The following is a 144,179-nucleotide window of genomic DNA, read 5'->3' as shown; positions in this document are numbered from 1 at the left end:
TTGTGGTCCTGACCGATCATAAGAATCTGATTTACCTCGAGTCGGCCAAGCGGCTGAATCCTAGACAGGCTCGATGGTCCCTGTTTTTCTCCCGTTTTGATTTTGTGGTCTCGTATTTTCCGGGATCTAAGAATGTTAAGGCTGATGCCCTCTCTAGGAGTTTTTCGCCTGATTCTCCTGGAGTCCTGGAGCCGGTTGGCATTCTTAAGGAGGGGTGATTCTTTCTGCTATCTCCCCTGATTTTGCTTCAGGAATTTCAGGCTGATAGGCCTGACCGCTGTCCAGTGGGGAAGCTGTTTGTTCCTGATAGATGGACAAGTAAGGTAATTTCTGAGGTTCATTGTTCAGTGTTGGCTGGTCATCCTTGGATTTTTGGTACCAGAGATTTGGTTGCTAGGTCCTGTTGGTGGCCTTCCTTGTCTCGCGATGTGCGTGCTTTTGTGCAGTCCTGTGGGACTTGTGCCCGGGCCAAGCCTTGCTGTTCCTGCGCTAGTGGGTTGCTTTTGCCTTTGCCGGTCCCTGAGAGGCCCTGGACGCATATTTCCATGGATTTTATTTCGGATCTTCCTGTTTCCCAGAAGATGTCTGTTATCTGGGTTGTTTGTGACTGGTTCTCTAAAATGGTCCATCTGGTACCTTTGCCTAAGTTGCCTTCCTCCTCAGATCTGGTTCCATTGTTTTTTTCAGCATGTGGTTCGTTTGCATGGCATTCCGGAGAATATTGTGTCTGACAGAGGTTCTCAGTTTGTCTCTAGATTTTGGCGGGCCTTTTGTGCTAGGATGGGCATTGATTTATCTTTTTCTTCGGCGTTTCATCCTCAGACTAATGGCCAAACTGAGCGAACTAATCAGACCTTGGAGACCTATTTGAGATGCTTTGTGTCTACTGATCAGGATGATTGGGTGTCTTTCTTGCCGTTGGCCGAGTTTGCCCTTAATAATCGGGCTAATTCGGCTACTTTGGTTTCACCTTTCTTTTGTAATTTTGGTTTTCATCCTCGTTTTTCTTCTGGGCAGGTTGAGCCTTCTGATTGTCCTGGTGTTAATTCTGTGGTGGACAGGCTGCAGCAGATTTGGACTCATGTGGTGGACAATTTGACGTTGTTTCAGGAAAGGGCTCAACGTTTTGCTAACCGCCGTCGGCGTGTTGGTCCCCGGCTTCGTGTGGGGGATTTGGTTTGGTTGTCTTCTCGTCATGTTCCTATGAAGGTTTCTTCTCCTAAGTTTAACCCCTTAGTGACAGAGCCAATTTGGTACTTAATGACCGAGCCAATTTTTGCAATTCTGACCACTGTCACTTTATGAGGTTATAACTCTGGAACGCTTCAACGGATCCCGCTGATTCTGAGATTGTTTTTTCGTGACATACTGTACTTCATGTTAGTGGTAACATTTCTTCGATATTACTTGCGATTATTTATGAAAAAAACTGAAATATGGTGAAAATTTTTAAAATTTTGCAATTTTCAAACTTTGTATTTTTATGCCCTTAAATCAGAGAGATATGTCACAAAAAAATAGTTAATAAATAACATTTCCCACATGTCTACTTTACATCAGCACAATTTTGGAAACAAAATTTTTTTTTGTTAGGGAGTTATAAGGGTTAAAAGTTGATCAGCAATTTCTCATTTTTACAACACCTTTTTTTTTAGGGACCACATCACATGTGAAGTCATTTTGAGGGGTCTATATGATAGAAAATAACGAAGTGTGACATCATTCTAAAAACTACACCCCTCTAGGTTCTCAAAACCACATTCAAGAAGTTTATTAACCCTTTACGTGCTTCACAGGAACTGAAACAATGTGGAAGGAAAAAATGAACATTTAACTTTTTTTTTGCAAACATTTTAATTCAGAACCATTTTTTTTATTTTCACAAGTGTAAAAACAGAAATGTAACCATAAATTTTGTTATGCAATTTCTCCTGAATACGCCAATACCTCATATGTGGGGGTAAACCACTGTTTGGGTGCACCGCAGAACTTGGAAGTGAAGGAGCGCCGTTTGACTTTTTCAATGCAGAATTGGCTGGAATTGAGATCGGACGCCATGTCATGTTTAGAGAGCCCCTGATGTGCCCAAACCCATTTTGTAAACTAGACCCCTTAAGGAACTTATCTAGATGTGTGGTGAGCACTTTGAACCCCCAAGAGCTTCACAGAAGTTTATAAGGTAGAGCCGTGAAAATAAAAAATCGCATTTGTTTACATAAAAATGATCTTTTCGCCCACAAATTCTTATTTTCACAAGGGTAACAGGAGAAATTAGACCACAAAAGTTGTTGTGCGATTTCTCCTGAATACGTTGATACCCCATATGTGGGGGTAAACCACTGTTCAGGCGCACCGCAGAGCTTGGAAGTGAAGGAGCGCCGTTTGACTTTTTCAATGCAGAATTGGCTGGAATTGAGATCGGACGCCATGTCGCGTTTGGAGAGCCCCTGATGTGCCTAAACAGTGGAAACCCCCCACAAGTGACACCATTTTGGAAACTAGACCCCTTAAGGAACTTATCTAGATGTGTGGTGAGAACTTTGAATGCCCAAGTGCTTCACAGAAGTTTAGAATGCAGAGTCATGAAAATAAAAAAATATTTTTTTTTCCACAAAAAAGATTTTGTAGCCCCCAAGTTTTTATTTTCGTAAGGTTAACAGGAGAAATTGGACCCCAAAAGTTGTTGTCCAATTTATCCCGAGTATGCTGATGCCCCATATGTGGGGGTAAACCACTGTTTGGGCGCACGGCAGAGCTCGGAAGGGAAGGAGCGCCGTTTTTGAATGCAGACTTAGATAGAATGGTCTGTGGGCGTTATGTTGCGTTTGCAGAGCCCCTGATGTACCTAAACAGTAGTAACCCCCCACAAGTGACCCCATTTTGGAAACTAGACCCCCCAAGGAACTTATCTAGATGTGTGGTGAGAACTTTGAATGCCCAAGTGCTTCACAGAAGTTTAGAATGCAGAGTCGTGAAAATAAAAAAATATTTTTTTTTCCACAAAAAAGATTTTGTAGCCCCCAAGTTTTTATTTTCACAAGGGTAACAGGAGAAATTGGACCCCAAAAGTTGTTGTCCAATTTATCCCGAGTACGCTGATGCCCCATATGTGGGGGTAACCCACTGTTTGGGCGCACGGCAGAGCTCAGAAGGGAGGGAGCACCATTTGACTTTTTGAGCGCAAAATTGGCTGTCGTGTTTGGAGACCCCCTGATGTAACTAAACAGTGGAAACCCCCTAATTCTAGCTCCAACCCTAACCCCAACACACCCCTAACCCTAATCCCAACCCAATCCATAATCCTAATCACTAACCCTAACGATAATCACAACCCTTACCCCAAAACAACCCTAATGTCAACCCTAACCATAACCCTAATCAAAACCCTAAATCCAACACAACCCTAATCCTAATCTCAACCTAACCCTAATCCCAATACACTCCTAATCACAACCCTAATCCCAAACCTAACCCTAATCCCAAGCGTAACCCTAATGCCAACCCTAACCCTAATACCAACTCTGATCCAAACCCTAACCCCAAATCTAACCCTAACTTTAGCCCCAACCCTAGCCCTAACTTTAGCCCCAACCCTAACCCTAGCCCTAAGGCTACTTTCACACTTGCGTCGTTTGGCATCCATCGCAATCCGTCGTTTTGGGAGGTGGAGCCGCATATTCATTATTGTAATGAGCGGTACCATGTGACCGCTCAGTACAGGAAGAAACTTTAGCGCTGGAAGAAGCAGGGACCGCGCCGGGAGCAGGTGAGTATAATTACACAGCCCCCGCTCCTCCTCCCCTGCCGACCCCTGGGTATGACTCGAGTATAAGCTGAGAGGGGGACTTTCAGCCCAAAAAACTGGGCTGAAAATCTCGGCTTATACTCGAGTATACAGTAATTCATCTCAAAACCCCTAACACCAGTATATGTGCATCCAGATCTGCTCTTCTGTGCAGGGCTGCACACAAAATTCACCATTTTCAAATGTGCTCTTCATACCTGTTTGCTAGAACTGGAGCTAATGCACCAAGCTGACAGACAGCCGCGAGCCACAATTCATAGGACCACGAGCTACAGGTTGGGGACTCCTGGTCTAGGGCATAGAGGGATAATGAAAAAAGTGCTGTGTGCAAAACAATGTCAATATATAATATGATCAGGTTGAAAAAAAACTATAAACAAATATAATAGGCAAGGAATTTTACATCAAATAAGATTAATTTATATTAACCCCTTAGTGACGGAGCCAAATTTTTGAAATCTGACCAGTGTTACTTTATGTAGTAATAACTCTGGAACACTTCAACATATCCCAGTGATTTCAAGAATGTTTTTTCGTGACACGTTATACTTTATGATAATTGTAAATTTAGGTCAATATGTTTTGTGTTTATTTATTAAAAAAAATCAGAAATTTGAGAAAAATGTTAAAAATTTGCAATTTTCAAGCTTTGAATTATTATCCCTTTAACCCCTTTCTGACATCGGACGTACTATCCCGTCGAGGTGGGGTGGGCCCCTATGACCACGGATGGGATAGTACGTCCAGCGCGATCGGCGGCGCTCACGGGGGAGCGCGGCCGGGTGTCAGCTGCCTATCGCAGCTGACATCCGGCACTATGTGCCAGGAGCGGTCACGGACCTCCCCCGGCACATTAACCCCTGGCACACCGCGATCAAAGATGATCGCGATGCGCCGGCGGTGCAGGGAAGCATCGCGCAGGGAGGGGGCTCCCTGCGGGCTTCCCTGAGCCCCCCGCAGCAACGCGATGTGATCGCGTTGCTGCGAGGGTCTAACCTCCCTCCCTGCCTGCTCCAGACCCGGATCCAAGATGGCCGCGGATCCGGGTCCTGCAGGGAGGGAGGTGGCTTCACAGAGCCTACTCAGAGCAGGCACTGTGAAGCAGCCTGCACTGCTATCAGATCGGTGATCTGACAGAGTGCTGTGCAAACTGTCAGATCACTGATCTGTGATGTCCCCCCCTGGGACAAAGTAAAAAAGTTAAAAAAAAAAATTCCAAATGTGTAAAAAAAAATTAAAAAAAATATTCCTAAATAATGAAAAAAAAAAATATATTATTCCCATAAATACATTTCTTTATCTAAATAAATAAAAAAAGAACTATTTCTCTGCTATACAAATCTCTCAATGCGGCACATGGAGTCGAAAAATTACATTATATGAAACAGTGAGAGGAACACCTGGGTATTCAATTAACTTTGGAAAATTGGAGGCGATGCTGTGACACAGTTTCCAGGGGTATTAAAACTTAAACAAAAGGAGTTGAGGTGGATCTCGGTTTTAGAGACTTTACAACCCAAAGGGTTGAATGTAGATTACAATCTTCATATTTGCATGTCTTAATGTAGACGTAATATATAGGCGATGGCCCTTTTTTTGTTATGTCCATTCCAAATGCATATAAAGTTGGTATGTTCGGATCGCCTGCCTCTTCTGATGTATACTTCTAGCTCTGTGTACGATTTTAAGAATTATTTGTGTTGTTACATGTTTTTAATTGTTATTTTATTTATTTGTGTTTACAGTGGATTCAGGATTGGCTATCCAAGGAGCACATGGAGGATATTGAAAAATATATTTTTTTTGAAATTCTTTGTTTGTTTTCTGTAAAAAATAATTTTCTTGTTTTCTATTACAAAAAAATTTTTCTGTTCGTTTTGGTTTTTATTTTTAGATGTTTTTTTCCTCCCTTTGATCCTTGCCTGCCAAATCTTCTTGATTATTTGGGGATAATGATTCGCTTAGTTTACTGATGTAAAGTGGAGTGCGGGTGCCATGGATTTGGCTATGTTTCCATTTTTCTCCTGTGCGCAGGCGTGTTGCGTCATATGGGCCTGCTGGAGGTACGGGCGCTGTTGCGTCATGGCTCCTCCTTGCCGGTCATGTGATCGCATCCGGCTGCTTGTGGAGACTAGCGATGATGTTCGACCTGTGACGCCGGTCGCGGGCGCCGTGCGTCGCACCAGGTGGCGGTCATGTGACCGCTTCTGTGGTGTGCGCAGGCGCTGGCGTTCGTAGGTGGACTGATACACACATGTGGGTAAGGAACTAACTATGGGGATCAGCTGGCAGGCCTTTTGTACCGCAGAAGGTGATTGGATACATGGGTGTGTGGACATAAACTGCATCAGCGATTGGAAGACGCACTACCATGACAACCAAGTAGCTTGAGCAGTGATTGGGCCATAGTCCGGATATTTCTATCCTCTGTGTTTTTCTTAGTTTATTGTGTTAGTATTTGGATTATATGTTTGTTATCAGTTAATGATGGCTGATGTTTTATATGTGGCACACAATGTAATTATATATTTTGTGATTTTAGTGTGATTTAATAAAGGCCGCCCCTTGGTAGTGATTGGTCCCTGTATAGGCTCCACACTATTTAAGATGGCCACTATTGATGTTTTGTATGCTTGACAAAGGCCATTGTGGCCGAAACGTTGCATCTTTTTTATGGCTGAATAAAGATCGTTTTTTGGACACGATTCACCTGGTATGGATGCTGCTTTCTTTCTTTCATTTACAGTTTCCAGGGGTAGTCATCAAGCCTCCCTGGCAGAGACATCCATTAAAGTCCTACACAGAACATACCAAGTCCCAAGTAAACTCCACACTATATACCCCAACATTTCAGATAAATGCTTTAGAGGATGTGGCGCAGTGGGAGATATGAAGCATATTTGGTGGGAATGTCCGATAGCCTCGACTATGGGGCGGGAAGTAGGATTAATAATTGAAAAAATGTATGGCGGGGCAATACAACTTGATCCGGCCACATTCCTTTTGGGAGCCATGTACCCAGGCTTTTCTAACAAATTCCACAGGTTGATAGGCCAGCTGCTTATGGCCGCTAAGCTACATATAGCTACCAACTGGAGGTCGCCATTTCTCTCTGTCCAATCAGTTAGAGATAAAATGAATACAATCCTCTTATATGAACGTATACATGCGACTAGGGAAGATTTGTGGGAGGCCTTCTACCAAATTTGGAAACCGTGGATGGATCTTAACACGAACTTGAATCTTGAACAAACCTTGACTTTATCTATTTGAGACTTCATTATCCTGTGAGAGATTCTGATGACACTGGGGTTGAGCCTACGTTGGGTGGGGTGCGGGGAAGCGGGAGGCGGAACTCATAAAACGGAGCAAAGTATAATCCTGACTTGTAAATGTACTGCAGCTTACCATAAAGTAAAGTGCAGAATCTCATTTCCTTCCCCATTTTCCCTCTTTTATGTCCCCCCATGTTCTTGTCTCGTCATATCTGTATTTTCGAATTTGAGTTAATATATGTATGGTTTTTCCTCTTTGTTTAGATTTAAGCTTATTGAACTCCCTTGTAAGGGAATCTGTTGTTCAATTGCTATGTTTTTGAAAATAAAAAGTTATTGAAACTAAATAAACAAAAAAAACAATAAAAGTACACATATTTAGTATCGCCGCGTCCATAACGGCCCGACCTATAAAACTGGCCCACTAGTTAACCCCCTCAGTAAACACCGTAAGAAAAAAAAAAAAAACGAGGCAAAAAACAAAGCTTTATTATCATACCGCCGAACAAAAAGTGGACTAACACGCGATCAAAAGGACAGATATAAATAACCATGGTACCGCTGAAAGCATCTTGTCCCACAAAAAACGAGCCGCCAGACAGCATCATCAGCAAAAAAATAAAAAAGTTATAGTCCTGAGAATAAAGCAATGCAAAAATAATTATTTTTTCTATAAAATAGTTTTTATCGTATAAAAGCGCCAAAACATAAAAAAATGATATAAATGAGGTGTCGCTGTATTCGTACTGACCCGAAGAATAAAACTGCTTTATCAATTTTACCAAACGCGGAACGGTATAAACGCCTCCCCCAAAAGAAATTCATGAATAGCTGGTTTTTGGTCATTCTGCCTCACAAAAATCGGAATAAAAAGCGATCAAAAAAAGTCACGTGCCCGAAAATGTTACCAATAAAAACGTCAACTCGTCCCGCAAAAAACAAGACCTCACATGACTCTGTGGACCAAAATATGGAAAAATTATAGCTCTCAAAATGTGGTAACGCAAAAAATATTTTTTGCAATAAAAAGAGTCTTTCAGTGTGTGCGGCTGCCAATCATAAAAATCTGCTAAAAAACCCGCTATAAAAGTAAATCAAACCCCCCTTCATCACCCCCTTAGTTAGGGAAAAATTAAAAAAATGTATTTATTTCCATTTTCCCATTAGGGCTAGGGTTAGAGCTAGGGTTAGGGCTAGGGTTAGGGCTAGGGTTAGGGCTAGGGTTAGGGTTAGGGCTAGGATTAGGGCTAGGGTTAGGGCTAGGGTTAGGGCTAAGGCCAGGGTTAGGGCTAGGGCTACAGTTTGGGTTGGGGCTAAAGTTACAGTTAGGGTTTAGATTACATTTACAGTTGGGAATAGGGTTGGGATTAGGGTTAGGGGTGTGTCAGGGTTAGAGGTGTGGTTAGGGTTACCGTTGGAATTAGGGTTAGCGGAGTGTTTGGATTAGGGTTTCAGTTATAATTGGGGGGTTTCCACTGTTTAGACACATCAGGGGCTCTCCAAAAGCGACATGGCGTCCGATCTCAATTCCAGCCAATTCTGCTTTGAAAAGTAAAACAGTGCTTCTTCCCTTCCGAGCTCTCCCGTGTGCCCAAACAGGGGTTTACCCCAACATATGGGGTATCAGCGTACTCAGGACAAATAGGACAACAACTGTTGGGGTCCAATTTCTCCTGTTACCCTTGGGAAAATACAATACTGGGGGCTAAAAAATAATTTTTGTGGGAAAAAAAAAGATTTTTTATTTTTACGGCTCTGCGTTATAAACTGTAGTGAAACACTTGGGGGTTCAAAGTTCTCACAACACATCTAGATAAGTTCCCTGGGGGGTCTAGTTTCCAATATGGGGTCACTTGTGGGGGGTTTCTACTGTTTAGGTACATTAGGAGTTCTGCAAACGCAATGTGATGCCTGCTGACCATTCCATCTAAGTCTGCATTCCAAATGGCACTCCTTCCCTTCCGAGCCCTCCCATGCGCCCAAACGGTGGTTCCCCCCAACATATGGGGTATCAGCGTACTCAGGACAAATTGGACAACAACTTTTGGGGTAGAATTTCTCCTCTTACCCTCGGGAAAATACAAAACTGGGGGCTAAAAAATAATTTTTGGGGGAAAGATTTTTTTTTTAATTTTCACGGCTCTGCGTTACAAACTGTAGTGAAACACTTGGGGGTTCAAAGCTCTCACAACACATCTAGATGAGTTCCTTACGGGGTCTAGTTTCCAAAATGGTGTCCCTTGTGGGGGTTTCTACTGTTTAGGTACATTAGGGGCTCTGTAAATGCAATGTGACACCTGCAGACCATTCCATCTAAGTCTGCATTCCAAATAGAGCTCCTTCCCTTTGGAGCCCTCCCATGCGCTCAAACAGTGGTTCCCCCCCACATATGGGGTATCAGCGCACTCAGGACAAATTGGACAACAAATTTTGGGGTCCAATTTCTCCTGTTACCCTCGGGAAAATACAAAACTGGGGGCTAAAAAATAATTTTTGTGGGAAAAAATTTTTGTTTTATTTTTACGGCTCTCCATTATAAACTTCTGTCAAGCCCTTGGTGGGTCAAAGCGCTCACCACACATCTAGATAAGTTCCTTAGGGGGTCTACTTTCCAAAATGGTGTCACTTGTGGGGGGTTTCAATGTTTAGGTACATTAGGGGCTCTGCAAACGCAACATGGCGTCTCATCTCAATTCCTGTCAATTTTGCATTGAAAAGTCAAACGGCGCTCCTTCCTTTCCGAGCTCTCCCATCCGCCCAAACAGTGGTTTACCGCCACATATGGGGTATCAGCGTACTCAGGACAAATTGTACAACAACTTTTGTGGTCCATTTTCTTCTCTTACCCTTGGGAAAATAAAAAATTGGGGGCGAAAAGATAATTTTTGTGAAAAAATATGATTTTTTATTTTTACGGTTCTGCATTATAAACTTCTGTGAAGCACTGGGTGGGTCAAAGTGCTCACCACACCTCTAGATAAGTTCCTTAGGGGGTCTACTTTCCAAAATGGTGTCACTTGTGGGGGGTTTCAATGTTTAGGCACATCAGTGGCTCTCCAAACGCAACATGGCGTCCCATCTCAATTTCTGTCAATTTTGCATTGAAAAGTCAAACGGCGCTCCTTCCCTTCGGAGCTCTCCCATCCGCCCAAACAGTGGTTTACCCCCACATATGGGATATCAGCGTACTCAGGACAAATTGTACAACAACTTTTGGGGTCCAATTTCTTCTCTTACCCTTGGAAAAATAAAAAATTGGGGGCGAAAAGATAATTTTTGTGAAAAAATATGATTTTTTATTTTTACGGTTCTACATTATAAACTTCTGTGAAGCACTTGGTGGGTCAAAGTGCTCACCACACCTCTAGATAAGTTCCTTAGGGGGTCTACTTTCCAAAATGGTGTCACTTGTGGGGGGTTTCAATGTTTAGGCACATCAGGGGCTCTCCAAACGAAACATGGCGTCCCATCTCAATTCCAGTCAATTTTGCATTGAAAAGTCAAATGGCACTCCTTCGCTTCTGAGCTGTGCCATGCGCCCAAACAGTGGTTTACCCCCACATGTGGGGTATTGGCGTACTCAGGACAAATTGTACAACAATGTTTTGGGTCCATTTTCTCCTGTTACCCTTGGTAAAATAAAACAAATTGGAGCTGAATTAAATTTTTTGTGAAAAAAGTTAAATGTTCATTTTTATTTAAACATTCAAAAAATTCCTGTGAAGCACCAGAAGGGTTAATAAACTTCTTGAATGTGGTTTTGAGCACCTTGAGGGGTGTAGTTTTTAGAATGGTGTCACACTTGGGTATTTTCTATCATATAGACCCCTCAAAATGACTTCAAATGAGATGTGGTCCCTAAAAAAAAATGGTGTTGTAGAAATGAGAAATTGCTGGTCAACTTTTTACCCTTATAACTCCCTAACAAAAAAAAATTTTTGGTTCCAAAATTGTGCTGATGTAAAGTAGACATGTGGGAAATGTTACTTATTAAGTATTTTGTGTGACATATCTCTGTGATTTAATTGCATAAAAATTCAAAGTTGGAAAATTGCAAAATTTTCATAATTTTCGCCAAATTTCCATTTTTTTCACAAATAAACGCAGGTACTATCAAAGAATTTTTACCATTGTCATTAAGTACAATATGTCACGACAAAACAATGTCAGATTCACTGGGATCCGTTGTAGCGTTCCAGAGTTATAACCTCATAAAGGGACAGTGGTCAGAATTGTAAAAATTGGCCCGGTCATTAACGTGCAAACCACACTTGGGGGTAAAGGGGTTAATCCAGATAGTCATAACTCACAAAAACATTAATAAATAACATTTCCCACATGTCTGCTTTACTTCAGCATCATTTATAAAATGTTCTTTTATTTTGCTAGCATTTTAGGCGATTTAAAAATGTAGCAGTAATTTTTCATTTTTTTTAAGGAAATTTACGAAATTTATTTTTTTTAGGGACCAATCCATGTTTGAAGTGCCTTTAGGGGTCCCATATATTGCAAGACCTCCAAGAGTTATAATATTTTAAAAACAGCACCCCCTGGCATATTGAAAACTGCTGTTAAGTAGTTTATTAACCCTTCAGGTGATTTTCAGGAATTAAAGCAAAGTGGCATGACAGAAATGAAAATGTGTATTTTTACCACCTAAATGCTTCTAGCTTTGAACAGATTACTACAGCCGTCAGACTCTAAGGCTACTTTCACACTGGCATTTTTTGCAATACGTTGCAATGCGTCGTTTAGGGGAAAAAACGCATCCTGCAAAGTTGTTTCCAGGATGCGTTTTTGCCCCATAGATTAACATTAGCGACGCATTGCGACGCATTGACACACGTTGCAACCGTCGTGCGATGGTTGCGCCGTGTTGTGGCGGACCGCCGGGAGCCAAAAACGTTACATGTAACGTTTTTTGCTGCTGACGGACCGCTTTTTCCGACCGCGCATGTGCGGCCGGAACTCCGCCCCCACCTCCCCGCACCTTACAATGGAGCAGCGGATGCGCAGGAAAAATGCATCCGCAGCCTCCGTTGTGCCTCCGTTTCACTGCTAGCGCCGGAACCTCAGCCCTACGCACTGCGACGGGCCGAGTCCGACGCTAGTGTGAATGTAGCCTAAGGCCGCTATTTGGTCATGAACTGCCATGGCAAACATCATCAGGACCACACAATTATGATCTGAGGGCACCAATTGGGATAAATAGGAAGCCCCCACACTCCGTGAACCATTTATATGATGTAGTCACTATTGACAGCAGCATCTAAGGGGTTAAACAGAGTTGGATGGTGCAAACACTGATCATGGCTGATGCAGCAAGTTGTCAGCTATAGTGTACAGCCGACAGCTACTGGATTGTCACCTGTATGGGGATGCTATTCTCTTATATCTCAGGTCAGTTAAAAGACGTATCGGTGGTCATTAAGGGGACAACCGACCAAATATATTGCACATAGCTACATTGCATGATGCTCAAATACAAAAGATAGCAAACTTGACAATAAATGCAATAACCAAGAGAAAAGAGAGCAGCACAGCCTAAATGTCCAGAGATAAATAGCAGTGTGTAATTCACAAAACAATAGGTCGTCCGATGAAAAAAGGAGGTGCTCGCGTGATATAAAGTATAAATCATCCGAACAAGATAGAACAAATGCGGCAGCACTCACCAATCCTGTAGTTCAATTGTCCTTTATTGAAACACACGAAAAAACATCTTCACGGCTCGGGGGAGTGAAACGAACAAGGAGTGCGTCGGAGGAGACGACGGCCGTTTCACGCTGTAAGAAAGGGCTTCTACAGGTCCATGCCAGAGAGGAAGTGACGCCTGGATAAGTAGGTGAGTAACCACGGACTCCTCCTGCATCAACCTTCAATCGGACAATAGAAAGGTGCACTGTGCTATTTTGACAATAACTGCAATGATGGTGCAAAACGCGCGTTACAGTTTGTGGAGAGGGATGTGGTGTGCTCCAATGGTGCTGGTATGTATCAATCTATCATCAGGTTCAATGTAGAGGCCTAAATAATATCCACTGCACTTTCCTATTTGATGTGGCTTTATACCCTAACAGCTTTTTTTTGCATTTCATTTGGAAATCAAGGTCCCAGAGTAGAGAGGCCACAATCCAAGCTGCTTGAGGTCTAGTGTGAAGTTTCCACAATCAGTGATGGTTTGGGGAGCCATATCATCTGCTGGTGTAGGTCCACTGTGTTTTATCAAGAGCAAAGTCAGTGCAGCCGTCTACCAGGAAATTTTAGAGCAGTTCATGCTTCCCTCTGCCGACATGCTTTTAGGAGATGTAAATTTCATTCTCCAGCAGGACTTGGCACCTGTCCACACTGCCAAAAGTACCAATACCTGGTTTAGAAATGACAGTATCACTGTGCTGGATTGGCCAGCAAACTCGTCTGACCTTAACCCCATAGAGAATCTATGGGTTATTGTCAAGAGGAAGATCAGACACCAGACCCAACAATGCAAACGAGCTGAAGGCTGCTATCAAAGCAACCTGGGCTTCCATAACACCTCAGCAGTGCCATATGCTGATCGCCTCCATGCCATGCCACGTTGATGCAGTAATTGATGCAAAAGGAGCCCCGACCAACTACTGAGTGTAGTCACTGAACATACATTTCAGCATACCACCCAACTTTTTAAGATGGGAAAGAGGGACAAAGTTTGCGGCGCGTGTTGCGTGCCGCGGCAAATTTTAGGCCACGCCTCTGACCACAACCATTCGTAACTAGTCACACCCATATCCACGTCCCAACCACACCCATTTAGCACTGCTGATCACACTGTTTCATAAAGAATAATTATAAACAAAAATATATATGGCCACACAGTGCTCTATACTGTATAATGGCCACACATGATGCTCAATACTGTATAATGGCCCCACATGATGCTCCATACTGTATAATGGCCACACATGATGCTCCATACTGTATAATGGCCACACATGATGCTCCATACTGTATAATGACCACACATGATGCTCCATACTGTATAATGACCGCACATGATGCTCCATATTGTATAATGACTGCACATGATGCTCCATGCTGTATAATGACCGCACATGATGCTCCATACTGTATACACTGTGTTATTATGCAGATGACATTTTTCTCGGATTTTCCTAAATGGTCGGTGCAAATGACAGTCAGTCTAATAAAAGTCATCACCCGTTAGAGTATACATCAAATTTTATTGAAGAAACCTCCCAATGATAACAGTATAATCTCCAAAATGAATAAAAACTCAAAATGCACTATTCCAAATTATTAGGCACAGTAGAATTTCTAAACATTTTGATATGTTTTAAAGAACTGAAAATGCTCATTTGTGGAATTTGCAGCATTAGGAGGTCACATTCACTGAACAAAAAAGCTATTTAACGCCAAAACATCCTAACAGGCCAAGTTACATGTTAACATAGGACCCCTTTTTTGATATCACCTTCACAATTCTTGCATTCTTGAGTTTTTGGAGAGTTTCTGCTTGTACGTCTTTGCATGAAGTCAGAATAGCTTCCCAGAGCTGCTGGTTTTTTTTTTTGTGCAAATCAAGTTTATTAAGTTGCATATGAACATACATAAGATTCAAAATAATAATTTGCAATTATACTCACATACAAAGGTATAAGGTGAATGTACCGTATTTTTCAGACTAAAAGACGCACTTTTTCCCCCCCAAAAAAGGGGGGAAAATGGGGGGAGCGTCTAATAGTCGCAATGCAGGCTTACCTAGGTGGCAGAGGTGCGGTGGCAGAGGTCCGGTGGCAGAGGTGCGGTTGCGGGGGTGTGGCGGCAGAGGAGGCGCAGTAAGCGGGGTCCCTTTCCCCGGTATGGTGATGCAGCAGGCCCGGTATGCAGCAGAGCCGGGTGAATCCTCTTGTTATCGGTGGTGGCGGCCATTTTCCGGAGGCCGCGCGTGCGCAGATGGAGCGCTCTGCTTCCCGGGGCTTCAGGAAAATGGCCGCCGCGATCTCCATCTGCGCACGCGCGGCCTCCCGCGGCCATTTTCCTGAAGCCCCGGGAGCAGAGCGCTTCATCTGCACACGCGCGGCCTCAGGAAGATGGCCGCGCCCACCGATAACAAGAGGATTCACCCGGCTCTGCTGCATACCGGGCCTGCTGCATCACCATACCGGGGAAAGGGACCCCGCTTCCTGCGCCTCCTCTGCTGCCACACCCCCGCCACCGCACCTCTGCCACCGGACCTCTGCCACCGCACCTCTGCCACCTAGGTAAGCCTGCATGGTACGCCAGGGACCCCTCTCACGCCATACCTCTCACTGCACCTCCTGATCCCAGCACCTCCTGATCCCAGCACCTCCTGATCCCAGCACCTTCTCATCCCAGCACCTCCTGATCCCAGCACCTCCTGATCCCAGCACCTCCTGATCCCAGCACCTCCTGATCCCAGCACCTTCTCATCCCAGCACCTCCTGATCCCAGCACCTCCTGATCCCAGCACCTCCTGATCCCAGCACCTCCTCATCCCAGCACCTTCTCATCCCAGCACCTTCTCATCCCAGCACCTTCTCATCCCAGCACCTCCTCATCCCAGCATCACCCCACCTTGCCTCCTGTGACCCTGCTCTGCCACCGCCATAAGATACTGTAAATTCGGACAATAAGACGGACCCCCATGTTATAAAAAATCTTTTTTTCTGCAATTTTCACCCCAAATTTGGGGTGCGTCTTATGGTCCGGTGCGTCTTATAGTCCGAAAAATACGGTAATAAATGAACAACTTTGCTTGTAATCAATATTTGTCTCTCTTGAGTTATTAAAATACAAATATAACTGACTCCTAAAGAGAGTTGGAGTGTTGAAAACTGATGATTGTATTTTCAGTCCTGTGAATATGTTACTTTTAACTACTTTAACCCCTTTACCCCCAAGGGTGGTTTGCACGTCAATGACCAGGCCAATTTTTACAATTCTGACCACTGTCCCTTTATGAGGTTATAACTCCGAAACGCTTCAACGGATCCTGGTGATTCTGACATTGTTTTCTCGTGACATATTGTACTTCATGATAGTGGTAAAATTTCTTTGATAGTACCTGCGTTTATTTGTGAAAAAAACGGAAATTTGGCGAAAATTTTGAAAATTTCGCAATTTTCAAACTTTGAATTTGTATGCAATTAAATCACAGAGATATGTCACACAAAATACTTAATAAGTAACATTTCCCACATGTCTCCTTTACATCAGCATAATTTTGGAACCAATTTTTTTTTTTGTTAGGGAGTTATAAGGGTTAAAAGTTGACCAGCAATTTCTCATTTTTACAACACCATTTTTTTTAGGGACCACGTCTCATTTGAAGTCATTTTGAGGGGTCTATATGATAGAAAATGCCCAAGTGTGACACCATTCTAAAAACTGCACCCCTCAAGGTACTCAAAACCACATTCAAGAAGTTTATTAACCCTTCAGGTGTTTAATAGGAATTTTTGGAATGTTTAAATAAAAATGAACATTTAACTTTTTTACACAAAAAATTTACTTCAGCTCCAATTTGTTTTATTTTACTAAGGGTAACAGGAGAAAATGGACCCCAAAAGTTGTTGTCCAATTTGTCCTGAGTACGCTGATACCCCATATGTGGCAGTAAACCACTGTTTGGGTGCATGGGAGAGCTCGGAAGGGAAGGAGCGCCGTTTGACTTTTCAATGCAAAATTGACAGGAATTGAGATGGGACGCCATGTTGCGTTTGGAGAGCCCCTGATGTGCCTAAACATTGAAACCCCCCACAAGTGACACCATTTTGGAAAGTAGACCCCCTAAGGAACTTATCTGGATGTGTGGTGAGCATTTTGACCCACCAAGTGCTTCACAGAAGTTTATAATGCAGAACCGTAAAAATAAAAAATCATATTTTTTCACAAAAATTATATTTTTGCCCCCAATTTTTTATTTTTCCAAGGGTAAGAGAAGAAATTGGACCTCGAAAGTTGTTGTCCCATTTGTCCTGAGTATGCTGATACCCCATATGTGGCAGTAAACCACTGTTTGGGCGCATGGGAGAGCTCGGAAGGGAAGGAGCGCCGTTTGACTTTTCAATGCAAAATTGACCGGAATTGAGATGGAACGCCATGTTGCGTTTGGAGAGCCCCTGATGTGCCTAAACATTGAAACCCCCCACAAGTGACACCATTTTGGAAAGTAGACCCTCTAAGGAACTTATCTGGATGTGTGGTGAGCACTTTGACCCACCAAGGGCTTCACAGAAGTTTATAATGCAGAGCCATAAAAATAAAACAAATTTTTTTTCCCACAAAAATTATTTTTTAGCCCCCAGTTTTGTATTTTCCCTAGGGTAACAGGAGAAATTGGACCCCAAAAGTTGTTGTCCAATTTGTCCTGAGTACGCTGATACCCCATATGTGGGGGGGAACCACCGTTTGGGCGCATGGGAGGGCTCGGAAGGGAAGGAGCGCCATTTGGAATGCAGACTTAGATGGAATGGTCTGCAGGCGTCACATTGCGTTTGCAGAGCCCCTAATGTACCTAAACAGTAGAAACCCCCCACAAGTGACACCATTTTGGAAAGTAGACCCCCTAAGGAACTCATCTTGATGTGTTGTGAGAGCTTTGAACCCCCAAGTATTTCACTACAGTTTATAACGCAGAGCCGTGCAAATAAAAAAATATTTTTTTTTCCACAAAAATTATATTTTAGCCCCCAGTTTTGTATTTTTCCAAGGTTAGCTGGAGAAATTGGACCCTAAATGTTGTTGTCCAATTTGTCCTGAGTACGCTGATACCCGATATGTGGGGGGGAGCCACCGTTTGGGCGCATGGGAGGGCTCGGAAGGGAAGGAGCATCATTTGGAATGCAGACTTAGATGGATTGGTCTGCAGGCGTCACATTGCGTTTGCAGAGCCCCTAATGTACCTAAACAGTAGAAACCCCCCACAAGTGACCCCATATTGGAAACTAGACCCCTCAATGAACTTATCTAGATGTGTTGTGAGAACTTTGAACCCCCAAGTGTTTCACTACAGTTTATAACGCAGAGCCGTGAAAATAAAAAATCTTTTTGTTTTCCCACAAAAATTATTTTTTAGCCCCCAGTTTTGTATTTTCCCAAGGGTAACAGGAGAAATTGGTCCACAAAAGTTGTTGTCCAATTTGTCCTGAGTACGCTGATACCCCATATGTTGGGGTAAACCCCTGTTTGGGCACACAGGAGAGCTCGGAAGGGAAGGAGCACTGTTTTACTTTTTCAACGCAGAATTGGCTGGAATTGAGATCGGACGCCATGTCGTGTTTGGAGAGCCCCTGATGTGCCGAAACAGTGGAAACCCCCCAATTATAACTGAAACCCTAATCTAAACACACCCCTAACCCTAATTCCAACGGTAACCCTAACCACACCTCTAACCCTGACACACCCCTAACCCTAATCCCAACCCTATTCCCAACTGTAAATGTAATCTAAACCCTAACCCTAACTTTAGCCCCAACCCTAACTGTAGCCCCAACCCTAACCCTAGCCCTAACCCTAACCCTAGCCCTAACCCTAACCCTAGCCCTAGCCCTAGCCCTAGCCCTAACCCTAACCCTAGCCCTAACCCTAACCCTAGCCCTAACCCTAGCCCTAACCCTAACCCTAGCCCTAGCCCTAACCCTAGCCCTAGCCCTAACCCTAGCCCTAATGGGAAAATGGAAATAAATACATTTTTCTTATTTTTCCCTAACTAAGGGGGTGATGAAGGGGGGTTTGATTTACTTTTATAGCGAGTTTTTTAGCGGATTTTTATGATTGGCAGCCGTCACACACTGAAAGACGCTTTTTATTGCAAAAAATATTTTTTGCAATACCACATTTTGAGAGCTATAATTTTTCCATATTTTGGTCCACAGAGTCATCTGAGGTCTTGTTTTTTGCGGGACGAGTTGATGTTTTTATTGAAAACATTTTCGGGCACGAGACATTTTTTGATCGCTTTTTATTCCGATTTTTGTGAGGAAGAATGACCAAAAACCAGCTATTCATGAATTTCTATTGGGGGAGGCGTTTATACCGTTCCGCGTTTGGTAAAATTGATAAATCAGTTTTATTCTTCGGGTCAGTACGATTACAGCGACACCTCATTTATATCATTTTTTTATGGTTTGGTGCTTTTATACGATAAAAACTATTTTACTAAAAAAATAATTATTTTTGCATCGCTTTATTCTCAGGACTATAATTTTTTTATTTTTTTGCTGATGATGCTGTATGGTGGCTCGTTTTTTGCGGGACAATACGACGCTTTCAGCGGTACCATGGTTATTTATATCTGTCCTTTTGATCGCGTGTTATTCCACTTTTTGTTCGGCGGTATGATAATAAAGCGTTGTTTTTTGCCTCGTTTTTTTTTTTTTTTCCTTACGGTGTTTACTGAAGGGGTTAACTAGTGGGACAGTTTTATAGGTCGGGTCGTTACGGACGCGGCGATACTAAATATGTGTACTTTTATTGGTGTTTTTTTTTTATTTAGGTGAAGAAATGTATTTATGGGAATAATATTTTTTTTTTTTTTTCATTATTTTGGAATATTTTTTTTTATTTTTTTTACACATTTGGAAACATTTTTTTTTACTTTTTTACTTTGTCCCAGGGGGGGACATCACAGATCAGTGATCTGACAGTTTGCACAGCACTCTGTCAGATCACTGATCTGACATGCAGCGCTGCAGGCTTCACAGTGCCTGCTCTGAGCAGGCTCTGTGAAGCCACCTCCCTCCCTGCAGGACCCGGATCCGCGGCCATCTTGGATCCGGGGCTGGACTGAGCAGGGAGGGAGGTGAGACCCTCGCAGCAACGCGATCACATCGCGTTGCTCCGGGGGTCTCAGGGAAGCCCGCAGGGAGCCCCCTCCCTGCGCGGTGCTTCCCTGCACCGCCGGCACATCGCGATCATCTTTGATCGCGGTGTGCCAGGGGTTAATGTGCCGGGGGCGGTCCGTGACCGCTCCTGGCACATAGTGCCGGATGTCAGCTGCGATAAGCAGCTGACACCCGGCCGCGATCAGCCGCGCTCCCCCCGTGAGCGCGGCCGATCGGCTATGACGTACTATCCCGTCCAGGGTCAGATAAGCCCAGGACACCTCGACGGGATAGTACGTCTAAGGTCACAGAGGGGTTAAAGATTAATTAATTTTGAAATAAAATTTTTACTGATATTACGTCTCCTGACCTCCCATTATTCTGTTTCCATATAATTCGGAAAAGTTATTTAGTTATCAATTGGGAGTGATGATGTCTAGGCACTCTATAACAGGGGTGTCAAACTGCATTCCTCGAGGGCTGCAAACAGGTCATGTTTTCAGGATTTCCTTGTACTGCACAGGTGATAATTTAATCACCAACTCTTTATTTGTGTAGGTGATTAAATTATCACCTGTGCAGTACAAGGAAATCCTGAAAACATGACCTGTTTGCAGCCCTCAAGGAATGCAGTTTGACACCCCTGCTCTATAACACTTGACACCTAAGGAAATCTGATTATAACCTAGGTCATGAGGAGAAAAGAAGAGAAGTAAGAGAGAGAAGAAAAGAAAAAGAGGAAGAGAGGAAGGGAGAAATAAGAGAGAAGAAAGAAGAAGAAAAAAAAAGGGGGGGGGGAGGGGAAAGGAGGATAGGGAGGTGGGGTTAGGGAACAAGGGATAGGAGTCTAGAATCCGGTCCGGATGAACTTGGGTCTGTAGTTTCGTGGTATTATATTATTTGTCCCATTTTCGAGGAAAGTGATAGGTACAGGTTTTAATCGTTCCAATTGAGCTAACTAGCGTAACCAATTGTTCAGCTCTTCAGTCTCTCTAAAGGTAATCCAGGGAGACCAAGCATTTAATACTTTATCCGAGGTTCTAGTGTCCTGACCAATCAGTTGCTCCATTCTAAAAATGTGGTTGAGCTCTGTGACAAAATCAGCGCGTGAAGGAGATTTTGATTGCTTCCAATAATGGGGAATCAGGTTACGCGCTGCCGTTAGGAAGTGCCATAGCAGACTTTTCTTGAATTTGGCGATGGAAAGGTCACATATAGATAGTAAGGCCAATTCCATTGTAGGTTGTATTTTGTGGAAAGACATTTTATTGTGAAGCTCAAAGACCCTTTCCCAGAAGCTGTGAATAGGCGGGCAGGACCACCAGATGTGTGAGTATGTCCCCTTGTCCCCCCAGCACCTCCAGCAAATGTCAGGGGTGGTGGGAAATATAATATGAATATTTAATGGGAATCTGTACCACCTAGACAAAAGCCTATAGCTTCTTTCCTGATAATCTGAGCACAATGAAGATCTAAAAGTGAAGAGGAGACTTTTGCAACGGTCCTCCAGTGTCAGTGGTTTGCCTATTTCACTTTCCCATTTAGAGAAAAATATAGTGGAATCAGTTGAGGTTATTTGGTGACTCTGGAACATCTACTATATAAAGCTGAATGTGTGTATGTGTGTGTGTGTGTGTGTATGTCCGGGATTGGCATCTGCACCGTCGCAGCTACAGCCACAAAATTTTGCACAGTCACACGTCTGGACCCCGAGAGCGTCATAGGCTACGTTGTGAGGCGAAATTTTAACCCCGCGCGTTCCAATTCACCAAACAATTTTGCCCCTATCTACATAATGGGGAAAAAAGTGAAAGGAAAAGTGTTGGAAGCGTCGCAGCTACAGCAACAAAATTTTGCACAGTCACACGTCTGGACCCTGAGAGCGTCATAGGCTACGTTGTGAGGTGAAATTTTAACCCCGCGCGTTCCAATTCACCAAACAATTTTGCCCTTATCTACATAATGGGGAAAAAAGTGAAAGGAAAAGTGTTGGAAGCGTCGCAGCTACAGCCACAAAATTTTGCACAGTCACACGTCTGGACCCTGAGAGCATCATAGGCTACGTTTTGAGGTGAAATTTTAACCCCGCGCTGTCCAATTCACCAAACAATTTTGCCCCTATCTACATAATGGGGAAAAAAGTGAAAGGAAAAGTGTTGGAGGCGTCGCAGCTACAGAAACAAAATTTTGCACAGTCACACGTCTGGACCCTGAGAGCGTCATAGGCTACGTTGTGAGGTGAAATTTTAACCCCGCGCTTTCCAATTCACCAAACAATTTTGCCCCTATCTACATAATGGGGAAAAAGTGAAATGAAAAGTGTTGGAGGCGTCGCAGCTACAGCCACAAAATTTTGCACAGTCACACGTCTGGACTCTGAGAGCGTCATAGGCTATGTTGTGAGGTGAAATTTTAACTCCGCGCTTTCCAATTCACCAAACTATTTTTCCCCTATCTACATAATGGGGAAAAGTGAAAGGAAAAGTGTTGGAGGCAAATTGACAGCTGCCAGATGTGAACAAGGGGGACTTAAAGAGTGAGAGCGATGGCGCCAAAGAGTATATACCGTACAGTTGCTAAGGTGGGACCCCGACATGGGATACTCACCACACACGGGGATATGAACACACACACAAAATGCGCCACACACTACCACGTGCTTGAACACATATACCACCCTCAGCACACATTTCACCACACACACCAACCTCGTCACATAAAAGTCGAAACACAAAAGTCGCCGCTCAAAACTCACCACGCGCAAAACTCGCCACATGCAAAAAATAGGCTCACGCAAAACTCGCCACAAGTGCAAAACTCACCTCATGGAAAACTCGCCACACGCAAAACTTGCACATGCGGAAAAAATTGCCACATGCACAAAATTTGCAACACATGCAAAAGTTGCATCACACAAAACTTGCACATACTCAAAAGGCACCAGACATAAAACTCACCACGCGCAAAACTCGCCATGCGCAAAACTTGCTGCACACAACTTGCTACACTAACCTGTCACATGCAACTCGACACACAAAAAGTTGCTACACACATGTTGCCACACAAAACTCATCTCACAAAAGTCGCTACATGCATGTCGCCACACACAACTCAATACACACAACTTGACAAACGAAACTCGCCCTAAAACACACACAAGTCTGGTATTAGCCTTCAAAAATAAAAATCTGATTAATAAGCAGACAAACTACAAGAGCAACAAATGTACCATATAGGAAATACGGCAGCTGTCAGTCACATGACCTGTCTATTATGTGTATGTGTGAGCTAATATATACTGCCAGGGGGAGGGCTTCCTGTTGGCTGGGGATTTATCAGGCTGCCAATTTATCTTACAAATACTGAGGTAAAAATACTGAGCAAATAACGTGTTAACGAGGTCTAATACAGGAGATCACACAGGTATATACTATATACAGGGGAGATGACACACAGATATATACTATATACAGGAGAGATGACACACAGGTATATACTATATAAAGGAGGAGATGACATACAGGTACATACTATATACAGGAGGAGATGACATACAGGTATATACTATATACAGGAGGAGATGACACACAGGTATATACTATATATAGGAGCAGATTACCTACAGCTATATACTATATACAGGAGGAGATGACATACAGGTATATGCTATATATAGAAGATGACATACAGGTATATACTATATACAGGAGGAGATGACACACAGATATATACTATATACAGGGGAGATGACACACAGGTATATACTATATACAGGAGGAGATGACATACAGGTATATACTATATATAGAAGGAGATGACATACAGGTATATACTATATACAGGAGGAGATGACATACAGGTATATACTATATATAGGAGGAGATGACATACAGGTATATACTATATATAGGAGGAGATGACATACAGGTATATACTATATACAGGGGAGATGACACACAGCAGGTATATACTATATACAGGGGAGATGACATACAGGTATATACTATATACAGGAGATGACATACAGGTGTATACTATATATAAGGGAGATGACAAACATGTATATACTGAGGTGAAAATGAGAGGTGTGAGGTGAAAATGAAAAGGTGTGAGTGCAAAATGAGAGGAGTGAGGGAAAATAGTGTAGTGATCGGAAAATGACAGATGTGAGGTCGAACTGACAAGTGTTAGGCGGGAATGAGAGGAGTGAAGGAGAAAATGAGAGGTGTGAGGGAGAAAATGAGAGATGTGAGGGGGAAAATTAAAGATGTGATTGGGAAAATGAGAGGCGTGATGGGAAAATAAGAGAAGTGACGTGCTATAACTAACCACAGATATTTACTATGCCCAGGCAACGCCGGGCTCTTCAGCTAGTTCTATATAATAATGATACTGTATGAGGCAGAGGGTCCCCACCCAGGCACGCAGACTCAAAGGGGGTAAGCTGTCTGTAAATGTCAGTTTGTCTAGACAGCTTGGTGAGATAGCTTTTAATTTGTTTATGGAAGAACCAGGAGCCCGGTGGGGGTTCAGTTCCGGCGAAAATCGTCTGTAGGGATCTTATCGAGGCCTGATCCGTGTAGTCGTAGACTATTGGATAGTTGTCTTTATGTTTGTGTAGAAAATTGGCCTTGTCAAGACCTGCTGGAAAGTCTAGATTGTCAGAGAGTGGAGTTAGGGGTCCTGGTATAGAAGAAGTGTTAAGCTTATGATTACCGTATTTAATGAATAATATTAGATTTCTTGTGATAAAGGGTAGATCGTTTCGCTGGGCGTTCGTGGTTCCCTCCCTCCAGATTTGAGCTATAGGGTTATGGTCCAAGAGCTTCATCTCTAAGTCAACCCATTTTTTACTGAGTTTGTGGTGAAATAAATCTAGAATACAGGTTCCAAGGGATGCGCTTTTGTAGAGTGAAAAGTCTGAGAGACCCAACCCCCCGGTTTGTTTAATTCTGCTCAGGAGATGATATGCTAAGCGTGGACGCATTCCCGACCAAATAAATCTCGTTATTGCTGCCTTAAGTCTGGAGAAAAAAGATGCTGGTAGGAACAAAGGGATGGTCTGGAAGAAGTAAAGAAGGCGTGGCAGTAAGTCCATTTTAATAGCGTTAATTCTTCCCAGCCATGATAGATTTAATTTGTTCCATTTCTCCAGATCAAGTTCCGCCTTGTTCAGGGCTATTTTGTAATTGGCGTCGTATAATTGTAGTGACTTAGCAGTCAATCTTATACCCAGGTAGGCGAGGGAGTCAGACCGCCATCTAAATGGAAAGGAAGAGCTTAACTGGGAGACTAAAGAGGATGGCAATGAAACATTTAGTATTTCGGACTTATGCGAGTTTATTTTAAAATTACTTAGTGCGCCAAAGCTGTGTAATTCTAATAAGATATTAGGCAAACTAGTAATGGGAGAGGTAACATACATAAGTACGTCGTCAGCAAATAATGCCAATTTATGCTCTTCTGATTGGATCCTCATTCCTGCTATAGATGGATTGTTACGAATGGCGATTGCCAGGTGTTCCATGGTTAGTACATATAGCAGGGGGGACAGAGGACATCCCTGCCTTGTGCCATTTCGTATATGGAAAGGGTCTGACAACGAGCCATTCACCTTTACCTGAGCAGAAGGAAATTCATAGAGGGCCTTGACACTCCACAACGCCCTCCTCTGTAAGCCAATTCCCTCCAATGTTTGATACATGAAATCCCATCCCACTCTCAGAGATGCTGTTTTGATGTCAACTGCCTCCCACCCTCATAGATCTTGTGCTGGATGATACTCCAAAGTTTCTCTATAGGGTTGAGGTCAGGGGAAGATGGTGGCCACACCATGAGTTTATCTCCTTTTATGCACATAGCTGCCAATGACTCAGAGGTATTATTTGCAGCATGAGATGGGGCATTGTCATGCATGAAGATGATTTTGCACCTGAAGGCACGTTTCTGCTTTTAGACCATGGAAGAAAGTTGTCAGTCAGAAATGCTATTTACTTTACAGAGGTCATTTTCACATCTTCAGGAACCTTAAAGGGTCCCACCAGCTGTTTCCTCATGATTCCGGCACAAAACATGATTTCTCCACCTCCTTGCTAATGTCGCAGCCTTGTTGCGACATGGTGGCCATCCACCAACCATCCACTACTCCATCCATCTGGACCATCCAGGGTTGCTCGACACTCTTCAGTAAACATGACTGTTTGAAAATTAGTCTTCATGTGTGTCTGGGCCCACTGCAACCGTTTCTGCTCATTAACACTGTTTAGGGATGGCCGAATAGTAGGTTTATGTACCACAGCAAGCCTTTGAAGGATCATACGCCTTGAGGTTTGAGGGACTCCAGAGGCACCAGCAGCTTCAAATAACTGTTTGCTGCTTTGTAATGGTTTTTGACAGCTGCTCCCTTAATCCAATGAATTTGTCTGGCAGAAACCTTCCTCATTATGTCTTTATCTGCATGAACTCTGTCTGTGCTCTGTTTCAGTCACAAATCTCTTCACAGTATGATGATCACAAAGTTTTTGTGAAATATCTAATTTTTTCATACCTTGTCCAAGGCATTGCACTATTTAATGCTTTTCAGCAGCAGAGAGATCCTTTCTATTTTTCATATTGCTTGAAACCTTTGGCCTGCTTAATAATGTGGAACATCATTTTTAAGTAGTTTTCCTTTAATTAGAATCACCTGGAAAACTAATTATCACATGTGTTTAAGATTGATTTCAGTTATCTATTGAGACCTGAGACACAATACCATCCACAAGTTTATTTGAAAAACAAAACAATTAAATCTTTACGTTTATTGCGAAACGTATGTCGGGGCTACAAACCCGGCGGGCACCATTCCCACATGGGTAAGCACCTTATGCAATACAGATGCTGAGCACTTGGCACTTTACTTCATGGTGGCAGTTCATGGGTCTCCCGGCAGGATGTCATTTTTTACTCACTTGGGGTAATGCCGGAGTTTCCTGTGGGTGCTTGGAAGATCTCTATTTACCTATCTACTTATTCATATGAAGTGCAGCTAGATTTTCATATTGAGGTCTGAAATCCAAGATCTATGTTACTATTGGGTGCTAAAATGTATTGTTATGGTACCGCTGTGTTTTGTCTTTCGTGTCATCACCAACTATCCATCATTTTACTGTCCTTTTATGATGTTGTGTATTTTTCAATAAAGTTATACATTTTTCACTACATTACGTACAGTGTTAAATATTCCTTTTGGGGCGTTACACTCCGTTGTTTCTTTATAGGTGTTATTGTTTATGAGAGTTGTCCTGCGGTCCAGAAATTATTTGGACATCTTTCCTGTATTGGTCATTAGTCGATGTCCTTGATATGTCGGTTTATGTTAAATTAAATCCAATTTGCATAATAATTTGGAGCACAGTGTATTGGCCACACATGATACTTCGTACCGTATAATGGCCACACATAGCTACTCCTACACACGTGGCTGCGCTCTGCACACTTTGCACACAAGGCTCCGCTCCATACACATGCGCTCGGCTCCATACACCTCGTACACACGCGGCTCCGCTCCGTACACCTCGTACACATTTAGCTCCGCTCCATACACGTCATACACACACGGCTCCACTCCGTACACCTCGTACACATTCAGCTCCGCTCCATACACCTCATACACACACGGCTCTGCTCCATACACCTCTGAGCAGAGCCGTGCGTTTGTGTGTGCGAGGTGTACCAAGCGGAGCCGCGTGTGTGTGTACGAGGTGTACCGAGCGGAGCCGCATGTGTGTGTACGAAGTGTACCGAGCGGAGCTGCTTGTAATTTTTGTGTAGAGCAATTGAATTGTGCCATGATTTGCTGTCTCATTATAAGCACATGATGATACAGTATCACAGGCTTAGCTTAGCCCTTTATGCGTGGGGAAAAATAGCAGCCACAATTGATTAGCCTAGCGTCGTCGCCCTCTCCCAGGGAGCTGCAGCTGCTCCTCCTCCGCAATGCACTGAAGTCGTCTGTGACATCGACTACTGGTGATCATCTTTCGCTCTGCAATCACACAGCACTGAGCAGCCGAGGCAAACAGAGGAGGCTGTGAGTGTCCATCCCACCCTGCTCAGCCCCACTTATTCCACGCACGATTACTAACCAAGCATTAGCTCCAGTCTACTGGTCTGCTGCTTACATTGCGGCACCCAGGCTGTGTTCGGCCGATAAGCCCTGGTAAGGTGGTGACTGTGTTATGTACCTCAAAAAAGTGTCCCCTTTCTCCCTCTCTGAACTGTACCGCATACGCACACTGGAGGACTCAGGAACATGGGGAAGGAGCGTGGCCTAACACAAGGGGCCGTGTGACGGCTGCTTCTCCTGTTGTCTGTGGGAAGCAGAGTTTCCCGTGCGGGACAGCGGGGCAGAGCATCAAAACCGGGACAGTCCGGCACAATGAGGGATGGTTGGGAGCTATGCTTTCAGTAGGCCAACATTTCAGATTTTAAAATCATTTTTCAAGCAGGTGTTATGAAGTATTCTAATTTACTGAGATAATGACTTTTGGGTTTTCATTGGCTGTAAGCCATAATCATCAACATTAACAGAAATAAACACTTGAAATAGATCACTCTGTTTTAATAACTCTATATAATATATGAGTTTCACTTTTTTATTAACTGAAATAAATTAACTTTTTTATGATATTCTAATTTTGTGAGAAGTACCTGTAGATATACACCCCCTCCCCCCTGCACAGCACCACTGCTCCTACCCAGTAGCTCACCCGGAGCTACGCTACTGTAACTGCATCAATTTGCACATTGAGCCGATACAGTTACATTCTGCGGCAGAGCAGGGAGAATCGATCTCCCTGAACTGCCACTCGGCCGCTGTGGGGCCCCTGAGCAGGCGGTGGGGGTCCCGGTGCAAGCAGTGGGCCCCCCGCCCATCATCGCAGGTTCAACTGTATCGGCATCTATCTAGCGTTACACTCCCTGTCCCATCATCCCCCTGTCAGCGTCTGACATCACCGACAGCGGGCGTGATGACGTCACTGCTCGGCGCCCGTTGTCCGGAGGTGTGCGGGCGCTCAGAGCAGTGGAGGAACCAGGAGAAAGAGAGGTGAGTATTGGATTTCTTGTTTTTTTTGGGTGCTTCATATTATATAGAGGATAGAAATCCAAACTCATGGTACATATTCACAAGGTGTTCACCACCAATAGGATACTAAAGAGAGGGAATGGGAAAGTGAATATAAAATGTAATCTTTATTAATCATGTATAAAATTATTATTTAAATTAAATATACATACATCTATAATTGTATATTGGATCATAGTGTGTGATGAGTTATATTATAAACACCACCATGGTCCACTGATTCCCCAATGACAGGTCACAGAAAAATATTATGACTGATATCACAGCTTTGACCATAAATGATATGCTGGATTTCAATTTATTATATGCACTAAAAATGGATAGCTATCATATTATTTGTCCCCTTATTTTATATGGGCAATTGGGATGCAACACATGCACTCCTATTATCACATATGGGAATTTGTATTATTATATTATAGTCTGTCTGCCTATGGGGAGGGTGTGTGTGCAGTATACTATAGGGTCTGCCTATGGGGAGGGGGTGTGTGCAGTATACTATAGGGTCTGCCTATGGGGAGGGGGTGTGTGCAGTATACTATAGTCTGCCTATGGGGAGGGTGTGTGTGCAGTATACTATAGGGTCTGCCTATGGGAAGGGGGTGTGTCTGCCTATGGGGAGGGGTGTGTGCAGTATCCTATAGGGTCTGCCTTTGGGGAGGGAATGTGTGCAGTATACTATAGGGTCTGCCTATGGGGTGTGTGTGTGTGCAGTATAATATAGGGTCTGCCTACGGGGAGGAAGTGTGTACAATGTACTATAGAGTCTGCCTATGGGGAGGGATGTGTGCAGTATACTATAGGGTCTGTCTATGGGGAGGAGGTGTGTGCAATATACTATAGAGTCTGCCTATAGGGAGGGTGTGTGTGCAGTATACTATCAGGTCTATCTATGGGGAGGGGTTGTGTTGTGCAGTATACTATAGAGTCTGCCGATGGGGGATGCAGTATACTATAGTGTCTGCCTGTGAGGGGGTGCATTATACTATAGAATCTGCCTATGGGGGTGCATTACACTATAGAGTCTGCCTATGGGGGTGCGTTATGATATAGTCTGCCTAAGTGGGGTGCATTATACTATAGAGTCTGCCTATGGGGGTGCATTATGCTGTAGAGTCTGCCTATGGAGGGTGCATTATGCTATAGAATCTGCCTATGGTGGGTGCATTATACTATAGAGTCTGCCTATGGGGGGTGCATTATACTATAGAGTCTGTCTATGGGTGGGGTGCATTATACTACAGAGTCTGCCTATAGGGGCTGCATTATACTATAGAATCTGCCTATGGAGAGTGCAGTATACTATAGAGTCTGCCTATGTGGGGGTGCATCATACTTAAGAGTCTCTCTATGGGGAGTGCATTATACTAAATAGAGTATGCCCATGGGAATGCATTATACTATATGGAGGCCTACGAGGAGTTCATTATACTATATATACTATATTGAGAACTATCTGGTGCATTATACTATATGGAGGCTATCTAGGGGGCCATCATATAGAGATTACAGTGAGGGGGCCATCATTCAGTTTTGGAGCCATTAAAAAGTTTGGTAGCTACTAAGCAGTCAGTATACTGTGTAGGTGGTATTATACAGCGAGGGGTCATTATACTGTGTATAGGGGAGCTGTACAGGGGGGAGACTTGGGACATTATTAAATGTAAGGCTATGTGCACATGCAGTGCCCCAAAGTCCTGGTCGTTGCAGTAATGTCACTCTGCCACTAAGGGGAGTGATGTTATGTCTGAATGCACTAAAAGAGTTCACCTGACCAGGTATCACAGTCACACATTACACTTCACACTCCGGCCACCAGGGGGAGCAAAAGGCACTATGTATTAGGCCACTCCTCACACTTTGGTAAAACTGGGGGTTGGATAGGGAGTTAGAGAGAACGCAGCCTGGGAGAGCTCCAGGGAGGACCTGTCAGGGGTGGGTTCCTGGCAGGTACCTAGCAGAAAGGACAGAATGCTACGGAGCCACGCCTGCACTACCTTGCGGCGGCATCCTAAGGAAGGACACGAAGCGAAGGATATTGTGGAGAAGTGAGAAATAAAATTGCAGCACAAGGAGATATCCAGTAGGAGTCGTGCCCCGAGATCGGCAACATCCTACTGAGGCGCGTGGCCGGAACGCCGAGGAAGTAACAGACTTCAAGCATTACTTCAAACAGCGGCAGGACAGTTGATTTTAGGTTGGCTGTCTACCTTACATCACTTAAGCAGACATAGGGGGCAAAGTTGGAGAGGGGCGTCTCTAGGGTCCCAGAAACGGGTGCATCCTATCCAGATAAACTTGGGGGACGGAGAGAAAGAGAAAGAACGAACACGAAAGTTGTGAGGACTATCTCGAATGCTCAGCAGGGAAGGACTACAACACACAGGCGCTAGTTTGTAGGCACTGATTTCCACCTGCAAAGGAAACTCTGGATGTGCCTTCGGACCGGCTGGACTCAGCCAGCCCAGTTAGCAGTGCTCTGGATTGCGGATCCCGAAGTCTTCAGTAAAAGGTAAAGAGACTGCAACCCTGTGTCCTCGTTATTAACAGCGCCTCACATCATCGCCACCTACACTACTGGGAAGCCCTGGGGATATACTTCACCTGTGGGAAGGTATACCATCTAGCTGCCATTCCATCACCCCAGCGGAATCCCTAAGCAGCGTCGGTCACCCTGACCGAATACCACAGGTGGCGTCACGAACCCTTGACGAACTTTCATCACCCCTTTTATTGGACGCCCCTTAGCAGGGTCACGGACCGGGTCCAGCCACCGTGGCAACCCCAGCACCGAGACAGAGAGGACCGGTACCGAGTAACCCACGGCCCTGTGTCTGGGGGCGCTCCACACACGTTGCGAATTGTGTGCATTTTTGACACTTTTTTTCCGGCGAAAACGCATACACGACACAGCCCATTGAATTCAATGGGATTCCGCAATGCTGTGCTACAGTAATGCTGCGTATTTTTCCGCAACGGAATATTTTTGCGGAAAAATACGCTGCATGCTGATTCTTTGTGTCTAATCTCGGCGATTCCGCACACATAGGAATGCATTGATCCACTTACTTCCCGCATGGGTCTATGCCCACCATGCGGGAAGTAAGCGGATAATCTGCGGATGGTACCCAGGGTGGAGGACAGGAGACTCTCCTCCAGGCCCTGGGAGCAATATACCTGTAACAAAAAAAGAATTAAAATAAAGTTTTATTCTCACCTTCCGGCGGCCACCGCAGCCTTCCCGCTCCTCGCAATGCTCCCGTTCCCAGTGATTCCTTACGACAATGACCTGTGATGACATGATGCAACGTCATCTGGGGTCATTGCTGCGAGGCATTACTGGGAACAGGAGCTGCCGGGAGCTTCACGAGGAGCGGGAAGGCTGCGGGGACTGCCGGAAGGTGAGAATATAACGATTTTTTATTATTTTTTAAATTATTTTTATTATTTTTAACATTATATCTTTTTACTATTGATGCTGCATGGGCAGCATCAATAGTAAAAAGTTGGTCACACTTGTCGAACACTGTTTGACAAGTGTGACCAACCTGTCAATCAGTTTTCCAAGTGATGCTACAGATCGCTTGGAAAACGCTAGAATTCTGCTAGCTAATTACGCTTGCAAAATGCTAATATTTAGAGGAAATATGCATGCCAATTCTGCATGCGTTATACCCGCGGCAGGGAGTTGCAGAATTGCCGTGGAAATTTCCGCCGCAATTCTGCAATGTGTGCACTTAGCCTAAAGTGGGCACTTATTGCTATAGAGGAACTCAGGTTATTGTGACTGTCAATGGGACACACAGAGGGCAATATTACTTTCTAGGGGACAAAATGTGGCCACAGTTTTCTAGGGCACTTGCAACCGGCATTACTATATTCTGGAGGTTTTTTTTTTACCATCTAGAGACACACTGTTCCACACAGCAAGTGCAGTAATAGGGTCACATACGGCAGCAGCAGCTCAGTATTGAGGTATCAGCAGGATGAGAAGTTTGTGCAGGTTGGGAATAGATGGTGATGGGGCTGGAATATGAGAAGTGAAATGTGTCTGTGTTGTATTCTCTGTAGCCGAGTCCTGGCTGGAAGAAGTTATGTCGGTCTGAGCCAGATGGAAAAGACAGGAAAAGTGAACGATTCCATCAGAAAGAAAGTCAGCAGTAAGGCTACGTTCAGACTAGCGTTGTGCTAGTGAGCGTCGGGTTTGCGTCGGACGACGCAGCGGCGACGCACGCGTCATGCGCCCCTGTGTTTAACATGGGGGACGCATGCGTTTTTGCTTGTTGCGTTTTGCGACACATGCTTTTTTTTTGCCGCAAGCGTCGGACCAAGAAAACGCAACAAGTTGCATTTTTCTTGCGTCCGATTTTCGGCAAAAAACGACGCACGCGTCGCAAAACGCAGCATTTTTGCGTGCGTTTTGCCGCGTTTTTCGGTGCGTTGTGCGTTGCGTCGCCGACGCAGCGGCGCACAACGCTAGTCTGAACGTAGCCTAAGACATTATCTGTAACTGTGCTGTGATCTCTTTTACGTTCTGTTAGGCTATGTGCACACGTTGCGGATTAGGCTTTTGTGCGGTTCCGCAGCATTTTTTGTGCGTTTTTGCTGCGGTTTTCTTGCGGATTTGCTGCGGTTTTTACCCCTGCGGTTTTCTATAATGGAATGGGTACAAAAACACTGCAGATTCACAAAAAATAAGTGATATGCTACTTCTTTTAAACCGCAGCGTTTCCGCAGCGGATTTTCCGCAAAGTGTGCACAGTATTTTTTTTTTCTCATTGATTTACATTGTACTGTAAATCAATTGCGGATCTGCAGCGTTTCTGGACCTCAAAAAACGCTGCGGATCCGCAGAGAATCCGCAACGTGTGCACATACTCTGAGACCGGTATCTACCACTGACCATATGGTGGTAATATCAATAGTGGTCTTTACATAGAGATTATTTTCAGCAACAGCACGTCATCTGCTGAGATTCTCCTCCACTATTAGGCTTCTTTTACACATACCGGGTTTTTTGCGGCCCGTTATTGTGAGCAATATAGCCGCAATTTTAACGGTCTGCTGCAATAACAGACTGTAAAAAACTTGCGGATCACCTTTTTTCGGGTTCCCAATACTATAGCAAAAGTATTGGGAAAAAAACGGTGGTCCGCAGAACCGGAAGTCACGGCGCACTGCAAAAACAACCTTCCATTGTTTTTGCGGCCCCATTGATTTACACTGTGTGCAGAATTATTAGGCAAGTTGTATTTTGATCACATGATACTTTTTATACATGTTGTCCTACTCCAAGCTGTTCAGGCTTGAGAGCCAACTACCAATTAAGTAAATAAGGTGACGTCCATCTCTGTAATGAGAAGGGGTGTTGTCTACTGACATCAAAACCCTATATAAGGTGTGCTTAACCCCTTCATGACCTTGGGATTTTCCGTGTTCGTGTTTCGCTCCCCTCCTTCCCAGAGCCATAACTTTTTTATTTTTCCGTCAATATGGCCATGTGAGGGCTTATTTTTTGTGAAACAAGTTGTACTTTTGAACGACATCATTGGTTTTAGCATGTCGTGTACTAGAAAACGGGAAAAAAATTCCAAGTGCGGTGAAATTGCAAAAAAAGTGCAGTCCCACACTTGTTTTTTTGTTTGGCTTTTTTTTGCTAGGTTCACTAAATGCTAAAACTGACTTGACATTATGATTCTCCAGGTCATTACGAGTTCATAGACACCTAGCATGACTAGGTTATTTTTTATCTAAGTGGTGAAAAAAAATTCCAAACTTTGCAACAACAACAAAAAAAATTGCCCTATTTTCTGATACCCGTAACGTCTCCATTTTTCATGATCTGGGGTCGGTTGAGGCCTTATTTTTTATGTGCCAAGCTGGCGTTTTTCATGATACCATTTCAGTGCAGATACGTTCTTTTGATCGCCCGTTATTGCATTTTAATGCAATGTCACGGCGACAAAAAAACGTAATTCTGGCATTTCGAATTTTTTTCTCGCTACCCTGTTTAGCAATCAGGTTAATGCTTTTTTTATTGATAGATCGGGCGATTCTGAACGCGGCAAAACCAAATATGTGTAGGTTTGATTTTTATTTTAATTGATTTATTTTAAATGGGGCGAAAGGGGGGTGATTTCAACTTTTATATTTTTTCACATTATTTTTTACTTTTTTTTAACTTTTGCCATGCTTCAATAGCCTCTATAGGAGGCTAGAAGCTGGCACAACTCGATCGCCTCTGCTACATAGCAGCGATCATCAGATCGCTGCAATGCAGCAGAAATGCAGGTGTGCTATGAGCGCCGACCACAGGGTGGCGCTCACAGCTACCGGGGATCAGTAACTATAGATGTCTCAAGGACCTCTATGGTTACTATACAGAAGCATCGCTGACCCCCGATCATGTGACCGGGGTCAGCGATGCGCTCATTTCCGGCCGCCCGGCCGGAAGCGCCGGTTAAATGCTGCTGTCAGCGTTTGACAGCGGCATTTAACTAGTTAATAGCGGCGGGTGAATCGCGATTTCACCCGCCACTATTGCGGGCACATGTCAGCTGTTCAAAACAGCTGACATGTCCCAGCTTTGATGCGGGCTCACCGGCGGAGCCCGCATCAAAGCGGGGGTTCTGACCTCGGACGCACTATCCCGTCCGAGGTCAGAAAGGGGTTAATTATTAGGCAACTTCCTTTCCTTTGGCAAAATGGGTCAGAAGAGAGATTTGACGGGCTCTGAAAAGTCCAAAAGTGTGAGATGTCTTGCAGAGGGATGCAGCAGTCTTGAAATTGCCAAACTTTTGAAGCTTGATGACTGAACAATCAAGCGTTTCATGGCAAATAGCCAACAGGGTCGCAAGAAGCATGTTGGGCAAAAAAGGCGCAAAATAACTGCCCATGTATTGGGGAAAATCAAGTGTGAAGCTGCCAAGATTCCATTTGCCACCAGTTTTGCCATATATCAGAGCTGCAACGTTACTGAAGTAACAAAAAGCACAGCGTGTGCAATACTCAAAGACATGGTCAAGGAAAGGAAGGTTGAAAAACAACCACCTTTGAATAACAAACATAAGATAAAACGTCAAGACTGGGCCAATAAATATCTTAAGACTGACTTTTCAAAGGTTTTATGGACTGATGAAATGAGAATGACTCTTGATGGGCCAGATGGATGGGCCAGAGGCTGGATCATTAAAGGGCAGAGAACTCCACTCCGACTCAGACGTCAGCGAGTTGGAGGTGGGGTACTGGCATGGGCTGGTATCACCAAAGATGAACTTGTGGGACCTTTTCGGGTTGAGGATGGAGTGAAGCTCAACTCCCAGACCTACTGCCAGTTTCTGGAAGACAACTTCTTCAAGCAGTGGTACAGGAAGAAGTCGGTATTGTTTAAGAAAAACATGATTTTCATGCAGGACAATGCTCCATCACATGCCTCCAACTACTCCACAGCGTGGCTGGCCAGTAAACGTCTCAAATAATAAAAAATAATGACATGGCCCCCTTGTTCACCTGATCTGAACCCCATAGAGAACCTTCAAAATATACAGAATGTCTAGGGTAGGCAGCTTCCTATAAACAAAATCATCAAAAAGAGGAAAGAGAAGCTATTGCCTTAAAAATATAACACTTTATTAGAAATGGATTAAAAATATATCTTCTAAAAAACGAGAAGAACAAAGTATGGTAAAAACATGAGGACACAATGTGCAAAAGATAGAGGCCACACCAAGGTGGTAAGGTGCCAAGGGTTACCAATCAAATAGATTTTGATATTGGGAGTTATAAATCAATAGTACAAATAATTGTGGAATAGGTACATATATCAAGGGTAAACAACCTCTTTTAGTAGTCACAGTGACCATTGAACTAACTAAAATCTCCAAAGACACAGTCTAACAATTGAAAAATGGTAAATATGTGGAAAAAGTAATAATGAATAATTTATAATGTTAGTGAATAAAGTGTCTTATGCATGTGCAATAGATTGGTTAAATGCTGACCAGCAGCCATGGAGAGGAAAAGAAGGTAACATGTATAACTTGAAGGTAACCCAAATGAGAAAGTGCAACACTAGTGGTGTAGGCACATTACCTGTGAGGTGCAGGCTGGAAACCCCGAGGCACATTTCACGTGTAGCTTTTTTGAGGGGCACTGTGGCATGTGTAAGAGTAACTGAACTTATATATCATGCATTTTGATCAATAGTGGCAGTGGCTGTTATGTGTGATGCTGTGCTTCCGCTGGGAAAGTGTCAAATTTTTAAGGCTATAGCTTCTCTTTCCTCTTTTTGATGATCCCATAGAGAACCTGTGGTCCTCTTAAAATGTGAGATCTACAGGGAAGGAAAACAGTACACCTCTCGGAACAGTGTCTGGGATGCTGTGGTGGCTGCTGCACGCAATGTTGATCGTAAACAGATCAAGCAACAGACAGAATCTATGGACGGCTGTTAGTGTCATCATAAAGAAAGGTGGCTATATTGGGCACTAATTTTTTGGGGTTTTGTTTTTGCATATCAGACATGTTTATTTCTAAATTTTGTGTAGTTATATTGGTTTACCTGGTGAAAATAAACAAGTGAATGGGAATATATTTGGTTTTTATTAAGTTGCCTAATAATTCTGCACAGTAAGGCCGGCCTCACACTAGCGAGTTTTACGGACGTATGAGCACATTAAATACGTCCGTAAAGCACGCATTCCACACGGCCCAATTATTCTCTATGCCCCTGCTCCTATCTGCCGTGTTTTACTGATTCGTATTATACGGCTTTCTACGGCCGTAGAAAATCGCAGCATGCTGCGTTTGTCACCGTATTGCGCAAAAAAATCGCCAATGCAAGTCTATGAGGGCCCGAAAAATACGGATTACACACGGACCAGCAGTGTGACTTGCGAGAAATATGCAGCGGTGTTAGCGAGAAAAGCCGGCAATTCAGTGCGGTGTACAGTAAAATCACACTGACAGCTTAGAATAGAATAGGTGGAATAAATGTGTACACATAGAATAGTTATATATATATATATGTCATTGAGACACATATATGTATATATATTAATATTTCATCCAGCGCTAGATAGCCTAAAAGCCGGTAATTCAATTGACGGCTTTTGCTATCTCCTTCCTAAACCCGACATGATATGAGACATGGTTTACATACAGTAAACCATGTCATATCCCCCTTTTTTTTTGCATATTCCACACTACTAATGTTAGTAGTGTGTATGTGCAAAATTTGGCCGTTCTAGCTATTAAATTAAAGGGTTAAATGGCGGAAAAAATTGGCGTGGGCTCCCGCGCAATTTTCTCCGCCAGAGTAGTAAAGCCAGTGACTGAGGGCAGATATTAATAGCCTGGAGAGGGTCCATGGTTATTGCCCCCCCCCCTTGCTAAAAACATCTACCCCCAGCCACCCCAGAAAAGGCACATCTGGAAGATGCGCCTATTCTGGCACTTGGCCACTCTCTTCCCATTCCCGTGTAGCGGTGGGATATGGGGTAATGAAGGGTTAATGCCACCTTGCTATTGTAAGGTGACATTAAGCCAGATTAATAATGGAGAGGCGTCAATTCTGACACCTATCCATTATTAATCCAATTGTATGAAATAGTTTAAAAAAAAACACACACATTATTAAAAAGTCTTTTAATTAAATAAACACACTGTTTGTTGTAATATTTTATTGTACGCTCAATCCACTCGCTGAAGACCCTCGCTCTGTGACAAAGAAAAAATAATAAACCAACAATATACATACCTTCCGTAGATCTGTAACGTCCCACGTTGTAAATCCATCTGAAGGGGTTATTTTTTTTTACAGCCAGGAGCTCTGCTAATGCAGCGCTGCTCGTGGCTGTAAAAACCCAGCGAATGAATGGAAACTAGGTCAATGACCTGTAGTTACCTTCATTCGCGGTGAGGCGCCCTCTGCTGGTTGTCCTCATTTGAACTCGAGCCTGGGAACTTTTCTGATTTTTTCCCACGCTCGAAGGACAACCAGCAGAGAGCGCCTCACCGCGAATGAAGGTAACTACAGGTCATTGTGCTGCTTTTCTTTTTTTCTTATATATATACATATATATATACAGTATATATGTTTTTATTATTTTTTGAGCACATGGATCCCTTGTATATCCGTATGTCGGTTTTGAAAGCCTGCGAGAAAATCTCGCAGTACGGATGCCATACGGATTACATACGGAGGATGCCATGCGCAAAATACGCTGACACACCCTGCCTACGGAGGAGATACGGACCACTATTTTGGGGACTTTTCAGCGTATTACGGCCGTAAATTACGAGCCGTATTTTTATACGCTGAGTGTGACGCCGCCCTTATAGTTACCTGCACAAACAGATATCCTCCTAAGATAGACAAATCTAAAAAAAACAAAACACTCCAACTTCCAAAAATATTAAGCTTTGATATTTATGAGTCTTTTGGATTGATTGAGAACATAGTTGTTGATCAATAATAAAAATAATCCTCTAAAATACAACTTGCCTAATAATTCTGCACACAGTGTACAATGGGGGCTGTGTCCGTAAGCCGTGAAAAAGATCGTGCAGGCTTTATCTTTTTTCACGGCTGTAAATATGGCCCCCACAGCCATAAGGCGCACAGTGCGATGTGGAATTACTGCAGCCCGTTTTTTGCGGCCCCATAGAAATCTATGGGGCCGCAAAATAAGGGCAAGTGTGAAAGAAGCCTTAGTCCCCTTTCACACATCAGTTTTTTGCCATCAGTCACAATCCGTTGGATCAACGGATCGGTCGTAGATTGTGAAAAACTGATGCGACGAATCCGTTTTTTCGCCGGATCCGATTAGCGGATCCGGCAAAAAACGGATCAGTCGCATCAGTTTTTCATCCTTATTTTTATCCGTTTTACGACAGATCCGCTTTTTAAAAACGCCGATGGGAGGCTCCCAAATGTGATTGGCTAATGAAAACCTATATATACAGTGTTTCTACATCCCATCTTTGACAGGTTGTAGAGCAAGTGGCAAAAATGGAATGTGTAATTGCGAACATTGTGAAGATTTATGTGGATTTTATTTTGAGGTGAATCGTTTGGAAGCGGTCGTTCTTGAAAAGGAGCGAGAAAGACAGAGCATCATGCGTCTGCGCTGGCGTCATTTTTGGATCCACCCAATCACTGCACTGAGAATGACATGTGGGGAGCATTCTACATTATATATGGAGTTGCGCGGAAACCCCAAAGTTTTTTTTAACTACATTCATCTGAAAGTGGTGAACTTTGATTTTTTGGTGGAACGTATTGGACATCTCATCCATAGAAATGACACGTATTGCCGATTCTCAATTTCAACGGTGGAGCGTTTGATGGTTACTCTTCGGTAAGCCATTTTTATTGTATCTCCTCCTGTTAAAGCTGACTTATAACTGTAATGTTGTTGCTGGTATTTTGTATTAATTATTGCCTTTCCTTTTTTAACAGATTCCTTGCAACTTGCGAATCCCTTTCCTCACTCCATTTTCAATTCAGACTCAGGATTTCCAACATATCGGGGATTGTTAAACACACCTGCCGTGCATTGTGGGACTGTTTACATGAAGAATATATCCCACAACGGAGAGTTGGCTGGACATAGCACAAAACTTTCTAAAAATTTGTCAGTTTCCCAATTGCTTGGGTGCAGTGGACGGGAAATATATTCGTATCGTCAAACCTGCTGCATCTGGCTCTGAATATTTCAATAAGAAATACAAAAACAAAAAATATTTCTCCATCGTGCTCTTGGCCTTTGCAGACGCACAAAACAAGTTTATAAGCGGTCAATATTAATATTAAGCTCCAATGGCTCTCAAGTTTTTAAATTGTCTGCAATGGGGCATCATTTATATGGAAACAGCTTCCAATTTGCACCACCAAGACCACTTCCTGAAACCTCTGGGCCATTAATGCCGTTTGTATGTGTTGGAGATGAAACGTTCCAACTCTCGGAACACCTGCTGAAGCCAAACGCAAGTAGTGGCTTGACGCCAACAAAAAGAGTTTTTAATTACCGCTTAACATGAGCATGAAGAATGGTGGAGTGCGCTTTTGGCATTCTCACATCCAAATGGTGAGTTCTGTTGACCGCTATTAACCTGAAGACTGACACTGTGGATGAGGTGGTGAAAGCTTGCGTGGTCCTGCACAATTTCATAGTATCCAAAGAACAGATTGCCATGGATGACAACTTCGTCGAAACCTCTTTGTATGATTATCATATTACTTTTCGAAGTCCTGTGTCAGTTTCAAGAATGATGGACAAATTTGCAGAGTACTTTATTTCACCTCAAGGAAGAGTAGACTGGCAGGATGAGAAGGTTTGATAGCTTTGTCTTTTGATATAATATATGTTGAAGTACAAACATTATTGCAGTTTTCATATTTGTGATAACACCATGATTTTTTTCTATTAACCAAAGTATTGGACCTTGTTACCCAAAGTATTTTACCTTATCATTAAATAAATGAAAGACAATAAAGCTTTTTAGAAAAATATAAATTTTTATTTCCTTCACAACATTTTATAAATTAAGGTAGTGAGGGGTGAAGATAGTAATGTAGGGGCTGACAGATCAAACCACCTCGACAGTGGGAGTATGGAGAGTAGATTGTGGTGGTGACAAATCAGAAACACAAGGTGAAGAGGTGGGGAAAGCAAGAAGATTGGTAGACAAAAAAAATGGAGTAGGGATGGGATTTGGTACGGTTTGAGGGGTGGAGTGGAGGGATTGGGAGACAGAAGAGGTGGTGGGTGAAGAAGAGGGCTGTATTTGGGGCATGATGGGTGTGGAAGGAGACAGGTGGTAGTGGGCAGGGGAGTACAGGTTGGGAAGGGAGTACTGACTGGGCAGGGAGTGGAGGCACAGATGCTGTGGTTGGGAACTGGTACGGGGCAGGAAGCTGGTTTTGTACAGGAGGGGGAGGAGGGACAATGGGTGGAGGGGGGAGCAGGTGCGGGAGGAATTACCGGGGCAGGTGCAGGGGCTTGGGAGCTAACCTATGCTAGAGCAAACTGACAGGCTTGCATTACATGCATCTGCTGGTCAGGAGATAGCTTGTCTATGCGCTCGACTACTGCCTGGAAAAAGGAATTATTGGGGATTTACTTGCATTTAAATGCATCCAATCTAGATGCGTGCTCAATTCAAAATATTGTTGTTCATGAGGTTAAATCCTGCAGTCATTTGCTCAGACAACAGTTTCAGCGATTTCTGGAAGGATGCATTTAGATGCAAGAACTTGGGCGCATAGCTCTTTTCCTGACCCCTCTGGCGCTGCCACCCAGAACCCACAGGTGTGGGTGGCAGCAGTGTCAGAGGGGTGGGGTAAAGGAAAAGCTACATCCTCACCAGCAGCTTCATTTAACGAAGTCTGCCACGATGCTCCAGCGCTGGTGGATGGGACTGAGGGACCAGATGTGAGGGAAGGTGCAGATGGGTCGGATCTGTCAAAGTGGTCCCCAGTGCAGTGGCGTAGGAAGGGGGGTGCGGGGGGGCGGGCCGCCCCGGGCGGCACAATGCGGGGGGCGGGCATCTAGCCCTGCTGGCACAAGCATCTTTTCATTCAGTGCAGGGCCAGGCAGTGCAGGCACATCGGGGTTAAGAACGCAGCGTAACTTTGTTTGTGGGCGGAGAGAGCACTTTTCCTGCTCTGCTCCTCTGCCCGCCCCTCCCTGGCTGCTGTGAAGTGAACACTTATCAGGACAGGCAGATTCTGGAGGAGCTCCTTCCTTGCCGCCCTGAGTGAGTGCGATGTATCGCTGTATTCTGACAGTCTGGGTGACCTGGGGCGGCCACAGCTGATATATATATACTTCAGCAGCCGCCCAGGCCCCCAGCACCTGTCCTGTATATGTATATACTGTATCTGTACAGCCTGCATGACAGTATATATAATATATATACAGGACAGGTGCTGGAGGCCTGGGCGGCTGCTGAAATATATACACTGCACAGTACCATCACTCCCCTGTATATATACACTGCACAGCACCACTGCCCTGTATATATACACTGCACAGTACCACTGCCCTGTATATATACACTGCACTGTACCACTGCACAGTACCACTGCCCCTGTATATATACACTGCACAGTACCACTGCCCTGTATATATACACTGCACTGTACCACTGCCCTGTATATATACACTGCACAGTACCACTGCCCCTCTATATATACACTGCACAGTACCACTGCCCTGTATATATACACTGCACAGCACCACTGCCCTGTATATATACACTGCACAGTACCATTGCCCTGTATATATACACTGCACAGTACCACTCCTCCTATATATATACACTGCACAGTACTGCTCCTCCTGTCCTGTATATATACACTGCACAGTACCATCACTCCCCTGTATATATACACTGCACAGTACTACTCCTCTGCCCTGTATATATACACTGCACAGTACCACTCCTCCTGTATATATACACTGCACAGTACCATCACTCCCCTGTATATATACACTGCACAGTACCACTCTTCCTGTATATATACACTGCACAGTACCACTCCTCCTGTATATATACACTGCACAGTACCATCACTCCCCTGTATATATACACTGCACAGTACCACTCCTCCTGTATATATACACTGCACAGTACCACTCCTCCTGTATATATACACTGCACAGTACCATCACTCCCCTGTATATATACACTGCACAGTACCACTCCTCCTGTCCTGTATATATACACTACACAGTACCACTCCTCCTGTCCTGTATATATACACTGCACAGTACCACTCCTCCTGTATATATACACTGCACAGTACCACTACCCCTGTATATATACACTGCACAGCACCACTGCCCTGTATATATACACTGCACTGTACCACTGCCCTGTATATATACACACTGCACAGTACCACTGCCCTGTATATATACACTGCACAGTACCACTCCTCCTGTCCTGTATATATACACTGCACAGTACCACTGCCCTGTATATACACACTGCACAGCACCACTGCCCTGTATATATACACTGCACAGTACCACTGCCCCTGTATATATACACTGCACAGTACCACTGCCCTGTATATATACACTGCACAGTACCACTGCCCTGTATATATACACTGCACAGTACCATCACTCCCCTGTATATATACACTGCACAGTACCACTCTTCCTGTATATATACACTGCACAGTACCACTCCTCCTGTATACATACACTGCACAGTACCATCACTCCCCTGTATATATACACTGCACAGTACCACTCCTCCTGTATATATACACTGCACAGTACCACTCCTCCTGTATATATACACTGCACAGTACCATCACTCCCCTGTATATATACACTGCACAGTACCACTCCTCCTGTATATATACACTGCACAGTACCACTCCTCCTGTATATATACACTGCATAGTACCATCACTCCCCTGTATATGTACACTGCACAGTACCACTCCTCCTGTCCTGTATATATACACTGCACAGTACCACTCCTCCTGTCCTGTATATATACACTGCACAGTACCACTCCTCCTGTATATATACACTGCACAGTACCATCACTCCCCTGTATATATACATTGCACAGTACCACTCCTCCTGTCCTGTATATATACACTACACAGTACCACTCCTCCTGTCCTGTATATATACACTGCACAGTACCACTCCTCCTGTATATATACACTGCACAGTACCACTACCCCTGTATATATACACTGCACAGCACCACTGCCCTGTATATATACACTGCACTGTACCACTGCCCTGTATATATACACACTGCACAGTACCACTGCCCTGTATATATACACTGCACAGTACCACTCCTCCTGTCCTGTATATACAGTGGGGCAAAAAAGTATTTAGTCAGTCAGCAATAGTGCAAGTTCCACCACTTAAAAAGATGAGAGGCGTCTGTAATTTACATCATAGGTAGACCTCAACTATGGGAGACAAACTGAGAAAAAAAAATCCAGAAAATCACATTGTCTGTTTTTTTTAACAATTTATTTGCATATTATGGTGGAAAATAAGTATTTGGTCAGAAACAAACAATCAAGATTTCTGGCTCTCACAGACCTGTAACCTCTTCTTTAAGAGTCTCCTCTTTCCTCCACTCATTACCTGTAGTAATGGCACCTGTTTAAACTTGTTATCAGTATAAAAAGACACCTGTGCACACCCTCAAACAGTCTGACTCCAAAATCCACTATGGTGAAGACCAAAGAGCTGTCAAAGGACACCAGAAACAAAATTGTAGCCCTGCACCAGGAAGACTGAATCTGCAATAGCCAACCAGCTTGGAGTGAAGAAATCAACAGTGGGAGCAATAATTAGAAAATGGAAGACATACAAGACCACTGATAATCTCCCTCGATTTGGGGCTCCACGCAAAATCCCACCCCGTGGGGTCAGAATGATCACAAGAACGGTGAGCAAAAATCTCAGAACCACGCGGGGGGACCTAGTGAATGAACTGCAGAGAGCTGGGACCAATGTAACAAGGCCTACCATAAGTAACACACTACGCCACCATGGACTCAGATCCTGCAGTGCCAGACGTGTCCCACTGCTTAAGCCAGTACATATCCGGGCCCGTCTGAAGTTTGCTAGAGAGCATTTGGATGATCCAGAGGAGTTTTGGGAGAATGTCCTATGGTCTGATGAAACCAAACTGGAACTGTTTGGTAGAAACACAACTTGTCGTGTTTGGAGGAAAAAGAATACTGAGTTGCATCCATCAAACACCATACCTACTGTAAAGCATGGTGGTGGAAACATCATACTTTGGGGCTGTTTCTCTGCAAAGGGGCCAGGACGACTGATCCGGGTACATGAAAGAATGAATGGGGCCATGTATCGTGAGATTTTGAGTGCAAACCTCCTTCCATCAGCAAGGGCATTGAAGATGAAACGTGGCTGGGTCTTTCAACATGACAATGATCCAAAGCACACCGCCAGGGCAACGAAGGAGTGGCTTCGTAAGAAGCATTTCAAGGTCCTGGAGTGGCCTAGCCAGTCTCCAGATCTCAACCCTATAGAAAACCTTTGGAGGGAGTTGAAAGTCCGTGTTGCCAAGCGAAAAGCCAAAAACATCACTGCTCTAGAGGAGATCTGCATGGAGGAATGGGCCAACATACCAACAACAGTGTGTGGCAACCTTGTGAAGACTTACAGAAAACGTTTGACCTCTGTCATTGCCAACAAAGGATATATTACAAAGTATTGAGATGAAATTTTGTTTCTGACCAAATACTTATTTTCCACCATAATATGCAAATAAATTGTTAAAAAAACAGACAATGTGATTTTCTGGATTTTTTTTTCTCAGTTTGTCTCCCATAGTTGAGGTCTGCCTATGATGTAAATTACAGATGCCTCTCATCTTTTTAAGTGGTGGAACTTGCACTATTGCTGACTGACTAAATACTTTTTTGCCCCACTGTATACACTGCACAGTACCACTGCCCTGTATATACACACTGCACAGCACCACTGCCCTGTATATATACACTGCACAGTACCACTGCCCCTGTATATATACACTGCACAGCACCACTGCCCTGTATATATACACTGCACAGTACCACTGCCCTGTATATATACACTGCACAGTACCATCACTCCCCTGTATATATACACTGCACAGTACCACTCTTCCTGTATATATACACTGCACAGTACCACTCCTCCTGTATACATACACTGCACAGTACCATCACTCCCCTGTATATATACACTGCACAGTACCACTCCTCCTGTATATATACACTGCACAGTACCATCACTCCCCTGTATATATACACTGCACAGTACCACTCCTCCTGTATATATACACTGCACAGTACCACTCCTCCTGTATATATACACTGCACAGTACCACTCCTCCTGTCCTGTATATATACACTGCACAGTACCACTCCTCCTGTCCTGTATATATACACTGCACAGTACCACTCCTCCTGTATATATACACTGCACAGTACCACTGCCCCTGTATATATACACTGCACAGCACCACTGCCCTGTATATATACACTGCACTGTACCACTGCCCTGTATATATACACTGCACAGTACCACTGCCCTGTATATATACACTGCACAGTACCACTCCTCCTGTCCTGTATATATACACTGCACAGTACCACTCCTCCTGTATATATACACTGCACAGTACCACTGCCCCTGTATATATACACTGCACAGCACCACTGCCCTGTATATATACACTGCACTGTACCACTGCCCTGTATATATACACTGCACAGTACCACTGCCCTGTATATATACACTGCACAGTAACACTCCTCCTGTCCTGTATATATACACTGCACAGTACCACTGCCCTGTATATACACACTGCACAGCACCACTGCCCTGTATATATACACTGCACAGTACCACTGCCCCTGTATATATACACTGCACAGCACCACTGCCCTGTATATATACACTGCACTGTACCACTGCCCTGTATATATACACTGCACAGTACCACTGCCCTGTATATATACACTGCACAGTACCACTCCTCCTGTCCTGTATATATACACTGCACAGTACCACTGCCCTGTATATACACACTGTACAGCACCACTGCCCTGTATACACTGCACAGTACCACTCCTCCTGTCCTGTATATATACACTGCACAGCACCACTGCCCTGTATATACACACTGCACAGCACCACTGCCCTGTATATACACACTGCACAGGACCACTGCCCTGTATATATACACTGCACAGTACCACTGCCCTGTATATATACACTGCACAGTACCACTCCTCCTGTATATATACACTGCACAGTACCACTCCTCCTGTATATATACACTGCACAGTACCACTGCCCTGTATATATACACTGCACAGTGCCACTGTCCTGTATATATACACTGCACTGTACCACTGCCCTGTATATATACACTGCACAGTACTGCTCCTCCTGTATATATACACTGCACAGTACCACTCCTCCTGTCCTGTATATATACACTGCACAGTACCACTCCCCCTGTATATATACACCGCACAGTACCGCTCCTCCTGTATATATATACACTGCACAGTACCACTCCTCCTGTCCTGTATATATACACTGCACAGTACCACGCCTCCTGTCCTGTATATATACACTGCACAGTACCACTCCTCCTGTATATATACACTGCACAGTACCACTCCTCCTGTATATATACACTGCACAGTACCACTGCCCTGTATATATACACTGCACAGTACCACTCCTCCTGTCCTGTATATATACACTGCACAGTACCACTCCTCCTGTATATATACACTGCACAGTACCACTCCTCCTGTATATATACACTGCACAGCACCACTGCCCTGTATATACACACTGCACAGGACCACTGCCCTGTATATATACACTGCACAGTACCACTGCCCTGTATATATACACTGCACAGTACCACTCCTCCTGTATATATACACTGCACAGTACCACTCCTCCTGTATATATACACTGCACAGTACCACTGCCCTGTATATATACACTGCACAGTGCCACTGTCCTGTATATATACACTGCACTGTACCACTGCCCTGTATATATACACTGCACAGTACTGCTCCTCCTGTATATATACACTGCACAGTACCACTCCTCCTGTCCTGTATATATACACTGCACAGTACCACTCCCCCTGTATATATACACCGCACAGTACCGCTCCTCCTGTATATATATACACTGCACAGTACCACTCCTCCTGTCCTGTATATATACACTGCACAGTACCTCTCCCCTGTATATATACACTGCACAGTACCGCTCCTCCTGTGTATATACACTGCACAGTACTACTCCTCCTGTCCTGTATATATACACTGCACAGTACCACTCCTCCTGTATATATACACTGCACAGTACCACTCCCCTCTATATATACACTGCACAGTACCGCTCCTCCTGTATATATACACTGCACAGTACCGCTCCTCCTGTATATATACACTGCACAGTACCACTCCTCCTGTCCTGTATATATACACTGCACAGTACCACTCCTCCTGTCCTGTATATATACACTGCACAGTACCACTCCTCCTGTATATATACACTGCACAGTACCACTCCCCTCTATATATACACTGCACAGTACCGCTCCTCCTGTATATATACACTGCACAGTACCGCTCCTCCTGTGTATATACACTGCACAGTACCGCTCCTCCTGTATATATACACTGCACAGTACCACTCCTCCTGTATATATACACTGTAGAATTTGCAATAGCTGTCACTCATGTTAGAAGTGAAATCTGGCATTGTACTATACCTAGATTTCTCTGCCGTATCTGGGCATCATGAATCGTGGTATGTGTTAAAGGGGGGACCCACTGAGACTCTTTTGCCCGGGGCCCTCAAAAACCTGGAGTCGGCCCTGGGGGTGGGTCACTGGGCCGGCGCTGCAGCTGTTTAACGCTATTGACGTGCGGGCCCGCGCCCGCACGTCAATAGTTAACAGCCGCCAGCCAATCTGAGGCTGGCAGCTGACGTCAGTCCCAGTGTGCATGTCGCCGGCGTCTGACATCATTGTCAGTCGCCGGCGAGTGCACGTTTCAGCTGCGTGGAAAGAGCAGGAGCGCGGTCAGGTAAGCAGAACTTGTTTTTTTTTTTTGCAGTCCCGATCATGTGATGGTAACATTCACCGGCGAAACAATTTAACTTCTCCATCTGAGGTCTTATTCCTGCTGGGGGGGGGGGGGGGGGGGTTGGGGCGCCAAGCTCGGGAACAGCCCCGGGCGGCAAAAGCTCTAGCTACACCTCTGCCCCAGTGGTGGACTCCTGTGGGATCACTCCAGAAGGGTTCAACTCTGCAGGCTCCCGAGTGCTGCAGACGGTGCTGTGGAACAAAGAAAAAAAATGTAATTAATAAATTGTTATTGTTATTGCTTGTTCCTGGCTGAAACAAAACAAAAAAAAAGGTTACACATGTAAATATGTTTACTTAGTAAATGGGGTGGGGAATATTTACCTTCTGCTCACCATAGTTGACCGGAGGAACGACAGGACTGTAGCATACTTGTATTTGCTCCTGCGGCCTCCCGATCCACTGGGGGCCTGCATCTCCTTGTTGAACTCCTTCTTGAAGCGATCCGTGAGTGACCGCCACCGCTTGATAACTCTGTCCACTGTACACTCCCTGACAGACGTTATGTTGCTTATCCATGCTATGTAAATAAAAGCTTATAACCTGATGTTAAATTCATCCATTGGTTGTATAGAATATTCTTTTGAAAGCTGAAACGCTTTGAAATGTGGTTTAGGTTAAGAAAATAATGGACACAGATTTTGGCAAGACAAAAGTTTTGTCGCCTGCTCATATAATGCACCCAATCCTAGTTTACATCTTCACCTGTGCTCAGTAAATGATCGGTTAATTAATATGTGTGTATAAAAAGAAAGCCAGCACCCCAGACCTTCAATTGAACTGCAACTTGAGCTCTGACAACAAGCCAAAAATCCCCCATGCGACCAAAGCCTGGATTATCAAGAGGCTGAAGATCAGATCCACTGCAGAGATGGCTGGCACCTTTAATGTGTCTCAGCGTCAAGTACAAAGAATTTTAAAAAATTTGACGAGACTGGAGATGTGTTTGACAAGCCCAGGCCCGGCAGACCTTGCAAGACAACTGCTCAGGAGGAACGCTTGTTGGTTAGAAAATCCAAAGCAAGCCCCTCTTCCACTGCAGTAGAGCTCCAACAGGCCTGGTTACCTCAAGTCCCTGTGTCAACTAGAACAGTTTGTAGGATTCTGTCTTGAAATGGCCTCCATGGTCGAATCAGTGCTCACAAGGCAGCACTAAACAAAAGGCAAATAAAAAAGCATTTGCTAAGTCCCACAGCCTGCTAAACAGATGGACGCTGGAAAAGTGGCAGAAGGTGGATTTCTCTGATAAATCTTCAATAGAATTACACAACAGCTGCCGCAAATACTGCAGGAGACCTACTGGAGCCCGTAGGGATCCAAAATACTTTGCCTGTCGTCTCCGGCCACCGGATCCACAATTTTCGACGGATGAAACGACGAACGGCGGATGAAACGTGAGGCCATCCATCACAATCAGTCGCTAATACAAGTCTATTCGAAAAAAAACGGATCCGGCAGCATCATCAATTATCAAGACACACTCAATAAAGGAGTGGTTCTGCAGGTGGGGACCACAGACCTCATCTCAGTACCAATGCTTTCTGGCTGATGTTTTGGTCACTTTTGAACGTTGGTTGTGCTTTCACACTCGTGGTAGCATGAGACGGACTCTACAACCCACATAACTGGCTCAGGTAGTGCGGCTCATCCAGGATGGCACATCAATGCGAGCTGTGGCAAGAAGGTTTGCTGTGTCTGTCAGCGTAGTGTCCAGAGACTGGAGGGGCTACCAGGACACAGGACTGTACACCAAGAGACCTGGAGGGGGCCGTAGGAGGGCAACAACTCAGCAGCAGGACCGCTACCTCAGCCTTTGTGTAAGGAGGAACAGGAGGAGCCCTGCCAGAGCCCTGCAAAATGACCTCCAGCAGGCCACAAATGTGCATGTGTCTGCACAAACAGCAACTAATTCCATGAGGATGGTCTGAGTGCCCGACGTCCACAGATGGGGGTTGTGCTCACAGTCCAACATCGGGCAGGACGCTTGGCATTTCCCACAGAGCACAAGGATTGGCAAATTCATAAGAAAACAAAGAAAAAAAGCGAAGGTCATATAAACGGGGATCACCACACAATGGATTTGGCTAAAGTGAACACAGCTTTTTATTAATGTGCAATAACAAATTGGAACATGCTATATATATTGTTGGTCAGGGTTTAGATCCCACTTCTTGGACTGTGGTGCCCCCTCAATGTTTATTGTTAGAGGATTGGCAAATTCGCCACTGGCGCCCTGTGCTCTTCACAGATGAAAGCAGGTTCACACTGAGCACCTGTGACAGACGTGACAAGAGTCTGGAGACACCATGGAGAGTGATCTGCTGCCTGCAACTTCCTTCAGCATCACCGGTTTGGCAGTGGGTCAGTAATGGTGTGGGGTGGCATTTCTTTAGAGGGCTGCACAGCCCTCCATGTGCTCGCCAGAGATAGCCTGACTGCCATTAGGTACAGAGATGAGATCCTCAGACCCCTTGTGAGACCATATGCTGGTACGGTTGGCCCTGGGTTCCTCCTAATGCAGGAGAATGCCAGATGTGGCTGGAGTGTGTCAGCAATTCCTGCAAGATGAAGGCATTGAAGCTATGGACTGGCTCGCCCGTTCCCCAGACCTGAATCCGATTGAACACATTTGGGGCATCATGTCTCGCACCATCCACCAACATCACGTTGCACCACAGACTGTCCATGAGTTGGCGGATGCTTTAGTCCAGGTCTTGGAGGAAATCCCTCAGGAGACCATCCACCGCCTCATCAGGAGCATGCCCAGGTGTTGTCGGGAGATCATACAGGCACGTGGAGGCCACACACACTACTGAGCATCATTTCCTTGTCTTGAGGCATTTCCACTGAAGTTGGATCAGCTTGTAACTTCATTTTCCACTTTGATTTTGAGCATCATTCCAACCCCAGACCTCCGTGGGATATTAGTTGTGATTTACATTGATCATTTTTAGGTATTATTGTTCTCAACACATTCCACTATGTAATGAATAAAGATTTACAACTGGAATATTTCATTCAGTGATATCTAGGATGTGGGATTTTTGCGTTCCCTTTATTTTTTTGAGCAGTGTATATAGCGCACAGACAGCACCACTATATATACACAGGGTAGGAGCAGCATTACCTCTCGGTGTCGGCCGTGTAAGCGCCGTTACGTTACATTGTGTGCGGCGTGCGCTGTGTGACTGTGGATGGGCGTGGCTTCTTGTGGGGGAGTTTCTTCTCCTGACCGGCGGTGTGGGTTCCCCGCCTCTCCGCCGCTGCAGAGCCGGGTGACGTCACTTCCGGTAGCCCCGCCGGCTCTTCATTCTCTTTAGTGTTTGCCGTGTCCGCGTCTCCTCCCCGGTCTCCCGGTACCGACCCTTCCCTCGCCCTGTATGGATTAGAGAGCGTTTCCCAGCGCAGGGCCTGGACACAGCGGGACGGTCAGCGAGAGAAGGTGAGCCCCCAGCCCGGACTCCCCCTCACCTCCTCCTGCAGCGCCCAGCAGGAAACACCGAGGCTGCACCTTTACCACATAGGCCTTGACCACCATGGAGGCCAGACATTTGTGGGCTACGACGCCCGTGGATTCACCCAGTGTGCGACCTCCAGTCCTCATCTTCCATTATCCCCCAGTGATTTATATTTCATCCTAAAAATTAGTGAATTCCAGTAATGAGCGCACCCCATAATAACAGGACCTCCCAGTAATGAGCGCACCCCATAATAACAGGACCTCCCAGTAATGAGCGCACCCCATAATAACAGGACCTCCCAGTAATGAGCGCACCCCATAATAACAGGACCTCCCAGTAATGAGTCCACCCCATAACAGGACTTCCCAGTAATGAGCGCACCCCATAATAACAGGACCTCCCAGTAATGAGCACATCCCATAATAACAGGACCTCCCAGTAATGAGCGCACCCCATAATAACAGGACCTCCCAGTAATGAGCACATCCCATAATAACAGGACCTCCCAGTAATGAGCGCACCCCATAATAACAGGACCTCCCAGTAATGAGCGCACCCCATAATAACAGGACCTCCCAGTAATGAGCGCACCCTATAATAACAGGACTTCCCAGTAATGAGCGCACCCCATAATAACAGGACCTCCCAGTAATGAGTCCACCCCATAACAGGACCTCCCAGTAATGAGCACATCCCATAATAACAGGACCTCCCAGTAATGAGCACATCCCATAATAACAGGACCTCCCAGTAATGAGCGCACCCCATAATAACAGGACCTCCCAGTAATGAGCGCACCCTATAATAACAGGACTTCCCAGTAATGAGCGCACCCCATAATAACAGGACCTCCCAGTAATGAGCACATCCCATAATAACAGGACCTCCCAGTAATGAGCGCACCCCATAATAACAGGACCTCCCAGTAATGAGCGCACCCTATAATAACAGGACCTCCCAGTAATGAGCGCACCCCATAATAACAGGACCTCCCAGTAATGAGCACATCCCATAATAACAGGACCTCCCAGTAATGAGCGCACCCCATAATAACAGGACCTCCCAGTAATGAGCGCACCCTATAATAACAGGACTTCCCAGTAATGAGCGCACCCCATAATAACAGGACTTCCCAGTAATGAGTCCACCCCATAACAGGACTTCCCAGTAATGAGCGCACCCCATAATAACAGGACCTCCCAGTAATGAGCGCACCCCATAATAACAGGACCTCCCAGTAATGAGCGCACCCCATAATAACAGGACCTCCCAGTAATGAGCGCACCCCATAATAACAGGACTTCCCAGTAATGAGCGCACCCCATAATAACAGGACCTCCCAGTAATGAGCGCACCCCATAATAACAGGACCTCCCAGTAATGAGTCCACCCCATAACAGGACTTCCCAGTAATGAGCGCACCCCATAATAACAGGACCTCCCAGTAATGAGTCCACCCCATAACAGGACTTCCCAGTAATGAGCGCACCCCATAATAACAGGACCTCCCAGTAATGAGCGCACCCCATAATAACAGGACCTCCCAGTAATGAGTCCACCCCATAACAGGACTTCCCAGTAATGAGCGCACCCCATAATAACAGGACCTCCCAGTAATGAGCGCACCCCATAATAACAGGACCTCCCAGTAATGAGTCCACCCCATAACAGGACCTCCCAGTAATGAGCACATCCCATAATAACAGGACCTCCCAGTAATGAGCGCACCCCATAATAACAGGACCTCCCAGTAATGAGCGCACCCCATAATAACAGGACCTCCCAGTAATGAGCGCACCCTATAATAACAGGACTTCCCAGTAATGAGCGCACCCCATAATAACAGGACTTCCCAGTAATGAGTCCACCCCATAACAGGACTTCCCAGTAATGAGCGCACCCCATAATAACAGGACCTCCCAGTAATGAGCGCACCCCATAATAACAGGACTTCCCAGTAATGAGCGCACCCTATAATAACAGGACTTCCCAGTAATGAGCGCACCCCATAATAACAGGACTTCCCAGTAATGAGCGCACCCTATAATAACAGGACTTCCCAGTAATGAGTCCACCCCATAACAGGACCTCCCAGTAATGAGCGCATCCCATAATAACAGGACCTCCCAGTAATGAGCGCATCCCATAATAACAGGACCTCCCAGTAATGAGCGCACCCCATAATAACAGGACCTCCCAGTAATGAGCGCACCCCATAATAACAGGACCTCCCAGTAATGAGCGCACCCTATAATAACAGGACTTCCCAGTAATGAGCGCACCGCATAATAACAGGACTTCCCAGTAATGAGCGCACCCTATAATAACAGGACTTCCCAGTAATGAGCGCACCCCATAATAACAGCACCTCCCAGTAATGAGCGCACCCCATAATAACAGGACCTCCCAGTAATGAGCGCACCCCATAATAACAGGACCTCCCAGTAATGAGCGCACCCTATAATAACAGGACTTCCCAGTAATGAGCGCACCCCATAATAACAGCACCTCCCAGTAATGAGCGCACCCTATAATAACAGGACTTCCCAGTAATGAGCACATCCCATAACAGGACATCCCAGTAATGAGCGCACCCCGTAATAACAGGACCTCCCAGTAATGAGCGCACCCCGTAATAACAGGACTTCCCAGTAATGAGCGCACCCCATAATAACAGGACTTCCCAGTAATGAGCGCACCCCATAATAACAGGACTTCCCAGTAATGAGCGCACCCCATAATAACAGCACCTCCCAGTAATGAGCGCACCCTATAATAACAGGACTTCCCAGTAATGAGCACATCCCATAACAGGACATCCCAGTAATGAGCGCACCCCGTAATAACAGGACCTCCCAGTAATGAGCGCACCCCGTAATAACAGCACCTCCCAGTAATGAGCGCACCCCATAACAGGACATCCCAGTAAGGCTACTTTCACATTTCCGTCTTTCCTCTGCCGTCGCAATACGTCGAGTTTTGAAGATGCAGGATCCTGCATTTTCCCATAGACTTGTATTAGCGACGTATCACGACGGATGGACACACGTTTCGTCCGTCCTGCACTGGATCCTGCGAAATGTGACGGCCCGTCTTTTGCAAAAAAACGTTCAAGGGAACGTTTTTCTGTACGTTACATCCAGTGTTTCTGACTGCACATGCCCAGCAGGAAATCTCGCACTCACTCTTTCCTCCCCGGGACTAAAGATGAAATGTGAAAGGACAAACTTCCGTCGGTACGTCGCGCCGACGCAAATGTGAAAGAAGCCTTATGAGCGCACCCCATAATAATGGGACTTCCCAATATTGAGCGCACCCCGATAACCCTCTTGCCCCAAGATGAATAACAATCCCTCAGTACTAATTTTGTTCCCATTAGTCCTTTTTCTCCTGGTTTCTCCCTGTTTATGTAGCGTGTAGGATGTGTTTTTCCTCCCTGTTGTCAGGAACTCTGTTTGCTGTCAGATTGTATCACTGTTTCTACAATTCACTACGAGTGCAGATGATCTCCGCCTGAGGTCTCTGATCCTATGTGTAAAGGTACCGTCACACTCAGCGACGCTGCAGCGATATAGACAACGAGCCGATCGCTGCAGCGTCGCTGTTTAGGTCGCTGTAGAGATGTCAAACACAGTAACTCCAGAACGATGCAGGAGCGATCCAGTGACGTAACGGCGACTCACTTACTGTTCTCGCTGGTTGTTAGCTCCATGTAAAACATTGCTGGCATCGTTGCTTTTGCTGTCAAACATGACGATACACGCTGACCTGACGACGAAATAAAGTTCCGGACTTCTAGCTCCGACCAGCGATGTCACAGCGGGATCTAGATCGCTGCTGCTTGTTAAAGACAACGAGATCGCTATCCAGGACGCTGCAACGTTACGGATCGTTGTCGTTCTCGTTGTAAAGTTGCTGAGTGTGACGGTACCTTTACTGAGGGAAGCTATACCAGAGGGGCCCGGTGATGATGGGGTCTGTTATGTGTCAGCTATAGAGTGATGGCAGCCGATAGTTCTAACACAAAATGTGCTAAAAACATTTATGGAACAAATACAAAAGCGTATCAGAAGACTAAAGGCTGTATACATGGATGTGCACTGTTGGCATTAGTACATGTATGGTGGTAGCACTAGGGATAGCCGGACGTGAGTTATCACAAGAAGAAATACATTGTAGAAGGGAAGAACTGATGCCAGGATGTAAGAAATACAGTGCTTGCCCAAAATGTGTGCGGAGCCCAGAGACTATCAGTAGAAATGTCAGAATTAGGTCAGATAATCGGGAAGTCAGAAATTATAGGAGGAGGACTTATAAATAGTGGATGAAAGCACCGTAGGGAAAATCCTGAGTGGGGGTGTGGTGTCAGGCCATCGTGGACACAGGCTGTGGAGTCTGAGTCATGGAGTTGGTGTCCTTTTTGGTGTAGTCGGTAAAAAGGGGCCGACTCCTAAAATATATAATTGGGCACAGTAGTACAATGCAGGATGTACTGTAAATGTTTTTATAAGAATTTGGCAAATTTATGACATGTCCTATAAATGTCTGTTCTGTTCTTGATCTAAAGGCCCCTTCACATTAAGCGACGCTGCAGCGATACCGACAACGATCCGGATCGCTGCAGCGTCGCTGTGTGGTCGCTGGAGAGCTGTCATGCAGACCGCTCTCCAGCGACCAATGATCCGAGGTCCCCGGTAACCAGGGTAAACATCAGGTAACTAAGCGCAGGGCCGCGCTTAGTAACCCGATGTTTACCCTGGTTACCAGCGTAAAAGTAAAAAACAAACAAACACTACATACTTACCTACCGCTGTCTGTCCTCGGCGCTGTGCTCTGCACTCCTCCTGTACTGGCTGTGAGCACAGCGGCCGGAAAGCAGAGCGGTGACGTCACCGCTCTGCTTTCCGGCTGACCGACGCTCACAGCCAGTACAGGAGGAGTGCAGAGCACAGCGCCGGGGACAGACAGCGGTAGGTAAGTATGTAGTGTTTTTTTTACTTTTACGCTGGTAACCAGGGTAAACATCGGGTTACTAAGCACGGCCCTGCGCTTAGTTACCCGATGTTTACCCTGGTTACCAGTGAAGACATCGCTGGATCAGTGTCGCACACGCCGATCCAGTGATGTCCACGGGAGATCCAGCGACGAAATAAAGTTCTGGACTTTGTTCAGCGACCAACGATCTCCCAGCAGTGGCCTGATCGTTGGTCGCTGTCACACAGAACGATTTCCTTAACGATATCGTTGCTACGTCACAAAAAGCAACGATATCGTTAACGATATCGTTATGTGTGAAGGTACCTTAAGGATCTAGGTGTTTATCTGAGATGAATCTGTGCTGCACTTTATGCACATGCTCAGTAGTGACTAGTGCTGGGAAGGCAGAGGTTTGGCTTACTGGCTCCACAGCCCTGAGGGACACATCAGTGATGTGCAATCACCACCCTAATAACGGGATTACAGTAGAAGGTCGGCACCTACAGCTGATAGTGAGAAGATCAGGATGTTGAAGTTTTATAGAACAGGACAAATTCCTAGTCCTGTGAACCTATAGGAATGTGCTAAAGATGTGCACCCCATCATGGTGTCTTCACTGGTGCCACATAACATCCAGGCAGTGACGTAGAAGAAATAGAGAAGGAAAAATGTGTAAAGACCATGACAAAAATGTCTGTTCCCTTTGAGATGATTCAGTATACACAGGCTCCTCGAGAATACAGCACCAAGAAGGGAAAGTTGTGGAGTTATGGAAATCACAGGATGCATAACAAAGTTAATGATACTCAAATCTAATTTCCATTTTTCCTTCATTTGCATAACATCTTCAGTATGGTGTATGAGCCACGTGCAGAAATCACCGCGCTTGCAGCCTTGCTGCTTTCACTGAGGTTATTAAATAGATGGTTCACTACAATGTATAATTCGCTCATCGATTGAAACCTTTTAAACAAGTATTTTTGTCAATGGCTTATGTTGCCATATGTTCCTGTGTGCGAAGCTATCATTGCTTGCTCAGTGCCGATCACGCTAACCTCTGCTGCAGCCGCCGCTGACATCCGCTGATGTCACAAAAAGCCCCTGGTGTGCAAGCCAGCTGCCAAATTATCCTCAACCAGTTCCCACAATCCATCTCTTCTGGACTATAAATTTAGATCCATCCTTTGGGGTGCACGCAAGTGGGGGTGCACACTAGCGTCCCAGATGCAAAGCGTCAAAGAAGATAAGTGTCGTGATACCGCAGTTATTCCATGGCAGTTAAAGGGAACCTGTCACCCCGTTTTTTGAGATTGAGCTATAAATACTGTTAAATAGGGCCTGCGCTGTGTGTTCCTATAGTGTATGTAGTGTACCCCGATTCCCCATGTATGCTGAGAAATAGCTTACCAAAGTCGCCGTTTTCGCCTGTCAATCAGGCTGGTCAGGTCGGGAGGGTGTGGTGACATCGCTGGTTCTTCCTCAGCTTTACGTTGGTGGCGTAGTGGCGTAGTGGTGAAGACACAGCGCGCGATCTGCGCTGTCATCCCTTTCGTCGGTGGGGGCGGCCATCTTCCTGGGGCCGCGCGTGCGCAGATCGAGTGCTCTGCTGCACGGGGCTTCAGGAAAATGGCCGCGGGATGCCGCGCGTGCGCATTAGAGATCGCGGCGGCCATTTTCCCAAAGCCGAGTTTGCATCTCGGCTTTGGGAAAATGGCCGCCGCGATCTCTAATGCGCACGCGCGGCATCCCGCGGCCATTTTCCTGAAGCCCCGTGCAGCAGAGCACTCGATCTGCGCACGCGCGGCCCCAGGAAGATGGCCGCCCCCACCGACGAAAGGGATGACAGCGCAGATCGCGCGCTGTGTCTTCACCACTACGCCACTACGCCACCAACGTAAAGCTGAGGAAGAACCAGCGATGTCACCACGCCCTCCCGACCTGACCAGCCTGATTGACAGGCGAAAACGGCGACTTTGGTAAGTTATTTCTCAGCATACATGGGGAATCGGGGTACACTACATACACTATAGGAACACACAGCGCAGGCCCTATTTAACAGTATTTATAGCTCAATCTCAAAAAACGGGGTGACAGGTTCCCTTTAAGGTACCTTCACACTGAGCGACGCTGCAGCGATACCGACAACGATGTCGATTGCTGCAGCGTCGCTGGAGAGCTGTCACACCGGCAGCTCTCCAGCGACCAACGATGCCGAGCTCCCCTGGTAACCAGGGTAAACATCGGATTACTAAGCGCAGGGCCGCGCTTAGTAACCCGATGTTTACCCTGGTTACCAGCGTAAACGTAAAAAAACAAACACTACATACTTACCTTCCGCTGTCTGTCCCCTGCGCTCTGCTTCTCTGCACTGGCTGTGAGCACAGCGGCCGGAAAGCAGAGCGGTGACGTCACCGCTGTGCTTTCCGGATGGCCGGTGCTCACAGCCAGTGCAGAGAAGCACAGCACCGGGGACAGACAGCGGAAGGTAAGTATGTAGTGTTTTTTTTTTTTACGTTTACGCTGGTAACCAGGTTAAACATCGGGTTACTAAGCGCGGCCCTGCGCTTAGTAACCCGATGTTTACCCTGGTTACCAGTGAAGACATCGCTGAATCGGCGTCACACACGCCGATTCAGCGATGTCTGCAGGGAGTCCAGCGACGAAATAAAGTTCTGGACTTTCTGCAGCGACCAACGACATCACAGCAGGATCCTGATCGCTGCTGCATGTCAAACTGAACGATATCGCTAGCCAGGACGCTGCAACGTCACGGATCGCTAGCGATATCGTTCAGCGTTAAGGTACCTTTAGTCAGGGTAGGAGTCAGGTAAGGTAACCCACACTCTGCACTCTCTTCTATCCATGTGCTTTATTCCTATCCTCCTGTGTTCCCTTGCAGTCCAGTTTCACCGCCCAATCCACCCTCCACCACGACTCATATACATCAGCTCCTCTATACTTCCCTCTCCCATGTACAGCTCCCATGCACTTCTCACCTTCTTGCCCAAGTCCATCTTGCCCAAACACACTGCATAAAAAAACTTCATACAATTCCAAAAGCTACTTGCTTTTTATCTTCCTACTCCTGCTCATTTCAGGGGACATCTCCCCAAACCCCGGTCCACCATCCACCAACCTCAACCCCTACCCTACCTCGCATCGAAACCTTAATAATCTTACTAATATTAATTGCGCTCCTTCATCCCCTTCTTTTAATTGTGCCCTTTGGAATCAACGGTCTGTATGCAACAAGCTTCCTTTCCTACACAATTACTTTCTGAAAAACTCTCTGAATGTGCTGGCCCTCACGGAAACCTGGATTCAGGATTCTGACACTGTCTCTCCTGCTGCCATTACCCATGGTGGCTTACAATTCTCCCATTCCCCGAGACCAACAAACAGACCTGGTGGTGGAGTTGGCATACTCCTGTCCCCACAATGCACTTTCCAGGTCATCCCCCCAGTTCCATCACTCTCATTCCCTTCTTTTGAGGTCCACACGATCAGGCTCTTTCGTCCCCTCTCCCTCAGAGTAGCGGTCATATACCGGCCCCCAGGCTTACCCACCCACTTCCTGGACCATTTCTCTTGCCTGGCTGCCGCACTTCATGTCCTCGGAACTACCAACCCTTATCCTGGGAGACTTCAATATCCCCATTAACAGCCCCACTTCCACATCTGCATCCCAGCTTTTATCACTAACCACTTCTCTGGGCCTCTCACAGCTCTCAACCTCTGAAACACACAAAGACGGTAACACCCTGGACCTGGTTTTCGCCCGGCTCTGCTCAATCTCATACATAGATAACTCACCGCTTCCCCTCTCTGACCACAACATTCTCTCCTTCACACTCACAAATCCTCGCTCACTCCAGCACCCTCCTACCTACCATTCAGTCAGAAATCTACAAGCCATTAACCCTCATACACCTTCAGATTCCCTACACTCATCATTGTCCCCAATCTCTTCGTTTTCCTGTCCTGATCTGGCTGTACATCACTACAACGACACTCTTAGAAGCACCCTTGACCAAGTAGCTCCCCTCACCCTCAGAACCTCCAAACACAGAGTGAAACAGCCCTGGCTCACATCGCAAACCCGATTTCTCCAGCGATGCTCTAGGTGTGCAGAACGCTTATGGAGGAAAACCCGCACACCAGAAGACTTCATACACTTCAAATTTATGTTAAAAACCTATAACTCTGCCATTCACCTCGCCAAACAGACCTACTTCACCACCCTGATCTCCTCACTATCCAACAACCCCAAGAAACTTTTTGACACCTTTCACTCTCTCCTCAGGCCAAAAGCACAAGCCCCTATCACAGACATTTGTGCTGATGACCTTGCCTCCCACTTTATAGAGAAAATAGACAATATCCGTCAGGAAATCTGCTCCCAACCACTAAGTTCAGTGACTCCCATCCCTCCCCTCATTTCCCCTGGCTCACTCTCCACATTCGATCCCATCACAGAAGAAGAAGTCTCCAAGCTCCTCTGCTCGTCCGACTACATGCACTACCGACCCCATTCCCTCACATCTCCTCCAGTCTCTCTCCAGTCCTCACAAGTCACCTAACTACAATCTTTAATCTCTCCCTCTCCCCTGGCATTTTCCCCTCCTCCTTCAAACACTCTATCATTACTCCATTACTAAAGAAACCCACCCTCGACCCATCCTGCACAAACAACTACAGACCGGTCTCCAATCTCCCCTTCATCTCTAAACTCTTGGAGCGTCTGATATACTCCCGCCTTACCCGTTACCTCTCCACTCACTCCCCCCTAGACCCTTCACAGTCCGTTTTCCGCCCCCTACATTCGACAGAAACTGCACTCATCAAAGTGACCAATGACCTTCTCACACCAAAACGTAATGGTGACCACTCTCTGCTCATTCTTCTCGACCTTTCTGCAGCTTTTGACACTGTTGACCACCCTCTCCTGCTCTCTAGGCTCCAGTTACTAGGCATTAAGGACACTGATCTCTCCTGGTTCTCCTCCTACCTTTCTGACCGCTCCTTCAGTGTTCTGTTCTCTGGCTCCACTTCATCTCCTCTTCCTCTCGCTGTCGGGGTACCTCAGGACTCCGTCCTTGGCCCCCTTCTCTTCTCCCTCTACACGGCCCCAATTGGACAGACCATCAGCAGATTTGGCTTTCAGTACCATCTTTATGCTGATGACACACAACTATACACGTCATCCCCTGACCTTACTCCCGCTGTACTACAGAACACCACTGACTGTCTGTCCGCAGTCTCCAACATCATGCCTGCTCTCTATCTGAAACTCAACCTCTCCAAAACTGAACTTCTTCTGCTCCCGCCATCTACTAACCTCCCTAAATCTGACATTTCCCTCTCCGTGGATGGCACCATAATAACACCCCGGCAACAGGCACGCTGTCTGGGTGTTAAGTTTGACTCCGATCTCTCCTTCACCTCCCATATACAATCTCTTGCCCGCTCGTGCCGCTTACACCTAAAGAACATCTCTAGAATCCGCCCTTTTCTCACCATGGAGACAACTAAAACCCTCACTGTCACCCTGATCCACTCCCGCCTGGACTACTGCAATGCTCTATTAATTGACCTCCCCCTCACTCGACTTTCCCCTCTCCAGTCCATCCTTAATGCAGCAGCCAGAGTCGCCCATCTGGCTAATCGTTACTCGGACGCATCCGCTCTTCACCAGTCGTTACACTGGCTACCCATTCATTACAGGATACAATTCAAAGTACTTGTTCTCACCCACAAAGCTCTCCACAGTGCGGCACCCCTTACATCTCCTCCCTCATTTCTGTCTATCGGCTTAACAGACCACTGCGCTCTGCAAATGACTTTCGACTAACCTCTGCACTAATCCGTACCTCCCACTCCCGACTCCAAGACTTTTCCCGTGCTGCGCCAATCCTCTGGAATGCTCTACCCCAAGATATTAGGACCATCCACAATTTGCATAGTTTTAGGCGCTCGCTCAAAACACATTTGTTCAGAGTGGCCTATCACGTTCACTAATCAAAGTCATTTTATGTTTGTGTGTAGCCCATTCACTATCTCCATCTAGCCCCCACCCCCTGAAGATGGCTGGACCATCATTGTAAATACATCATTGTAAATACACACCTGTGCTTTGTATCTCCCCCATCTCATTGTAGATTGTAAGCTCTCACGAGCAGGGTCGTCTTATTTCGCTTTAATTATTGTATTGTTAACGTTGTTACTTATGACTTTTGTGTTTGAAACTGTTAAACTGTAAAGCACTGCGGAATATGTTGGCGCTATATAAATAAAGATTATTATTATTTATTATTATGTCACGTCAACTTCCATGACAGTCGCATACACTCCCCCTGACTGGGCTGTGGGAGGTGTTTCATTGCACTTCACAGCCTAGTATCCACCACTCGCTTTTTCTATTTCCTCTGCTTTATTTGGCTGCAAGCTCTTGATACAGGGCTGTGATTTGCTATGAAACACCGCCTACAGCTTAGTCAATCAGGGGCAGTGCGTGCGACTGGATCATGCTTTGATGATGCAAGGGGAGTCCGGAAGTTAACGTAACGTCAGTGCCTGCTGCAGCCAGGGGTCACATCATCGGGACTGAGCAAGCAACGATGGTGCCGCTTATGGCAACATAAGGTATTTACAAAAATACTAAGTTAAAAGGTTTAAATCGATGGGCACATTATACCTTGTAGTGGATCACCTCTTTAATGGTTTTCTGAGGAATATTCTGCCATGCTGAACGCACTTGGGCAAATCATCACGATCTTCTGCTGACTTTGCTGAACAATGATCTGCTTGATGGAAGACAAATCCAGAGACAGCTGTAGGCCATGGTAGTATGTTTAGGCCATGGTAGTATGTTTAGGCCATGCATGCTGCTCATGGAAGAAACGTTTGGCCTGGAGTTGTTGTGTTGAAAAACGTCTCCAGGGACACTTTAGGGAAACAGCCTTTGGTTCCACCAACAAACCAATGTATCGCTGAGATGTTGGTGCATCTGGAATGAAGACTATAGGGCAGTGGTCCCGAACTCCGGGCCTCGAGGGCCGCCAACAGTGCAGGTTTTCAGGATTTCCTTAGTATTGCACAGGGGTTGGAATCATCACCTGTGCAGATGATCACATTACCACCGATGCAATACTAAAGAAATCCTGAAAACCTGCACTGTTGGCGGTCCTCGAGGCCTGGAGTTGGGGACCCCTGCTATAGGGGTTCGACTGCTGTACTTTGTTCCATCACATGCAATAATCCTAGGAATAGGACCAATGTGACGATGTTCCATTATGAAGGCCTCTTCATTGAACACTAGCCACCATTCTCAGAGGACATCGTGTTGCAGTGCAAGATGGCATTGGAGGCTGGAATGGTGGCCTGTCCTTTTCAGACATGAAATTCATTTTGTCTTAAAATGGATAAAATGCTAGCCGGAGATTGGTCTGGGGACCACATGGGCAACAATGCCATGAAGAGGCCTTCTCGATGGAATGCCACACCAGTTCTACTACTGGAATAATGTGGGGTTGCCAGGGCTGTGGAGTCGGTATAAATGGACCGACTCCGAAAATATATAATACTGCATTGTACTACTGTACCCAATGTATGTGCTGTAATTTTTTCATAATAATTTGGGAAAGTTATAAAATGTCCTTTAAATGTCTGTTCTATTCGTGATGTAAGGATTTAGGCTTTTAGCGTAGGTGACTCTGTGCTGCATTTTATGTACATACTCAGTAGTGAGGCAGTCCTCTGGAATTGGGAGTCAGAGAAATTAAGGAATCAGAGGTTTGGCTTACCAACTCCACAGCCCTGGAGGTGGCATGATATACAGTGGTTTGACCCTTGTAATCTTCAGTCCATGTGCACTTACAGTTCAGCAGTACATTGATTTGGTAGTGGAATCAGTGTTGCGTACGTTTCTCCAAAGTGGCCAGGTGCCGCTTATTCAGAATCAAGATAATGCAAGGCCGCATGTTAGATGTTCCCGTGAGCAGCCTGCGTGGCCTAAACTTGCTACCATGTCCTGTAGCATCTCAAGACTTGTCTCCCACCGAGCACATCTGGGACGTTATCAGTTGGCAATTGTAGGAGGAGCTAAGAGCAGCGGATCTTGATGATTAGCCCAAATGAATTCAGTGCGGTAGAACATTCCTCAGACAACCATTAGGCTATGTGCACACGGTGCAGATTTTGCTGCGGATCCGCAGCAGTTTCCCATGAATTTACAGTTCAGTGTAAACCTATGGGAAACCGAAAACGCTGTGCACATGCTGCGGAATAAACCGCGTGGGAACGCAGCGGTTTACATTCCGCAGCATGTCACTTCATTTGTTCAGAATCGCGGCGATTCTGCACATATAGGAATGCATTGATCCGCTTACTTGCCGCATGGGGCTATGCCCACCATGTGGGAAGTAAGCGGATCATGTGCGGGTGGTACCCGGGGTGGAGGAGAGGAGACTCTCCTCCAGGCCCTGGGAACCATATTTGTGTAAAAAAAAAATAATAATGATATACTCGCCTCTCAGTGCTGCACGCGGCCGTCCGGTTTCAGGGTTGCTATGCGAGCAGGGCCTGCGGTGACGTTGCGGTCACATGACCGTGTCGTTACGAGGGTCCTGCTCGCATAGCATCTTTGGAACCGGACCGCAACCCCGAGGAGATCGGGACGTCCGGGGTGAGTATAACCATTTTTTAAATTATTTTTAACATTACTATTGATGCTGCATATGCAGTATCAACAGTAAAAGAAGTGCAGGAGTAACCCGCAGCGGAAACCGCAAGACAAATCGTGATAAATCTGCAGGCATAACCGCAGCGGTTTTGCCCTGCAGATTTATCAAATCCGCTGCGGGAGAACCCGCAGAGGACCCTTCTACGTGTGCACATAGCCTTAATATCCTGACTGATAGCAGCCAAGGCTGTAAGTGCCAGGATTTCTGCACAAGGCTCATACTCCATACTGAATAAATCAAGATGTTATGCAAATGATGAGAAAATGGAAACAACATTTTCATATCAGTAACATGTTTCCATCCTGTGATTTCCATAACTCCACACTTTTACTTCTAGGGGCTGTAATCTGAATGATGAGTAGTATTTGTCTACAGCGCCATCTGAGGGGGAATCCACATTCTTGTTGTGGTCTTTATTAGAGTTGAGCGAATTTGATCAGGTCCCTGCTTATTCGGCGAGCTATAGCGCTTACCTAATAAGCTGCAGAGACAAACCCTGATACCTGGAGCGCGGGATCAGCTGTTCAGCTGTCAGTCACAGCACATGCACGGAGAGCCCAACACACAGGCTGTCCATGCATGTGCAGTGACTGACATAGCCGCGACACATGCAGCTGCGGAGCCGAACAGCTGATCATCCAGCATGCTCCATTTATTCGGGTTCCCTCTGCAGCTTATTCGGTAAGCGCTATAGCTTGCCGAATAAGCAGGGACCCGATCAAATTTGATCATCTCTAATCTTAATTCATTTTTCCTTCTCCATTTCTGTGACGTCACTGTCTGGTTGTTGTGTGGCACCAGTGTAGACACCATGATGGGGTGCACATCTTTAGCACCTTCCTACTGGTTCATACGACTAGGAATTTGTCCCGTTGCATATAATTTCTATATCCTGATCTTCTCATTGTCAGCTGTAGGTGCCGACCATCTACTGTATTTCCGTTATTATTATGGTGGTGATTTTGCATCACTGATGTATTCACCGTTCGCGGACACCACACACACACACACACTTAGGTTTTTGCCTGTGGTTTACAATGTTGTGCTTTTTTTTCCCCACTATTTATATGTCCGCCTTCAATGATCACTGCCCTAATTCTGACATTTCTTACTCTGATTCTGGCTGACAGTACAGCACTTTACTGTTAGTTTCTGGGCTCCACACACCCTTTGGTCTGGTTCTGTATATCTTAAATCCTGGCTTCACTTTTTACAATGTATTTCTTGTGATAACTCGGGTGAGTTATACCTATTGATGGCCCCGTACACATCCATCTGTATACCACTTGGGTTTCTGATACCTTTAACAATTTTTTCATTTACTTTTTTTTTTCTTTTTCCCCTGTATATTTCCTATTGGTGATGTTGTCATGACATGTATATTTATACATTTAAGATATTTTTAGCAAAATTTGTTTTCCATTTGCCGAATACTCATCGTTTCTCTATAGTTGTATGTATAGATATTGGGTTGCAGGCAGTGCTGGGGTTCTAAGCTCAGATCACACCAAGGAAAATGTTACAAAAAGATATGCATAAGGCTACTTTCACACTAGCGTTGTTTGCTGTACGTCGCAATGCGTCGTTTTGGAGAAAAACGCATCCTGCAAATGTGCCCGCAGGATGCGTTTTTTCTCCATAGACTTGCATTAGCGACGCATTGCGACATATTGCCACACGTCGCATCCGTCGTGCGACAGATGCGTCGTGTTTTGGCGGACAGTCGGCACAAAAAAACGTTACATGTAACTTTTTTTGTGCGTCGAGTCCGCCATTTCCGACCGCGCATGCGTGGCCGGAACTCCGCCCCCTCCTCCCCGGACCTTACAATGGGGCAGCGGATACGTTGTAAAGCTGCATCCGCTGCCCCCTTTCTTTTTTTTTTTCGCAGTTTGCGTCTGTACGTCGGGCCGACGCATGGCAACGGCCCCGTACCGATGCTAGTGTGAAAGTAGCCTTAGATGTCTAAATAGGCAAACACTTGTCATATGAGGTTTTAGGCTGTGTGCACATGATGCGATTTTTCACGCTCAGAATTGGCTCAAAAATGCTATGGAATCCTTATGCCAGCAAATTCAATGAGAATCCTGAAATGCTGTGCACATGATCGGTATTTTTCTCTCTTTGTCTGTTTTTGCCTGTGTTTTTATCCCATTGAATGCACAGGAAAAAAACGCATGCAAAAACGCAGCCGAATTTCCCACAGCGTTTTTGCTGCGAAGAGATGCAGAAACCTTGCAGAAATGTCAGCAAGAAATTACTCAACGTGCGCACGTAGCCTTTTGTTGATTGTAGAGTACTGCACCATGGCTGGAGTAAACGTATTGATGCATATACATTAACCCCTTAGTGACGGAGCCAATTTTGACCTTAATGACCAGTCCAAATTTTAGAAATCTGACCATTGTCACTTTATTTGGTAATAACTCTCGAACACTTCAACGGATCTGTGATTAAGGCGCTGTGCACATTTTTTGTGCACATGCTGCTTTTTTTTTCCGCGGCAGAATCGCATTCCGGAAAAAATCGCAGCATGTTCATTCTTTGTGCGGAATCGCGGCGATTCCACACACATTTATAAGCGCATTGATACGCTTACTTTCCGCATGTGGCTATGCCCACCATGCGGGAAGTAAGCGGATCATGTGCGGTTGGTACGCATCGTGGAGGAGAGGATACTCCTCCAGGCCCTGGGAACCATATAATTGTTAAAAAAAAAAAAAATTAAATTAAAAAATCATGATGTTCTCACCTTCCGGCGTCCCCAACACTCTTCCCGCTCCTCGCGATGCTTCCTTTCCCAGTAATGCTTTGTGAAAATGACCTGTGATGACATAGCGGTCTCGCGAGACTGTACGTCATCTGGGGTCATTGCCGCAATGCATTATAGGGATCGGAGCATTGCGGGGAGCTGGAAGCCTGCCGGGGACACCGGAAGGTGAGAATATCACGATTTTTTTAAAATTATTTTTAACGTTCTATCTTTTTACTATTGATGCTGCATAGGCAGCATCAATAGTAAAAAGTTGGTCACACTTGTCAAACACTATGTTTGACAAGTGTGACCAACCTGTCAGTCAATTTTCCAACCGATGCTACAGATCGCTTGGAAAACACTAGCATTCTGCATGCTAATTACATTTGTAAAACGCTAGTGTTTAGTGGGAAAACTCATGCCAATTCTGCATGCAGTATACCCGCGGCAGGAGTTGCAGAATTTCCACGGAAATTTCCGCGGCATTTCTGCAATGTGTGCACTTAGCCTTAGAGTTTGTGGGTTTTTTGGGACATGTGGTACTTCTTAGTGGTAAATTTTTGTTGATATGATTTGCGTATATTTATGAAAATATTGAAAATTTGGCACTTTTCAAACTTTAATTTTTATGCCTTTATACCAGATAGTTATACCACACAAAATAATTATTAAAAAACGTTTTCCATATTTCTACTACATTTGCATCATTTTTTTTTAACCATATTTATTTTTTTGTTATGATATTAGAGGGGTTTAAAATTTAGCAGCAATTTATTTTTTTAAACAAGTTTACAAAATCTGACTCTTTAGGGACCTATTCAGATTTAAAGGGAGCTCATCAGTTCCCCCATGCCCTCCAACCCAGCACCATTCACTTGTGTATCTGTAAATTCCCTGCCTAACCAGCCCTGTATAACATTTTAAGGTACAAATTTGTTTAAAAAAAAAAAAAAGCAATTATAATGTCCCCATTTTCTATGCTAATTAGGGCTTTGACTAGTGGATGAGGCGTTAGTTGCCCCAGAATAGGCAGCCCCCTTTTCATATCATCACACCCCTGATGTCTTCTGGTCATGTGCAGTTCTCCTCTGAAGCCGGGATGCGTACACTCAGCTGCTGAAGTGCGGCGCGCTTGCACAAGATTTGCAGGGGCTGGTGATGAGGACCGCTCTTGCAAATTGTTATTATGCCCACAGGAAACTAATTTTTAATTAAAAATGTTATACAGCCCCAATTATTTTCACTTTTGCAAGAGGTAAGGCTAGTTTCACATTTGTGTTTAAATCCGCAGCGTTTAATACGCATCCGCAAGTGGTGGAAAAAACGCATATAAACGCGTACAAACGCGGCATTTTTTAGACGCATGCGGTTAAAAAACGCTGCGTTTGTACGCGTTTATATGCGTTTTTTTCCTGCGTTTGCATTTTTGGTGCATATGATGAGAAATTTCACAAGAGAAAAATCTAGATAACCAGACAACGACAATGGGACTACAGAGGGCGTGTATTATGGGATTTCTTTATATAGACCCCTGAACAGCTGTAATCTTCAGATTTTGCTCCTGTATCCTGCGTCATGATGGATCTTCGCATGGAGACCTTTTTATTTCAACCTGGATTTAAGCATCAAGCTGTTTCTTGCCTGTGCTTTTGCTTGGGAGCAAGACAGAAATCGCGAAAGATGGAGGAGGAGACAACGTAGGCGTTTTTGGAGACACCCCATTATCGAACTACGTGAGAGCCGTGGAGCCTATCACACGCTGTATGGCAAGCTTAATGGCAACCCGGAGAAATTCCATGAATATACAAGGATGTCGCAAGACACGTTCCGGGATTTGCTTGCTCGTGTCCAAGGAACCATACGGAGACAGGACACTCAGCTCCGTAGAGCGATTCCACCGGAGGAACGTCTGCTGGTAACATTAAGGTACGTTACTAATCTAAACCCAATGACAGTCCAAATTTTGTGTTTTCTGACATGTATGTTTTGGGTTTTTTCCTTTTTCTTTAGCGTAACCACACCATAAATAGAATAGTTTGTAATTTTTTTGGGGTTCGTTTTTCTTGCAGATTTCTGGCAACCGGAGAGTTTATCATCCCTCCACTTCCAATACCGGCTTGGAATATCCACCCTGTCCGGAATAGTTGCGGATACCTGTCGGGCTTTGTGGAATGTACTCCGGGATGAGTTATACCCGTACCCACCATGGACATGTGGCTTGAAATAGCTGAAAAATTCTGGAGTATGTGTGATTTCCCCAACTGTTTAGGAGCGGTGGATGGAAAGCACATCCGCATTTTCAAACCTGCCAGAACAGGAACGGAGTATTTCAACTATAAAAAAAATATTTTTCTGTTGTGCTCATGGCAATAGCTGATGCGAACTGTCGCTTCATCGCCGTGGACATTGGAGCTTTTGGCCGTGGCAACGATTCCCAGACTTTCAAGAACTCAGATATGGGCCGCCGTGTGTATGGCAAAAATTTCAATTTCCCCCCACCACAACCTCTGCCCAACACTCAAGGTCCACAGATGCCATTTGTTATGGTTGGGGATGAGGCCTTTCAGATGTGTGAAAACCTACTGAAGCCATATTCCAGTCGGGACTTGAACGACACTAGAAGGATCTTTAACTACAGACTGACCAGGGCCCGAAGAACAGTAGAGTGTTCCTTTAGTATTCTGGTCTCTAAATGGCGCATTCTTGCATCAGCCATAAATCTAAAAGTGGAAACAGTCGACGAGGTGGTCAAAGCCTGTGTGGTTCTGCACAATTATATAATGGCTAAGGCTACTTTCACACTAGCGTCTGAATCTCCCCGTCGCAATGCGTCGGGGAGAGATTCCGATGCTAGCGTTTGCTGCATTGCACAATGGGTGCAGCGGATGCATTTTTCCGGCGCATCCGCTGCCCCATTGTAAGGTGCGGGGTGGTGGGGGCGGAGTTCAGGCCGCGCATGCGCGGTGGGAAAAAGCGGTCCGTCAGGAGAAAAAAAACGTTACATGTAGGGTTTTTTTCTCCCGACGGTCCGCAGAAGCACGACGCATCCGTCGCAAGACGGATGCGAAGTGTGGCAATCCGTCGCAAATGCGTCAATAGAAGTCTATGGGGAAAAAACGCATCCTGCAAGCACTTTTGCAGGATGCGTTTTTTCTGCAAAACGACGCATTGTGACGGATTTAAAAAAACGCTAGTGTGAAAGTAGCCTAAGGAGCAACCCAACATTGAACTGGATGAACCAGTTGCACACCCACTGCCCGATTTCCAGCATCACCCGCTGCGGTCAACTGCAGCAGTTGGTCACATGCGGGACCAATTTGCTGCCTTTTTTGATTCAGATATTGGACGTGTGTCATGGCAGGACAATGTTGTGTAAATGTCCTGTTGTAATTAGATCTGTACCAGTAATTTTCTGAAACGATCATATTTCTCATTAATAAACTTTAGTTTTGGTTGTGTTGACCGTGTCTCCTATGTTTTTCCTCTACAAACCAAGGCTGTCCTGAAACTGGCAATATTTGGTCTGTATTTAATATCAGTATTTGTAATCCAAAACCAGGAGTGGGTGTTAAAGGCAGAGGTGCTAGTTATTATGTTAATATCATAATTTACCTCTAATTGTTCCACTCCTTGTTTTGACTTACAAATACAGATATAAAACACTGACCACATATTGCTAGTGAGACGGCAGCCATGTTGCTTTACGCTTGGTGACGTCATTGCATCCTGATTCTGTTCTGTAGTATCCATTGGACACAGACTGAAGAGACCATGACTGTCACATTCAAGAGATCTATACTCATCAAGTCAGGTGTCAGAAATAATGAATTCATGATGCACATATAACAGCCTCATGAATTCACTAGTTCTGACACCTGTGCAGGTGAGCATAGATATGCCGTGTGTGACCACCATCGTCCCTTCAATTTGTGTGTAATAGATTATGTACACAGAAGAGAAAATAAAGTTTATACAAGGCAGTTCTCTACTCACCTGGTCAGGTGTCCTAACTAATGAGTTTTTTGACACCTGACCTGTTTAGTAGAGTTCTGCACTGTATTTCCGCCATTTTCTCTTCAGACTGCAACACTAGTCACAGACTAAGCAGAAAGAAGAGATTATGGAGATAATACATCTATTATTTTTTGTCCCACCTCATATCTTTATGCTAAAGACACACAAAGCTGCAGTCATTTTTCATAACTACTGGAGATATGATGTGGCCCAAAAACTAAGTGTGTCACGAAGTTTCTTATTTGGCGCACGGTGTGTGTTGCCGGCGGCGATAGACACAATAAACCAAACATAATTGGGGCAAATCAAATTGTATTTATTTGAACAACCAAAAAAATTTAACTGCGCCGGCTTGCGGTAGAGTGATGTAAACGGGGGGTGTGAAGCACTGAGGCCTGGCTAACCGTGGACGACGCAGAGGTGACAGGAGAAGGGGCAATGAAACTAGTGGGGTCTGGTAGTTCGGGGATGGGGCTTGACACATGAGAGGCTTGAGACGCACTGGAAGGGTGAGACAAACCTAACATTACAGACACATTGGGCGGTGAAGGGGGAGGAATGCTAAGAGTCCTCTGTTTTTTGGGGAGGGATTTTTTTGTTTTTGTTTTGCTGGGTTCTGGGAGGTCTTGGTGGGCTCATATGGCGTGGTGGTGGGTGACTTGTCAGGGTCCGGCTGCATCGTGTCAGAGTCCATAGTGCTCGTAGAGTGTGCAGCCATGCCAGAGTCCATAGTGCTTGTAGAGCGTGCAGCCATGCCAGAGTCCATAGTGCTCGTAGAGCGTGCAGCCTGGCCAGAGTCCATAGCACTCGTAGAGCGTGCAGCCATGCCAGAGTCCATAGCGCTTGTAGAGCGGAAGGCCATGCCAGAGTCCGGCTGCATCGTGGTGGTGGCGGTATGGAAGGCCATTCCAGGGTCCTGCTGCATCGTGGTGGTGGCGGTACGGAAGGCCATGCCAGGGTCCTGCTGCATCGTGGTGTCAGTGGAGGAGGTCCAAGCAGGAGCAGCAGTTGTCATGGTGGTGGAGGTGGGATGTGCAACTGCACTCGGCATGGTGGTGGCGCTGTAGTGGTGTCCGGCTGTGGAAGGAATTGAGGTGGCCGTGCAGTGGTATGCAGCAGAGGTTGGCATTGATGTTAATCGTGACAGTGAAGGCACAGGTGGATATGCCGACACTGTCTGCTGGAAATACCGACTCTGCTGCATAGCCTGCACGTAAGCAGCATTGCAGGCCTGCATGACACTCAGCTGGAGATCAGGAGTAAGGTGTTCCGACATGCCCTGCTCAATTTGGTTAAAAAAATGATGTGCTGGCCTCTGGAGGTCTGCTTTCACTTGGTCAAGGCTTTTGGTGACCTCCTGGATATGTGCATTCAAGAGGCTATGTGAAACATCCATTCGGTCACCCAAAGCCTTGATTGCTTCGTGTAAAACCGAGCTCAAGTGCAAAAACTCGGGCATGAGTGACCTGTCCGAAGCCCTCTGTCGCTGCCGGGAGGAGCCCAAAAAAAAAGGGGCAGTGGAAGAGGACTGCGAAAGGGGAAGACCTGATGGACCAGCTCCCTGGTCTCCAGTTAGTGTGGAAGGCCCACTTGCTGCTGCGTTGCTGGATGAGTGGGACGGGTCCGTGGCTGTCTGATGAAGGACCGCTCCAGAACCTGGGCCAACAGTAGTGCTCCATGTGCTGTGAAAAAAGGAAAATTAATACCAAAAAATAACCAGACGCAAAATCCTGTGGAATATAAAAATACAGATTATGGCAATACAATACAACCTAATGCACGTGATAAATACTTACGTTCTCTGGGCAAAGACCGGTCGTAAAAATGCCAGAACACGATGGTATTTATATCTTCGGATCCTTGCTCCTGAACCACTGGGAACACGGATCTATTGACGCAGGTCCTTGTTGAAGCGGTCCTTCATCGAACGCCAACGTGTTTTGACTTTGGCCACTGTTAAAAAAAAAAAAAAAAAAAAAAAAGGTCAAAAAAAGGACTTTTGGCCGTGCTCACACAACTGTGTGTGATGACAGAAACTCCTGAGAGTTTCTTTCATCATACACAGTCGAGTGAGCACGGCCAAGGTCTCTGCTGCTTCACACTGCAGTGCAATACTTACCAAATGCACTTCGGACCCGAGTCGGGGCGTTGTTCCAGCCATCCCACATCTCTTTGGCCACCTCATTCCATAGGCGCCGCATCGTGACGTTGTTTGAGTGCAGTGGATCCCGGGTGTCCCACAACGGGACTCGCTCCTGGACAAGGGAGATGAGGACGTCATTCTCAATTAGATCATCCTCCCATTGTGGAACCTAAAAATTAAAGTCATTAAAGTTTGGTCAATTAACATAAGGAAAAGAAAGAAAAAAGATGCTGAGAAATGGCATGAATAGGAAAGTCAACATACAAAAGGATTCCAGAAGAAAAAAGTAAAGAAATACGAATGGAAAGAAAGGAAGATTCAATAATATTACACTGAGGAAACCTAAAACAGTCAGCCTTGTATACGTACCCGCTACCGTCTTTCCACCCGACCTTGACTCCGCTCATGCCCAGTCTCTGCCACAGATGAAGAAGAGCTCTAAAAAAATGAAAAACAAAAATTGTCCCATGTGTGGATGTGACAGTGAATACTTCACAATCTGACAAGGCAAGTACTCACCTCACTGACATGCTCGACTTCCGACGGCCCAGGAAGAAACTCCTCATGAGAAGAATACATTCTGATGCATGTAGAAAGAAAGAAATGCAAGAAATTAGGACATGTAGAGACAGAAAATAGAAAATAAAGCCATTGGCTAGGATATACTCACATTTTTCAGTGTCTTGTTTTCCTCCAAGATGTAGCCTGTGTCTCGTCTGCTTCAGTGTCTGCTGAGTAGTAACCTGCAAATGTCCACTACCTCCCTTTATCACCTACTATGTGGGGGGGGGGTGGCTTATCCGTGTCTAGACATGTTTTTCTCTTGTGAAACGCATGCGTTCTCGAACGCAACCAAACGCATGTGCTTGTGAACGCATGCGTTCATATAGACAGCAATGCGTTTCAAACCTTGCGCAATCGACCACATGCGTTTTTAGGCGCAAATTGACGCCTCTAAAAATTACTACATGTTGCATTTCCGCGCCAAGCCGCAATCGACGAAACAACGCATGCGACGTCAAATGCGGCAAAACGCGAACAATTAAAAACGCATGCGTTCCTAATGTTAAATATAGGAATACACAACGCATGCGGATATATGCGGTAAAAACGTTGCGGACACAACCGCAAATGTGAAACCAGCCTAACAACAAATAGTGGACCATACAGTTTAATGACTTATCAGCGCAGCGATATCCCACATGTAGTCAAATAGTTCTGTTAAATGGGAGTATATTCCGGACTAAAGAACAGAAGTACTTGGGTATTCTGGTTACAAGTAAGCTGAGCAGCAGTACTCAATGTCAAGCAGCAGCGGTATAAAAGGAGATAAAATCCCATGAACCCAATGGATTGTTATCCCTTTACTAGATGGTGGCCCGATTCTAATGCATCGGGTATCCTAGAATATGTATTTATGTATGTATATAGCAGCCACATAGTATATAGCACAGGCCACATAGTATATATGAGCCATGTAGTATATAGCAAATACTACGTGGCCTGTGCTATATACTATGTGGCTGCTATATACATACATATTGTAGAATACCCAATGCGTTAATACAGGCCACGCAATATATAACAGTGGCCACGCAGTATATAACACTCCACGTACTATATAGCACAGCCCACGCAGTATATAGCAGCCACGCAGTATATAACACTGGCCACGTAATATATAGCACAGCCCATGCAGTATATAGCAGCCACGCAGTATATAACACTGCCCACGCAGTATATAGCAGCCACGTAGTATATAACACTGCCCAAGCAGTATATAACAGTGGCCATGTAATATATAGCACAGCCCACGGAGTATATCACACAGCCCACATATATAACACTGCCTATGTAGTATATAGCAGCCACGCGGTATCTAACACAGCCCACGTAGCATAAAGCAGTGTGGGCACCATATCCCTGTTGAAAAAAAATAATTAAAATAAAAAATAGTTATATACTCACCCCTGGGATCCAGCGAAACTCCGGCGATACACGCGCGGCTGCCGCTATCTTCCGTTCCCAGGATGCATTGCGAAATTATCCAGATGACTTAGCGGTCTCACGAGACCGCTAAGTCTTCTGGATAATTTCGCAATGCATCGCCGGGAACGGAAGATGGCGGCAGGCGCGTGCGGCTCAACGGACTACGGAGGGTGAGAATAGCAGGTTTTTTTAAAATTATTTTTAACATTACATTTTTTTACTAATGATGCCGCATAGGCAGCATCAATAGTAAAAAAGTTGGTCACACAGGGTTAATAGCAGCGGTTACGGAGTGCTTACCCGCGGCATAACGCGGTCCGTTACCGCCGGCATTAACCCTGTGTGAGCGGTGACTGGAGGGGAGTATGCGGGTGCCGGGCACTGACTGCGGGGAGTAAGGAGCGGCCATTTTCTTCCAGACTGTGCCTGTCGCTGATTGGTCGTGGCAAATCAGCGACTTGGATTTCCATGAGACACAGAGGCCGCGACCAATGAATATCCGTGACAAAAAGAAGGAAAGACGGAAGTGACCCGTAGACATATAGTAGATAAATCGCTTATGAGGCCACATCTAGAATGTGGGATCCGGTTTTAATCTCCACATTGGACATTCAGATGTTGGTCCTTTCAAAGGCAACTAGATTTATTATGAGGGATGGAAGGACGCTCATATGATGAGGTTGGAAAAGTTGAGCTGAGTAAAAAGATGTCTCGGTAGAAATGACATTTATATGTATCTATACATATGTGATCAATGCAAAGGACTGGCGTATGACTTAGTCCTTCCAAAGACAATACTGAGGAACGGGGGAAAGGGTTCTTTACAGTTAGAGCAGTCAGACTGTAGAATACCCTACAAAAAGAGGTAGTAATTGCAGACACTATAACAGTTTTCAAAAAAGGAACAGATGATTTCCTCAGTAGAAATGGCATTGTGGGTTATAATTTGGAGACAAATCTACTATATAATTGTCTAAGGGTCACTTCCGTCTTTCTGTCTGTCCTTCTGTCTGTCATGGATATTCATTGGTCGCGGCCTCTATCTGTCATGGAATCCAAGTCACTGATTGGTCTCGCCAGCTGCCTGTCATGGCTGTTGCGACCAATCAGCGACGGCCACAGTCCGATTAGTCCCTATACTGCAGTCGGCGTCCGCCCCATCCTCCCCGCAGTCACCGCTCACACATGGTTAATGCCAGCGGTAACGGACTGCGTTAAGCCGCGGGTAACTCACTCCGTTACCGCGCTATTAACTCTGTGTGACCAAGTTTTTACTATTGATGCTGCCTATGCAGCGTCAATAGTACAAACATCTAAAAATAATTTTAAAAAATCATTATATACTCACCTTTCGCGACACCCCGGTGACCACTTCATGCAAGCGGCAGGTTCCGGTGCCAACGATGGTATGGGAGAAGGACCTGCCATGACGTCACGGTCATGTGACCGCGATGTCATCACAGGCCCTGCGCGAGAAGGACCTGCCATGACGTCACGCTCATGTGACCGCGACTTCATCACAGGTCCTGCGCGCCTGTGCGAGAAAGACCTGCCATGATGTCACGGTCATGTGACCGAACTACAATGGGCCCTCGGAAGGTGAGTACATGTTTATTTTTTATTTTTTAACCTGTGACATACGTGGCTGGGCAATATACTACGTGGCTGGGCAATATACTACGTGGCTCTGTGCTGTATACTACGTCAATAGGCAATATACTACGTAGCTGGGCAATGTACTACGTGGGCTGCGCAATATACTACGTGGACATGCATATTTTAGAATATCCGATGCGTTAGAATCGGGCCACCATGTAGTCTACTATATAATTGTCTAAGGGTCACTTCTGTCTTTCTGTCTGTCGTGGATATTCATTGGTTGCGGCCTCTGTCTGTCATAGAAATCCAAGTCGCTGATTGGTTGTGGCAAAACGCCCACGACCAATCAGCGACTGCCACAGTCCGGCGGCAAAATGGCTGCTCCTTCCTCTCCGCAGTCAGTGCCCGCTGCTTACTCTCTCCAGTCAGCCCTCACACACGGTTAATGGCAGCGTTAACGGACAGCATTATGCCGCAGTGTAACGCACTCCCTTAACGCAGCTATTAACCCTGTATGACCAACTTTTTACTATTGATGCTGCGTATGCAGCATCAATAGTAAAAAGATCTAATGTTACAAATAATAATAAAAAAAAAGGTTATTCTCACCCTCCGACGTGCGCCCTCTCCTCGGCAGTACAAGCGGCAGGTTCCGATGCCAAGGATGCTATGTGAGAAGGACCTGCCATAACATCACGGTCATGTGACCGCGACGTCATCACAGGTCCTGCGCTAATACCAACCCTGGGACCGTAAGCTGCCGCGTGCACCGCACACAGGCGTCAGGACTTCAAGGGGCCTTCGGAAGGTGAGTATATGTTTATTTTTTATTTTAAGTCTTTTTTTAACCACGCATATAGTGCCCATATTGCTATATACTACCTGGGCTGTGTTACATATTGCGTGGGCTCTGTTATACACTACGTAGCTGTGCAATACACTACGTGACTGTTATATACTACGTGCCTGTGCAATATACTACGTGGCTCTACAATATACTACGTGGCTCTGCTATATACTATGTGGCTAACTAATATACTACGTACCTGTGCAATACACTATGTAGCTGTGCAATACACTACGTGGCTGTGCTATATACTACGTACGCTGTTACATACTACGTAGCTCTGTTATATACTATGTCGGTTGTGTTATATACTACGTCACTGTGCAATATAGTACGTAGCCTGTGCTATATACTACCTACATATTCTAGAATACCCAATACGTTAGAATCGGTCCACCATCTAGTAATTTATAACTGGGGAGAAAGGTTGAACTTGATGGACCGGAGTCTTTTTTTCGACCTATGTAACATCTGCAAGGAGTCTGTATGTTCTCTGCACTTTCCAAAGACATACTGAAGGGTAATCTAAATTGTGATCCCCAATGGGGACAGTCATGACGACTGTAAAGTGCTGCGAAATATGATGGCGCCATATGATCAAGCAAAGTACAGCAGCTGTTCATATGCTTGGTCGGCGTTTTATATATTTCTATTCACCAGTCGCCAAATCCTTTTCTAAGTTTTTAGAGTGTAAGAAAAAGCGCTTCTTGCAGAATGTCCTCTACCTTTCTAAAACCTGATGCATTACATAACCTGGAGTGACCCTATAATGCTCAGTGCCATCCTTCTGTTGGCACCAGTTATGTAGTGGATCAGTTTTGTCTGAGTTCCATCTATTTCTGTAAATGGAGAAGACAACTAGAATGTCCAGACGGAAATGTTAACATCGTTTTAAACACTGCAACACAAATTTCTGGGCTGCACTTAGATATTGTCACAAGCGCTCAGCAGTGTGAGCAGAGCTGTAATTAGGCCTCTAGATGTCATCACATTGCCTCTATTTAAGTATTTCAGGAGTGATTTGCATATTAAACACTGGTAGTTTTGCTCTGGACAGTGCTGCTGACTGTCTTCCATTTTGTCTCTGCAGTAACTTAACAGCTCTAACCCTGCACTGTGCACTGACACCTGGAGCCTCTGATGGAAGCCAATATGTCTCAAGTTCAGAATCCTCCTGTCGCCCACTCAGGGAGCCAACTCCTGAACAAGAACCAGCACTCACCCATCCACCAGAATCTGAGCATCCTCCCCACTGCCACCCCACTGCCCTCGGAACATGCAGGGAGACCGCACCACAACTCTGCTTTACCGCCATCCTCTGTCACATCCGGCAGTGTTGCTGCAGGTAAGCCCCCTGCTCTTTGGGTCTCTCATCACTCACTCATTCTAACCTCTTTTCCACCACGACTTCATCACCACTCCCCTTCCATCATCATTAACTCTCCTCCCCATCAATGCCACCATCATCAATAACTCTCCTCCCATCACTGCCACCATCATCATTAGCTCTCCTCCCATCAATGCCACCATCATCATTAACTCTCCTCCCCATCAATGCCTCCATCATCATTAACTCTCCTCCCATCACTGCCACCATCATCATTAGCTCTCCTCCCATCAATTTCACCATCATCATTAACTCCTCCCATCAATGCCACCATCATCATTAACTCTCCTCCCATTACTGCCACCATCATCATTAACTCTCCTCCCATCACTGCCACCATCATCATTAACTCTCCTCCCATCACTGCCACCATCATTAGCTCTCCTCCCATCACTGCCACCATCATCATCAGCTCTCTTCTCGTCACTGCCACCATCCTCATCAGTTCTCTTCTCATCACTGCTACCATCTTCATTAGCTCTCTTCCCATCACGAACACCATCATCATCAGCTCTCCTCCCATCACGGACACCATCTTCATTAGCTCTCCTCCCATCACGAACACCATCATCATCAGCTCTCCTCCATCACGGACACCATCATCATTAGCTCTCCTTTCATCACGGACACCATCATCATCAGCTCTCCTCCCATCACGGACACCATCATCATTAGCTCTCCTCCCATCACGAACACCATCATCATCAGCTCTCCTCCCATCACGGACACCATCTTCATTAGCTCTCCTCCCATCACGAGCACCATCATCATCAGCTCTCCTCCCATCACGAACACCATCATCATTAGCTCTCCTTTCATCACGGACACCATCATCATCAGCTCTCCTCCCATCACGGACACCATCTTCATTAGCTCTCCTTTCATCGCTGCCACCATTATCAGCCATGCTCATCACTTGACCTTCCCTGCTATCGCCACCACACTCCTGCTGTCGCTCCACTATAATCCTAACATCGCCACACCCAATCCTTGCGCCATTGCGGCTGCCATCATTCTCACCACGCTCCCTTCATTGCCCTCTTTCTTCCACCATGTTCACCAACTCCTTTCACCATTACCACCATCATCTTCATATGTTGATTCATGTTTCTTCCAGTGTCTTCTAACATGGCAAACCCCAAAGAGAAAACCCCGATGTGTCTGGTGAATGAGTTGGCCCGGTATAACAAGATTCAGCCTCAGTACAAGCTGCTCAGTGAACAGGGTCCGGCTCATTCTAAGGTAAGCGCCTTCTGCCTGTGCCTCGTCTTATGTGTTACCACACTTTCCCGTGCTAAACTGCTGCTCCCTCCCCACTATTCACAGTAAGACTGAAGTCTCACAGCAGCACAGAGTCTTTGCAGCTGCTGTAGAAAGATTGGCCATTTTCTCACCTATAATCTGCTGTTGTATCCACAGCACAGGTTCTCGGTACTTAGGCTGGGTTCACATTACGTCATAGGCAGTCCGTTAACACCACCATTAAGCCCTATGTTGGACGCATCGCTAGCGCACACCCACAATGGGCGTGCGCTAGCGATGTGCCGGCATTGAGTGACGGACCCTGGGACGCGGGCTGCAGCATATCCGGGTCCGTCACCGCTAGCACAGATAGCGCATCTGCTAGCTCTATCTGCGCTAGCGCGATCACATTGCGGCACTTGCGTTAACGCAGCCCGTTTAACGCATGTGTTGAACGGGCTGCTTTAACGCAATGTGAACCTAGCTGGTAGCATCTATATCCAGACTACACCCTCTGTCCAGGGTTAGGAATGGCTGCAGTGTCAATAAGGGGGGTGCTGGGTAGAACATTTAGGAAATGTGTATGGTTTGGTTAATCCTTCCTACAATGAAAGGGTTAATCGGCACCAGCTGTGCCAGGCTATGCACCCCTCTAGATGACCAGAATTGCTTCTGAGATGCACTGCTAAATTTTTCTGGGGACTAGTGGGGTGGTTTCAGAGATTGGACTCTCACAAATCATGAAGGGTTGTGAATTCTCTGGGGTACGGCCACCCGAATCCTGGGCGGCAGAATTTCCAGTAATAATTTTCTATGGGGGTTAATTTTGTCCCCTGATAGATATGACCCTCCACACTCCGTTTTTTATGGTGGGATTCCAGTGTGTGGTTCAGGGTGACATTTGGGCTGAATGGATGAGAATATTTAACCCACTGTACACAGTCCATCGAGGAGCGATGTCCAGTGACGGTGTAGGGAGGGAGTTGGTACACTACAGACCAGATACGACTGCTGCACAAGGTGTCAGTACATATGTGGAAAGTGGGGAACGGGGAGGTGAGGGGTTTCTGTGTTGATTTGGCAGATGGTAAGTGGCCCGGCCTGTATATTGTAGCTGATCTCTACATTGTAACCAGGAGCCTCTTGTCTTCCACTCCTCAGGTCATCCCCCTAGGACGCTGGCAAGATTACAGTCTTCTTGAGAGAGTGGGAGAAGATCGCCCAAAACAAGTGGGTATTCCGCTCTTCTGCTTGTCTTCTGATGGAAAGTTCTCTGCTCTTTTGGGCTGTGACTCCCCTCCCCTCTTTCCAAGAATCTGAATGTATTGACATTTCTGAAGCTCCCTGTGGGGCGGGCAAGGATATGTGGCATCCTGACCAATATATGCATTGCCAAAAGTATGTGCCCTCTTCTGGTCCTTGGCTGTAGATCAGCCCAGTAATGTCACCACACTGCTGCAGTTACATCTCTGCCAGTATGGTCCCATGGGCTGCATCTGCAACAGCAGGAAAAAAAAACCCAAAAGCTGACCTTTAAACACTAACTAAACCTTTGAAATATTTTTTTTATTGTCACATAATGCCCAAATAATTAATTACAAGCTGATTGGTGGTTGTCTGTGTCCTGCGACCTCCACCGATCGATCAGCTGACTGCATAGCTCAGGAGACCTGAGCATGCAACCTCTGCATGAGTGCAAACACCCAGGAGTATGGAATCAATCTGAAACTTGTGCTTTCTATTGAATCCGTACTCCTCTCTGTGTACGCTCTCCTGTTTCCTGAGTTGCGCACTTGTCGGGGGTGGGGTAGTTTATGGGTTTGAGCGATCGGTGGGGGTATCAAGACCAGGACACCCAACGATCTGCTTGTATTTATTAGAGCAATGAAACATGAAAAACATTTCATAAATTTAGTTGCTGTTTAAAATAAAAGGAAATAAAGCACAGGCAAAATCTCAGAAACCTCAGAGGGAGTAAGAATCCTCTTTCCCAGGTTCAACACTCACTTCTGACTGGAACCAGCCTGGCTGAGCAGCAACGCACAATCTGAAGCTGCCATGTGCAATGGTATAGACTGCCAGTCCATAGTTTGGTTCTTTAGGTCTGCAGCTGCATTGACAACTGGGAGCCTCTTACTTTTAGGCCACAGTTTAGGGAATGGTCTTTTGCTTTGCATCCAATAAAAGGAAAACATTAAGAGTGGAAGAACCCCAGTGCAGACTACTTCCATCTGCACTGTGGTCACCTGCAACCCTCTACCTTTCAGACATCAGGCTTAGTGCCAGTGCTCTCCAGGTGTAAATGTCCAAACCTCTCCCCCTTGACATCAGAGCACGGGCCTCTGTAATCCAATTTCCACAGCAAATTCTGCCTGCAAGTGGCTCATATTCCCTCCCAAATATAGCGGTGAACCCTATTTTCTGGTAGCAGCAGGAGGAGCTATGGACATACTTTTGGCCATGTATCTAAGCACGATGGAGGTCAGCACAATTATGTTTTGTCTTAACTGGATGAAGACCCTCCTACGGTAAGGTTTGGTGTCCTCCTTTAACTTAGATTTTTAAGATAATGGTCTCTCCTTGTGTCGTTGAGTTGAGTGTGAAGCTGGTAACACAAGGTCCTCTATCAATGAGGTATCTGGAAAAGCTGTCACATTTCTTTTTGTGCCCCCCTCCTCTATCTTCTTTGTCACCTTCCCCTCTCATGTTCGCTCTTGCGGTGACTTTTACTCATCTCTTTCTGCAGATGTTCACCGTGCAGCTCACTCTTGGGGACCAGTACTGGGAGGCTGAAGGGACAAGTATTAAAAAAGCCCAGCACGCTGCAGCCGCCAAAGCCTTGGAGGGGACAAAATATCCTAAGCCAACAGCCCGCCCTTCTCGCGGTGAGGGAAAAAATCCAGGTACAGGTTTACAACCTTCCAGGGCCTGTAAACATGTACTGTGTGGTGTGCAGGACCACCTATTGTTCAGGGGGTGGTATAGACCATATTCTCCTTAGACACACACAGGGCTTGTAGTCATTCCTACAGGGGATAATATGTGACTAACTTGATAACCATGGAGCTGGTTTCTGATTTCTGTTCCTATTTAGTGTATAAATCCGCCATTTGTCATTGATGATAGTGACCCTTGCTCTGCAGTCTCTGGCCACAAATGTACTTTGCTGAGAAGCAACTATCCTGGTATTCAGTGAGGTATTGCAGATGTCTGTGTAGTGATTAGGGCCCTGAAACTGTGACCCTCGAGGTCCTGCTCAAGCACTAGACATTATATGTCGTCACATCTGCTGCGTCCTCTTCAGGACAACCAAAGAGACTCCATCTGTAAAACATGTGCGCCTTCTCTGTAGTCCATCCCAGAACAGGAAGAGTTCCCATGCGTAAACTTAGAATCTGCCATTGAGATCGTTCTGATGATCTGACAAAGAGAGCTTGTAAAAGCCTCATTTTTTCTGAAACCTTCTAATGTTATTTATGACCTCAGACCACATCAAAGTTTAATGTGCAGAGAAATAAGGAGCCTGTAAAAACCAAAAAGCGCTAAATTGTGTATGAAACCAAATTGCAAAAAATATTTTTAGCCCTAAATACATGTACTTAAACGGAATCTGTCACAAGGTACTTACTGCCTCATCTGTGACTGCAGCATAATGTAGTAACAGAAACCCTGATTCCAGCGATGTCACTTATTGGGCTGCTTATTGTAGTTCTGATAAAATCACCGCTTTATTGGCCAGAGATTATCACTACAGGACTAGTAAATCTACTGCCAGGCAGTCCTCCATATTCATGAGCCCTTTCTAACCCTGCCCCTCATCACTGATTGGTGTCTGTCTGCCTATACCCAATGTACAGAGAAAGCTGCCAATCAGTACACAGCTCATAATTCAGAGAACAGCTAGATCTGCAGGAGATAAAACAGGGATTTTATCAAAACTGCAGCAAGCAGCCCAGTAAGTGACACATTAATGGAATCTGGGGCTCTGCCCCTACATCATGCTGCTCTCTGATGCAGCAGCAAAAAAAACTGGTGACAGATTCCCCTTTAAAAAAAAAAAATTTTGTCCCCATGGGTGGACAGCCTTTTAAGGAGCCCTGCAAATGTGTTGGCACGGCTGGTTCAGGCTTTACAGTTTGGTGACAGCAGATTTCTGAAAAAATATTGAGGAATTGAACGTCAAAGGTCTGTTAGAAAGTGTTAGCTCTTCAGGCTTAGTTTAGAGAAGGCTACATCTGCCCTTTTGTTAGTCCTTTTGGAGATTTAGACTCTTGTGGGGGCCTGTATCATCAACCTGCTGTCCTGTTCCCTATATTAGTCTTGTGTACCCCTCTCGTGTGCAGCCTGAATGCTGTGTGGACATATGTGATGATGGTGGCTGCTCCTGCCTCCACACTGATGTTACAAATGATCCTTTTATTTTTACAGACAGTATAACTCCCACCGTGGAACTGAATGCACTATGTATGAAGTTGGGTCGGAAACCAACCTACAAGCCCCTGGACCCATACACAGGCATCCGCTCCTCCTACAACTACAACATGCCGAGAGGTGGCGGCTACCCCCCACGGTGGGTACACAGTGCCGCAGTTACATCAGGGAGCATGACATAGTCTAATTACTGATCACTTTGTCTCTTTCCCCCTCCAGGTACTTTTACCCATTCCCTGTCACTCCCATCCTCTACCAGGTCGAGTTATCCATAGGTGGACAACAGTTTCACGGTAAAGGCCGGACACGTCAGGCAGCAAAGCACGACGCAGCAGCAAAAGCCCTGAAGAGCCTACAACATGAGCCCCTTCCCAGTAAACCTGAGGTATTGTGGAGGGGGATGATAGGACTCTGTGCATGCGGATTGTCCAGGCTCCAGCATCTTTCCCTGTCAGCCCCCAGCAGCGGTGGAGCTGAGCACTGTCCGCTGCTATTAACTGCTTAAGTGCCGCTGTCAATCTCTGGCGCTCATACACTGATTTTTACCATATACTACAGTACTGTGATATTGCACTATATAGTAAAATCGATCAGACGATCGCAGTTTCAAATCGCCTGGAGATGGAATGAAAAAAAAAAAAAAGTGTAGGATAAAAAAAATGTAAATATTTTTTCTTCGCCTCATTGGGGGACACAGGACCATAGGTGTTTGGTGCTTGCCACTAGGAGGCTGACACTAAGTTAACATAAAGAAAGTTAGCTCCTCCTCTGCAGTATACACCCTTGTGCTGGCTTCCAGAGACCCAGTCCTTGCTTAGCGTCCGTAGGAGGAACACAGGAACGGCTATTCAGACCCAAAACTCTTTTTATTGTTTTATTTTTACAATATTTACTTTTTTGATTTTATTTTTTCAATGGACGAAGGGGCGACGGATCCTTTCAAGGCTCCGATCTCCCCGAACCATCAACAGGAGAGTGGTGCCTCTCCTGCGACGTGGGATGCCACGCCTGAGCTGATTATTAGGGGCGATGGGTCCTTTCAAGGGCACCGATCTCCCCACACCTTCAATGGACAAGCACATGGAGTGTCGCCTCCACGTATCCTCTTCCGCAGCCAGGCCTATTGCCGGGCATTTAGCCCTGTCGCATCCTAGAGGATTCCCCCCTTGGATGTACAGAGGCCCACCTTATGGCATTCGAGCAGCCCCCACTGCACCACCACTGTTAAAACGGATGGTACAAGGAGGCGAACGGTCCCTCTCCACCTACCTCCTAATGGGATGGTGGATTAAGGGTTTCCCCCACTATCCCTGCACCGTCCAAACCAGCAGCAGCACAGGAGGATCTGCAGCAAGCTGCCTTACCTTCCACTCAGCAGCCTCTCCGGGTAAGTGCCGGGGCTGGAGGGCTCCTTTCAGGCGGTCTGGGGTGGTGCTGGGTAAGGGGGACCCATTCTCATTGCGGGGGCGCGCATTGGCTCCTTCCTGCATCGGCGCTGCAAATTTAGTCCCCGGCTTCAGGCCTGTTCTAGGCCGCAACCCCTGACCCCGCCCACACTATGACGTGATGCGGAGGCTCCGCCCACCAGTCCTAGTGCTTCTCGCACAGCAGGAGAAGCGCCTCTCAAATCTCAGGGGCCATCTTTCTCCCCCAAACTGCTTCAGCACTATCTACCATCAGGACAGAGGCAGCAAGTGTCACACAGGGTCCACGCAGTCTGAGTAACGCAGGAGGAGCGGGGACACAGACCTGGGTAAAGGAGCGCTGCATTTTACAGATTGAATCCCTCCGTGATCCTCCTCCCTGCTGTAACCCCTTTTTTTCTCGGCAGTACCCCTTCTCGGCAGCCCCTAATATTATAGGGCCACATAGAGAGGTACATCATGTCCCAGCCTAAGGCATCAAAAAAGTCTAACAAGACTATTGCTATTTTCTTTACCTCATGCTCCTACTATTCTGCTTTGCCTAAGGCTCAGAGTTCACCTCTCTACAATACCTGTGACCCCCCCAACTGCGCTCATGAGCCCTCTACCGCCACCGAGCCCAATGTACCTAGTCCGCCTGAGAGGGCTTCGTCACTGTCTCAATCCATGGCTTCGCTGGCCGAAGCGATTGAATCCCTCCGTGATCCTTCGGGGAACCGGAGCGTTGCAGGACTGATATAGACGGACCCTCCCCAATCCGGAAGCAGTCGGTTAGCAGGGGCCGAAAACACTCTAGAAGCCGTCAGGCACCTAGAAAATGGATCCGTAGCACGTCTCCTGAGCAGACACGAGCCTTGTCACCTCACAGCTCTGTTTCTCGCTCTCTCTCTCCAGGTGTCAGTAGCGAACGCGAATCTGACTGCGAATCTGGTTCCTTGGATCTGGAATCGCAAGACTTTCAGAAGACAGTGGATTCGCTTATTGAGGCAGTAATCCTGGCTTTAAAGGTTGAGGAAGATTCCGGCTCCGCTCTGGATCAGACAGTGTACTTTAAGAGAACTAAACGCTCTCATAAGGCATTTGCTATTCACCCTGAATTTAGAGCTTTAGTTAATAGGCACAGAGAGTGCCCGGATAAACGCTTCACAGGACAAAGGCCTCTTGAAGCCTAGAATCCTTTTTCAGCTGATCTGAAAAAAGATTGGGCGGAATCTCCGGTGATGGACCCCCTAGTATCCCGCCTAGCATCCAAAACTCTCCTGTCCGTGCCGGATGGCTCATCCATCAAAAATCCCACGAACCGTCAGATAGAAGGCTTGGCCCGCTCTGTTTTTGAATCCTCAGGTTCGACTCTCTATCCATCCTTTGCCGCAACATGGGTAGCTAAGGCTATGGTTTTCTGGTCAGAGACCTTAGCTAATTCACTTCAGAATAGTAACCTTCCTCCAGAGGCGGCGCACCTTGCCAACCAAATTTCCCGGGCAGGCGATTACTTGGTACATACATCCTTGGATGCGGCTGGTTGTGCTGCTCAGTCAGCAGCCAATGTCACCTCTATCAAAAGGTCATTATGGCTCAGAGAGTGGAAGGCGGACTCTGCATCAAAAAAGTCTCTCACCTCCCTTCCTTATCAAAGTGGCCACTTATTTGGAGAAAAGCTGGATCAGATAATTTCCGATACTACGGGAGATCAGAGTAAATTCCTTCCCCAACAGAGACTTAAGCATCCCTTTCGGAGACAGCAACAAATCCGTTTCCGTTCCTTTCGCTCCACTCCAAGCTAGGCCACTACCACTAGTTCGTCCGGTTCAGGACGTTCTCCACAAAGAGATGGAGGAACTCGGGTCTCGTACAGGCCTAACCAGCATTGGAAGTCCCGACGCAAACAGTCGAGGCCTAAAGGACCTAGGTCCCGGAGATTTTCCTCAGCGCTGATGGTCAGCGTACCTGGGTAGGTGACCGCCTACTTCTTTCGTTAGGTCTAGCTTTCCGTTGTCTCCGACGAGTGGGTCAGAGATCTGGTGTCATTCAGTTTCAAAATCGACTTTGCTGCGTGCCCCCTTCACCTTTCTTTCCCTCACGTCCTCCCTCTTTCTCCCAGGCCATAGACACATTGCGTCACAAATGGCGTCATTGTCCCCGTCCCAGAAAGCGAAAGGTTTCAGAGTTTCTATTCAAAAGTTTTTGTCGTCCCAAAGAAGGACGGACAGGTGAGACCCATACTAGACCTCAAACTTCTAAACAGGTTTATCAAGTTCCCTCATTTCCACATGGAATCTCTGCATTGAGTTATCGCTTCCCTGGAAGAAGGGGAATTCTTCCTCAACATCCAAGACGTTTACTTGCACATTCCAATATTTCCCCCTCACTAGAGATTCCTGCGCTTCGCCATTCGTGACCAGCATTTCCAATTCACGGCCCTGCCCTTCGGCCTTGCTACTGCCCCAGAGTGTTCACAAAGGTCATGGCGGCTGTCATGTCCATCCTGCACTCTCGGGGTATGATCCTTCTGCCCTATCTGGACGACCTATTGATCAAAGGTCCGTCCTTCCACGACTGCATGGAGTCTGTTCACATTACTTGCGATACCCTTTCTCACTTTCTCGCCTGGGCTGGCTGATAAACTTAAGCAAATCCTCTCTGGTCCCAGCCCAGCAGATTGCATTTCTAGCAATGTCCCTGGACTGTCTCGGGGGTTGGTATTTCTCCCTCCAGACAAAGTCTTAGCCCTTCAACAAGGAGCCCGAGCGCTTCGTCTCTTACCCTCACTCCATCCAGTTTGCAATGAGGGTACTAGGAAAGAAGGTGGCCGCAATGGAACCGGTCCCCTTTGTGCAGCTGCACCTTCGTCCCCTACAACATTTCCCTTCTGGCAGCTTGGGACAGAAACCCTTTCTCCCTCGACTGAAGGTGCTTCTTATCCCTGTAGGTCAGACAGACTCTCAGGTGGTGGACATTGAACTCTTCCCTCAACCAGGGGAAGTTTTTTCTACCCGTTCAATGGCTAGTGGTGACTACCGATGCCAGTCTTTCGGCCTGGGGAGCAGTCTTCCGCCACCACACTGCTCAGGGTCGCTGGTCTATTCAGGAATCGCAGCTACCGATCAACATTCTTGAGATCCGTGCTATTTGACTGGCTCTGCAGCACTTCCATCATCTTCTTGCAGGTCACCCCATCCATATCCAATCAGACAACACCGCGGCTGTGGCATACATCAATCATCAGGGGGTACCCGCAGCAGGGCAGCTATGTCCGAGGTAACTCACATCCTTCGATGGGCAGAGAGCAACCACTCTGTGATCTCAGCGGTGCACATTCCAGGAGTGGAAAACTGGACAGCGGACTTCCTCAGCCATCACGGTCTCACTTCGGGGGAGAGGGAGCTTCATCTCGAAATTTTCTACCATACCTGTCTTCACTGGGGGATCTCAGATGTGGACCTCATGGCATCCAGGCTGAATGCCAAGCTTTACCAGTTTATAGCGAGTTCTCGAGATCCAAGAGCCATCGGTGTCAATACTCTGGTTCTTTCATTGTGCTAATTCCGCCTCCTGTACATTTTTCCTCCAGTACCGTTACTCCCCAGAGTAATCAGGAAAATCAAGGCGGAAGGAGTACCAGTGATCCTGGTTGCTCCCGATTGGCCGCGCCGCTCATGGTTCGCAGAGTTGGTACGCCTCGTCGCAGACATACACAGGAGACTGCCGGATCGGCCAGATCTGCTCTCCCAGGTCCCCATCTACCACCAGAACTCAGGGGCCCTGTGTTTAACGGCATGGCTGTTGAATCCTGGGTCTTAACCCAGGCAGGGTTTTCTCAACACGTCATTTCCACCATGGTTAGTGCCCGTAAATTCTCATCGGTACGTATCTATCATCGTACCTGGAAGTCATTTTTTTGCTTGGTGCAAGCATCGTGGTCTTTCTCCTCTCGTCTTCTCAGTTCCCACCATTTGAGAGTTCTTACAGGCCAGTCTGGACTCCGGGCTGGCACTCTGCTCTCTCAAGGGCCAAATCTCCGCTCTATCAGTCTTTATATCAGAGACTCATCAGGTCAAGACTTCAGGATAAGACTTTTTCTTCAGGGGGTGTCACATGTCGCTTCTCCCATGCCTTTAGAGCTTTGGGACCTCAACTTGGTGCTAAGTGCCCTTCAGGAACTTCCCTTTGAACCGCTTCAGGACATTTCGCTGACCTTTCTGTCCTGGAAGGTTGCCTTCCTTGTAGCGATCACATCGATCAGAAGGGTTTTGGAATTAGACTTTCCTTAACTTCCATCAGGACAAGGTTGTCCTCAGGCCGTCGCTGTCCTTTTTGCGAAAGGTCGTTTCGTCCTTCCATCTTAAAGACATTGTTCTTCCTTCCTTTTGTCCAGCCCCTGTTCACAGGGTTGAAAGAGCTCTCCACACTCTGGACCTGGTCAAAGCTCTGCGAAGGTATGTCTCAAAGACGGGATCCTTCAGAAGAACAGATGCTCTGTTTGTTCTCCTGGAAGGTCACAGGAAGGGTCTTGCCGCTTCTAAGGCCACGATAGCCAGGTGGATTCGTTCCACCATCCAGGAGTCATACCGAGTCAGAAGTCGGCCCATCCCAACAGGGATCAGAGCACACTCCACTCGAGCGGTGGAGGCTTCTTGGGCCATTCAGCATCAGGGGACGGCAGATCAGGTCTGTAAAGCTGCGACTTGGTCCAGTTTACATACCTTTGCAAAGCACTATAATATTCACTCTCAGGCTTCAGCGTATGCGAGTCTGGGCAGAAGAATTCTGCAGGCAGCGGTGGCGCACATTTAGGCAGTTGTTGCATGAAGCCTAATCCTTTGTTATTTTCCCACCCAAGACTGCTTTGGGACTTTTTTGTGTACTCACCGTAAAATCCTTTTCTCCAAGCCACTCATTGGGGGACACAGCACCCACCTGTTAGCCTATCGGCTTATATGGTCTTTGCCTGTTCTTTTAAGTTGACATGTTGTACTCTTCTATATAGTTGCACCGAACTAGTTCTCTGGGAGCCAGCACGAGGGTGTATACTGCAGAGGAGGACCTAACTTTTTTTGTGTTCACTTAATGTCAGCCTCCTAGTGGCAAGCAGCATACAACCCATGGTCTGTGTCCCCCAATGAGTGGTTCGGAGAAAAGGATTTTACGGTGAGTACACAAAAATCCCTGTATTTTTTTTGTTGTTTTTTTTCCCCACATTAAAAAAACAAAGAATTTGTTATTGCTGTGCACGTAAAAGTCCAGTGAATCAATCCATTTGGTAAATGGCATAATGAGAAAAATATTGAAACGCGATCATAATTTTTTTTTTTTTTTTTTTTTTCTCTTCATATTTTGGTCACCGCATTACCACAATAAGAAGAGATCAAAATATTGTATCTAGCCTGAACCGGTATCAATGACAGTCAGCTCAAGGCGCAGGAAAGAAAACAAGGCTTCACCCATCTCTTACGACCTAAAAATGAGGATTATCCTAAAAATAACCGCCCCCTTGAAAAATAAACGGAATCGCTCGTTTTCTTTGCATAATTAAACCACACCTGGATTTTATTTATTTCTGATCCCTTGAATGGTAAAATGAACCGTGTCATTCAAAATTATTGTCCCACTGAAAAAAAAAAAAACCAACAAACCTTCATACATCTATACGAGGGGCGATCCAAAAGTAATCAATACTAAACACAATGAATATAGTCAAAAAAAATTTTTATTTTTCTTCGTAGTCTCCTAACAAGTCTATACATTTAGTCCATCTCTTTTCTAAACTTAGAATTCCCTGCGAAAATTCTTGATCTTGACCCTCAAAAAAATCCCCAACAGCGGTTATCACGTCGCTACTGTCGTCAAATTTCTCGCCCCGGAGGTGTTCCTTGAGCCAAGGAAAGAGAAAGAAGTCACTGGAGGCTAGATCTGGTGAATAGGGGGGTGTTCCACCAGTTCAAAGCCCGCTTCTTGAATGGTAGCCATGGCAACTGCAGCTTTGTGAGCCGGCGCGTTATCTTGGTGAAACAGCACTCCAGCCCGCAGTTTTCCGCGCCTTTTCTCCTTGATAGCCTCCTAATCTTCTTATTTGTTCTGCATAGTAGGAGCCTGTAATAGTGGCTCCCTTCTCCAAATAGTCCACCATAATAATTCCTTCAGCGTCCTAAAAAACGGATGCCATAACCTTCCCTGCTATGTCATCGATTGTTGTTTAGTTTCGAGATCAAAGTGGTGGATCCAGGTCTTGTCCATGGTCAAAAAACGTGACAAAAAATGTTCCTTGTCTGCTTGGAACTTTTCGAGATTTGCTATTGAAATGTCAACTCGTTTCTTCTTTTGCTCGTCGGTTAACATTTTTGGCACCCAACATGCGGAGACCTTTCTCCTATGCAATTCTTTTGCAAGGATTCTTTGAATACTGCCATATGAGATCCCTGTGACCTCAGCTACATGCCTGATAGTCACTCTTCAATCTGCCAATACAACTTCTTCAACTTTTTTCACGTTTTCTTCATTGAGGGACATGGATGGGCGTCCTTCACGATGTTCATCTTCCGTCGATGTTCTTCCCAGCTTAAATTCCTTGGCCCAGCATGCAACTGTGGAATATGGAGGAGAAGAGTCCCCCAATGTTTCCACCAAGTCGCTGTGTGTCTTTGGTAGTCATTTTTTTCAAGCAGAGGTATTTGATGACAGCTCTGAGCTAGTTTATTTCCATTTTGATGTTCACTCCTTGGCAGTTCATATTCAAATGAATGTAGCTCCTGGGAATCGTGGTCTATTTAAGTTATTTTTTTCCTGGACTAGTGGGTACCTAAGAGAGAAGAAAACATTTTATTTTAATTTCTGTGTGCAATAGAAATAACCGATTATCATTACTTTTGGACCGCCCCTCGTATAGATGGAAAAATGTTTAAAAAAAGTTATGGCTCTTGGCAGGAAAGGAGGAGGAAAACAAAAAAGGCAAAAATTGGAAAGGGTTAATGAGACCAAAGAGCTGCTACAGCTGCACAGGAATTTGCTGGTGATGCACATGTATATATGATACAACCGCCCTGTATAGGGGATGGGGAAGGGGGGGGTTGTACTGGCACCTTGGCATCTGAGGTTTTGTGTCTGGTGTTTGACTTTGCAGATAATCTATTTTTTATTTTAATTTTTTAGATTAATGGAAAATCCGATGAAGAAAATCTGAATAAATCTGAGATCAGCCAAGTGTTCGAAATTGCACTGAAGAGGAACCTTCCTGTGAATTTTGAGGTGAGAAGAATGCTGGAGGCCACTGCTGAAATGGGGCTTGTCTCCATTTAAATTATCTTTGCTATCCCCTGGTCTGTGCTCTGCTACCACTGGAACCATGGAGAAGTAGGGGGGTGTATGGAAACCCTGACAGTTCGCTGGCTGAGACTTTGTTCTATGTGCCCCCTGAGTATAGAACCTATGATGTCAGACTGGCTCTCGCTCAGTCCATCAGGCAAGAATGTTTCTCAGCCTTCTTGATCGAAGTCTGTCCCATAATGCCGCTTTGCTTTATTGTTCACCAAACTTGTATTAGTTGATGTTTCTGATGACCCGTTTCTGCAGGTAACAAAGGAGACTGGACCCCCACATATGAAGAGCTTCATCACTAAAGTATTGGTTGGAGAGTTTATAGGAGAAGGAGAAGGGAAAAGCAAGAAAGTTTCCAAGAAAAACGCTGCCATTGCCATCTTGGAGGAGCTGAAGAAGCTGCCGCCTCTGCCAATCGTGGAGAAGCTGAGACCTCGCATCAAAAAGAAAACTAAGTCTATTGTAAAGGTGAGCCACTGTGCGGGTATCAAGGGTCACTTATGTCAGATATTCCCCTTACCGCACACTGTCTCAAGGTGAGGTCACCATATTTTATACCCCTATAAAAAGTACTTAAAACTGTGACGCAGATATAAAGGGGCGCTGCAGCAGGTTTTCCACCCCTGAGGTTCATCTGTTTTGTCACCCACACAGCTCCCCACCAGCCCGGACTACGGCCAGGGCATGAACCCCATTAGCAGGCTGGCTCAGATACAGCAAGCTAAAAAGGACAAAGAGCCAGAATACAGCCTAGTGACGGAGCGAGGTCTCCCCCGACGTCGGGAGTTTGTCATGCAGGTGCGTTAATTTTATTATATGTCGCCTCCTCCCTCTTTTCTGACTTTATAACCACAAATTCTCCTTTTTCTCCTTACAGGTGAAGGTTGGAAACCTGACTGCTGAAGGACTGGGCGCCAATAAGAAAGTGGCCAAACGGAATGCTGCTGAGAATATGTTAGAACTTCTAGGTTTCAAAATCCCACCGACTCCCCCCAAACCAGCTCTGAAGACTGACGAAAAAGTAGGTGCACCCGTGCTGGGTCCTGCACACCTTGTTGACTTGTTTCATGTCGGGGATACTACCACCTGCCTGTATTGTTTGCCACACACTATATATATATAGTGCACATATATATATATATATATATGTGTTCAAAATAATAGCACTCCAATATGACTGAGCAGATTAATCAGTTTTTGGTACAAATTATGTTACCAATTTACCAGTTGGTGCAGCAGATTGTAAGAAAACCATCAGACTCAGCATTCATGATCTGCATGTTTTTGAGTCTATGTATTAGAATTAAAGGGAACCTGTCACCCCGAAAATCGCGGGTGAGGTAAGCCCACCGGCATCAGGGGCTTATCTACAGCATTCTGTAATGCTGTAGATAAGCCCCCGATGTTACCTAAAAAAGGAGAAAAAGACGTTATATTATACTCACCCAGGGGCGGTCCCGCTGCTGGTCAGGTCGGATGGGCGTCTCCGGTCCGCTGCGGCGCCTCCTATCTTCTTTCCATGACGTGTCCTCTTCTGATCTTCAGCCACAGCTCCGGCGCAGGCGTACTTTGCTCTGCCCTGTTGAGGGCAGACAAAGTACTGCAGTGCGCAGGCGCCGGGCCTCTGACCTTTCCGGCGCCTGCGCACTGCAGTACTATCCTCTGCCCTCAAGAGGGCAGAGCAAAGTACTCTGTGCTTAGCCCGAGCACAAGTCCCACAGGACTGCACAAAAGAACGCACATCCCGCGACAAAGACGGCCACCAGAAGGATCTAGCCACCAAATCTCTGGTACCAAAGATTCCAGGATGCCCAGCCAACACTGAACAATGAATCTCAGAGATAACTCTACTAGTCCATCTATCAGGGACAAACAGTTTCTCCGCTGGGCAATGGTCAGGTCTATCAGCCTGAAATTTTTACAGCACCCGCCGCAAATCAGGGGAGATGGCAGACAAAATTCCCCCCTTTTTGAGAATACCCGCCGGCTCAGGAACACCCGGAGAGTCAGGCACAAAACTCCTTGACAGGGCATCAGCCTTCACATTCTTAGAGCCCGGAAGGTACGAAATCACAAAATCAAAACGGGAGAAAAATAACGACCATCGAGCCTGTCTCGGATTCAACCGTTTGGCAGACTCAAGATAAGTCAAATTCTTGTGATCTGTCAAGACCACCACGCGATGCTTGGCTCCTTCCAGCCAATGACGACACTCCTCGAATGCCCACTTCATGGCCAACAATTCACGATTACCAACATCATAGTTACGCTCAGCAGGCGAAAACTTTCTAGAAAAGAAAGCACATGGCTTCATCACCGAGCCATCAGAACTTCTCTGCGACAAAACAGCCCCTGCTCCATTCTCAGAAGCATCAACCTCAACCTGAAACGGAAGCGAAACCTCTGGCTGGCACAACACAGGGGCAGAAGAAAAACGACGCTTCAACTCCTGAAAAGCCTCTACAGCCGCAGAAGACCAATTGACCACATCAGCACCCTTCTTGGTCAAATCAGTCAACGGTTTAGCAACAGTCGAAAAATTAGCGATGAAGCGCCGATAAAAATTAGCAAAGCCCAGGAACTTTTGCAGGCTCTTCACAGATGTCAGCTGAGTCCAATCGTAAATGGCCTGGACTTTAACAGGGTCCATCTCGATAGTAGAATGTCATGATTCCAATGGCAGGGATTCACAAAAGGACAAGCACCAACGAGCTCTAGGGTGATGGAACCTGAGCTGACCGCGACCCTAAACCTGAACACACAAATAACAGTAGCCGGGGAACGTGCCTACGTTGATCCTAGACGTCTCGCACCAGCCGAAGATCTAACTTCCCCTATTAGAAGAAACACAGACCTCTCTTGCCTCCAGAGAAATACCCCACAGAAATAGCAGCCCCCCACATATAATGACGGTGAAATGAGAGGAAGGCACATACACAGTATGAAAACAGATTCAGCAAAATGAGGCCCGCTAAAACTAGATAGCAGAGGATACAAAAGTAAACTGCGCGGTCAGCAAAAAACCCTTCAAAAAACCATCCTGTAATTACTTGAACTCATGTTCCAACGCATGGAACATGAGGAGCAATTACAGCCCTCTAGAGCAACCAGCAGCAAAGAAACAATTACATGCAAGCTGGACAAGACAAAAATAAAGCAAAACGTGGAACAAGAAAATCAAAAACTTAGCTTGTCCTGAAGATTACTGAAGCCAGAAGCTGAGGTAACAAAACACTCTGATAACCTTGATAGCCGGCGGGGAAATGACAAGAAAGCCCGGTTAAATAGGAAACTCCCAAATCCTAATAGAACAGGTGGACACCAGAGACAGCAGAACACAAATCACCCAGTACCATCAGTAACCACCAGAGGGAGCCCAAAAACAGAACTCACAACAGTACCCCCCCCTTGAGGAGGGGTCACCGAACCCTCACGAGAACCACCAGGGCGACCAGGATGAGCCCTATGAAAAGCGCGGACCAAATCATCAGCATGAACATCAGAGGCAACCACCCAAGAATTATCCTCCTGACCATAACCCTTCCACTTGACCAAATATTGGAGTTTCCGTCTGGAAACACGAGAATCCAAGATCTTCTCCACAACATACTCCAATTCTCCCTCCACCAGCACCGGAGCAGGAGGCTCAATCGAAGGAACAACAGGTACCTCATACCTCCGCAACAACGACCGATGGAACACATTATGAATAGCAAACGATGCCGGGAGATCCAAACGAAACGACACAGGGTTAAGAATTTCCAAGATCCTATAAGGACCGATGAACCGAGGCTTGAACTTAGGAGAAGAGACCTTCATAGGAACAAAACGAGAAGACAACCACACCAAGTCCCCAACACGAAGTCGAGGACCCACGCGGTGACGGCGATTAGCAAACTGCTGAGCCTTCTCCTGGGACAACTTCAAATTGTCCACCACATGACTCCAAATCCGATGCAACCCATCCACCACCATGTCCACTCCAGGACAATCAGAAGGCTCCACCTGACCAGAGGAAAAACGAGGATGAAACCCCGAATTACAAAAGAAAGGAGAAACCAAGGTAGCAGAACTAGCCCGATTATTAAGGGCAAACTCGGCCAGCGGCAAAAAGGTAACCCAGTCATCCTGATCAGCAGAAACAAAACACCTCAAATAAGTTTCCAAGGTCTGATTAGTTCGCTCCGTCTGGCCATTCGTCTGAGGGTGGAATGCAGACGAAAAGGACAAATCAATGCCCATCTTAGCACAGAACGTCCGCCAAAATCTAGACACAAACTGGGATCCCCTGTCAGAAACGATGTTCTCCGGAATCCCATGCAAACGAACCACGTTCTGGAAAAACAGAGGGACCAACTCAGAGGAGGAAGGCAACTTAGGCAAGGGTACAAGATGAACCATTTTAGAAAAGCGGTCACACACAACCCAGATGACGGACATTTTTTGAGAGACAGGGAGATCCGAAATAAAGTCCATGGAAATGTGCGTCCAAGGCCTCTTCGGGATAGGCAAAGGTGACAACAATCCACTGGCTCGAGAACAGCAAGGCTAAGCCCGAGCACAAACCTCACAAGACTACACAAAAGAACGCACATCCCTCGACAAGGAAGGCCACCAAAAAGACCTGGCCACCAAGTCTCTAGTACCAAATATTCCAGGATGACCTGCTAACGCAGAAGAATGGACCTCGGAGATGACTCTACTGGTCCAACTATCCGGAACAAACAGTCTCTCAGGCTGTCAGAATGGCAAAGGCTCAGCCAATGATCAGCTCCAGGATGATCAAAGACAGTCTCAGGTTACCTGTGAATACTGTGACAGTAGGAAGTCCCACAAAAAAGACATGTACTGAGGCTGATACAGTTTGCCAAAAACACATCAACTGTCCTAAAGAGAAATGGAGAAACATTTTGTGGACTGATTTAAAGTAAAATTGTTCTTTTTGGGACCAAGGTCCGCAGATAGTTCATCAGATGACCCCCAAGTTCTGCATTCAAGCCACAGTACTCTGAAGACAGTGAAGCATTATGAAGGGCATGTTTCTTTTACTATGGTGCCGGGCCTATTCATCGCATACCAGGGATCATGGACCAGTTTGCATAAATTAAAATACTTAGAAGTCATGTTGTTTTATGCTGTAGGGAATATGACCTTGAAATGGGTGTTTTAACAAGACAATGACCCTACACACCAGTAAACAAGCCAAATCTTGGTTCCAGTCCAACAAAATTGAGGATATGGAGTGGCCAGCCCAGTCCCTTTTTACTTTTCTGTAAATTTTCATCTTTTAATTAACAGAGTGAAGGGGGCGATGGATCCTTTCAAGGTTCCGATCTCCCCCGAACCATCAACAGGCGAGAACGCGGAGTGTCGCCTCCCCGTACCCTTTCCTGCGACGTGGGAAGCCATGCCTGAGCTCCCTTCAGGGGCGACGGTTCCTTCAGGTCCCGATCTCCCCACACCAGCAACGGGCGAGCACATGGAGTGTCGCCTCCATGTATCCTCTGCTGGAGCCAGACCTAATGCCGGACAACTGGCCCTGTCCACCCGGGGACTGAACTCCGTGGATGTATAGAGGCCCCTCTCTATGGCGTCCGAGCAGCCCCCACTGTCCCACCACAAGGAGGCGGACGTTCCTCTCCACCTCCCTAACAAAGGGATGATGGATTGAGTTTTATCCCTGCACCGTCCATGCTGCAATACCTGACCTGCAGCAGAACAATAGTGCGCGCACTTTCCTCGGCGCTGAAACCCAGTCATCGCGGCGACTCCATGCCGGAACGCGCACCGATGGTGAGTGGATCCAGTCGGTGGTGGCCTCTGCAGTGGGATATTCACATGCTGACAGGCAGCATCAGCTTCCCTGTGGCCCACCTCACTGAGGTAATGCTCCGTCCAGCTGCAAAAATGTAGCCCCCGGCTTCAGCACCATGGCGCGCTATGGCGGCTCCACCCACCTTTTCTGGAGCTTCTTCCCTGGCACGGGAGCAATACCTGGCTGGTATTGCTCACGCTGGCTGCAGAAATTTAGGCCCCGGCTTGGGCCTATTCATGGAAGTCACGAGGCTCCGCCCACACACAGGGGATATGGTTTTGTATTAAAGGGGCACATGACCAGAATTCCCTGGTCTTAAAGGCACATGACCAGTATTCCCTGGTCTTAAAGGCACATGACCAGTATTCCCTGGTCTTAAAGGCACATGACCAGTATTCCCTGGTTAAGGCACATGACTAGTATTCCGTGGTCTTAAAGGCACATGACCAGTATTCCCTGGTCTTAAGGGCACATGACCAGTATTCCCTGGTCTTAAGGGCACAGGACCAGTATTCCCTGGTTAAGGCACAGGACCAGTCGTCCTCGAGGCGTACCTACTCAGAGCACTCACCACGTCCAGAATATGGGGAACCCATTCCGTTATGTGGACTGGTGCCAAAAGAGATGAGGGAAGAACGATGCCCTTATAACTGTGGGAATACAATACCACCTTGGTAACAAGGGATGGGGATTGCCTGTAGAAAACCTTTCCTTGATGGTAATAAGGGAAAAGGTCTGAAAGAACAGAGCGGCTAGCTCCGAAGACTTGTCAGGATGAGGAGATCGCAGAGAAAAAAGGGCGTTGTTCCCTGATAGTAAAGTCTGTCCGGATCAAAAGGAGTCTACTGTAAGACTCCCAGGATCATTAAGGTCCCAAAGATCTAATGGTATGCGATAGGGAAGAACCACATGTGAAGACTCCCTGCGAGGAAGTCCATATTTGCAGTTTTGTTGCACTAAGACGGAAAAATACTAGTTCAGCAAACAAGAAAGGAGATTTTTGTGTACTCACCGTAAAATCTTTCTCTTAGCCTCTAATTGGGGGACACAGGACCATGGGTGTTATGCTGCTGTCCACTAGGAGGCGACACTATGCATAATCTGAAAAAGATTAACTGTGGCTCCTCCTCTGCAGTATACACCCCTGGACGGCGTCAGCCTTCTCCAATTTTGTGCAAAAGCAGTAGGAGGAATGTAACATGAATAACATAGTTGCCTTCTTGTAGGCATGGTTATGTTATTCATGTTACGTTCCTCCTAATGCTTTTACACAAAACTGGAGAAGGCTGACGCCGTCCAGGGGTGTATACTGCAGAGGAGGAGCCACAGTTAATCTTTTTCAGATTATGCATAGTGTCACCTCCTAGTGGACAGCAGCATAACACCCATGGTCCTGTGTCCCCCAATTAGAGGCTAAGAGAAAGAGATTTTACGGTGAGTACACAAAAATCTCCTTAACTCCATCGCCTCATTGGGGGACACAGGACCATGGGACGTCCCAAAGCAGTCCCTGGGTGTGAAGCAATCGACGAATATTGTGTAGACAGGCCCCTACACTTGAGGCACTGCCGCCTGCAGAACACATCTACCCATGCTCGCGTCCGCTGAGGACTGGGTATGAACTCTGTAGTGTTTAGTTAACGTGTGTCGGCTAGTCCAAGTGGCCGCCTTACACACTTGTTGTGCCGAAGCCTGGTGCCCAATAGCCCAGGAGGCCCCTACCGTCCGTGTAGAGTGTGCCATAATACCGTCTGGAAGAGGAGAATTCTTAAGGCGGTAGGCCTATTGTATGGTGGATTTGATCCACCTGGCAAGGGTAGCATTGGAAGCTGGCAGACCCTTGCGGCTGCCTTCCGGAAGAAGGAAAAGAGAATCAGACTTCCGGAAGGACGCAGTCCTAGACACACATATGCGCAATGCCCTGACAAGGTCAAGCATATACAGAGCCTTCTCCACTCTATGAACCGGGACCGGACAAAGGGAAGGCAGAGAAATTTCCTCATTGAGGTGGAAGTTGGACACAACCTTCGGAAAGAAGGATGGGACCGTATGGAGGACTTCCTTGTCCTGGTGAAAAGCCAGAAAGGGCCGCCTGCAGGAGAGTGCTGTCAGTTCAGACACCCTGCATAGCGAGGCGATTGCCACCAGGAAAACCACCTTCTGAGATACAAGGCGGAGCGGGACCTCCTTAAGGGGTTTGAAGGGTTGTTCCTGCAATGCTGTCAGGACCAGGTTGAGGTCCCACGTTTCTAGTGGTCGTCTGTAGGGGGGAACCAATTGGGAAAACCCCTGAAGAAATGTCCTTACTTGCGGATTGGTAGCAATGCGCCTTTGAAAAAGCACTGAGAGGGCTGACATCTGGCTCTTAAGCGAGCCCAGGGACAGCCTGGCCTCCAGACCCGATTGGAGAAAACCAAGTACTTTGGGGAGGGAATAAGGGAATGGGGTCTGGCCACGAGATTCGCACCAGGTAAAGAAAGCTTCCCAGGTACGATAATAAATCTTGGCAGAGGCTGGCTTCCGTTCCCTGATCATGGTCCTAAAGATGTCTGGCGAGAGCCCTGCCTGGGTTAGAAACCAGGTTTCAAGGGCCACGCCGTCAAATTGAGGGCCCCTGAGTTCTGGTGGTAGAACGGGCCTTGTGATAGAAGATACGGGCGGTCGGGGAGGCGCCAGGGGGCGTCTGCTGTAAGTTGTACTATGTCGGCATACCATGTACGTCTGGGCCAGTCCGGAGCGATTAGGATGGTTGGGACTCCCTCTTGCTTGTACCGAAGCTGGAACTGGGTCCAGTCCTGAACCAGAGTGTCTGCTCCGAGCGACCGCAGATCGTGTGTTCTGGCCATGAAGTTGGAGACCTTGGCATTGAAGTGGGATGCCATTAGGTCCACATCCAGGGTCCCCCAGCGATGGCAGATCTGGCGAAAAATTTCGGGATGGAGAGACCACTCTCCCGATTCTACTCCTTGTCGGCTGAGGAAGTCTGCTTTCCAGTTGTCCACACTCGGAATGTGGACCGCCGAAATAACCGACCCTGTGTCCTCCGCCCAGTGGAGGATGTGTGACACCTCTCGCATCGCCTGGGTACTGCGGGTCCTCCCTTGGTGATTCACATATGCCACAGCCGTGGCATTGTTTGTCTGTATTCTGATGTGAGAGTCTTCCAGTAAGTGATGGAAGGCCCTCAATGCCAGGAGGATGGGACGAATTTCCAGGATGTTGATGGGCATGGCTGCTTCCTCCGGGGACCACTTGCCCTGTGGTATAGGTGCACTGCTCCCCAACCCGTCAGGCTCGCATCAGTGGTCAGAACGTTCCATTGACCTGTGAGAAAGGATTTCCCCTTTGCTAGCGAGGTTGGCTTGAGCCACCAGTGCAGGGACCTCCTGGTTGATGACGTTAGCTGGAACTCCCTGTCGAGAGAAAGAGGATTCCTGTCCCAGGACTTGAGAATGGCTAGTTGGAGAGGCCTGAGGTGAAACTGGGCCAAATGGGACCGCTTCTATTGCTGCCCCGATCCTGCCAAGCACTCATGGCAAACCGGAGAGATCGAGGGGGTTTGCGGAGGAGGATGTGAACTCCTAGGCGGAGAGCTAGTGCCTTGTCATTGGGAAGGAGCACTAGATCCCTGGAGATGTTAAATAGCATTCCCAGGAAGGTCAGAGACTGACTCGGGGATGGTGATGGCTTTTGTAGGTTGACCAACCAGCCCATGCGACTCAGTGTCGGTTGTGACAGACGCTGAGCTCGCAGTCCTTGAAGGTGGGAGCCTTGATGAGTAGATCGTCCAGGTATGGAACGACTACTATGCCTCTGGAGTGCAGGACGACCATGGTGGCTGCCATGACTTTGGTAAACACTCTGGGACCCGTGGCGAGTCCGAACGGGAGAGCCACGAACTGGTAGTGGTCCTGGTCGATTGCGAACCTGAGAAATCTCTGATGGCCGGGTGCAATCGGTATATGCAGGTATGCGTCTTGTATGTCTATGGAGGCGAGATATTCTCCCTTCTCCATGGACGCAATGATGGACCGAAGGGACTCCATGCGGAAGTGACGGACCCGTACATATTTGTTGAGCTGTTTTAGGTCCAGTATGGGCCGTACGCTGCCTCCTTTCTTGGGAACTACGAATAGATTGGAGTAGAACCCTCGGAAGCGCTCGGCCGTGGGGACCGGTACTATGACTCCTGCTTGAAGAAGCAAGGAGACCGCTTGGTGGAAGGCACGAGCCTTGGCTGGTGGTTTTGGGGGGACAGAGAGGAAAAATCGGTCCGGTGGGCTGGAGGTGAACTCTATCTTGTATCCAGAAGACAATAGTTCCCTGACCCACCTGTCTTCTGTAATAGGCAGCCAGACTTGATGAAAGAGCAAAAGTTGGCCGCCTACGGATGTGGTGTCTTCCAGAGTCCGTGAATCACGATGAGGAGAAAGTCTGAGATTTTCCTCCTCTGGGCTTAGACTGGCCTGCTTTTGACTGCCAGGTCTTGTCCGACCTTTGCGTCGATCGTGAGTTGTCCCTGCGTGGGGAATGGTTACGATTTTGTGCTGGACGCGAGACGGACCAGCCCGAGGAGTTCCGAAAGGATCGGAATCGAGTTTGGTTACGCTTCTTGTAAGTGCGTTTAGGTTTCAGTTGGGGAAGAGAGGTACTCTTACCCCCGGTGGTATTGGATATCATCATGTCCAACTGTTCACAGAAAAGTCACCCACTGAGGTAGGGGAGGTGCGTCAGGGACTTGAGGCTGCGTTCGCTTTCCATTCCCGCAGCCAGAGGATACGCTGAATTGTGATGGTGTTTGATGCTATCCCCGCTACACCCCTTGCTGAATTCAGAGCTGCATGAAGCATGTAATCTTCTACAACTGCTATTTGAACCACTTGGTCTGACAGCTCAGGAGCGGATGCTTGGAGGCTAGCTTGTAAATTTTTGGCCCAGGCCAGAATGGCCTTGGCAGCCCAAACTGAATTGAACCCAGGAGCCAGGGATGCCCCTGCAGCCTCGAAAATTGAACGAGCCATGCGTTCTACCTGCCGGTCTGCTACGTCCGAGGGTTGAGCTATCTGGCAGTGAAAGGAGGGACTGTGCTGCTAGCCTAGAGACTGGGGGGATCCACTTCGGGTGGATCTGTCCATTCCCTGGTGTCCTTCTGTGGGAAGGGGTACCTTGCCTCCAGATATTTGCGATTAGCGAAATTTTTTCTCAGGCTGTGAGAGCTGCTTTTTAAGGATCGCCTTAAACTCTGGGTGGTTAGAGAAAACCTTAGGCGGCTTCAGAGCTCCTTCAAAGGAAATCTTGTGGCGGATCAGAAATGTCCAGCACCCGATGGATGGAAAAGATTATGTCCTCAACTAGCGCTGTATTGCTAGGGGGGATTGGGATCAGGGACCTCTCCGTTTCCTTGTCTGCGTCGGAGTCACAGATGCCTTCCAAATCCTGTGTATCACTGAGGCGTCCCCTGCTGGGTGAGCTGGGGCGGAGGCCTTCTCTGGTCAGGGATTGTGGAGATCTGCATCTTCTGCCCCTGGAAGGGGACGGTCTAGATGACCTGGAAGTACGGTGCCTCTCCCTTGAAGTGGATGATCGTGTGCTATGGGATGACGCAGATGGACTTGACCTATGGGTCCGCTTGCATCTTGTCCTAGACGTGGATGTGCCAGGGTCATCCTGTCCCTGAGTCAAGCTCTCCATTTGCTGGTAACAATCATAGCCGAGGAATGACTCTGCAGAGCCTGAAGCAATGTGGAGGTTAGGTTATCTATAGACTGCGTCATAGATTGCGACATCTGAGTGACCCATTCCGGCGTGGCATTAGACACCGAAGCATTGGCAGAGGCTTCTTGGGGCTCTGACACAGTAGTCTGGATGCAATCCTGGCAGTTGCGGTACGTGCTGCCACTGGGGAGAGCGGTCCTGCAGGCTGTGCAGAATGCCTAATAGCAGTACTGCCTGGTTCTCTTGGACCTTGAGCCTGGCATAGTAAACAGAGTGCAGAAGGGCTGGCTATGCAGAGGACCCTACAGGGGTGGCTATGCAGAGCAACCTATAGGGGAGCCTTATAGGGAATATGGATTCACAGCCGAGTAAAAAACCCAGCTGTGATCTTACCCCACCAGTTTTGCCCCTGGGTCCAGCGCCGAAGATCCACAGTCCTGTGCCCCCCGAAGACTGGCTGGCCTGGTCCTGCTGACCGGGAGATGCAGGGATAATCCTTGTCCTGCAGCAGAAATGGCCGCCGAGAAGAGGAAGGGGGAGAAGGGGGCGGAGAGCTGAAAAAGGGCGGCAGAGCTGTGTAAAAAATGCGCCCTTTCTGTCTCGATCCGCCCCCTCTATGGCACTGTAGTGTCATATTTGTCATCTGGGGGGCGGGCCGGGGGGGCAGAGAGGAGGTGGCGGCTTCAGCTAGGCCGAAGCCACGGCCTAAATTAGATGCCTGATGCCCAGAAAGGCTCCAGGCCGGTGCGGAAGTCCAGGAGGGGGTCGGATCTGAACCGGACCTCCCCCCCCCCCCCCCCCCTCCGGATTTAATATCGGGATAGCAGTGGGGTTATAAGCGAAAGGGGGGGGCCCTGTGAGGGGTTCCCCTGAGGTGCTGCCGCAGAGACAGGGGCGCAGGGAGCCCTGTGTCTCAGATGTGCCATGCCTGCCTGCACTTCCCCCGGCCCCGACAGGAGCCCGCAGCTGGGCAGGGGTCCCTGGATGCAGCCGCAGTATGCTGGCCCAAGCTGCTGGGAGCTGCAGGGTGCTGCCTGTAGAGGCCCTACCTGAGGCGTCTCAACCTAATGCCCCCAGAGGGGGATTAGGGAGGGTGCTGCTGTCACCATCAGGGGGCTTTATCCTAGCCTCGACCTCAACCCAGAAACCAAAAGGAATTGGGGAAGGAGGGGGGTCTCGACTTCAAACCAGCACCTGAGGGACTGGGGAAGGAGCAACATGGGGAATAGCCATCTCGACTTCAACCGGGCACCCCGTAATAGGGGGCCGAGGAAAGAGCCATGCCAGGAGTCTCGCAGGAGACCCACTTTTCTTCACCTGTAATCCCGTTGGAAAAAACGGAGTAAAAATTTTTTTTTTAGGTGTGCCTTTTATGCGACACTAAGCAAAAACTGGAGAAGGCTGACGCCGGGTGTATACTGCAGAGGAGGAGCCACAGTTAATCTTTTTCAGATTATGCATAGTGTCGCCTCCTAGTGGACAGCAGCATAACACATGGTCCTGCGTCCCCCAATGAGACGACCGAGTAAAAACCCGACATGGTCAGTGCAGATCTCCTAGGATCACTGGGGCCCTTCCTGCTTCCGAAAAGATCTAGGAAGTAGTGGAAGAGGGGTGAAGGAAACTGGTACCATGGAAGAACCAGAGAATGCACTGCGATGGCTTTTGGACCTGGAGGCCGAACCATGAACTTAGAGTACATTGGCGTTCAGTCTGGATGCCATCCGACCTACATCTGGAGTGCTCCAGAGAAGACGGATCTGATGGAAGACTTCTGGGTGAAGTTCCCACTCACATGAGGCGGGACCCTGACGGTGTCTACTGCCCAGAGTTCTACACCCGAGATGTGTATTGCTGAGATCACCAGATGATAGATCGTGGTCCAACAGAGAATGTGAGGTACCTCGGCCATGACACCCGACCGTGGGTACCTGCTAGATGATTGACGTATAGCACAGGCGTGGGATTGTCCGATTGAATCGGATGGGGTGACCCGTCAGAAGGCAGTGGACCTGCTGTAGAACTAACTGTACCGTTTGGATCCCCAGAACAATGATCAGAAGAAGAGGACTGGCATCAGTAGTCACTAATAACTGGGAGAAAGGATCTTCCCTGGATAAGGAAGGAACTCAGAGACTACCCTCTGAAAGCCTGATTGACCTGCAGAAAACAAGAGGAGCGAAGGAAACCACTTCCATTGTCGTCACCAATTTTCCTCAGAACACTCTTAGCAAATCGAATGGAATGAGGGGATGAGTGAGCAAGTGCGTGAGCTCCCTGTTGAAGGGCCACAGCCTTGTCTCAAGGGAGACTCACAAAACTTCTGGAAGATTCCAGGATCATCCTCAAAAAGGGTATCCTGCTGGGCTGGAAATGAGGAAAAAACTTTAAGTTTAACTGCCAGCCCAGGAGAGAGAGGGTATCGCAAGAGATATAGACGACTCAGCGCCGGGCTGAAGGAGCAGCTAGAAAGTCGACCAGGTAGGGCAGGATGACCGTGCCTCTAGGCAAGAGGAACATGACAGCCCCATAACCCTTGCGAACACTCTGGGTGCGGTAGCAAGGCCGAAGGACAAGGTCGTGATTTGAAAATGCTGTTCGCGAAAGGGAAATCTAAGGAATTTTGAAGAGGGAATCTGAAGGTAAGCACCCGAATGGCGGTGGAAGCCAGAAACTCCCCCTTTTTCCATTGAAGTAATGGCTGAGCAGGGGAACTCCATCCGAAGAAGGGGGACCTTGTCAAGCTTGGTAGAAGTTTGTGGTTTAGGATCGGCCTTACTTTTCGGTCCCCATTTTGGAACCAAGATCCCTTAGATCTAGACCGTCCTGGACAACTGATCCACTGCTGGTTGGGTCTATAGGAAATCAAAATAGTTAAGGTTTCTGACCAAGAGACCATTGCTTTAGCAACACATGCGGTGGCTAAGGGAGGATAGAGCGCTGAACTGGAGGCCGCAAGACGCAACGAACTAGAATTGTTATCCGACAGTCGATTGTATTTTTAATTGATGATCCATCGGGTAGGGATACTGGTAGGTATACCACAGGAGATTCTACCCGGTAATATGCCAAGTGGAAGAATGCGCGGCTGCATGCAGAACGTCAGGAAAAACCGTCTTACTATCGCCGCTCTCTTTTGACTGTGCGGAGTTAAAGTGATGAACCCTCCCTAAATCAAGCCATTACTCCTAGTGAAATAGAACTAACTATTCAGCACCTGAAAATTAATAAAAAACCAGGTCCCGACGGATTTACGGCCCTCAATTATAAAAAAATACGCATCGGTACTAATTCCCCACCTTACTAACTACTTTAACTCTTTAAGGGATGGTAACAAATCAGGAGGAGCCTCTTTAATGGCCGCTATATCCATGATACCAAAACCCAACTCAGACCACTTACTCTGGTCTAATTATAGACCAATATCCCTTATTAACGTAGACCTTAAAATACTAGCTAAAATTCTATCTCAGCGGTTGAACTCAGGTTTGGGAACTCTAATACATATAGATCAAATAGGCTTTGTTCCTTGTAGACAAGCCTCAGACAACATACGGAGGGACTCCCTCCTGCTGCACCTCTGCAAACAGCGCAACATATCAAGCTTGTTACTACCAACACACAGAATGAGCAATGGACGGCACTAGAGAAGCACAAATCAATATGGACATACATTCCTTAAAGAACATCCGAAAAATACGCAGGTGGCACGAATGTTCTGGGTATATGGTGCTCAGCACTGATAGGCAATCCAGAGTAAATACGATGAAACAAGAAAAGAAAACAGTGCGGCACTCACCCTTATTATTTGAAGCTGTGAAATCGTGCTCTTTATTGGAGAAAAATGTATAAAACATCTATCAGGACATCAGGTCAGCAAGAGGGTGCGGAGGTGGAGTGTGGACGACGGCCGTTTCGCACGGTATGTGCTTCAACGGGTCCAGTTCAATAAGGGTGAGTGCCGCACTGTTTTCTTTTCTTGTTTCATCAAGCTTGTTACTGTCACTGGATATTAAAGCCTTTGATTCCATTTCTTGGCCTTATCTGTTTGCGGTCGTGCGGAAGTGGAAGTTCCCCGATCACTTTCTTTCTTGGATTCACGCTCTTTACAGCTCCCCATCCGCTTATGTAGGCTACAACGGCTTTTCTTCTGCGCTTTTCCCCATTAGTAGAGGCACTCGGCAAGAATGCCCTCTTTCGCCCTTATTATTCCTTTTGGCATTCGAACCATTAGCTATTCATCTTCGCCTCAACTCTAATATACAGGGTGTAAAAATAGCGTCAGTTTCTCACAAGCTCTTTTTGTTTGCAGATGACATGCTACTTCTTCTATCAACCCCTCAGACATCCTTGCCGGCCCTACTTCAAACCCTTAGTAATTTTGAATCTATCTCCGGTCTACAGGTTAATCTTTCAAAATCTTATACCATGAATATATCCCTCCCTTCACCTATTGTTTCACAGCTCCAACACAACTTTCCATTTCAATGGGCCACTAACCACCTGGGCTACCTAGGGGTGAAACTGACTGCCAGTTTAGACTCCCTTTATGCAGCCAATTATCCTCACATGCTCCGCAAACTCCGTCTACTACTTCAGTCATGGGAGAAGCTACATCTCTCCTGGCTCGGCCGGGCACGTGCACTAAAGATGACCATTCTCCCCAAATTACTTTACTTATTTTGTGTCTTGCCAGTCCCTGTCCCTTCACACTACCTCAAAATAGCCCAACGATTAGTGGATGCTTTTGTTTGGAGGGGTGGCCTCCGCAGGGTTAATAGAGCTACCCTCTACCGTGACAGTTTGAAAGGAGGCTTGGGAGTTCCCAATCTTTCTAAATATTACCATGCAGCCCAATTGGGGCAACTGACCCTATATCATGCCTACTCCGAACCCCCACTGTGGCTATCTCTAGAGGCCCCTGAATTTCACTCAGGTACCCTCCACACACTACTATGGATTCTCCCAGCCCAGCGTAAACACATCTCAAATTCTATTATAACGCACTCTTTTAGGATTTGGGACTTGTTGAAATATTCCTTGCAGCTTATCTCACCATTTTTACCCATCACCCCCCATTGGGGCAATCTCCAGTTTCCCCAGTCATGGAATCCCTTAGGAACTTTCGTTTATGGGTCACTGCAGGGATAACCAGAGTTCACCATCTTTTTAACATTGACGGGATTATTCCATTCTCGGTCCTGAGTGAAAAATATAATTTCCCCCCTGGAGAGGTATTTCGCTATCTACAACTTAAAAACTTTGTCAGCTCGTTACTAAAAAATTCTACCCCTCCCTACTCCTTTACTCCCTTCGAACAAAAATGCTGTCAAAACTCACACGCTCCAGGTACTATATATCTCCTCTACTCGCATATCAACTCCTCTCATAGGAGCTGCTTAAAATATACTTCTCGCTGGGAGTCCTATATTGGTTCCACCTTGACAGATTCAGAGTGGTCCCAAATTTGGTCATCCTCTACTGGAGGAATATTAAATACCCTTATGCTGGAAACTAACTATAAGGTGTTAACCCGATGGTACCTGACCCCAGCCAGAGTGGCTAAGGCAGTCGCTAACTACTCTCCAAATTGCTGTAGAGGGTGCAACTCTGCAGGAGATATGTTCCATACATGGTGGCTAGCCCGATTGTACGTAGATTTTGGATCAGAATCTACCATTTAGTTTCCTCTATAACAAATATAAACCTTAAAAAAAAACCTTGGGAGGCCTCACTAAACAAACGCATCCCCAACATCCTTAAACACACTCAAACCCTCATTGCATTCATATTCCTGGCAGCCAAACAAACCATAGCTTTGGCATGGAAAAAAACAAATTTAGATTTGGCTGCGGTTAAAACACGCCTTTCTTGGTATATGATCAACGAAAAATTATCTGCCATACTTATAGATAAAGTCGGTAAATTTGAGAAAATATGGCTTCCCTGGGCGGAGTACAACCACACCCCCTTTGCCACACCTGTATATCGTCTAACCAACCCAGATCCCCCTGATTCTGATTGAATCATTAACGATAATTGGACACAACATACCCCCTCCTCGGGCTTCCCTCCTCCCCTCCCTTGCCTCCTACCCTGTTAGTTTGTCTGTTTGTCAACCGTTTACTTGCTCTCTTATGCATACTGCAAATACAGCTCTGTATTGTGATTTGCTATCACCTTATTTGTAAAACATAAACTTTCAATAAAAAATTTATTGTTCAAAAAAAAAAATTATGAACCCTTGATCCACCATCCTCTTAACAGGGAAGTGGAAAGGGATCGTCCGGCTCTGTACATCCACAGAGTTAAGGTCCCTGGTTGGACAGGGCTGGTTGTCCGGCGTTAGACCTGGCTGTAGAAGAGGATACATGGAGGCGACACTCCATGTGCTCGTCTATTGCTGGTGTGGGGAGATTGGTGTCCTTTAAAAGGACCTGTCGCCCTTAAAAATCAGACCAGGCATGGCATCTCATGTCTTAGGGAGGGAGCAACCCGCGTGTTTGCATATTGCCTGAAAAAGGATACCGCGCTTGCAGAGGCTTCTGTCCAATGAATCGCTTATCCGGACGCTCCCTGTCCGGGTAAATGGCAGATGCTCTGCGAGGGAGTTTAGTTTCCTCATGAGGGACACTGATCTAGAGTAGAACCGAAGTCCTCGTCAATCTACAGAGATTGGTTGATGATATCAATAGGCGAATCCATCCTTTCCTGAAGTTCTGTTGAGTCCAGAACCAAGGCAATCTCCGATCCATATTCAGAGACTTGTTCTCAGCAAATCATTGGTGAGGGATCAGGGAATGAAACTTCCGTTTTCTAGGCGCGTGTACGTTTCTAGACGCCTGTACGTTTCTAGAATACTTGCGGCCCCTGCTAGCTGATGGCTTTAAGAGCAGGGAATACTGTCCTTCCGAAGGTTGGACACTTTATTTGGGCTACCTCACTGTAAGAGGACCTCTTCCTGATGGTTACAGCAAGGGTTTAGCCGTTTCATCGGCCATGTTAACTTGGTGGATTTGTTACACCATCCAGGAGTCCTTCTGTGTAAAATGTCAGCCTATCTCCCTGTCTATCGAGGTTTCTTGGATTCTAGGCACCAGGCGTCGGTACAGCACGACTGCAAGCTTGGTTCGTCCAGTCCGAATGCATTCTTGAAGCACTATAATTCCCAGACTTTCACAGATGTGAGTCTGGGCAGGCGGACTCTGCAGGCCGCGGTGTCGCACTTTTATTTAGCGGTTACACAAGGCCTGATCTGATGTTGTCCCCACCCAGGGACTGCTCTGTGTCCCCCAATGAGGCGTAGGAGAAATAGGGATTTTTTGTGTACTCACCGTAAAATCCTTTTCTCCGAGCCATTCATTGGGGGACACCGCTCCCACCCTGTTATTAGCTTGTGCTTGTTTTATAATTTGACATGCTATACTCTCATATATATAATGTTGTGACATGCTATACGCTCATATGTTGTTATTGATCTCCTACTGCTTTTGCACCGAACTGGTTAGCTGAGAGCCAGCAGGAGGGTGTATGCTGCAGTGGAGGAGCTAACTTTCTTTGTATCACTTAGTGTCAGCCTCCTAGTGGCAGCAACATACACCCACGGTCTGTGTCCCCCAATGATTGGCTCGGAGAAAAGGATTTTTTCGGTGAGGACACAAAAATCCCTATATTTCTCTTCATGTTTTAAATTGGAAAACAGTGTGCAATGTTCCCAGAAGAAAGAAAAAACTAGTATACAGATTTTGTGATTAACTCATGTTTTTTGAACACACTGCTATTATTTTGAACACTACTGTACTCCCTCACACTCATCCATGCTTCATTCTACTCTTTAGTTGCCTGTGAAGAAATCTGGCGATGGGAGGAAGGTGACGTTCTATGAGCCTGGCTCTGGAGAGGACATGACTATCAGTAAGTTCTGGACATGTGATGAATAATCAGGACTGCAGAAGTGCAGTTTTGTAAGTATTGTTCTTGCCTGTTTACGTGATGAGCGTCTATTATATTTTTTTGCAGACAAAGATGATGAGTTTCGGATGCCGTATCACAGTCATCAGCAGCTGCCGGCTGGGATCCTACCCATGGTACCTGAAGTGGCGCAAGCTGTGGGCGCCAATCAGGGACTTCACACCAAAGAGTTTAACAGGGTGGCCCCTAACCCGGCTGTTGCCACCGTGACGGCCATGATTGCACGAGAGCTGCTGTATGGCGGCACCTCCCCCACCGCAGACACCATCTTGAAGAATAACAACAACACGTCTGCACATGTACTGCACAGCCCACAGACCCGACCTTCCGAGCAGCTGCAGTACCTTTCCATCGTACAAGGGATTGAGGTAACTGCCCCACATTGCCCAAGTACTAAAGATGCTACATATTTACTTTAGACACTTAGTTGGTTATGTTACTATAGAAAGTTCACCACCAGCACTCAGAAAAAGGATGCACGCTCAAGAGTCCGAGGATCCAATCAGACCCATAATAGCATAAAAAGAAAAAAGAGCAGCGTCCATACCAGGTGAAGTCGTGTCCAAAGAGGTCTTTATTCAGCCATACAAAGAGATACAACGTTTCGGCCGGGTTGGCCTTTGTCAAGTATACAAAACATCCACAGTGGCCATCTTAAATAGTGTGGAACCAATGAAGGAACCAATCACTATCAAGGGGCGGCCTTTATTAAATCCCAATAAAATCGCATATAAGACATGCATATTATATATAACATTATAAAATCAAGCAGTTAATAACCAATCACCGCCTTATCATATAGAAATCTATAATAATTCTAGAAGGAACACACAGGGAACATAATAACAAATCGAACGTCCAATCTTGGCTGTAGCTATTTCGTTGTCATGACGATGGTTCACCCAATCGCACGGTCCCATATAAGTCCATATGTCGATCATCAAATCACCATCTGTTAAACAAAAGGGGCACAGGTGCTGCTCACCAATAGTCGACACCTACCCATGTAAAGGTATCCATCCACCGTCGGACGCCGGCGCCTGCGCAGAGCGCACACCAGGAGAGCGGTCATGTGATCGCAACCTGGTGTGACACACAGCGCCTGCGCCCAGCGCCGCAGGAGGAACGTCATCACCCAGACCATCAGGCGGAGGGCGCAACCACATGATCGGCAGGGAGGAGCCATGTCCTCCGTATGTTCCTTGGATATCAAATCCTAAATATAAAAAGACAAAAAAGAAAAAAAGGGGGAGAAAAGAAAAAAACACTTAAAAGCATGTACAACACAAAATTAAAAATACACAGGGGATGCCACATGAGGATTAAGGTACATGATATACATCTTGATACTTTTAATAATATGGACCATCCAGTCCTCACATATAGTAGCTATATTAAACCATACATATTTGTAGATTATAATCTACATTTAGCCCTCTTGGCTGTAATGTCTCTAGTATTGAGATCCACCTTAGCTCCTTTTGCTTAAGTTTCAATGTCCTATCACCACCTCTCCTCAAGGCCGGAACCCCATCAATAACCCTAAAACGCAGCTGGTTAATAGAATGTCTACACTCACTAAAGTGTTTGGGAATAGGTAACTCATGTAAATTAGTTCTTATTGTGCTCTTATGTTTACTTATTCGTGCTTTGACTTCCATCGTTGTCTCACTGCTCCGCCTTTGTCGGACGGTTTTATTGTAAGTTCAGTATTGTTAGACAAAATGAATGGTATACACCCAGAGTTGAAATTTACCATGACATACTCACTTGATAAGATACAATTTTTAGATACCATGGTTTATAAGCAAGGTGATACCCTGTGGACTGATTTGTTCATAAAGGCAACAGATAGGAACAGCCTCTTAAATTATGACAGTTACCATCCGAAAAGAATGATGGATTCACTACCTTGGAGTCAGTTAGTCCGTGTACGGAGGATAGTCACGGACAGTGAGGTTTGTGATAAAAGATTGGACGAAATGTGTGAGAAATTTATGCGGAGAGGGTATCCGAAGGAGAGAGTACTGGGGCACAAGGATAAGTTAATTAGATTATCTGAGGATGATTTACATACCAATAGAACAAAAATTAAACAAAAACGCATACCATTTGTTTCCACCTATTGTCCAGCAAGTAATGGTATTTCTAATATTTTGAATAGACATTGGGGGCTATTACAGAAGGGTTTGCCTCATATTCAGGATTTTTGTTCTCGCCCTATCCTCTCCTATAGACGGGGACGTAATCTAAAGGATCAATTGGTTAAGTCAGATGTGGGGACAGGCAAGATTGCCATCCAGAAGACTTTATGTCCTCCTCGGATGGGCAATTTTCCCTGTCTCAATTGTGCCTGCTGCGGCAATATGCTTAAGGGCGATAGTTTCTATCACCCTCGAACTGGTAAAAAATTTATGATTAGAGATCGGTACACATGTTCTTCGAAATTTGTCATCTACCTAATAGTATGTCCATGTGGACTCATGTACGTTGGTGAGACAACGATGGAAGTCAAAAAACGAATAAGTAAACATAAGAGCACAATAAGAACTAATTTACATGAGTTACCTATTCCCAAACACTTTAGTGAGTGTAGACATTCTATTAACCAGCTGCGTTTTAGGGTTATTGATGGGGTTCCGGCCTTGAGGAGAGGTGGTGATAGGACATTGAAACTTAAGCAAAAGGAGCTAAGGTGGATCTCAATACTAGAGACATTACAGCCAAGAGGGCTAAATGTAGATTATAATCTACAAATATGTATGGTTTAATATAGCTACTATATGTGAGGACTGGATGGTCCATATTCTTAAAAGTATCAAGATGTATATCATGTACCTTAATCCTCATGTGGCATCCCCTGTGTATTTTTAATTTTGTGTTGTACATGCTTTTAAGTGTTTTTTTCTTTTCTCCCCCTTTTTTTCTTTTTTGTCTTTTTATATTTAGGATTTGATATCCAAGGAACATACGGAGGACATTAGGGTTTTTTTTCTTCTTTCCCCTTGTCTTTATTCTGGCTGATTTTCAGTTTCTCCTCCTTTTGATCCTTGTCTGCCAAATCACCTTACTAACAAGGCATCCTATGTGAGTATAAGGCGGTTGCCATGGATTTGGCTAAGTGTATATCATCCCTATCAGTGCTGATGTGGTGCGGCATATGGGCATGCGGGGGGCGTTGGCGCTGATGCGCCTGGCTCCTCCCTGCCGATCATGTGGTTGCGCCCTCCGCCTGATGGTCTGGGTGATGACGTTCCTCCTGCGGCGCTGGGCGCAGGCGCTGTGTGTCACACCAGGTTGCGATCACATGACCGCTCTCCTGGTGTGCGCTCTGCGCAGGCGCCGGCGTCCGACGGTGGATGGATACCTTTACATGGGTAGGTGTCGACTATTGGTGAGCAGCACCTGTGCCCCTTTTGTTTAACAGATGGTGATTTGATGATCGACATATGGACTTATATGGGACCGTGCGATTGGGTGAACCATCGTCATGACAACGAAATAGCTACAGCCAGGATTGGACGTTCGATTTGTTATTATGTTCCCTGTGTGTTCCTTCTAGAATTATTATAGATTTCTATATGATAAGGCGGTGATTGGTTATTAACTGCTTGATTTTATAATGTTATATATAATATGCATGTCTTATATGCGATTTTATTGGGATTTAATAAAGGCCGCCCCTTGATAGTGATTGGTTCCTTCATTGGTTCCACACTATTTAAGATGGCCACTGTGGATGTTTTGTATACTTGACAAAGGCCAACCCGGCCGAAACGTTGTATCTCTTTGTATGGCTGAATAAAGACCTCTTTGGACACGACTTCACCTGGTATGGACGCTGCTCTTTTTTCTTTTTATACTTAGTTGGTTATGGTCCGTCTTGAGACTCCAGCTAGTGTACGTTAGTATGAAGATCTTAGACCTTCACTAATCACTGTACTAGTAATGTACGAACTGGCTGCAATCTATGCCAAGCGGATGATGTGTTGTGGGTTTCTCCATTATTTAGCTGATCTTCTCATTTTTGAATCTCCTTATTTGCAGGTTGAATATAAAGACTTCCCGAAGAATAATAAAAACGAGTTTGTCTCTCTAATAAATTGCTCCTTCCAACCACCACTAATCAGTCATGGCGTGGGGAAGGATGTGGATTCATGTCATGATATGGTAAGATGACGGCCAGGGAAGTCACCTGTAAGCGGTAGTCACTGGATTCTGATCCGAAAAGAAGTTAACTTTTTGCTTTCTCCCCAATGCTACCACTTTTCTATGTTCAACCACCATATCCCTCGGCCCTCTATGGCTAACCCAACCTGTCTGCTCTCTCACCCCTCCAGGGCTAACCATCCTGTCTCCTCCCTCGCCCCTCTAAGGCTAACCATCCTGTTTCCTAACTTTCCTCTCTAGTGCTAAACATCCCCTCTCCTTCCTCGCCCCTCTGGGACTTAACCCATTCTGTTCATTGTATTTGGTACTGTTGACGATAAAGTAGTGTCATAGACAGTGACTAGAGCAGTAGTCATACATGTGCACCACCACTACATTTCCATGAATTGGAGCATTTAGACCCCCACAAGATGGGTGATAAGTTGAGTTTGGAAAACTTTTTTAACCACCTTCACATCCTACATTACCGTTCTACTGCAAACTGCATTTACCATGGCCTGCCAAGGTTAACGTTCTCCCCTACAGACTTGCGCAGTCTTGCCCCGTTCCTTACTCCTCAGAGTAATCTTCTCCTCTGTCTTTTAGGCTGCTATGAATATTTTGAAGTTGTTGTCTGAAATGGACCAGCAGAGCGCAGAGGTGCCGCGACCTGTGAACGGACCAATGTCAGTGTGAGTCATCCTCTGGGGTTACTAATATGGGAATGCATAAGTTATGTGGTATTGTGTGCACCCCAGTGTGTATCATGTGACCACCTCCTGGGACACAGCGATATTATCATGGGGTAGAGGCAGCATCTAAGGGGTTGATGATTATCCAAGCTATGGCCACCAAACGTGGCCCCGGGCTCTTGTATGCATTGATCATTCATGGCTTTTATTCCTGTGCAGGTGCGGCAAACCAGAGATGGAAAGTGACCCCCTCCTGAAAGCGGCAACCTCAAACCCACTGGGACAAGCGGTGAACAGCACGGCCTGAGGCGAACACATGACTGTGGTTATAAACGCTGCCGCCTTTCTTTTTATTTGTTTGTCCCCCAAGAATTTCAAAGTAGAAAAATCAGATTTTTTTAAAAAATAATAATTTTTTGTTTCTCTGAAGCATTTCATGAACGGGACATATCCTCGCGTGTGGCAGAGACAGTCTCCTTTTCTTTTCTTTTTTTTTTTAGGATTTTTTAATGGCTTTTGTGGTTACAAGAATTTTTTTTTTTTTTTTTTGCGGAGCCCTAAGAAAGAGAAACAAGTGATAAAATGTAGAAACGATGCCCCTTATAGTCATGTGACTTGTTTGATTTGCACCCCGGGCAGTGTTTGTGGTCGCAGTTTTGGAAACAAGATTGCCCACAGTTCCCCCAACCCATTTCCCATTACTGGATTCATTAACTTCCCATTTTTCCGTGTGCTTTACACCACAACCTCTCCATGTGGGGCTGAAGAAAGGCCTCTGTCTCTTTAAGCAATGTTGCTAGATGTGTGAATTGCGTGCCGCCATCGCTGCACGTACAGTACCTTAATGTCTATTTAAAGCTCGACACGTCCGGTATCGCTTCAGATCATTGTTTACGCTGGAATTTTTTCTCCCCATGGAATGTAAGTTAATAGTGTTTGTCACAAAAAAATAAAAAAAAATACTAAAAAATTCATAGACCTCTCAAGAAAGGCGATTTACTGTGATTCTGGTCTCCAGACCTGTGTGTCCTCTTTATGTGGATGAGTGAGGAGTGGCACAATCTCGAATGGTCTACTGCAACTATGTATCCAGTGGAGCATCCTTGTAGGGTGGATGGCCATTGGCTCAGCACTGTATACAGATTTCAGCGCCTGGCTGCTGTTAATAGATATATAGTGCTGCAGATCAGTCACTTACTGTTAGAAGATGGAGGTAGAGACATCTAGGGGTCCACGTCACATAACAATCCAGGTCACTCTCTGGATACCCCGCTCCTATATGACCGCTAACGCTCTGGATACCCCGCTCCTAAATGACCGCTAACTCCACTCAACTAAGATCCAATGCGGTTCCAGACAGCAGAGCTTTTAGGAGATGTGGAGCGTGCACTACATGGCAGCACACAGAGTACCAACAGCTCGGTTCCCATCCTCTAAAACTGCTTAGTCCAGCCTTATACTTTACACTAGATGGTGGCCCGATTGTAACGCATCGGGTATTCTAGAATATGCATGTCCACGTATTATATTGCACAGCCCACGTAGTATATTGCACAGCCCACGTAGTATATTGCACAGCCCACGTAGTATGTTGCCCAGCCACGTAGTATATTGCCCAGCCACGTAGTATATTGCCCAGCCACGTACTATATATTGCCCAGCCACGTACTATATATTGCCCAGCCACGTACTATATATTGCCCAGCCACGTACTATATATTGCCCAGCCACGTACTATATATTGCCCAGCCACGTACTATATATTGCCCAGCCACGTACTATATATTGCCCAGCCACGTAGTATATTGCCCAGCCACGTAGTATATTGCCCAGCCACGTATGTAACAGGTTAAAAAAGACTTAAAATAAAAAATAAACATATACTCCCCTTCCGAGGGCCCCTTGTAGTCCTGGCGCCTGTGTGCGGTGCACGCGGCAGCTTCCAGTCCCAGGGTTGGTATGAGCGCAGGACCTATGATGACGCTTTGCCACGACCAATCAGCAACTTGGATTTCCATGACAGACAGAGGCCGCGACCAATGAATATCCGTGCAGACGGAAGTGACCCTTAGACAACTATATAGTAGACTAGCTGAAGAGCCCGGCGCTGCCTGGGCATGGTAAATATCTGTGGTTAGTTATAGCACCTCACTTCTCTTATTTTCCCATCACGCCTCTCATTTTCCCAATCACATCTTTAATTTTCCCAATCACATCTTTCATTTTCTCCCTCACACCTCTCATTTTCTCCCTCACTCCTCTCATTCCCCCCTAACACTTGTCATTTCAACCTCACATCTGTCATTTTCTGATCACTCCACTATTTTTCCTCACTCCTCTCATTTTGCACTCACACCTTTTCATTTTCATCTCACACCTCTCATTTTCACCTCATCACCTCAGTATATACATGTTTGTCATCTCCCTTATATATAGTATACATCTGTATGTCATCTCCTGTATATAGTATATACCTGAATGTCATCTCCTTCTATGTATAGTATATACCTGTATGTCATCTCCTCCTGTATATAGTATATACCTGTGTCATCTCCCCTGTATATAGTATATATCTGTGTCATCTCCTCCTGTATATAGTATATACCTGCATGTCATCTTCTATATATAGCATATACCTGTATGTCATCTCCTCCTGTATATAGTATATACCTGTAGGTCATCTGCTCCTGTATATAGTATATACCTGTGTCATCTCCTCCTGTATATATATGTACCTGTATGTCATCTCCTCCTCTATATAGTATATACCTGTGTGTCATCTCTCCTGTATATAGTATATATGTGTGTCATCTCCCCTGTATATAGTATATACCTGTGTCATCTCCTCCTGTATTAGACCTCGTTCACACGTTCTTTGCTCAGTATTTTTACCTCAGTATTTGTAAGCTAAATTGGCAGCCTGATAAATCCCCAGCCAACAGGAAGCCCTCCCCCTGGCAGTAGATATTGGCTCACACATACACATAATAGACAGGTCATGTGACTGACAGCTGCCATGTTTCCTATATGGTACATTTGTTGTAGTTTGTCTGCTTATTAATCAGATTTTTATTTTTGAAGGATAATACCAGACTTGTGTGTGTTTTAGGGCGAGTTTCGTTTGTCAAGTTGTGTGTATTGAGTTGCGTGTGGCAACATGCGTGTAGCAACTTTTTGTGTCGAGTTGCATGTGACAGGTTAGTGTAGCAAGTTGTGTGCAGCAAGTTTTGCGCATGGCGAGTTTTGCGCGTGGCGAGTTTTATGTGTGGTGCCTTTTGAGTATGTGCAAGTTTTGTGTGAGGCAACTTTTGCAAGAGCCTCGTTTTTGCATGTGGCGAGTTCTGTGCGTGGCGAGTTTTGAGCGGCGACTTTTGTGTTTCGACTTTTATGTGGCGAGGTTGGTGTATTTGTGGTGAAATGTGTGCTGAGGGTAATATGTGTTCAAGCACGTGGTAGTGTGTGGCGCATTTTGTGTGTGTTCATATCCCCGTGTGTGGTGAGTATGCCATGTCGGGGCCCCACCTTAGCAACTGTACGGTATATACTCTTTGGCGCCATCGCTCTCATTCTTTAAGTCCCCCTTGTTCACATCTGGCAGCTGTCAATTTGCCTCCTACACTTTTCCTTTCATTTTTTCCCATTATGTAGATAAGGGCAAAATTGTTTGGTGAATTGGAAAGTGCGGGGTTAAAATTTCACCTCACAACATAGCCTATGACGCTCTCAGGGTCCAGACGTGTGACTGTGCAAAATTTTGTGGCTGTAGCTGCGACGCCTCCAACACTTTTCCTTTCACTTTTTTCCCCATTATGTAGAAAGGGGCAAAATTGTTTGGTGAATTGGAACGCGCGGGGTTAAAATTTCGCCTCACAACATAGCCTATGACGCTCTCGGGGTCCAGACGTGTGACAGACGTGTGACTGTGCAAAATTTTGTGGCTGTAGCTGCGACGGTGCAGATGCCAATCCCGGACATACATACACACACACACACACATACACACACACATTCAGCTTTATATATTAGATAATGCGGTCATGCAGCTCTCACTCCTGACCTCCTTCCACCATGATACATATACGCTCTGTCAAACCTAGTGTATATGTTTTCTGAAGAGATAGGATAGAAGGATGCCACCAGGCTGCTTATCCCCTCTGATTACAAGTGTGTATCCTTTTTTCACGTAGTATCAGGAGGCCTCCATACCTTACACAATGTTCCAAATTATTATGCAAATGACATTTTTCCCGGATTTGCCTAAATGATCGGTGCAAATGAGTCAGTCTAATAAGTCACCACCCGTTAGAGTATACATCGAATTTTATTTAAGAAACCTCCCAATGATAACCGTATAATCTCCAAAATGCATAAAAACTCAAAATGCACTGTTCCAAATTATTAGGCACAGTAGAATTTCGAAACATTTGATATGTTTTAAAGAACTGAAAATGCTCATTTGTTGGATTTGCAGCATTAGGAGGTCACATTCCCTGAACAAAAAAGCTATTTAACTCCAAAACATCCTAACAGGCCAAGTTACATGTTAACATAGGACCTCTTCTTTGATTTCACCTTCACAATTCTTGCATCCATTGAACTTGTGAGTTTTGGGAGAGTTTCTGTTTGTATTTCTTTGCATGAAGTCAGAATAGTCTCTCAGAGCTGCTGTTTTGATGTGAACTGCCTCCCACCCTCAGAGATCTTTTGCTGGATGATACTCCAAAGGTTCTTTATAGGGTTGAGCTCAGGGGAAGATGATGGCCACACCATGAGTTTATCTCCTTTTATTCACATAGCAGCCAATGACTAAGAGGTATTCTTTGAAGCATGAGATGGTGCATTGTCATGCATGAACATGATTTTGCTCCTGAAAGCACGTTTCTGCTTTTTATACCAAGGAAGAAAGTTGTCAGTCAGAAACTCTATATACTTTGCAGAGGTCATTTTCACATCTTCAGGAACCTTAAAGGGCCCTACCGGCTGTTTTCCCATTATTCCATTACAAAACATGACTCCTCCACCTCCTTGCTGACGTCGCAGCCTTGTTGGGACATGGTGGCCATCCACCAACCATCCACTACTCCATCCATCTGGACCATCCAGGGTTGCTCGACACTCATCAGTAAACAAGACTATTTGAAAAATAGTCTTCATGTATGTCTGGGCCCACTGCAACCGTTTCTGCTTGTGAACACTGTTTAGGGGTGGCTGAATAGTAGGTTCTATGCACCACAGCAAGCCTTTGAAGGATCCTACACCTTGAGGTTCGAGGGACTCCAGAGGCACCAGCAGCTCCAAATATGTATTTGCTTGTTTGCAATGGCTTTTTAGCAGCTGCTCTCTTAATCCAATGAACTTGCCTGGCAGAAACCTTTCCCATTATGCCTTTATCAGCACGAACATATCTGTGCTCAGATTCAGCCACAAATCTCTTAACAGTATGATGATCACGCTTAAGTTTTCGGGAAATATCTAATGTTTTCTCCTCACCACGACAGCACCCACTTGAGAGAGGGGATCCGCCCCTTAGGAACAGGAAACCTTATGGAGAGAATAAAAGGGGCGGTCCCCCTCGCTCCCACAGTTGGTTTCCTGTTCCTAAGGGAACCCATGGATAAGAGGATACTTAGCCTGGATGCCGCCTGTGCGGTTTACCTGTGAGGACGGCAGGGGCTCCAGTGCTGGAAGCAGCGTCAGAGGTCCTGGTGTCAGTTTCCCCCCTCTGCTGGCAGGTTCCGTGAGGCCAGGGCAGGAGGTTGCATGGATCACGGGCAGGAGGACACATCAGCGGGCCTGAGGCAGGTAATTATGTCCCGGAGCGCGACGCGCATACCGCGTGGGTGTGTAGCTGCCATTTGGCTCCCCTGGAGGTGATGTGGAAGAGTCCAGGGTGAGAGCAGAGGACAGATGACGCCGGGCAGTGCGCACAAGATCCAAGATGGTCGCGACCCAGAAGTGGTGAGGACTTCCGGGTTCAACAGGAAGAAGATGGTGGCGCCCAGCATTAAAAGACGCCGGCGCTGATTCCTCGGCTTCCAAGCATGGTGACGCCACCTCAGGACTCAGCTAACTTCCCTCGCAGCAGCACAAGCAGGGGATGAAAATCCTCCACAAAGAGCGCTAAAGAGAAGAGATCTGACCGATCTTCATCTCAGCCTGGACCTGCATCTCCTCCTCTACGGCCGGCAAAAAGATCGGAAAAATCGAAGCACAAACAATGTGCCTTATGTACCCAGCCCCTCCCGGAAAATTATACAAAGAAAATGTGTTATGTCTGTATTGAGAAAACTGTACGGGAGGAAGCCTCTGTAAGAACCGAAGACATCAGACAGATGATTAGGGACGAGTTACGGGCTTTCCATAGTTCAGAAAGTATTCCTGATTCTGGGAGCAGAAAGTATAATTCGCCAAAAGTCAGATCATTCTTCTGATAAAGAAGATACGGATGCCTCTCTGGAATATATTTCCTGAGAAGGGGAGCAAGATACGTGTTTTCCTACAGAGAGCATAGATAATCTGGTGAAGGCTGTATGTAACACCATGGGTATTAAAAGCAGTAAAGATCCTAAAACACCACAGGATGCAGGATTGTCAGAAAAGAAAAGGCCTACCTTTCCCGTAATAACTCCAATCAAAGATTTAATTAAAAAAGGATGGGAGAGCCAGGGGCAGAAAGGATTACCATCTTCGTCAAGAAGACGTTATCCTTTAAGGATGAGGACATGTCTATCTGGGCCAAAGCCCCGAAGGTAGACGCGGCGGTTGCATCCACGTCCAAAAAATCCTTGCTCCCTGTAGAAGATTCAGGTTCCTTACAAGACCCACTGGATCGTAAGGCCGATACTTTGTTAAAATGAGCATGGGAATCATGTTCTGGCTACATGCACTGCAAGGTCCATGTTAGTCTGGCTTAATGACCTGGAAGAGGGTTTAAAAGGAGGACTATAAAGAGAGAAATTGATCTCTTCCTTACCCCTAATCAGAGGCGCTACGGCTTTTTTAGCGGACTCATCTGCTGACTCGATTAGATTGGCTGCCAAATCAGCAGGCCTAACTAATGCGGCTCGTCGAGCCCTGTGGCTAAAAGGCTGGAAGGGGGACGCCCAGACAAAAACAAAATTGTGGCCTTCCTTGCTAGGGTGAGTACCTTTTTGGTACATAGTTAGATGAGATCCTTACCAAAGCGGGCGAAAGAAAAAAGGGGTTCCCTAATAACTTTTCTGTCATATAGGAGAGCCTTCCGGAAGCCTATCTTTAATAAGAGAAGGGATTTCAAAAACCAAGACCGCTGGGCAAATAAGGATAACAAACAAAGAGGCTCCTTTTTCGGGAAACGTCCATTTAAAATGGAAGATAAACCGCGTTAATACGGATCTACTAGTAGGTGGTAGACTATCTTTTCGCCCCACAGTGGCGAGCAGTAACTATCAACTCTTGGGCAACTAGCCTCATAACCTCAGGCTTAAGATTAAGATTTACCCGAGTCCCTCCGGACTCATTCCTGTTGACTTCTGTGAAGTCTCAATCTCAACAACAGTGTTGGGAACAGGAAATAATTAATCTCCTTTCCAAAAAAGTATTAGTGGAAGTCCCGTATCATCAGAGGGGGAAAGGTTTTTACTCCCCTTTATTTTTGATCCCAAAACCTGACGGATCATATAGAACTAAAATAAATCTAAAAAAGCTGAACATCTTTCTGGAAAACCAGACCTTCAAGATGGAATCGATCAGGTCCGCGATTAAACTTTTATTTCCGGGGTGCTTTATGGCAGTCCTCGACTTAAAAGATGCCAATTTATATTGAACACCAGCAGTATCTGCGTGTGGCGATAATGATTAATGGGCAAATACATCATTTTCAATACACGGTCATGCCCTTCGGACTGTCAATAGCTCCCAGAGTCTTTACTAAATTAATGTCGGAGGTGATGTCGTTTTTAAGATTAAAAGATACCCTCATAGTTCCATATCTAGATGACCTTCTGGTAGTTGGAAACTCCCCCTCAGTGTAAACAGCGCCTATCTAACACAATCTCATCCCTGCAGTAAATAGGATGGTTGATTAACTGGGAAAAATCCAGATTATCTCCAACAACCCGTCAAACGTTCTTGAGTCTTATCCTAGATTCTGAATGTCAGAGATGTTTCCTTCCAGAATCCAAACAGTCTATAATAATAAAAAAAAGTACAGTCGGTGATTAACCCCTTCATGACCGGGGGATTTTTCGTTTTTCCTTGTTCGTTTTTCGCTCCCCTCCTTCCCAGAGCCATAACTTTTTTATTTTTCCGTCAATTTGGCCATGTGAGGGCTTATTTTTTGCGGGACGAGTTGTACTTTTGAACTACATCATTGGTTTTAGCATGTCGTGTACTAGAAAACGGGAAAAAAAATCCAAGTGCGGTGAAATTGCAAAAAAAGTGCAATCCCACATTGGTTTTTTGTTTGGCTTTTTTGCTAGGTTCACTAAATGCTAAAAATGACCTGCCATTATGATTCTCCAGGTCAGTACGAGTTCATAGACACCTAACATGACTAGGTTATTTTTTATCTAAGTGGTGAAAAAAAAATTCCAAACTTTGCTAAAAAAAAAAAAAAAAAATTGCGCCATTTTCCGATACTCGTAGCGTCTCCATTTTTCATGATCTGGGGTCGGTTGAGGGCTTATTTTTTGCGTGCCGAGATGACGTTTTTAATGATAGCATTTAGGTGCAGATACGTTCTTTTGATCGCCCGTTATTGCATTTTAATGCAATGTCGCGGCGACCAAAAAAACGTAATTCTGGCGTTTCGAATTTTTTTCCCGCTACGCTGTTTAGCGATCAGGTTAATACTTTTTTTTAATTGATAGATCGGGCGATTCTGAGCGCGGCGATACCAAATATGCGTAGATTTGATTATTTTTTTTATTGATTTATTTTGATTGGGGCGAAAGGGGGGTGATTTAAACTTTTATGTTTTTTTATTTTTTTCACATTTTTTTAAACTTTTTTTTTTTTACTTTTGCAATGCTTCAATAGCCTCCATGGGAGGCTAGAAGCAAGCACAACTCGATCGGCTCTGCTACATAGCAGCGATCTGCTGATCGCTGCTATGTAGCAGAAATGGAGGTGTGCTGTGAGCGCCGACCACAGGGTGGCGCTCACAGCCACCGGCGATCAGTTACCATAGAGGTCTCTGGGACCTCTATGGTTACAATATACAAGCATCGCCGACCCCCGATCATGTGACGGGGGTCGGCGATGACGTCATTTCCGGCCGCCCGGCCGGAAGCGGTAGTTAAATGCCGCTGTCTGCGTTTGACAGCGGCATTTAACTAGTTAATAGGTGCGGGCAGAATCGCCTATTACGGGCACATGTCAGCTGTTCAAAACAGCTGACATGTCCCGGCTTTGATGCGGGCTCACCGCGGAGCCCTGCATCAAAGCAGGGGAGCCGGCGTAGGACGGTATAGTACGTCCGATGCCGGTAAGGGGTTAATAACCCTGTAATCTCCCTTAGGGATGGTATGTCCCTTTTAGGTTCCTTTACGTCGTGCATTCCGGCGGTTCCATGGGCTCAATTCCACACTAGGCGGTTACAATATTTAATTTCTCCTTCGCCACATTGGGGGACACAGGACCATGGGTGTTCTGCTGCTGTCACTAGGAGGCTGACACTAAGCTGAGACAAAAAAAGGTTACCTCCTCCCCTGCAGTATACACCCTCATGCTGGCTTCCAGAGACCCAGTTCAAGCTTAGTGTCCGTAGGAGGTACACTGGATTTAATTCTTTCCCTTTTTCTATCGGACGAAGGGGCGATGGAACCTTTCAAGGCTCCGATCTCCCCGAACCAACAACAGGCGAGCACGGGAGTTCTCTCCGTACCCTCTCCTGCGACGTGTGAAGCCACTGCCTGAGCTGATTTTTGGGGGTGACGGGCCTTTTCTAGGGACCGATCTCCCCCACGCCCCCTTACAGACGAGCACATGGATTGTCATCCACGTATCCTCTTCTGCAGCCAGGTCTTTTTTGCCGGACATCTGCCCTGCCCACTAGGTTTTTCCTCGGCTGATCAGAGGCACTCTACGTTGTGGCGTCCGTGCAGCCCCCACTGCATCACCTCTGAATATGCGGCTGATGGAAGGTGGTGGACGGTTCCTCTCCACCCCCCTTTCAGGGGATAGTGGATGGAGGCTCCCAACCCCTGCACCGTCCTAATCGCCCCAGGCACACCTGACCAGGATCCTGTGTGCAGCAGTTTCTGCCCCCCTGCGTGGGTCGGTTCCACCCTCTATCGGGGTAAGTGCCTCGGGGAGGGGGGGTCGGCTGTTTGGTGGTCCGGAGGGCTTCCTCTTAGCAGCGGCACGTTTTTCTGTGGGCCCCATAGCTTCTGGTACTCAGCGGCTGCGCGCCGGACCGAAGCTGCAAATTTAGTCCCCAGCTTCGGCCCAGCTGCGGGCTGCATCCCGATAGGCTCCGCCCCCTTTTTGCGTCATCCTGCGGGGCCGCCCCCCGGTCCTGGCGCTTCTCGCTGTCTGCGAGATCTCTCCCCCTGATCTCGCGGCCATCTTGGATTTTTTCACTGCATGCCGCAGCTCCAGCTCTCCCAGCCGCAGCTTCCCCCACATGCAGCGCTGTGAACGCCAGCTGTCGCCAACTCCACCGCCGTCTCTCTCTTCCTCTGCGGGACACAGGACCACGGGTAAGGAGACCACGTCAGGTTCTCCCCTGCAGCGCCGCCCTCGCTTCCTTAGTTTATAGACCCTGAGGTCTATCTTACATTAGGGTACACCATGTCCCAGTCAAAGACTAAAAAATCCTCAGGTGCATACGACCTTTTTTTCTGCGTGTACCACCTGCCAGGCTCCACTTCCTCGGCCTCAAAGTTCCCCCCTCTGCTCAGCCTGCGATGCCCCATGTGCCCAGGAGCCCTCCACCGCCACCGACCCCGGCGTATCTAGTCCCTCTGCGTGGGTCGCTTCGCTGTCTGTCCGTGGATTTTTTAGCCAATGCCATCAAATCCATTCAGAACCCCCCTGGGGAGCGGGGCAATCCTTTTCTTGGGTTAAGAGATCCCTTCGTAACAGGGGAATCGTCGGCCAGCAGGGGCCGCTCTCTCCGGAAAGAGGCTCGGTCATCCAGAAAACGGATCCGCACTACCTCTCCTGAGCGCTCACCACGCCAGTCAGCTTCTGGCAGTTCCACCTCTCACTCACCCTCTTTGGGGGCTCGTAGCGTCCACGACTCTGAATATGAGTCTGATGTATCCTTAGACCCGGATGCTCCAGAGTTTAGATCTACTGTTGACTCCCTCATTGAGGCAGTCAATCACGCACTTAAAGTGGACGATGACCCTAATTCTGCTCCGGACCACTCAGTCTCCTTTACTAGAGCCAAGCGTTCTCATAAGACTTTTGCCTCTCACCCAGATTTCCTGGATATAGTCAGGCGACACAGGGAGCGTCCGGATAAGCGGTTCACGGGCAAAAAGGCCCTTGAATTAAAGTATCCTTTTACCGCAGATCTCTTGAAAGACTGGACGGAATCCCCCCTAGTAGATCCTCCGGTTTCGCGCCTAGCTTCCAAAACTCTTATCCGTTCCGGATGGCGCTTCGATTAGGAATCCCACTGAATGCCAGCTAGATTCCCTAGCTCACTCAGTGTACGAAGCCTCAGGTTCTTCCCTATTTCCCTCGTTCGCCGCGGCTTGGGTGGCCAAGGCAATGGTTTCCTGGGCAGATGCTCTAGCGAAATCCGTTCAGGAACAGGATCTCCAGTGTGAGGTGGCGGACCTTGCTAAACAGATTGCCATGGCTGGTGATTGCGTGATGTACGCATCTCTCGATGCAGCGAGTTGCGCAGCAACGGCGGCTTCAAACACCATCACCATCAGAAGAGCTATTTGGCTCAGAGAGTGGCGCGCAGATTCCTCCTCTAAAGTCTGATTTCTCTCCCTTTTCAGAGCGGGCGTCTTTTTGGAGAAAAGCTAGACCAGCTTATTTCCGACGCTACAGGGGGAAAGATCAAGTTCCTTCCCCAACAGAGGCCCAAGGCGGCCTTCCAGCGCCAGCCATATTTTCGCTTTCGGCCCTTTCGTAGCAGTCCAGTCTGGTCCAATCCTGCCGCCTCTTCCAGATCGGACCGATCCGCTCGCTCAGACGTTCGTCCCTCTTTCAGGCCGAATCAGTCCTGGCGAGGAAAGCCTAGGCAACCCAGAACCAGAGGCTCCAGGCCTGCCAGATTCCCTTCACAATGACTCGGGAACTGTTCCAGTCGATACTACCAAAGTAGACGGACGTCTACTTCTTTTTCAGCAAGTCTGGCTCTCCGTCATCCACGACGAATGGGTCAGGGATCTGGTGTCGTCTGGCTACAAAATAGAGTTCTCTGCTTCCCCTCCAACTTGGCTTTTTCCCTCTCGTCTCCCCAGTTCGGGGGCTCAGTCTCGTGCCCTTCTTTGCGCCATTCATTCCCTCCGCCAGAGCGGGGTAATTGTTCCGGAACACGAGAGGTTCAGAGGTTTTTACTCAAACCTCTTGGTCGTGCCAAAAAAGGACGGGAAAGTGCGCCCCATTTTGGATCTGAAGCTCCTGAACAAGTGCGTAAAAGTACGGCACTTCAGGATGGAATCGCTCCGGTCGGTCATCTCCTCGATGGAGAGAGGGGAATACCTGGCATCGATAGACATCAAGGATGCCTATCTTCACATTCCAATATTCCCGCCACATCAAAGGTTCCTTCGCTTTGCCATCCTAGAGGACCATTTCCAATTCACGGCCTTGCCCTTCGGTCTTGCCACGGCACCCAGGGTATTCACGAAGGTCATGGCGGCCGTCATGGCCATTCTTCATTCTCGAGGAGTGGTCGTGTTGCTTTACTTAGACAACCTCCTCATAAAAGGTCCATCTTATCAGGCCTGCGAGGCAAGCGTCCACATTACCTTGGATTCTCTTTCGCACCTGGGCTGGTTGATCAACTTGGACAAGTCCTCCCCCGTTCCTGCCCGACGGATCTCCTTTCTGAGAATGATCCTGCACACTTCAAGGGGACTGGTCTTGCTTCCTCGGTCCAAGAGCTTCAGCATGGAGCTCGGACGCTCTGCCATCCTCGCCCGCGACCCATTCGGTTCGCCATGAAGATCCTGGGCAAAATGGTAGCAGCAATCGAAGCGGTTCCTTTCGCTCAACTCCATCTCCGCCCCTTGCAACAGGCTCTGCTGGACAAGGAGTCCCTTATCCCTCGATCGTCCTTGCCCTTTGTCTCCGCGGATCAGACAATCTCTTGTATGGTGGACCCTGGGTCCATCTCTCCTCCAAGTCTTTTCTCCCGATCCGCTGGTTAGTGGTAACTACCGTCACCAGTCTCCTCTGCTGGGGTGCGGTGTTTCTTCACCACTCTGTCGTTGGACAGTTCGGGAGTCGAGGCTCCCTATAAATATCCTGGAGATTCGTGCGATCAGACTCGCACTGAGACGCTTTCACTCCCTGCTCGCGGGTCACCCAATCCGAGTCCAATCGGACAATGTCAGCAGTGGCATACATAAACCACAATAAAACAGCTGCGGCTAGAATAACCAGACCGTTGCACAACTCTTAGGGTAAATGACAGAAAAGCAGCTAGAAGAGCAAGAACCCACTATGGTAAAACGTAACTTTTACTAATAACATTATAAAAAAGTAGACAAAACAATACAACATATACACAAAGTGCTCACGCCGAAAACCGTGCTCATATAAAAATTGGTTTGATCTCACCAATCATGGACGATAGGAACCCAAACCGATGTAGGAGGGTCCCAGGGAGAGTCCAGTAGTTGTGGGGTAATGAGGGAACGGGGGATTTCTGTCCTATGTTAACCCCTGTCGTGCCCAAGCAATGACTCCTGTCCTAACAAGGACAGGCCCAAATAGGCCCCACTATGGACATCCCTCCACCGTGTAAGATGTAATATAGCGCCTCCCTACGCGTTTCCTCTCCAGTCTTGAAGATTCATCAGGGGAGTATATGGCTTACAAGTCCAAATCCTTAATAGTCCATTAATCGGAGTTAAATGCAGTGGCAGTATAACCCCCATATACCGGCAGTCCTGTGTGGTGTCTGCCACAGAAAGTGAGTCAGCCAAGTGTGACGCCAGCTCCCCCCCTTTTTTTAAGACGCAATGCCACTCCCCCAGACTAATCTGTAATAAAGCGTACACTCCCAACAATCTATAGCCAAGCCATATATGAGGTACAGTTACCGTTATAGTTCCGGAACGCATGCTGTAGTCTCCCCATGCCACCATGCTGTCGGCGTCTGCGCTCCGTAAAACCGGAAGTAACGGCGCCATTATGGACACGTCACTTCCGGTGCGCCACTCATACGGTGCGTTCCAGAAATGGAACGCATACCTAAGGCGCCGATCACTAATAGGGCGCCCAAGACTGGAAGTCTCAGCGCCACATTAGGGCGCAAACTGCAGTCTCCCCATGCCACCATGCTGGCGGCGTCTGCGCTCCGCAAAACCGGAAGTACCGGCGCCATTTTGGATACATCATTTCCGGTACGCCACTCGCTCGGTGCGCTCCAGAGATGGAACGCATACCTAAGGCGCCGATCAATGATAGAATGACCAAGGCCCGGAAGTATCGGCGCCACACTAAGACGCACCATAATGGATGCGCCACTAGTGCGGTGCGTTTCAGAGGTGGAACGCATACTTGAATCGTCAATTGATGATAAATTGTCCCAGACTCATAAGTACCTGTGCCATATAAAGGGCGCCGTTTAGACCACCCTGGTAAAACAGGTAAAAAGGTGTCGCCACAGGTGTGTTATCATGACGACATCCCAGGACCCATGATGTCTCATACTGCGAATCTATAGCGTTCCCAAAAAGTAGGACGCATAACCTGGGCACATTAAAATACCACAGTGTCGTTTCAAAAATGTAGCCATGGCAGCATACATAATATGGTACCTCATATCCATGGATATATGTTGGCAAATACAGTCCCATACAGCACATAACCACCCATAAACATTTAGATGTACACATGTTTCGTAGACCGATGTTATGCCTATACACCAGACAGAGTATCGTATAGTGTGTATGAGAGGCTAGTAAGATGCCACACAAGCATATCACCTACATATAGTATACAGATGGAGATATGTGGCCGGAAGTGTCCGCTCACATAATTATATAACAACTAATATATGTAAAAAAAAAAAAAAAATAGATGACGCACCACCCGTTTTCAAAACATAGTGCCTGCGGGAATAAGCAGACGCTGGAAGTGTCCAGACTAAGGGTTATGCCATCGGCACCTGTAAGGGGAGAGGGATCCGCGTGGCTTAGTGAAGATTAACATACAGGAGTCTTGGGGGGAGGAGGAAGAATATATACGATTACAGAAAAATATACCATCACAATCTTCGTGATAGCGTGCAGGCGCCACTACTATTAAAAGTGTATAAAAAATGTCCACTCAAAACACCAATCTCCCCTCATTCCTGGAAGCTGCGTCCAATGAGCATATCTAGTACCAGGAAAACAGTACTGAGGGGAGAAGGTACAGGGTAGTAACCCCGTACCTCCATATTGCAATAGTTTTGTTTAATCACAGCTGGCTTAAAGACAAAGAAACACAGAACACAAACCAACAACTAACGGAGAGCAAAACAGGCTAAGGGAATATAGGAACCAATCTCTGGAAACCAAGGTTACTCAAATAACCCTAGAGGAAACAGCCAAAATTAAGCTGGTCATTAAGACCATGAGGGTGGCAAGTATCCAGCCGGAAAATCCACCTTGTTTCCCTCTGCAGTAGGATTTTATCAAAATCACCACCCCTTCCTGGTGGGACAACTTTATCAATCCCCATAAAGCTCACGACTTTAGTATCGCCATCATGGCAGGTGTTGACATGTCTCGCAATGGGGGTATCCCTATTATTTCTGATATCCCCCAAATGCTCGCCCACCCTTCTCCTAAATTCCCGGATGGTTTTGCCAATATATGTAACACCACAAATGCAGACAGCTCTATAAATGACTCCTCTGGATTTACAGTTGATGAATTCTTTTATGACATATGTCTTTTGTGTTTGAGTGTCAAAAAAATCCTTGCCAGTCTGTATAGACGCGCACGCAACACAAGTGCCACATCTATAACAGCCACTAGGTCTGTTTGGTAGCCACGTCCCTTTGTTTGGTGTCGTTAGGTGACTGTGCACTAATCGATCCCCCAATGTTTTGCATTTTCTATATGTGATTTGGGGTTGTGTGCCAACAGCCTCCCTCAAGTCGTCATCCATTGTAAGTATGCCCCAATGCTTCCTCAAAATCGCCCTGACAGATGGAGCCCCATTATCAAACGCACAAATCATTCTGATAGCATTGTGGTCTTCTCCCCCTCTCTCGCGTGGTGTCAGCAAATTGGTTCTATTCTGTCCTCTAGCATGATGGTATGCCTCCCTCAGCACCCGATCCGGGTACCCTCTATCTAGAAACCTAGATCTCAGGTCTCTTGCCTTTATTTTAAAGTCTGCGTCATCAGAGCAATTTCTTCTTAGGCGAAGATATTGGCCTTTGGGGATACCCTTTTTGAGAGAGTATGGGTGGTGGCTGTCCCATCTCAGCACAGAATTGGTCGAGGTAGGTTTTCTGAAGATGGTAGTATCCAGGCCCTCACCACCACAAGCTTTGGAAATCATGATGTCTAGAAATGGTAGGTTATTCTCCTCCATTTCGAAAGTGAACCTTAAACCTATATGGTTCTGATTAAGCGATGACATGAATTTAGAAAAAGTCTCTCTGGTACCCTTCCATATGACAAAAACATCGTCTATATAACGAACCCAAAGGTCGATATAGACGGTAAATTCATCGTTGGCATCAGAGAATACGATGCTATCCTCCCACCAGCCCAGGAACAAGTTGGCGTAGCTGGGCGCACATGGACTGCCCATGGCTGTGCCCCTGAGCTGGTGGAGGATCCGCCCATCAAAGCAGAAGTAGTTGTTATTGAGGACGAAATTAAGGAGGCTTAACACAAATTCGTTATGGGGGGTATGTTGTTGACCCCTCGTCCCCAAGAAATGCCGCACTCCCTGCATACCATATACATGTGGGATAGAGGAATACAATGACTCGACGTCGATACTCACAAGGAACGACCCTGGTTCTAGGGAGATCCCCTCCAGTCTACGCAAGAGATCCATAGTGTCCCTGATGTAAGAGGGAAGGGAGGTCACAAATGGTCGCAATATTTGATCAATATACGTCCCTGCATTCTGGCAGACACTTCCTATCCCAGACACTATGGGTCTACCCTTCAGAGGTTCAATCCCCTTATGTACCTTGGGTAAGGCGTAAAAGGTAGCCATGACCGGATGCTGAGGGAGGAGAAAGAAAAATTCTTCTTGGCTGATGAGGTTATTTAATCTGGCATTTTCCAGGATAACTTTCAAGTTTTTAATACACCCAGCTGTTGGGTTCTGCATTACTCGAGTATATGTGGTCTGATCATTCAGTAGGGCCAGGCACATATTTTTATAGCCATCCACATCCATGACCACCACATTGCCCCCTTTATCCGAGGGCTTAAAGATAATTGTTTTATCTGTTTCTAAGTTGTGGAGTGCTGTGATCTGCGCTTTATTCAGATTATGCCTCGATTGTATCTGCGTAAGCTGTTTAATATCCCGAGTAGCCAGATTAAGGAAAACATCAATGGTCGAAACATCCCCCCCTACTGGTGCCATCCTCCTGCTAGGATTCCTCAATTGGGTAAACGGGCCGAAGCCCCTCTCTATTTGTGGTACAGTGTCCAAGCCTGCCAATAATTGAACATCTTGTATCATGTCCGGGAAAATCCCCAAGTCAGCCGCCATTTTTTTGTCTTTTTGTTTGAAGAGCTTGTGCCATCTCAGTCTCCTAACAAACAAATGTAGATCTTTGATCATGTCAAATAATGCAAAGTCAGTGGTGGGTATGAAAGACAGACCTTTTGATAGTACCGACATTTCCACAGGATCCAATTGTCTTTTAGACAAATTGATGACCTGTGGTGCTATTCCTTGCTGTAAATGTTGTGACTCCTCAGTTGATATGGACGATCTAAAAAACCCAACCTAGGGGTTGAGGAATGATATCTGCCTCCCCTCTGGTACCCTCTGTTTTTTCCTCGTTGTCGTCCTCTAGATGGGCCGGTCCTACCCTCTGCGTCAGATAGGTCAGTTTCCGTAGATGAGAGCTCAAAATCCCTATCCACTCTCTCTTGTCTTTCACCCACCACCTGATAGATTTTGTTGTCCTTAAAGTCTTGCAGATCCCTAAGGTATTGTTTATGTTTCCGTTCCTTCAGGTTATATTGGAACTTTTCAATGGTATTCTGTAACTGAGTCTCCTTAATGGTAAAGTCACTCTCTGTACCAAATTTCTTTGTGATTTCAATTTGTTCTTTTAATTTTAAATTGAGTCTCTCCAAATTGACTTTTTCCTCATTAATCAAGATCTGCATGAGTCTAAGAGAACTGGATGTTGCCTCCTTCTCCCATAGGCTCATAAGTTGTGGTGTCCTACAACGTACTGCTGGTAGCATAGAAATACGAAGGCCCCTGGGTACAATGTTATTGGCTACATAATTCTCCAAACTCTGCAGTTCCCACCACGACACTATTTGTTCTTTGTAAACTCTAGTAAGGTCCTTGAAAACCGTACCGTATGTAGGTGTATACTTTTTTTGTGCAAAGGTCTTTTCAGAAAAGATGTCCCTTGCTTCCGTAAGCCATAAGTCCGTGTCTGGCCCCCTTGCCAAAAAACCAGCCATACCAAAACTGAAAATATATAATAAAACAGCTGCGGCTAGAATAACCAGACCGTTGCACAACTCTTAGGGTAAATGACAGAAAAGCAGCTAGAAGAGCAAGAACCCACTATGGTAAAACGTAACTTTTACTAATAACATTATAAAAAAGTAGACAAAACAATACAACATATACACAAAGTGCTCACGCCGAAAACCGTGCTCATATAAAAATTGGTTTGCATGCGTTCCGGAACTATAACGGTAACTGTACCTCATATATGGCTTGGCTATAGATTGTTGGGAGTGTACGCTTTATTACAGATTAGTCTGGGGGAGTGGCATTGCGTCTTAAAAAAGGGGGGGAGCTGGCGTCACACTTGGCTGACTCACTTTCTGTGGCAGACACCACACAGGACTGCCGGTATATGGGGGTTATACTGCCACTGCATTTAACTCCGATTAATGGACTATTAAGGATTTGGACTTGTAAGCCATATACTCCCCTGATGAATCTTCAAGACTGGAGAGGAAACGCGTAGGGAGGCGCTATATTACATCTTACACGGTGGAGGGATGTCCATAGTGGGGCCTATTTGGGCCTGTCCTTGTTAGGACAGGAGTCATTGCTTGGGCACGACAGGGGTTAACATAGGACAGAAATCCCCCGTTCCCTCATTACCCCACAACTACTGGACTCTCCCTGGGACCCTCCTACATCGGTTTGGGTTCCTATCGTCCATGATTGGTGAGATCAAACCAATTTTTATATGAGCACGGTTTTCGGCGTGAGCACTTTGTGTATATGTTGTATTGTTTTGTCTACTTTTTTATAATGTTATTAGTAAAAGTTACGTTTTACCATAGTGGGTTCTTGCTCTTCTAGCTGCTTTTCTTTCATACATAAACCACCAAGGGGGTACCCGCAGCAGGTCGGCGATGCAGGAAGTATCCCACATTCTTCGTTGGGCCAAAGCCAACCATTCCACCATTTCCGCGGTGCACATTCCGGGCGTCGAAAACTGGGCGGCGGACTTTGAGCCGTCAGGGCCTTGCCTCGGGGGAGTGGGAACTCCAGAGGTTTTTCAGCAGATCTGCCTTCGCTGGGGGACCCCGGACGTGGATCTGATGGCGTCCAGATTGAACGCCAAGGTTCACAATTTCATAGCCTGGGGATCCTGAGAACGTGCAATCGGAATGGATGCGCTGATATCCCCTTGGCATCAGTTCCAACTCCCGTACTGCCGAAGGTGATCCGGAAGATCAAGACGGAGGGGGTTCCGGTCATTCTGGTCGCTCCGGATTGGCCACGTCGCGCTTGGTACACGGCGCTCGTTCAGCTTGTAGCAGACGTCCCCTGGCGGTTACCAGACCGCCCAGATCTGCTTCGCCAAGGGCCGATCTGCCACCAGAGCTCAGGGGCCCTACGTTTAATGGCGTGGCTGTTGAAACCTGGATTCTAACTCGAGCTGGTTTCTCTCAGCAGGTCATTCCCACCATGATAAGCGCTCGCAAGGCGTCTTCCGCTTCCATCTACCACCGCACCTGGAAAACCTTCTTCTCGTGGTGCAGGCTCCGAGGTCGCCCTCCGCTCGTTTTCTCTATCCCTTGCATTTTGGATTTCCTTCAGCCCGGTTTGGATTCCGGCTTGGCGCTGAGTTCCCTCAAAGGTCAGATCTCAGCGTTATCCGTGTTATTCCAACGCAGGATCGCTGCCAACCTTCAAGTCAAGACTTTCATTCAAGGGGTCTCCCATGTGGTACCCCCCTACAGAATGCCGTTGGAGACCTGGGATCTCAACTTGGTCCTGGGGGTTCTTCAGGAACCTCCGTTCGAGCCCCTTCAGGACGTTCCGCTTTCTGTCCTCTCCTGGAAGGTTGTCTTCCTTGTAGCCGTGACATCTATCAGACGGGTCTCAGAATTGGCCACTTTATCCTGCCGGGCTCCTTTTCTTGCCTTCCATCAGGACAAGGTAGTCCTATGCCCTTCTCCGGCCTTTCTCCTTAAGGTGGTCTCATCTTTTCACCTTAACAAGGACCTCATTCTTCCCTCTTTTTGCCCGCAGCCAAAACACAGGGTTGAAAAAGCCCTTCATACCCTGGACGTGGTACGGGCCCTTAGGTGGAACATTTCCAGAACGGCTCATTTCAGAAAATCGGACGCCCTTTTCGTGGTCCCGGAGGGTCACAGAAAGGGTTTGGCTGCGTCTAAAGCCACGATAGCCAGATGGATTCGATCTGCTATCCAGGAATCCTATCGGGTCAGGGGCAGACCTATCGCGGCGGGGATTAGAACACACTCCACTCGGTCGATGGGTGCTTCCTGGGCCATCCGGCACCAGGCAACAGCGGAGCAGGTTTGCAAGGCCGCAACATGGTCCAGCCTGCATACTTTCACAAAGCACTACAATGTCCACATTCATTCCTCTGCGGACGCGGCCCTTGGCAGACGTATTCTGCAAGCGTCCGTCGCGCATTTGTAGTCAGATGGTACACGGAGTTGTTTGGTTGTATTGTTCCCCTCCCAGGGACTGATTTGGGACGTCCCATGGTCCTGTGTCCCCCAATGTGGCGAAGGAGAAATAGGGATTTTTGTGTGTACTCACCGTAAAATCCTTTTCTCCGAGCCACTCATTGGGGGACACAGCACCCACCCTGTTAGCCTGTTTGGCTCTTTACCTTTTTCAGTTTTTGACTGTTTTTGACATGTTATACTCTAATGTTACATGATATTTTGTTATTCTCCTACTGCTTTTGCACTGAACTGAGTCTCTGGAAGCCAGCATGAGGGTGTATACTGCAGGGGAGGAGGTAACCTTTTATTTGTCTCAGCTTAGTGTCAGCCTCCTAGTGACAGCAGCATAACACCCATGGTCCTGTGTCCCCCAATGAGTGGCTTGGAGAAAAGGATTTTACGGTGAGTACACACAAAAATACCTATTTTACAGGAGGAGGGTAAATTTCAAAGCCATTTAGGTAGTCTTTTATACCTCCCATCAAACGTAATAGAGTCCCTCTATTGGTGGTTGGAGCCGGATCATCTGGTCGGGGGAGTCCCTTGGGTAATTAAACCTTCAAAGATAATTTTTACTGACGCCAGTCCTACTGGTTGGGGGGCACATCTAGAGGACCAGATAGTTCAAGGCCAATGGTCTGTTAGTGAGTCAGATGATTCGTCTAACGAAAGGGAACTAAAAGCAGTTTATTATGCCATATGTAAATTCCTTCCGCAGTTACACGGAACTCACTCAAGAATACTATCAGACAACATGACTTCTGTGGCATATATAAACCATCAAGGAGGAACAAGATCAGGAGCTCTCATGTCTATATCGAACGACATCCTTTCTATAGCCGAAAGACATCTTTCATTGTCCGCACTACACGTCAGAGGAGTGGACAATTCAAAGGCAGATTTCCTCAGCCGTAACACTCTCCATCAGGGAGAGTGGGTACTCAGTCGGCGTATCTTCATGATGATAGCCAAGAAGTGGGGCACTCCCGACATAGACCTTTTTGCAACAAGAGACAACAGACAGGTCAAAAACTTCGCTTCATTGTTCCTCTCCGACAACCCCGATATCCTGGATGCTCTCCAAGTTCCATGGACATTCCAGCAAGCTTACGCCTTTCCTCCATTAATACTCCTTCCAACTGTAATCAGGAAGATAAGGGAAGACAAAGCGAACATAATCCTGATAGCACCATTCTGGCCCAAGAGACCATGGTTTTCCTGCCTCAGAGCCATGTCTGTCTCAGATCCGTGGATTCTTCCAGAGACTCAAGACCTTCTTTCTCAGAGTCCCTTCAACCACCCTCGTGTGAAGGGCCTACGGTTGACAGCCTGGTGTTTGAGAGGCAACTATTAAAACTGAGAGGTTTTTCAGAGAGGTTGATTGATACCCTTTTACTTAGTAGGAAGAGGTCTACAACAACCATATATGTAAGAGTATGGAAAAAATTTCTAACTTTCTACCCTACAGCTCTGTCAGGAGAGGTTCCTATTTCTGCTATTTTGGAATTTCTCCAGAAGGGGCGTGACTTAGACTTATCAGTCAGTACGCTAAAAGTACAGGTTTCAGCTCTAGGAGCCCTATATAGTCATAACATTGCGGGAGACAGATGGGTAGCACGGTTCATTTCAGCATGCCAAAGGGCAGAACCGATCCAAATTCCCCACATACCACCATGGGATCTTAATCTAGTCCTAGAGGCCCTAACAGGGGAACCATTCGAGCCGATACACTCGGCCCACATAAAATTTGTATCTCTTAAGACAGCTTTTCTTGTCGCTTTAGTATCAGCCAGAAGAGTAAGGGTACCGTCACACTATAACATTTCGATCGCTACGACGGTACGATTCGTGACGTTCCAGCGATATCGTTACGATATCGCTGTGTCTGACACGCAGCAGCGATCAGGGATCCTGCTGAGAATCGTACGTCGTAGCAGATCGTATGGAACTTTCTTTCATCGCTGGATCTCCCGCTGTCATCGCTAGATCGGTGTGTGTGACACCGATCTAGCGATGCGATCCAGCGATGCGTTCGCTTGTAACCAGGGTAAACATCGGGTAACTAAGCGCAAGACCGCGCTTAGTTACCCGATGTTTACCCTGGTTACAAGCGTTAAACTAAAAAAAAAAAAACAGCACATACTTACATTCTGGTGTCCGTCAGGTCCCTTGCCGTCTCTGCTTCCCGCACTGTGACTGCCGGCCGTAAAGTGAAAGCAGAGCACAGCGGCTGTGCTTTCACTTTCACTTTACGGCCAGCAGTCACTGAGTGCGGGAAGCAGACGGCAAGGGACGTGACGGACACCAGATGTAAGTATGTGCTGTTTGTTTTTTTTTAGTTTAACGCTTGTAACCAGGGTAAACATCGGGTAACTAAGCGCGGTCCTGCGCTTAGTTACCCGATGTTTACCCTGGTTACCCAGGGACCTCGGCATCCTTGGTCGCTGGAGAGCTGTCTGTGTGACAGCTCCCCAGCGACCACA

At 46.4% G+C, this 144,179-nt stretch overlaps 1 protein-coding gene across 2 annotated transcripts; it reads left to right on the top strand.

Annotated features, from left to right (window-relative positions):
- Positions 1–52,941: 52,941 nt before the first annotated feature.
- STAU1 (staufen double-stranded RNA binding protein 1) lies at positions 52,942–121,386 on the top strand. Of its 2 annotated transcripts, none has more exons than XM_069750822.1 (16): positions 52,942–53,191; positions 81,366–81,620; positions 82,780–82,904; positions 84,066–84,134; positions 85,651–85,807; positions 87,333–87,474; positions 87,555–87,720; positions 95,906–96,001; positions 96,326–96,538; positions 96,725–96,868; positions 96,948–97,091; positions 115,439–115,514; positions 115,620–115,939; positions 119,619–119,741; positions 120,327–120,412; positions 120,632–121,386. In XM_069750822.1, the coding sequence occupies exons 2-16, from the start codon at positions 81,416–81,418 to the stop codon at positions 120,717–120,719; spliced, it is 2,154 nt and encodes a 717-aa protein (XP_069606923.1). In that variant the 5' UTR covers positions 52,942–53,191; positions 81,366–81,415; the 3' UTR covers positions 120,720–121,386. The 2 variants fall into 2 exon arrangements, with proteins under 2 accessions (XP_069606923.1, XP_069606924.1); XM_069750823.1 differs by having other exon boundaries at positions 53,017–53,191; positions 85,651–85,789.
- Positions 121,387–144,179: the final 22,793 nt, after the last annotated feature.

The sequence above is a fragment of the Ranitomeya imitator genome, chromosome 2 (genome assembly GCF_032444005.1).
Source record: "Ranitomeya imitator isolate aRanImi1 chromosome 2, aRanImi1.pri, whole genome shotgun sequence".
Lineage (NCBI taxonomy): Eukaryota > Metazoa > Chordata > Amphibia > Anura > Dendrobatidae > Ranitomeya > Ranitomeya imitator.
This window is presented reverse-complemented; position numbering and strand designations above follow the sequence as displayed.

What these genes read in the sequence shown, in the direction of transcription:
- STAU1 (XM_069750822.1), top strand. Translation starts at nt 81,416, where the DNA reads ATGGAAGCCAATATGTCTCAAGTTCAGAATCCTCCTGTCGCCCACTCA. An exon ending in GAGAAGATCGCCCAAAACAA is followed by an intron (nt 84,135 to 85,650) that starts GTGGGTATTCCG and finishes CTCTTTCTGCAG; the next exon opens with ATGTTCACCGTGCAGCTCAC. An exon ending in CCATCGTACAAGGGATTGAG is followed by an intron (nt 115,940 to 119,618) that starts GTAACTGCCCCA and finishes CCTTATTTGCAG; the next exon opens with GTTGAATATAAAGACTTCCC.